Raw genomic sequence first — 144,179 nt, 5'->3', positions numbered from 1 at the left:
AAAAGGCGCAACCTGCTACAACTGCAATCAGAAGGGACACATTGCTCAAGATTGTCTCCACAGTAGCAAACAGAGGCCCCGTGAGGAGTACAGCAAAGCAGACTGAGGGGCAGACTCTGGGAATGGGCCCCGCACAGAGAACAGGGGAGGTAACACACACACACACCTGATGATACACATACATATAGACAGGAACATTCACATAACGTGAAACACATCAGTAGCAGCACCTGCATGCAACAGCAAGACTACACAGAAATGCCCGATACACCAGTCCAAATAGATACACCTGAAGTTGCATTAAGTTTGTTAAAATACACAACTACTCCCTTCTCTAATCTCCCTTGTATGCCCCTCACTGTATGTGGGCATGTGTTGACTTCTTAGTCGATTCTGGAGTGGCACACTCAGTCATACAACATGGGGCACTTCCAGTAGACCCACCACTCAGCTCAAATTCTATTCAGACGATGGGCATCTCAGGAGGACCTGTAACCGAAACTTTCTCAGTCAACCTCCCGTGTAAAAGCGAGGGGGGAATAGTTACGTCCCACTCATTCCTCATCTCACATACATGTCCAGTAGATTTGTTAGCACGCAATTTAATGTGCAAATTAGGAGTAAATCTCACGTCCACTTCAGATGGACTAACTATTGAAGTAAGTGAAATGTGCAGTGTGCAGTATGGTCTTGGAAGCCCCCTGGACGTGTATGTCTGGTGGCTCTGCTCAGATCAACTCACACAAACTCCCAAACACCTTGTACAGCTCGCACACTTGAACACCTCGTCAGTTGACACAGATTATATGAAAGAGGAAGATTTGCATTGCACAGCACATGTTCACCAAGGGCAAGATGTAGAGTTTGAAAAGACTTGATTTGCAGACCCCCATGCACGTGAAAGATTGACCCTCAAAACTACGTATTAGTCTAAACATTATTGCGCTGTGCAGGTCCATTTTACTCGTCTGAACAACTGCATCAATGTTCATTGCAGTGTTCTCAAATATGTAATGCGCGGCCTCGTGTCAGAGGACTCTGAGGTCAGCTGCTGCCAGCATGATTTCTTTGACATCGTTAATTCTATACTCCGTGTCTCGTTAGCAAAGCCATGAGCCGCCCATTGGAAAGACGTGGGGAAATGGGTCAAGAAGTGCGCAGTCAATGGCAATGAGTGGTCCCAAACAGAGGACCCTAGTGTGTTGTTTTGCCAAAAGCTTGGGGTCTACAGACGTCATGCTATGTGTGTGCATGTTAAGCGCAGCGTAATATTAGCCACTGATGACCAGGGTCCTGGGGAGCCCGGCCATAGTGGCCTGTTTGTCTCTGTTTCCACAGGCATAACTCCAGCAGAGGTGCACCCCAAATTGGCGGGAGTTCCAAATTCTGTTTGGGTGAAGGGTAAACATGATGTAGGCCTAATAAAGAATGCTTAACCAGTGGTGATCACCCCCAAATCAGATTTCAGGCCTAAACAGACCCAGTACCCACTTAAACCAGAAGCAATCGCAGATATAAGACCAGTCTTTGATTCGTTGCTGAAGGCAGGTGCAATTGTCCCTTGCCCGGACTCTCCAGTGCGCACTCCTATTTTTCCAGTTAAGAAGGCAAGAAAACCATCCCAGCCCGATGAGTGGAGGTTTGTCCAAGATCTGCAAGCAGTCAATGCTGCGGTTGTTCCGCGTGCGCCTGACGTCCCTAACCCATACACCATTTTGGGCCAGGTGCCCGCTGACAGTAAGTGGTTTTCAGTGGTGGACCTAGCAAATGCGTTCTTTTCTATTCCTCTACATAAAAATAGCCAGTACTGGTTTGCCTTTATGTATGATGGTCGTCCATACACTTTCACTCATTTCAGCGCTCGAATTAAGTGGTCTCGCAGTCTCGCCACGACAGTTATTTCCTCTGTGCGAGAGTTGTTCAGAAAGTCAGGTTGCCCCTGCTTGAAAAATCAAGTTGTGCGCAGGGCAACCTGACTTTCTGAACAACTCTCGCACGGAGGAAATAACTGTCGCGGCGAGACTGCGAGACCACTTAATTCGAGCGCTGCTCGTTTGTGCCAGGGTTACTGTGAGTCCCCAACCATATACAACCAGTGCCTCAGAGACAGCCTCGCTTCGTTAACCTTGTCACCAGGATCAGCTTTGCTGCAGTATGTTGACTATTTAATGATTTGTGCCCCAACTAAAGCTCAATGTGAAGATGACACCGTAACGCTACTGCGACACCTCGCTAAGGAGGGTCATAAGGCTAGCCTCACAAAATTACAGTTTGCAAAACAGAAGGTGCATTTCTTAGGGCATGACATCACAGGGGAGGGCAAAACGCTGTCTGCGGACAGAGTCTCAGCTATTCAGAAAATTACCAAGCCGATCACTGTGAAACAAGTTTTGTCATTTTGGGGTATGTGTCCCTATTGCAGAGCATTCATTCCGAATTATTCCATCCTGGAAAGCCCAGTGAGAGAGCTCGTGCACGGTTCGTCCCTTGCCACTTTGTCACCTGTCATATGGACACCAGAGGCTGAAGAAGCATTCCTGGCCCTAAAGGGCACCTTGCAGACTACACCCACACTGGGATTACCTGACCCCAATAAACCATTTGTTCAAACTGTAGATGAAAGGAAGGGTTTCATGACCTCTGTTCTTTTGCAAAAGCACAAGGATAGATTGAGACCTGTAGCCTACTTCTCCAGCAAGCTGGATCCAGTGGCGGCTGGACTTCCTGTTTGCCTGCATGCAGTTGCTGCAGCTGAAAAGGCGGTAACTGCTTCCAGAAATATTGTGGGGTATTCTAACCTCACCCTTTTGGTCCCACATGCTGTCTCCCTGCTTCTGTTGGAGAAAAAGACATCACATTTGTCAGCACAGAGATGGTTGAAGTATAACACTGTCATACTTCATATGCCTAACATCATTGTGAAATGTTGTACTGTTCTGAATCCTGCCTCTCTTCTCCCTACAGAGGATGATGGAGAGCCACATGACTGTGTTGCTCTCACTAACGATTTTTGTTCCCCCAGGGCAGACTTAAAGAGCGACCCTTTAGGAAATCCAAACATGGTCCTCTATGTGGATGGTTCAGCCTCCAGAGACAGGAAAGAACAAAGTAGGTTTTGCCATAGTCTCAGATCACAAGGTCCTCAAGGCGTCGTGTCTGCCCTCAAACCTGTCAGCGCAGGCCGCAGAGCTCTGTGCCCTTATCGAGGCATGCAGATTGGCTGCAGGGCAATCTGTCAATATTTTTACGGACAGTAGGTACGCATTTGGTGTTATGCATGATTTCGGCACTATTTGGAAACACAGAAATTTTCTCACTAGCACAGGATCTCCCATTGCACATCATAAACTGGTCTCTGAGTTGTTGGATGCTGTTCTACTCCCTAGAGCCATTGCTGTGTGTAAGTGTGCTGCCCATACTAACAATACTGATCTTGTGTCTCAAGGGAATGCCAGGGCGGACGTGGCAGCTAGGTGTGCAGCCTCAGCTTCCAGTTCACCCTCTAACCTTGCTTTTCCTCAGGTTTCTACCCCCTGTTTACAGCTAGTGGACCTTCAGAGCACTGCCACCCAGGACGAGAGACAAGTCTGGAAACAGGCCAGCTGTATCTTTGCAAACTTAGTCTGGGTTTGTCCCTCGGGCCGTCCCTGTCTACCAAAACACATGTTCCCTTTCTATGCAAAATTGGCACACGGGCTCACCCATGTGTCAAAAGGGGGGATAGTAGCAGAAGTAACAAAGAGATGGTTCACAAAGGGGTTTTCAAATTATGCTGTGAAATTTTGCAAGCAATGCTTGATATGTGCACAACATAATGCAGGTCAAGGTATCAAACTAACTCAAGCAGCACACCCAATACCAGACAAACCGTTTGATCATCTCCAAATGGACTTCATTGAACTGACACCTAGTGAAGGGAAAAGGTATTGCCTGGTAATAGTTGACGTTTTCAAAATGGGTTGAAGTATTCCCCACAGCTACACAAGACTCAGAGGCAGTAGTCAAAGCACTCCTGAGAGATATAATTCCTAGGTGGGGTATACCTAGCAAAATCTCAAGTGACAATTGAACACCCTTTGTTAATGCAGCCCTAAAGAAAATAGGAGCATTCCTAGGGATAGACCTGAAACAACATTGTGCCTACCATCCTGCCAGTGCGGGAGCAGTAGAGAGGGAAAATGGGTCCCTTAAAAATAAACTAAGCAAAGCTTGTGCAGAAACAGGGCTAGGATGGACAAAGGTCCTCCCTGTAGTACTCACACAAATGAGGATGCAAACTAGACCTAAACATGGGTTAAGCCCATTTGAAATTCTGTTTGGATGAGTACCCAACATGGGGATAGGGCCAGCTCAAGGAACACTGCCGGACACCACACTGTGTGACGATGCAATGTTGAGTTACTGTGCAATGTTGTCCTCTGCTTTGAAATCTATCCACAAACAGGTAAAAGAAGCACTTCCCAAGCCCGCTGAGGGACCTCTGCACGATCTACAACTAGGGGATTGGATAGTGGTGAAGGACTTCCGACGAACCAAGTGGAACAAGCCACAGTGGAATGGCCCATTCCAGGTCCTGCTCGCAACCCCAACAGCAGTGAAGGTCATGGGCAGAGTGACGTGGATCCACGCTAGCCACTGCAGGAGGGTTCCTGAACTGGCTGAGCAGGAGGAAAAGGAAAGCCTAAGTGACCCAGACGCTGACTAAAGCTCGTGAGGAAGAAAGGCATCACTACATGGAACAGTGCGAGTATCACAATCACGCACACACCCGAGAATTAGTGGACACTAGGGCTGCACGATTATGGAAAAAATGATAAATCACGATTATCTTGATCAAAATTGTAATCGCGATTATTAATCACGATTATTCTTGATGTTAGGGAAATCACTTAAATTTTATTTCACTATATTCAAACAAACAATATGAACAGCTTTCAGTGCAGAATGAAAAGAGAAATTCTGATTTCCAAATGACAAATAAATGAAGTTTTATCCAAGAAATTACCAAAGGATGAAGGAACTGAAAACTCAATTGCAACAATTACATAGCATTATACTGAGGCCTACAAGTTTTTAGCTAGAAAGACCAGCCTATCAACATGCTCTGGCTTTAAACATGAGCGAAGGCAGGTCACAACATTGCCTCCAGTGCTAAATAGTCTGTTGTTCCGACATAGTTAGCTTTTCTCTCTCACCTCAATCTGCTACGCTCACGCTACTCTCTTTCTGCTCTCACGCTATCACCCCTTGAAGAAGATACCGCTGCACTGAAGCTCTGCGCACTTGGCCAGTGTTGCCAGATGCTGCTGACGTTTTCCAGCCCAAAATATGTTCAAAACCCGCCAAAATGCACTTAAAACCGAACAATCTGGCAACACTGCACTTGGCTTGCTTGCTTATTTAGGCGGAGTAATGAAACCTTACATGCATCGGTTCGCCCCCTAATGGTTTGGCGGAGTATTGGTCAAAAAGTGCTTGATCAGATATACAGCAGAGCTCGCATTTTAAATGGAAATAAATCGCGATTTTCATTTAATTTAATCGTGGCAGCCAAAATCGCGATTTTCGATTAAATTCGATTAATTGTGCAGCCCTACTGGACACTGAAAGGTGTAACCCATTAGGAGACGGGCTGTGGCTCCTTATCACGGACGAAGAGGTCAGGGTGACAGCTCTGGGAGGACAATCCCAGCGGACAAATCTGAATGACACCAACAAGGAGAAAGAAGTGTTAATTGAGTACACAGAACCCCAACCATAAGGTGAGACAAGTGGTAACCCGAGACTCAGGAGGAGAGGTAAGCGATTATCATTTAGAAGGTGCCCCACATGTCCGCTTTCCCACCTCGATCCAAACCACGTGGCGAGCAAGTTCCGCGGAACTGAGCGCGGCAGCACAGTTATGCTGTTGCACCCTCAATAGAGAAGAGTATTTCAGTATCTAGTCAGTAAACTGGTTTCAAAAGTCCCGAGTTTCTCCAAGCCCCGGTGAGGTGGGACGAGGGCTGATAAGGCATACCTGCCCTCTGAGCACCAATACGCGTCAAGAAGGGCAAGGGTTAACTCGGAGACCTAGTTAACATAAAATGAAGGGGGTATATCATTATAAGCTAGGTCCAGTCGTGGGCCTGAGCATCCTGATCCTGCTGGGGCTCACAGGAGGATTCGTGTGGTGCTCGATACAGGGAACCCAGACTGACACAGAGTCGAGACAAGGGAGACATCCAACTCATAATTTGTATTGGCAGTATGCTAATTTTACAGCTAAACAGGCTAACAGGTCAAATTGTCTAGTTTGCTCCACCCTGCCACACACCGTTACACAACCATTCATGTTTGAGACCGCCAACACAACTGATGAGGATACTGCGTAAGCATGGCAAGCCGTGATGGAAGCTGTCTGTGGTGATGTAAAAAAAGACTGGAATGTCACGTATCGAGGTGGGGGAGACAACCCAAGAGTAGAAATTAGCGTAAATGAACCAGGAAAGGGGATAAATTATACCTTATGTGCAGGCCGAAAGGGCGATCGAAATTCTACCCCCATGGGGAAGGTCAAGGAAGCTAGGTGTTCAACCGTTTGCACAGTGCAGGGTTCAGTCCCAAATCCAAACGTGACCTGCACGGGACGAAATGGCACTCTGTACAAGCAAGGCAGAAAAGCGACAACAGGAGGTAATTTAGGGCCAGGAGAGAATCTAACTCAGCTAGCGGGTCCAACCTTTTATTACCCAGGCTGGCAGTGGAAGTGTGGTCACCAACTTCCTCCCAGTAGATTGGAAAGGCACGTGCGCCCTGATCCAATTAGATGCCCACCTAATAATAGCAACCCCTGAGGTGAGTGGCAGATGGCGCAGAAGCGCCGATGATGATTTTCCTCCTCCAGAACATCAACTGCAACCCAAGGTGAAGAAATTCTTCCAAGCACTGTTTCCACAGTATGGGATAACACAACTCTGGAATGAACTTGAGGTGGTGCATTATAGACTGGCACAGTTAGTGAATTCAACCATAGAGGCCATGGAGGGCGTGAGAACTGAATTGACCGCACTCAGATTAATGACAACACAGAATTGCATGGCCCTTGACATCCTTTTGGCAAAGGAAGGTGGAGTGTGTGTCATGACAGGAGAACATTGTTGTACGTACATTCCTGAAAATGATGGGAATCATGGTAACATCACTGAGGCACCGAACAAGATGCGCAAGGTTGCTGAACAATTACGAACATGGAGGAGTCGAAGACAGCAGGTGGTGTTGGTTTAGTGGATGGAAGACTCTGATTCTATCCACCATACCAGTCCTGGGCTTAGTGATTGTGATGCTATGTTTGCTCCCTGTTTTCTGTCAATGTTGTTTGTCTGTGTTTCAGAGGCAGCTGACAAATATTGGTTACCAGATGGTGAAAACAGACTCAGACGACTTGCCTGACTGGCCTCCAAAACCCACGAAGACCACAACCCACCGTTCGATGACATCAGCACAGTTGACATGAAATTAGCCCTAACTTAAAACATTTTCATTTGTGGTTGTTTCTTGTTCTATTGTTTCCTGATCTATGTATATAGCTTGCTAGCGTTAACTTAAGATGTCTATGTCTTATAAAAACAGCCTTAGCATTATCCCTGTACACTCAATGACGTGTTAAGTCGACTCTCTCTGGGAACTCTTACCACTGACATTGTGTACATTTCTTTCTTTTAGCAATTATTATCCTGTAGGATAAAAAGGGGGGAAATGTGAGGGAAATTTTGTAAATGAACATTCCTATTCTGTATTTTTGTGTGTTGAGCTCAAGTGGCCTAGTGTACTGAGAAAAGTTGTTTTTCCAATGCTGTAACCGCCTTTCTGTGGCCTTGGTGGTGATAAGCAGGGTGCCTGAGTTTTCCCTAACTACGTATCCGCCTGCACATATCAGAGCATTCCAGGTGCACGCTTTAACAAAGCTTCATAGAAAATCTTGAGCCAATCACGTACAGACGCGAGCAGTAAGCAAATATCTTCAGAGTATAATAGATAACATTTCTAAGACACAACTCAGAGTGCACTCTCGACATCACCGGATGTGGTGTCTTCTTCTTCTTTTTCCCTTTTCTATTTTATATATATCTGGTTTATATGATCTACTATAATAACCGAAAAGACAATTGCTAAGCGTTCTGAAGTGTTTATTAGAAGTTTCCATTACACTTTATCTACTTTTAGGACTTGTGTAAAAATCTGATGATGTTTTAGGTCATATTTATGCAGAAATATAGAAAATTCTAAAGGGTTCGCAAACTTTCAAGCACCACTGTATATGAGGTAGTAGCCTCAAAAAAAATGATTTTGACCTTTTTGGTGACCTTGACCGGATGACCCTCAAAATGTTGGAGACCAATGCCCATCTATCCTGAAAGTTTCATGAAGACTGATCCAGCCATTTTCCCGTAATATCGTTAACAAAAAAACCTGACCGAAAACAATACCTCGCCCTGCTTACTCCGTAGCGGGCGAGGTAATTCAGAATAGTAAGAGAATAGAAAATAAGCCAAAATAGAATAAGACAGATAAAATACAAGAATAAAAAAGTTACAGTGCAAAGCAAGGAATTAATCAAAAGCCTCATTTGATTTAATATAAGGCAGTGTCAAAGAAGAAAGTATTCAGCCTTGATTTTAAAGACCCGAAAGATGCAACAGACACAAAGTACTTTGTAGTTATTAATGTGGGAAATGCACTCACAAAAATACATGCATGTATTATTATTTTGAAAACCCACCAGCCAACTGATCTGGCACATTTTAATTGTGCGACAGTAATGGCATAAATAACGGAATGGAGTAGTGTCCGAAAGTGGTTTTTTTTTTCTTTTCCATTTTACTAATGAGCTCACTATACAGTCCTCTATATAGAATTACCTGGAGAGTGAGTAGGGAGTCATGAATGAGCGAGTGATTTCGGACACAGCTTCTGTATCTGTGAATTAATTGCTACCCTTTGCACCAGTATGAAACATCATTCCATCATTTTCAACAATATATAGCTCACTGAATATTCAGTTACCTTTTCTTCCAGATATCTCTTAGAACAGAGGACATCCTCTGTAAAATTAATTCTTTTCTCCATACACAACTTGTATCCCATATTGTTAATGATTATCCAGATAAGGAGGGAGCCGTCCTCTGAGGCAGTCAGCAGATAATGATCACCAGGCGTGATGACCATCTGCATACACAATAAAAAAAAAAATGGTGACTTGGAAAAGTTCATTAAAAGCAACAAGAACAGATATAACCATCATTAGCTAAATAAATCATTCAGTCAGGAAGAAGTGCACACAGCCAAAGAAATAGCAGACAAAACAGAACAATAGAACATACACGTACTTTGGTGATGGGACGAGAATGGGCCTGATACTCTGTCCACGTTTTCCCCTTTCGGAATGGGTACTGCATGACCCTAACAGTACCAGCAGAGGTTCCAACAAAGACGGCCTCGCCACAATGAGTCACGGAGATGGCTGTGTAGGGAACACCATCTGAGACCAATTCCCTTACGATCTAAATGCAAACAAATACAAATCAAATAAACCTTGTCATTCTGTCCACACACATATAGAGGGGAATATCATGTCTTCAAGATCACAGGGCTAAAAACAAGGTAAGAGCACACACTTAAATACACAGAAATTTCTATCAGTCAAGTTGACAATACTATGGTGGTAAGTTACCCTGTGAAACTTATAGCACATCTTTATTACTTTGTACTTCTGCAAAACATGTGGCTTTAAATTCCATCCATCCATATCTGTAGCCGCTTATCCTGTACAGGGAGTGAGTGACACTCCCTGTCCCAGCTGACTATGGGCGAGAGGCGGGGTACACCCTGGACAAGTCGCAGGGCTGACACATAGATACAAACAACCATTCACACTCACATTCATGCCTACGGTCAATTTAGAGCCACCAGTTAACCTAACCTGCATGTCTTTGGACTGTGGGGGAAACTGGAGCACCCAGGGGAAACCCATGCAGACACAGGGAGAACATGCAAACTCCACACAGAAAGGCCCTCGTCGGCCGCTGGGCTCGAACCCAGGGTCTTCTTGCTGTGAGGCGACAGTGCTAACCACTACACCACCGTGCCGCCCTGGCTTTAAAATATGAAGCTCAAATCTTGCAGTGGGTGTCTGGATTAAAGCCCTGGTTCATAATGTGTTGTGAAGTTGAGCTGTTGGGATTAGAACTTTGTACACAAATAATCATATGATGATTTTTTGGACTTACCTCTTCACCTTGGAACTCCTTCAGTTTGAAATCAGTGCTTACAGCGAGGATGTTCCCAGTTTTGGGTGAGAACATCACATCAGTGTAGATACATGATCTCTGTACGTTGTCTGACTCGCGGGTGCCGGTCAGAATGTCCCACTTGTATATGGCACCATCCATCCCACATGACACCAGACTACTGTCATCTTCACTCCACTTCACCGACAGCACCTGAAGGGTCCGAACAGGGTATATGTGTCATGGATAATTAAAATGCATTATGTGAAAATACAATATGAAAATACACATATAATATTTGTTTTGTATAATAGGATTCAGTGACTGACCCACACTTTTATATATAAACTCAAGGACACACCTTCTGCACCCAGACTGTAGTGAAATGTACTGACCTTCTTAACATGGCCCCGAAGGTCCACTTTTTTCTGTGTTCTGCTGTTGTAGATGTGAATCATGTTTGATTTGACGGCGGCGAACATGTTGCCATCGTGATTGAATGCACACTGTGGATACACACGTTTTATTTTGCTCACTGCTCAGAAATTGTATTTTCAAACATATTTTAATAATTTACATTTTCACAGGTTTATCTTTTTTTAAATTAAATTTGCTAAATTTTAGAATGCTTAATCGCCGTTTTTTCCCCCTTCAATTCACTTTCTAAGTATCCTAGAATTTCAGTAATGTAAATCTAAAGTAGTGTACAAATTGTTGAGCTGTAAATAGAGATTTCAGAGTTTTAGCAGGAACGTCAAACCTTTAACGTCCTGTATCTCAAAACAGCTCTTCACTGCATAACAGTGAGGCCACATCAGTGAGAACTCACCTCATTGCAGGTGCCTATGGTGAACTCCTGGACAATGCGGAATTTGTTCACCAACACGTGCATGAGGCAGAGCTTATTGAAGAAGCCAACCAGGATGGAGAGGCCATTTGGATGCAGTGACACACAGTATGGCTCTTCATCAAACTCCTGATACAGCTCCAGAGACCTGCAGAGGAGAAAAAAAAAACAAAAACACATGATATCAGTACAGTCAGAAAAGTGCCACAGTAAATCAGCACTGCGGACTGTGTTTCCCAAATGTGATATTTGAAAATATTATTATTATTTGAAAATATAATGATGGTTTTGGAATAGGCACACTGAGTACCAGTTAAACCAGGGGTCCTCAACCTTTTCTACTTCGAGGCCCATCTATTCATACTTGTAACGAGTCGGGGCCCATTAAAAGAGATCCCCAATTATTTTGGCTTATCTAGTCTATTAGAATCTAATAATCTACTGTGAAGTATATTAATGGGATGCAGCATCACTCCCCGTTACAGACGGGAGCCCAGGAATTAAATAAATGCAATACAAACAAACTGTTTTTAATTGTAGGTATTGTATTTAAAACTGTATGGATGTGCCAGAAGCTAACATAAATCATGCATGCAGGGGATTCTCAGTCAAAATGGATTAATGATCCAAAAGTAGAGTCTGGCTGATTAACACAAGAACTTATTCCCATGTTTGTGTTCAGCAAACAAGCAAGATATTAAAACCAAGATGTACACTCAAAAGAAGTGGATATAGAAACCACTCAATGGGATTAGATCCTTACACGCTAACAAAGAAAATTTTTTCCTGCGAGTTGGAAAATTATCCATCTGTTGATTTCCCCGACATCTCAAACTACCTGGTGCTGCAGACATCGTTCCACGGACACACAGATGAAAACCTGGAAGAGCATGGAGGTGTACAACTTTTTATATGCGACTGGGTTAAAGATCTGGGGATCAGGACACTACAAGGTTGTGGCAGCGGGGGCGTGGTCAAGCGTCGGTCTGTGACCGGAGAGCGGATTCAGGGAAGGTAAGTGGCAGAATCACTACACCTGATGTCAATTAACCTGTGTTTGTGTGTCTTCCCAGCGACCATGCCCGATATAAGGAGAGAGAGAGAGAGCAGAGGAAGAGAGCTCTCTCCCCAACCAGACGGCTGATGTGTGTGTGCGTGTGTCTGAGTGTCTGGGAGAGTGAAAAATGCTGAAAAGTGTTAATAAGAGTTTTTGGAAACTCAGTTCTGGCCTGCCGTACTTCTGTGCTCCGATCCCGGGTTTCAGCGCCACTGTAGAACTTTGCACGGGTGGGGGGAGCACAGAAGTACGGCAGGCCAGAACTGAGTTTCCAAAAACTCTTATTAACACTTTTCAGCATTTTTCACTCTCCCATTTTTCTCGCTCTCTTCCTCTGCTCTCTCTCTCCTTATATCGGGCGTGGTAGCTGGGAAGACACACAAACACAGGTTAATTGACATCAGGTGTAGTGATTCTGCCACTTACCTTCCCTGACTCCGCCCTCCGGTCACAGACCGACGCTTGACCACGCCCCCGCTGCCACAAAGGTAGACAGCAGTAGATAGATGTAAGTGCAGGAAGAGTGTTTATTAGCAGGCAGGACATTTAAGTCAAGTTTATTTGTATAGCGCTTTTAACAGACATTGTCGCAAAGCAGCTTTACAGAAAATTAAAGACTTTAAACATGAGCTAATTTTATCCCTAATGTATCCCCAATGAACAAGCCTGTGGCGATGGTGGCAAGGAAAAACTCCTTCAGACGACATGAAGAAACCTCGAGAGGAACCAGACTCAAAAGGGAACCCATCCTCATCTGGGTCATAACAGATAGCGTGATTACAGTATAAATAACTTGCTTCTATAACCGTGTCCTGTATAGTCACAAAGTATAACTGTGTAACAGGAAAATCATTATAGTTTTAACATGAAGTCTGTTTTGTTGAAGTTATAAACTGTTCATTGATGGAAACTTGAGTGCGAAACTGTTCACGACAACTGCAGTCCTAAAATTAGCAAGTTAACTGTAGTCCTCAGCCATACATGCATTACTGTAAGTGTCCAGAGCCATCTTCCAAGTTTTGGGGTTTTTTTTCCCCAAAAGCAAAACAGAAAGCAGAATATTTAAACAGTGTTATAAACATGGCAAGAAACAAACATGACAGTGATAATGATAATACTTCGCAAAGCCTCTGTGAAAACAGCTTCCGTATCTGTGTGTGCTGATTGCACTCAAATCAGTATCGGGTGTTCTCCATAACAACTGGGTCCCAAGTGTGTGCACAACGTGCTGCATGAGCGCACGTGGCCGCTCGAGCTGTGCCAGGCTCAAGCACGCAAAGGTGCAACAGTCAAGTGTTCACCTGCTGTGTGACTGCAACTTTTAGCTCGCGTGTATGTCGCCATCAAAATACCTCATTTTCATCGATAACCCATCGAAAAGCATCGCGAGCTGTAGTGTGACTGTAGCTTAATGAGGTGTATATGACATCGGATGCAACCCAGCAATGGTACCCTAAAAATTAAAAATTAACTTCAACTTGAAAAAAAATTTGCGGCCCACTAGATGGCCTATTTGCGGCCCATTGAGAAACACTGAGTTAACCAATGCCTGTTCAAAATACAAGGTATCTTGCATAGTTCCCAGAGACAGCATCAATACATCTTTACAACACCCTTACCTCTTACAACTACTTCGTATTTGGTATTTACATTACATTTTAGCAGTTACGAAAATTATTGCTGGCTTTTGTTAAGTGATCTTGAGCTTGAGAAATGGGCTATGTGAATAAAAACATGAATAGCTCCTACTTGCTCTTGTAGTTCCAAATGCGCACGGAGTTGTCCTTTGAGCAGGTGGCGAAGAGGGATTTGCTTGAGCAGACTGACAGATCGGTGATGCTCTCCGAGTGAAGAGAGTGAAACAGGAACTCGAAGTTGGCCTGCTTACTCTGGAAAAAGAAGCAATGGAGAAACATATCTCAGTCAGTCAGTCTTTTTTGAGTATAGCACAGTGTAAAAAATGGATAACTTTATTACTCTGTACTCATTACACCCCTTGCTGCTCTCTTACCCTGCTAATGACAGATAATTCAAAATTGATGTGGTAGATCTGGCCTTGGTCTGTGGTGATGGCCAGTATCTCCTCAGATGGATCCATGCACATAGAGGTGATTGTTTGCTTCTCAGCCTGACCTGGCTGAAGACACTCATCCTGAGGAATCTGCAGATCAGAAGAACAGTTCTTAGTGCTTATGTGGTACCCAGTCGTGCAGTACCCGTTACAAAAGGGGAGAATTCATGCTTATTTACATTCTGTTGCACACTATACATGTACAGAGTGTTAGAATTTGGTTAAGACTTTCTGAACCATATACCTGTTCGGCTGCCTCACTTATAAGTTGTCTCACATAAAAACCTCTACCGAATATTAAATATGAATTCACTCACTCGTATTTCTGCAGCCTTCCTGTAGCCTTTGTCCCCTTTCAATTTCTCATAGAGGCAAACCAGGGCTGGTCCAGCTGAACAGACGAAGCCTGTAGAATATGGCGTGATGGCAGTGATACGTGGCTGTACAGTCAGAGATGACCCATTCACAACCAAGTCACTTTTGCTATTGAGAGAGAGAGAGAGAATGTGGGACACAGAGAATCAGGAAAAATTCATGTAAAATGATATTCTACCTTATTGTACACTGTGGGATAATACAAGTATTACAATGATAAAAGAGATAATAAAAAAGCAAGAGGGAGCAAGAGGATATTGGAGAGGTTCTCTGCATCTCTCTCTTCCCATCACTACCTCTTATACGGACTCTCCAGCTTCTGCACATGTCCGAAATGCACCATAAGCAATAGCAGTTTTCCTGTTTCTGTCCCTGCAACGATGTAGTCCTCAGACATCCATGCGTGGCACAGGATGTTCTCTATGTCCATTTGAAACAAGTTGGACTGATACAGGGTTTCTTTCTCCAGTTTGAAGATCTTGAAGACTCCTTTTCCACTCGCACAGATCTGTTTCCTGTCCTCTGGGTTAAAGCTGACCTGGGATTGAGAAACAACAAAAGTCAGTATACATACTTTCACTTAAAATATTGCTGTGAAACTGTTGTGCTACAAAAAATATGGGCATTTTAGTATACATTCAAAAGCATCCTGTTTTCATGTCCATATGCCTTTACCTACAACTGAAAGGCATGCAGAATTTTTACCTGACTGACAAGGCCAACCTTCGTGGTGCTCTCCATGGCAATGACCTTATTCTTTTCCCATTTCCAGTAGAAGAGTCTCCATTCAGGTTCTCCAGACTGGCCCAGAAGGTACTTTGAATCAGGAGAAAAAGCCATGCAGACAAACTCCTGTACCTTGATCGCGTCAGCCATGAGAACTTGTCTTTTTTGGTACTGATGGTTCTGAAGTTCATAGATGGTGATTGTGCCCTTCTCCTTGTGCTCTGACACAGCCAGGTAGCGCTGGTCAGGGCTTATAGCCAGCGCCCGTATGCCCTGGCTTCCCTTCGTAACTGTGGGATAACATTTGAGTGTTAGAAATACAACTGGGATATATTTACCATGTGATATCTAAAAAGACATGACTTATTAACTTGTATCTCCAGTGCCTAAACAATACAAATCAGGCTGGCAGTTATAAATCAAACATCATATTTAGAAACAAAGATAAATATCATATTTAGCTATGAAATTTCATATTTAGCTATGATCTCTGTCAAATAATCAGAATTACAAAACCTTGGGTAGCCTTGGGGACGAGCACAGCACATAGTTAAGTACAGAGACAGGTGGTTATGGCCTTTTGTCCAAGAGAAGTAGGCAAGTATTTTTTGATTACATGTCTCCCCAAGAAATCTTTTTTTGTGGCAAAGCAATAACTTTGATTGTAATCAAAGCTCAAATTATCAAATATCATATTTACCTATGATTTCTATAAGCATTTCAGTACAATCTTGAATGGACTTTGGGAAGTAAAATGAGTCTGTAATATCTGATTTTGGTTGAATGCTTAAGCATGTTTTTAAATTCATCATACAGGAGGCGAAGCTCTCAGAAGGCTTACCTGGAATGAAACTGTTCCATTTCTGATCAACGTGGTACTGCACACAGTGGTTTCCACCTGAGAAAATGACAGTTTGGGCATCTAAGAAGAGCAAGTTGTTTTTCACTTCTCGGTGCAAGCCAAAAATGTGGTGAGGCTCTAATTTGAATTCCCCAGTCATTGATTTTTCAGTCTGAAATGAGAAAAGGAAAACATTAGCTGTCTGTGTCAAATCATCAGAATTACAAAACACTGGGTAGCCTTGGGGACGAGCACAGCACATAGTTGAGTACAGAGACAGGTGGTTATGGCCTTATGTCCAAGAGAAGTAGGCAAGTATGTTTTTGATTACATGCCTGCCCAAGAAATCTTTTTTTTTTGTGGCAAAGCAATAACTTTGATTGTAATCAAACCTCAAAGCTGCTCAGTGGCTCAGTGGATAGTGTTTTTGTTTTTTAGCACCTAACCATGTCTTTCAGAGCCATGATCCATGGCATATCCCCATTAGCATAACCTAAACTGTGTCCAAACCATGTATAATCATTCTCGCTTTTCACAAATCCCAGCATGCATTGCGTGCTGGGAACTTCGGGCATCATTGACGATATGGGTACAGACTGGCTTTGTCCACAATACATATCAAATAAACACAAGTTATCAAGTGAAAGAAAGCCAGTCATTATAATGGTCTTAAAGTTCTGTACTGTACATGTATGACTTAATCTGAAAACTTAGACTCTTCAGACTACTGCATTTCATTGTCATTTCTGAATGTGGAATTGTTTATTTTGATGTAAATATACATAATCTGTAAATTATACTCTGTATCGATGAATGCTGTATTGTGGAGATGTCAAAATGATAATGAGTTCCGATGAAATTCTTGACAAATATTATTACAGCTTTGCATGGTCTCAGATTTTTTCAAGATTAATAGTGCAAGAAATGATTGCACATTTACAATTTGTCATCATTGTAAATGTACACTGTTAATGTTGTTGGCCAGAGTTATAGTGCTGAGTAGTTGGAGCATGCATTTCATGTAAACAAATGTACACTGTAAGGTGCTAGTAAGTTGCTCCTGTTACAGTATATGATTAAACTGATCATATAACTAATCTTGGCCAAAAAGTCATATTGGGTAGTAACTGGAGCTGTTAATATTTCCTGTAAATTTACAAGCTGTTAATAACTGGAAGCTGGTAGTTTTAAATGATGAAAGCTGAGCCAAAGAGTTTAATTTTGAGCGGCTAGTATTATGGCACTAAACTAAGGTGACCAGATTTCTGAGAAGAAAACCGGAGACATTTTCAGTTCGGCAGTGAAGATATCATTAAAACGTCTTTTTTTTGTAAGAAAAAGCGAGGACATTTCTGGTTTTCATGCATTTTGATCATGTGTTGCATAAAAAGTGGGATTTTCCTCACTGAGTGCACTGTTGGCCGATTCTGCAACTGCTTTAGGTTAACATTAATTAAAGACAATGTGAAAATCTCTGGTATAGGTACATAGATTTATAGACTCTTAAATTGTAGGCTAGCTGAAATAGATGTTTTAGACCCATGAAAGTAAATATATTAAATTAATTACCATATATGCCACTAGTAATGGACAATGTACTTAAAAATATACAAAACACACAGCACAATTTAAATAAAGTTTACTTCAATCCAAGCAATTTCAATGTATGGTAACATATTATTATTATTATTATTATTATTATTATTGAGGACACAAATGATTCCTGATCTCCCATAGCCTAAATTGTAGCCATAGCTGAACTGATGACTGAGCCTAAATGAGTAGCCTTCATCAAAATGTGTAGTCCACTGTACTGTACATCACAACAAATTATACAAATTACTGACACTTTGGTAACAGTACCATAAGCCTAGAGAATTACATAGCCAGCTACTCTGTGGGATAACACACCAATTTGTGTGTAAGTTTGCTTATTCTGTTTAACTGTTACAATTTTACCTCAGCTGGATTTCTATTACAGCAACGCTACATCTAGCAACAACTTCAGCTGACTGACTGGCGCTGCACTGAGCTTTCTCCTGCTAGCATTGGTCGCAGTAGGCTACGGTTTGTTCGGTCAACCACTACATCTCAATACAGTGTGACAAGCAATGTTATGTCATGTACAACATCGCAAAATGTAGCTTACACATTTAAAGGCGAAATAACAGATGACAAATAATGTCAATTAGGCCTACAAGAAAAGACGATGGTCCACCTGTCCAGGAGCAGATGAAGCAATCTGTCAAAGCTGAATGAGTGACTTCATTTTAAGTAAAGATTCTAGCACTCCGCTAAAAAGTTGTTCCTCAGCTCCACCAATCAAAATACTGGAAAAACTATTGCCAGAGGTGTTCTAGAACATCTCTGCTATCAGCCTGAGCCCATCTTAAAGTGATCCATAAAACAATACGTGAGGCGCCGCTGAAATCTGGTAGATGTTTGGGTCTGTTTTCTTTTTTCCAGGTCTGTTGGTCATGGTTAAAAACAGGGACATTTCCAGGGACAGCTCCAGCTGGAGACAGGCCACAAAAAACAGGGACGTCTAGTCACCCTACAGTACATTAAACTGAACAACATCTGGCACCTTGTAATATATTTCTTTTTGGGGAAAAGCAGGCTAACTTAGAGGCCAAGCACTCACAGCACCATTACAGAATGCAGTGGCAGTGCAGTCAGTCAGAGCCAAAGACAGTGCAGAGAGTGAAACTGAAAGGGCTGTATTGGGCGATAATATTTACCGTATAAGGATGACCGATTAAAAGCTTCTGTGCTGACGAAAAATACCATGGAACCAGTAACTAGACATAAAAGCAATCTAATAACATCACATTTCAGCTTGCATCCAATATTTGAACATTGAAACTGATTATATAGCACAATATTGGCAATAATGATTGGCTTTTGTACTGTGATCAGCAGCCTGCGCCTGGCCACCGGAAGTTCCCAACCGTGCGGTGGACTGTGGGATATGTGTAAGGGGAGAATGGAAATGGCCAGTGGAACCACAGTACTACTGTCTAGAGACCAAGACATGCTACTATTTTTTATTTTTAAGTAGAGCGGCAGCTATAATTATGGACTGTCGATAATTGTTGACACCTTTTCAGATTTACCAATTAAAAAAACAATTTTACAAAAATAAGTTTGTTACAACAGTTATTATTGGTTAATTAATCAACCGGAAGACCCCACCCACCCACCCCTCGCCTTTTGATCTTGTTGTCTGATGACACAGCTCATTACCCCAGATGGATTTTTTTTAACATAATCAGCAATTTGAGGGAAAACACGGATGTTATCATCACAGGTAAGCATGATGGAAAGATCATGGACATGTTTTTACTGATCAAATTCACCGATATTTCATGATCTCCTTGTCGAAACCTATTTTGTTTCTTACTCTTTCATTTGACAGTTGCCATTTTGTATCTAAATGCATATTTGAGAAGTCACGTGAGGTGTTGATGATAGTGATACAAACAACAATGAATGATTAACAAAATGTGATCTACGAAAATACTTAGAAAGTGGGTAGAAAGTGGAACAAAAAAGATTTTCTGACACAGGTTAAACATTATCAGTTCATTTGTTTACAAACATTACTTCTTCATTTACATAAACTCCGACATCGATATATTTATATAAAAGATATTTTGTACTAAATATAAGTCTATGTAAAACAGATTTTTCATAAAAACTGTTTTGTTAACACCACATACCGATTTTTTAAAATAAATAATCATCTGGATATCGATAATTGTGGAATGGGTGATACGATACGATAAGTAAACAGGAATCAACTCATTTTCCCCCCAGTGGAAGTTTGAGTAATTATTCCTGCACATTTTACGTACTGAAAGTCTTTTCTACTTTTGCAATGGCCAAAAGTTCACTAAAGTGTCAATAATTGTAGCTGCCGCTCTATTGGTTGCACGTTAACCACATAAATTAGCTAATTGGCCTTTACCAGGCAAACTAAAGCCTCGCTGTGTGGAGTCGACTCTCTTCCCAAATACCTGAGTCGGGGAATCGATTCTTTAAAAAAGCGGAAAACCAAATCCGTATGATGTGTCCTTTTGGAAAATATAAGTTAATAAGGCTATATCTGTCGTTACTGGGAATAAAAAATGGTTTTTAACGAATTTAAGCGACTTAAGAAGGCAAATTGGGTAACACTGATGCATACTTGCCAACCCTCCCGATTTCGGCGGGAGGCTCCCGATTTTAGCCTCCATCTCCCGCCTCCCGATCGTATTTGTTAAAAACTGGATAATCTCCCGGTTTGGGGAAATCCCTACCGCCAAGTTAAAAATACTCCCGATTATGTCCAATCAGAATCGTATGAGAAACACTGCTGATGTCAACTGATTTTTAACCAATCAACGAACAGTACGACAGTCACTTCCGTAATGTAGGATTCACCCAGGCTGTCCGACATTTTTTACAAGCAGTCATTCATCATGGCCACTAAACCCAATACCAAACAGCAAAAATATGAATGCAAATACCAGGTTGCATGGGAGAATGAATTTCCATGGATAAGCAAATGTTCGACCAGCCAGTTACACATTTTAAGGTAAAGATACCTTAAATCAGAATATAATGGACATTTAAGTGTGAAATTAAACTAGTCTTCCATACCATTTCAGAAACAAACTGTACAACTTCTAAAGTGTTTAGTAAAATTTTGCATGACAGAGAATTTGTTTGATGAGTGTATTTGAATAGTGTGGTAGTGTCTTAGTGCTCTTTTGAATTTATGTTTGAAAGTTTTAAGTGAAAGTTTACAAGTGAATTATCTGGAAAGTGATTGATTTTGATAGAGTTTTGAGGTTTTAAATGAAAGATGATGAGTATTTTGGTAGTACTAAAATTTTGCATTCGAGTGAATTTCTGGGGCGGCACGGTGGTGTAGTGGTTAGCGCTGTTGCCTCACAGCAAGAAGGTCCAGGTTCGAGCCCCGTGGCCGGTGAGGGCCTTTCTGTGTGGAGTTTGCATGTTCTCCCCGTGTCCGCGTGGGTTTCCTCCGGGTGCTCCGGTTTCCCCCACAGTCCAAAGACATGCAGGTTAGGTTAACTGGTGACTCTAAATTGACCGTAGGTGTGAATGTGAGTGTGAATGGTTGTCTGTGTCTATGTGTCAGCCCTGTGATGACCTGGCGACTTGTCCAGGGTGTACCCCGCCTTTCGCCCGTAGTCAGCTGGGATAGGCTCCAGCTTGCCTGCGACCCTGTAGAACAGGATAAAGCGGCTAGAGATAATGAGATGAGATGAGTGAATTTCTTTGTGGAGTATATTTTGATAGTATGGTACTATTTATAGTGCCATTTTTAAATTTTGTTTGAAAACTTTCAGTCAAAATTTGCAAATGAGCAAATTCCTTGGATGCGTTCCGACAGGATTTTGATAGGATTTCTAGGGATTTTTTAAAATTCTGTTGGAAAGTGTTTAGTGAGAGAGATGCATTTTAGTAGTACTAAGACAGTGCAGTGTTTATTTAATTGAGTTATTATTTTGGTTAAATCTTATTAAAATGTTATTTAATTGATATATGATATTATAGTTCTCGGCGGCACGGTGGTGTAGTGGTTAGCGCTGTCGCCTCACAGCAAGAAGGTCCTGGGTTCGAGCCCCGGGGCCGGTGAGGGCCTTTCTGTGCAGAGTTTGCATGTTCTCCCCGTGTCCGCGTGGGTTTCCTCCGGGTGCTCCGGTTTCCCCCACAGTCCAAAGACATGCAGGTTAGGCTAACTGGTGACTCTAAATTGACCGTAGGTGTGAATGTGAGTGTGAATGGTTGTCTGTGTCTATGTGTCAGCCCTGTGATGACCTGGCGACTTGTCCAGGGTGTACCCCGCCTTTCGCCCATAGTCAGCTGGGATAGGCTCCAGCTTGCCTGCGACCCTGTAGAAGGATAAAGCGGCTAGAGATAATGAGATGAGATTATAGTTCTCTGTATTTTTACATGAGCTTACAGAAGGAAAACACATTTGATGCAATCCAATAATACTTTCATTCACTGTGACTATTTTAAGAAATTAGAAACATTCTTCTAAAGCATCACTTGTGTTATTTTCTGTGGGTCTCTGTATGTATACAATATTCAGGCAGGAGATTTTTCAGCTAAAAATCTGATTTAAGACCTCCCTTTTTTAACAAACGAAATAGAGGAATATTTAAAATTTAATGATAATGGAGAGGTGTCACCGACTGTGCTTTGGGACGCATGCAAGGCAGTAATGAGATGCAAATTAATCGCCATGACATCCTTGCTTAAGAAACGCAGGAAGGAAAAACTGGATAAACTCCATAACGAACTAGAAATATTAGAACAACAGCATAAAAATTCATTAAACTCAAATATAAAAAGAGATGAAAATGAAAAAAAAAGAAAGAGATGAAATATATGCACAGGAAATTCAGAAAAAATTAATATACACCAAACAAAAACACTATGAAGGAGGCAGTAAACATGCTCGACTCCTTGCCTTTAAACTGCGAAAACAGCAAGCAGATAATACTGTTTATTCCATAAAGGACCCTGTGACTAAACAAACACTACATGACATTGATGATATCAAAAGTTGTTTTAAAAATTTTTATGAAAAACTATACACTCAACCACATGTAGATAGCGACAGCAAAATGGACGATTTTTTGAAATCAGTGAATCTGCCAATCCTTTCTGAAATTCAAAATAATACATTAATGTCAGCGATAACAACAGAAGCAGCGAAAAATGCCATAACAAGACTGAAAACAAATAAATCCCCAGGTCCTGATGGATATACAGCACAATGGTATAAAACTCTAAGAGAGGTATTGACACCTATTTTAGTGAAAACATTTAATTGGGTTTTACAGACTAAAGAGACTCCAATTTCCTGGAAGGAAGCGATAATATCGGTTATTCCAAAACCAGGAAAGGACAAATCAGAATGCACTAATTACAGGCCAATAAGCGTACTAAACCTAGACTACAAGTTATTCGCTTCTATTCTTGCTAAAAGAATTGACAAGATTCTGCCTCAGATCATACATTTAGATCAAACAGGATTTATTCAAAATAGACAAACCCAAGACGGTATAAGACGCACACTACAGATTATCAGACATATCACCCAAAACAACCTCCAGGCTATGATAGTAAGCTTAGATGCAGAAAAGGCCTTTGATTCTGTAAGATGGACCTTTCTATTCAAGGTAATGGAAAAATTTGGCTTTAATGAGACAATACAAACAATAGACTCACTATATAAAAAGCCATCAGCACGGCTGAAGATTAATGGAGAACTCTCAGAATCATTTATACTTGAACGATCAACAAGACAAGGATGCCCACTGAGCCCTCTTCTGTTTGCTATTTTTATTGAGCCTTTAGCTCAAAGAATAAGACAAAATGAAGCAACTGAGGGGATAAAAATGGTAGATGATCAGAAACTGGCGTTATTCGCAGACGATGTTTTAATATATCTAAGTAATCCAACACGATCTTTGCCAGCATTAATGACATGTTTAAGTGAATATGAATATGTTTTTTGAATCTGAGATTCAAAAAACACAGATTCTTAGTTTTGACTACAATCCTCCTATTGATCTCCGCCAGAAATACCAGCTAAACTGGGATGAAAAATCCATAAAATATTTAGGAATTCATATCCCTAAAGATCTGTCGAGAATAGCAGAAATCAATTATAAACCAGTTATTAAGGAAATTAAGGAAGATATTCATAGATGGAGCCTGATACCATATCTAAGCCTCAGCTCACGTATCGAATCCATCAAGATGAACATTCTGCCAAGGGTTTTATACCTCTTTCAGTCATTACCTTTAGAAACACCAGAAAAACAATTTCAAGACTGGGACAGACTAATTTCTAGATATATATGGGCTGGGAAAAAACTCCAGCTATCAAAAGAAAAAGGAGGACTAGCTCTTCCTATTCTAAAAGACTATTACAAGGCAGCCCAACTTAGGCCTTTAATAGGCCGGTGTACTCCTAGTTACAAGGCCAGGTGGAAAAATATTGAACAAACTATGGGAAAAGGACTTCCAGTCACTGCGTTGATTGGTGATCCATTATTAAACAAATACCTTACTGATCAAGATAATCCATGGATCACTAACTCATTAAAGCAGGGGTTTTCAAAGTGTGGGAGAGTCAGCCCCCCCCTCGGAGAGCAAATAAACAACCGCGCCCCCCCTTACAATTTTTGTTGTTGCTATACTTAATGTTCCATTCGTATTTTTAAAAAATGGTTGTTGTACACATTATTTTTTTCTTTTTCACATTTTAAACATCTGTGCTTTTTAAAACATCTTGTTTTACACATTTTAAACATCTCATAGCATCGTTAGCTAGCACCTCTTGGCAGACAACACACTGTAGCAGTGGAGCATCTTCAGATCCAGTCCATGAAAATCCAAACTTTAAATAATCGTGGTCATACTTCCTTCTTTTTCCAGTCCCCCAGGATTTTGCGGGCCTTTTTTGTGATTGTTGCGGGCCAAAATGTCTGATGTTGCGGGGGTTTTCCAAAAAAAATTGCGATGAAAGTTGCGGAGTTTTTTAGGTTTTTGTTACGATTACATTGCGGGAGGAAGTGAAAGTTGCGAGAAATTGTTGCGATTTTCTCTTTTTGTGATTAAAATTGAGTGATATGTTAAATATTAAGTTATTACTGAAAAACTATTGATTAAAAAAACAAAGACACTGAGAAATGGTCCTATAAACAACTTTACCAATATAAAAGATTACCAGGACTACAAAAATGCAGAAAAATAGGCTTTACTTATCCAAATGCACCTGTTGGTTCTAAAGTTAAAGTGCAGAGAACCTCACAGCACAACATGAAGTTACCTTAAAATATAATATAAATGCCTCAGCTTTCATATAAGAAAAAAACTATTAATACTAGTACTGTGTACAGTCAGTCTCTCCTGAAGACTAAATTAAACAATAATTATAAACTAATAAAATAAATAGCTCAGGCTTCACAGAAGAAAAAAAACAATTTGAACAGAATTTCACAGTATGATGCTGAAGCTGCCTACACTGTAAGCCCGGACTTTGTATTTAATTAAATGTTTTAATTACAATGTACGTAAAAATTAAAGTTTGATTGCATTACTAAAAAATATTAAGTATATTCTACTAATTTGTACACATAGTCAAAAGTGTTAATAAGTTTAAGTTGAATGGCCTTAAAATTCTAAGTTTTAGTCATGACCACGCCTCTTTTTTAATCTGCGCAGAGTTGTGAAGCCGCCATTTTAACTTTCACAGATCAGCAGCGGTTACGTGAGGTTTGGTAAAATTCAGAGTGAGCTTCAGCCAACGTTTCTTCTCTGAACTTAGTATTTTGGATCCTGACTGTCGGTGGGAATGTTTGTTTTAACTTTAAGAGCAGTGGAAATCGCGTGTTTTACAGTTTGATAGTTACAGGTGGTATTTTACCAATTTCACGTCATTTTCATCTGTTGGCTAAGTTGCTTTTGTCACTGTGGAGAGCTCTCTGGATTTGGAATGAGACACTTTTTTTTTTGAAAACTTTTCGGATAATGTAAGTATACAGCGTCCCGCTGGCAGTACGGGGAATGTTAAGGGGCTACGTATTAATGTTAGCACATATCTGGTTAAAGAAAAAACATGTTTCATGTTTCAATGTTTATTGTGCACTTCTTGTTAATAAAATACAAATGCAATGGAAAAACTTTATACACTGTCATTTGTTTTATTGCTTTAACAGGTAAATCGAATTCTTGTTAAGTTAAAATGTAAAGTATAATCACTAAAGATGAATTCTAGGAAAGTTTAAATATTAAGTTCAATCAAATAAACATATTTCAGTTTAATGTACTATAAATTTCAAGGCAACCAGTTTCCCAACACTGTTTGAGTAAATACAACTTATCAGGCTTTTAAGTACAAAAAACTTAAAATGGTTAGTTCATGCTGCATGGTAAAGCAATTTACATTTACAAGACATCTGAAGTTTAATGTACTATAAATTTCAAGGCAACCAGTTTCCAAACACTGTTTGAGTAAACTCAACTTATCAGGGTTTACAGTGTAAACAATGGAAAATAAAATACCATTTTGGCAAAAATGTTGGCATCCATTAATTTCTTGTATTAAGTAAAAAAAAAAAATAAAGTGCACACAGTCCTTCACTGTAAACATAACACACTTTCAGTGTTGCCAGATACTGCTGACGTTTTCCAGTCCAAAATATGTTCAAAACCCGCCAAAATGCACTTGAAACCTCCCAATCTGGCAACACTGCACGCATGCTGCTTCTCTTGAACACACGGAAGTAAGGCGGAAGGTAGTTTGTCGACGTCACCTCAAGACGACGCCAATGATTGGTCAAATTTGCGGGAAAGTTGCGGTGATTGGATATAATTGCAACACCGCCCTGAATTCGCGGGGATTGGTTGAATTTGCGCTGAAGTTGCAAATCGCAACATCCTGGAGGCTCTGTTTCTTTGCTTGGCCCAGACTTTGTCTCCTCACTCACTGTAGCTTTAGGTACTAAAAATCGATCCATTTTGTCTCTCACGTTGCGCCCCCCCTGAAGAATTCTGGCGCCCCCCCAGGGGGGGCGCGCCCCACACTTTGAAAAGCCCTGCATTAAAGCATTTGACCGATGGATTAAAACAGTTCAATTTAAAAAAGACTTGAAATGGTTTGCTTATGACCCACAATTTACACCAAGTCAATACGACCATAGATTCAAGGAATGGACCTCCTTAGGGCTTACCATACAACATACTATTCACTAAGAAGTAAAGGTACGGTTAGAAGTTTCCAAGATCTCAAGGATAATTTTGGTCTACAGAACCAGGACCTCTTCAGATATCTACAAATAAGAGACTATATCAGGAAAAACATTATAAAAAATTATGAATCTGAAAACGATATTCTACAGGTATTTGTAAAAGCTTATAAAGAGACCAAAAAAAAAGCTTATAAACATAAAAAAAGCTTGTAAAAGCTTATAAACATACCAAAAGAGATCAGACAGAATGTTGGAGATGTTGTGGAAGCAAAGAGGCGAATCACTATCATATATTCTGGTGTTGCCCTGTTGTGACCCCATTTTGGTCGTGCGTACATCAAATTGTAGAGACTGTGTTTTCAACAAAAATAACTTTTTGTTTCAATGTGTTATACTTGGTGGATCTAGAGGAACTGGAGTGGAGGAACAAAGATAAATATCTACTGAGAATATTACTGGTGGCGTGTAAGAAATCAATAACGAAGAAATGGCTGAAGAGGGAGGCACCTAGTGTAGATGAATGGATTGATATTGTGTACAGCATCTTTGTAATGGAAAGAATTACTTTCAATCTAAGAACACAAAAAGAGGTATTTATTGAAAATTGACAAAAATGGATTACATATATCTCTACCATAAGACCAGACTTCAGGTAATCTCAGATTGGACTATCAGAATATTTTCGTGTTTTTTCATTTCTTTGTCCTTTTTTTTTTTCTTTCCACCTTCATGACTGGAGGTGTTTTCCAATCCCCTTTTGTACGCTTTTACTTTTCCATGGATATTTTCTGTATTTGTCTATAGGTCTTCATGTTGACTGATTGTTTGTTTGTTCATTTACATACAAAATCAAAAACCAAAAAAAGTAAATGACAAAAAAAGACTTCCCTTTCATTGTTATTACTGTATTGGTCCTAACAGATGCGCAATGCGCGAACGCAAGACCATTTGCATGTGCGTCTATTATGCACCAAACGCCTAGGTTCCGAACGAATATCGGTCGATGTGCATGTTTTCGTTTCCGAAACGTTATGATCAGCTCGAAGCGGTTTTGACAGTTTCCGAATTTTATCACCAACCAATAGGAAGCAACGACCGCGCATGCGCATGAAGAAGATCCATGGCTGCCAAGTGTGAGTTGGATTTGTGTGTGCGAGGTTTTCATGTTTACCAACACGTGTGGAAACCAAAAATAAGTGAAACATTGCAGTGTCGAATAGAAGAAAATCCATTTGATAAAAACGCTGTCGCTGTTGTTCGCCAGGATAAAACTGTAGGCCACGTCCCCAAAGAACACTCGAAAGTGTGCCGGTATTTCATTGCCCGGGGTGGGGTAATTACAGTTGCCGTCATCGGTAAACGGCGGAATACAGGTGTTGGACTCGAAATTCCCGCGCGATATACATTTACTGGTGTGCCTGGAGATGTTATTAAACTGACAAAACTGTTGAGGTGAACAATTCAATCTGACAATCTACACTGTTGTTGACTATTTCTGGTTCGAGTGCAGCAAGTCTAGGCTATGCCATGCCGAACAAGCGAGGCAGTTACAGTGCTAGCTTCAAATATACATCGTCACAGGGTGCAAGAATGGTGCATTGCTGAGAAAAAACTGCGAGAAATCTCAAAGAAATCTAAGAGGGTACCTGGCGGTGGAAGGAAACTCAGATATGAGGAAATTGATGATACTCTTTGGAAATGGATAGTGTTTGAAGTGTTTGGTTGTTTGGTACATGTAGTTCCTGTACGGTAGTAAACAACTGATGTTTCCATATTAAAAATGTTGTAGTTTGAAATACTTCAACTAGTCTTGCATGCATATGTCAGTTGATATTTTGTTGCGGGTAGAGAATACTGTATTCTTATTTTGTGATAATATTGAGTTCATCCAAAGTCCCATTTTAATATTTTACATTATTGTCCAGAGTACCATTTGATATTCTGTATTGTGCTACGCTAGTCTTCATATGTGGGTGTTATCCAAAGTGTCAACAGATATTTTGTTTAAGGGTACACCACACGCTTATTATGTTTACATTTGTTTTCATTTGAAGTGCCATTTTATGTTTTGTTACAAGTTGATGTATTGCTAGTGTAATATTTTAATACATGCACATGCGTTCGAGTTTGTTAATGAACGAAAATGTGAGCATTAAAAAATAAATACAGGTTTTTTTCCATGGAATTGCTCACAAAGAATTGATAAAAAAGTATAGTCTACGGGAAAAATTTCTGGGGGAAATTACAAAATTGCGCGGGAATTTTTTTGTAAATAGGGGGGGCGCTCTTCTATTAGGACCAATACGGTACTGTATATTAAAATTCAAGACAAGAGTATTATTTCAGATTTTTCACTCTGAGCTCTCTCATGCCTGATACATGAATCCCATAACCCAGGGCTTTTCAAAGTGTGGGGCGCACCTCTCCTAGGGGGCGCCAGAGTTCTTCGGGGGGCGCAACGTGAGGAAAAATAAACCAGAATAAGTTACTATTGCAGACATTTAGCGAACTTCAGCTAGCCTTTGCCAGAGACAAAATGGATTTTTAGTACCTAAAGCTACAGTGAGTGAGGAGACAGAGTCTGGGCCAAGCAAAAAAAGAAGGAAGTATGACCACGATTATTTAAAGTTTGGATTTTCATGGACTGGATCTGAAGATGCTCCACTGCCACAGTGTGTTGTCTGCCAAGAGGTGCTAGCTAACGATGCTATGAGATGTTTAAAATGTGTAAAACAAGATGTTTTTTTTAAAAAAGCACAGATGTTTAAAATGTGTAAAAAAGATGTTTTAAAAAGCACAGATGTTTAAAATGTGTAAAAAAAAGAGGTTTTAAAAAAGCACAGATGTTTAAAATGTGTAAAAAAAGATGTTTTAATAAAGCTCATATGTTTTAAATGTATAAAAAAAGATGTTTTCAAAAAGCACAGATGTTTAAAATGTGTAAAAAAAGAGATTTAAAAAAACAGATGTTTAAAATGTGTAAAAAAGATGTTTTAATAAAGCTCATATGTTTTAAATGTGTAAAAAAGATGTTTTCAAAAAGCACAGATGTTTAAAATGTGTAAAAAAGATGTTTTAATAAAGCTCATATGTTTTAAATGTGTAAAAAAAAGATGTTTTCAAAAAGCACAGATGTTTAAAATGTGTAAAAAAGAGGTTTTCAAAAAGCACAGATGTTTAAAATGTGTAAAACAAGATGTTTTCAAAAAGCACAGATGTTTAAAATGTGTAAAAAAGAGGTTTTAAAAAGCACAGATGTTTAAAATGTGTAAAAAAGATGTTTTAATAAAGCTCATGTGTTTCAAATGTGTAAAAAAGATGTTTTCAAAAAGCACAGATGTTTAAAATGTGTAAAAAAAGAGGTTTTAAAAAGCACAGATGTTTAAAATGTGTAAAAAAGATGTTTTAATAAAGCTCATATGTTTTAAATGTGTAAAAAAAAGATGTTTTCAAAAAGCACAGATGTTTAAAATGTGTAAAAAAAGAGGTTTTAAAAAGCACAGATGTTTAAAATGTGTAAAAAAGAGGTTTTAAAAAAGCACAGATGTTTAAAATGTGTAAAAAAGATGTTTAAAAAAAAGCACAGATGTTTAAAATGTGTAAAAAAAGTTTTAAAAAAGCACAGATGTTTAAAATGTGTAAAAAAGAGGTTTTAAAAGCACAGATGTTTAAAATGTGTAAAAAAAAAGAGGTTTTAAAAAAGCACAAATGTTTAAAATGTGTAAAAAAGTTTTAAAAAGCACAATGTTTAAAATGTGTAAAAAAGAGGTTTTAAAAAAGCACAGATGTTTAAAATGTGTAAAACAAGATGTTTTTAAAAAAGCACAGATGTTTAAAATGTGTAAAAAAGGTTTTAAAAAGCACAGATATTTAAAATGTGTAAAAAAGCTTTTAAAAAGCACAGATGTTTAAAATGTGTACACATTTAAAACATATGTGCTCATATGTTTTAAATGTGTAAAAAAGATGTTTTAATAAAGCTCATATGTTTTAAATGTGTAAAAAAGAGGTTTTAAAAAAGCACAGATGTTTAAAATGTGTAAAACAAGATGTTTTAAAAAAGCACAGATGTTTAAAATGTGTAAAAAAGAGGTTTAAAAAAACACAGATGTTTAAAATGTGTAAAAAAGATGTTTTAAAAAGCACAGATGTTTAAAATGCGCAAAAAAGAGGTTTTAAAAAAGCACAGATGTTTAAAATGTGTAAAACAAGATGTTTTAAAAAAAAGCACAGATTTTTAAAATGTGTAAAAAAAAAGTTTTAAAAAAGCACAGATGTTTAAAATGTGTAAAAAGAGGTTTTAAAAAGCACATATTTTTAAAATGTGTAATAAAAGAGGTTTTAAAAAAGCGCAGATGTTTAAAATGTGTAAAAAAGAGGTTTTAAAAAGCACAGATGTTTAAAATGTGTAAAAAAAGAGGTTTTAAAAAAGCACAGATGTTTAAAATGTGTAAAACAAGATGTTTTAAAAAAAGCAGATGTTTAAAATGTGTAAAAAAGAGGTTTTAAAAAAGCACAGATGTTTAAAATGTGTAAAAAAGAGGTTTTAAAAAGCACAGATGTTTAAAATGTGTAAAAAAAAGAGGTTTTAAAAAAGCACAGATGTTTAAAATGTGTAAAACAAGATGTTTTTAAAAAAGCACAGATGTTTAAAATGTGTAGAAAAGAGGTTTTAAAAAGCACAGATGTTTAAAATGTGTAGAAAAGAGGTTTTAAAAAGCACAGATGTTTAAAATGTGTAAAAAGAGGTTTTAAAAAAACACAGATGTTTAAAATGTGTAAAAAAGATGTTTTAATAAAGCTCATATGTTTTAAATGTGTAAAAAAGATGTTTTCAAAAAGCACAGATGTTTAAAATGTGTAAAAAAAAAGGTTTTAAAAAGCACAAATGTTTAAAATGTGTAAAAAAGATGTTTTAATAAAGCTCATGTTTTAAATGTGTAAAAAAAGAAGTTTTCAAAAAGCACAGATGTTTAAAATGTGTAAAAAATAAGATGTTTTCAAAAAGCACAGATGTTTAAAATGTGTAAAAAAGAGGTTTTAAAAAAGCACAGATGTTTAAAATGTGTAAAACAAGATGTTTTCAAAAAGCACAGATGTTTTAAATGTGTAAAAAAGATGTTTTAATAAAGCTCATGTTTTAAATGTGTAAAAAAGATGTTTTCACAAAGCACAGATGTTTAAAATGTGTAAAAGAAAAAAATAAAAATGTGTACAGCAACCTTTTTTTTTTAAAATACGATTGGAACAGGGCGGCACGGTGGTGTAGTGGTTAGCGCTGTCGCCTCACAGCAAGAAGGTCCTGGGTTCGAGCCCCGGGGCCGGCGAGGGCCCTTCTGTGTGGAGTTTGCATGTTCTCCCCATGTCCGCGTGGGTTTCCTCCGGGTGCTCCGGTTTCCCCCACAGTCCAAAGACATGCAGGTTAGGTTGACTGGTGACTCTAAATTGACCGTAGGTGTGAATGTGAGTGTGAATGGTTGTCTGTGTCTATGTGTCAGCCCTGTGATGACCTGGCGACTTGTCCAGGGTGTACCCCGCCTTTCGCCCGTAGTCAGCTGGGATAGGCTCCAGCTTGCCTGCGACCCTGTAGAAGGATAAAGCGGCTAGAGATAATGAGATGAGATGAATATCAACAATTCAAAAACTCTTTAATTGTATAAATTTCAAATGGTTTGCAATTAATTGGGATCCACTGTTTTTATCGTTTCAACCGCACATCAGACCCTCGTCCAATTGAAAATGTCGTTCAAGCACTTTTCTCCCCCAGGAGAATTTTGAAAAGTTGGCAAGTACAGTTAGGTCCATATATATTTGGACACTGACACAAATTTTGTTTTTTTACCTGTTTACTGAAACATATTCAAGTTATAATTATATAATGGACATGGACATAAAGTCCAGACTTTCACCTTTCATTTGAGGGTATCCACATTAAAATTGGATGAAGGGTTTAGGAGTTTCAGCTCCTTAACATGTGCCACCCTGTTTTTAAAGGGACCAAAAGTAATTGGACAATTGACTCAAAGGCTATTTCATGGGCAGGTGTGGGCAATTCCTTCATTATGTCATTCTCAATTAAGCAGATAAAAGACCTGGAGTTGATTTGAGGTGTGGTGCTTGCATTTGGAAGATTTTGTTGTGAAGAAAACATGCGGTCAAAGGAGCTCTCCATGCAGGTGAAACAAGCCATCCTTAAGCTGCGAAAACAGAAAAAAACCCATCTGAGAAATTGCTACAATATTAGGAGTGGCAAAATCTACAGTTTGGTACATCCTAAGAAAGAAAGCACTGGTGAACTCATCAATGCAAAAAGACCTGGACGCCCACAGAAGACAACAGTGGTGGATGATCGCAGAATGAAGAGAAACCCCTTCACAACAGCCAACCAAGTGAACAACACTCTCCAGGAAGTAGGCTTTTCAATATCCAAATCTACCACAAAGAGAAGACTGCATGAAAGTAAATACAGAGGGTTCACTGCACGGTGCAAGCCACTCATAAGCCTCAAGAATAAAAAGGCTAGATTGGACTTTGCTAAAAAACATCTAAAAAAGCCAGCACAGTTCTGGAAGAACATTCTTTGGACAGATGAAACCAAGATCAACCTCTACCAGAATGATGGAAAGAAAAAAGTATGGCAAAGGCGTGGTACAGCTCATGATCCAAAGCATACCACATCATCTGTAAAACACGGCGGAGGCAGTGTGATGGCTTGGGCATGCATGGCTGCCAGTGGCACTGGGTCACTAGTGTTTATTGATGATGTGACACAGGACAGAAGCAGCCGGATGAATTCTGAGGTATTCAGAGACATACTGTGTGCTCAAATCCAGCCAAACTGATTGGTCGGCGTTTCATAATACAGATGGACAATGACCCAAAACATAAAGCCAAAGCAACCCATGAGTTTATTAAAGCAAAGAAGTGGAATATTCTTGAATGGCCAAGTCAGTCACCTGATCTCAGCCCAATTGAGCATGCATTTCACTTGTTAAAGATTAAACTTCAGACAGAAAGGCCCACAAACAAACAGCAACTGAAAACCGCTGCAGTAAAGGCCTGGCAGAGCATTGAAAAGGAGGAAACGCAGCGTCTGGTGATGTCCATGAGTTCAAGACTTCAGGCAGTCATTGCCAACAAAGGGTCTTCAACCAAGTATTAGAAATGAACATTTTATTTACAATTATTTAATTTGTCCAATTACTTTTGAGCCCCTGAAATGAAGGGATTGTGTTTTAAAAAAATGCTTTAGTTCCTCACATTTGTATGCAATTATTTTGTTCAACCCACTGAATTAAAGCTGAAAGTCTTTATTAATTTTACTAATTAAAGCTGCATCTGAATTGTTTTGTTCAAAATTCATTGTGGTAATGTACAGAACCAAAATTAGAAAAATGTTGCCTCTGTCCAAATATTTATGGACCTAACTGTATGCTGATGAAAGTCTGGTCTTTAGAAAGATCGAGAAAGCTGCTTGAGTTGTTTCCGAGTCAGACATGACTAACGCCGAAAAGCCGACTGTAGAAAATGTCGAGCACGGTTGAACTCGGAGTAGTTTACCTGTATGTCAGAAGAATGGGACGAGCTCTTCTGTTCTTTCTATTTTTAATCTGGTTCAACGTTTGCAGGTTTCCTTGCAAACATAAACTGCGTGTCTTTCTCCGAAAATAAACATACAGCCTTAGCGTGCCGTTATTTGTCACGTAGCAACTGTTATTACGTGTCAGAATGTTCAGCGGATGATTCGAATTCTTTTGACAGAAACAAAGTGATGTGTCACTCACAAGTGAGTCGACTCTTTTTGACTCTTGTCAAAGTTATAGTTTTCTACATCAGTTTTAATATAAAAAAAAACACACACATTTACGCACACATTTTAGTAGAGGAATGAATATAGTATGAATTGTTCATATATACTTTCATATTAGTTGTGTTTTAGAGTAGACATTTCACTCATAAGTGAGTCGAATCTGTTCGAAGTTATCCTTTCTGTGATCTGATAAAAATGCACGTGTGGACACGTCTGTATAGAAATTAACTTTATGAACAAATTTTTATTATTTTTTCTTTCATTATAAGCCTATCAAATATAGGTACATTAAATAATAAAAATTCGCAAAAACAAACATTTGCTGTCGTTATATTTATCTTTATTCATACAGAAATGTAATTTAATTTTGGAATTTATTTTGCACGGAATACTTAAAGCCAAATAAAACATACCAGTAGTAAATACTGAGAACTCACCATTTTACTGAACTGTACCTGGAAGTTGACTTTTAAGATCATATCTTGACACACACACACACACACACACACTTTGTTTAGGATTTGGGGAATGTTCTATCGAAAATAGTTGAATAAATATAGTGATTTATGTCACCTCACAGCAAGCAGGTCCTGGGTTCGAGCCCAGCAGCCAGCGAGGGCCTTTCTGTGTGGAGTTTGCATGTTCTCCCCGTGTCTACGTGGGTTTCCTCCGGATGCTCCGGTTTCCCCCACAGTCCAAAGGTATGCTGGTTAGGCTAATTGGTGGCTCTAAATTGACCGTAGGTGTGAATGTGAGTGTGAACGGTTGTTTGTCTCTGTGTCAGTCCTGTGATAACCTGGTGACATGTCCAGGGTGTACCCCGCCTCTCGCCCATAGTCAGCTGGGATAGGCTCCAGCTTGCCTTCGACCCTGTAGAACAGGATAAAGTGGCTAGAGATAATGAGATGAGATGATATATATACAGGTGCTGGTCATATAATTAGAATATCATGAAAAAGTTTATTTATTTCAGTAATTCCATTCAAAAAGTGAAACTTGTATAATGTATACATTCATTCCACACAGACTGATATATTTCAAGTGTTTATTTCTTTTAATTTTGATGATTATAACTGACAACTAATGAAAACCCCAAATTCAGTGTCTCAGAAAATTAGAATATTGTGAAAAGGTTCAATATTGAAGACACCTGGTGCCACACTCTAATCAGCTAATTAACTCAAAACACCTACAAAGGCCTTTAAATGGTCTCTCAGTCTAGTTCTGTAGGCGACACAATCATGGGGAAGACTGTTGACTTGACAGTTGTCCAAAAGACGACCATTGACACCTTGCACAAGGAGGGCAAGACACAAAAGATCATTGCTAAAGAGGCTGGCTGTTCACAGAGCTCTGTGTCCAAGCACATTAATAGAGAGGCGAAGGGAAGGAAAAGATGTGGTAGAAAAAAGTGTACAAGCAATAGGGATAACCGCACCCTGGAGAGGATTGTGAAACAAAACCCATTCAAAATGTGGGGGAGATTCACAAAGAGTGGACTGCAGCTGGAGTCAGTGCTTCAGGAACCACCACGCACAGATGTATGCAGGACATGGGTTTCAGCTGTCGCATTCCTTGTGTCACGCCACTCTTGAACAAGAGACAGCGTCAGAAGCGTCTCGCCTGGGCTAAAGACAAAAAGGACTGGACTGCTGCTGAGTGGTCCAAAGTTATGTTCTCTGATGAAAGTAAATTTTGCATTTCCTTTGGAAATCAAGGTCCCAGAGTCTGGAGGAAGAGAGGAGAGGCACAGAATCCACGTTGCTTGAGGTCCAGTGTAAAGTTTCCACAGTCAGTGATGGTTTGGGGTGCCATGTCATCTGCTGGTGTTGGTCCACTGTGTTTTCTGAGGTCCAAGGTCAATGCAGCCGTCTACCAGGAAGTTTTAGAGCACTTCATGCTTCCTGCTGCTGACTAACTTTATGGAGATGCAGATTTCATTTTCCAACAGGACTTGGCACCTGGACACAGTGCCAAAGCTACCAGTACCTAGTTTAAGGACCATGGTATCCCTGTTCTTAATTGGCCAGCAAACTCGCCTGACCTTAACCCCATAGAAAATCTATGGGGTATTGTGAAGAGGAAGATGCGATACGCCAGACCCAGGGGCGGACTTACCATTAGGCAAACCAAGGCGGTTTCCTAGGGCCCCCCAAATTTGGGGGCCCCTAACAGTCAGCCCCGTCACGGTAAACACCAAACAATATGTATGTCATCTTAATTCGTCTCTGATATTAAGTAGTCAACGATATAAATGGAAAAACACACCAAAAAAGCATCAGAATATTGAATTAATGTGTATATAGTATTTGTCCCAGCACCCCCCCCCCCCCCCCGGTTGTTTTACATTGGACTAGTCCATGATCTGACAACGTAGACAGGTGCGCGACGGAAATTCAAACCAAAGCAGAGGGAACTGTAAACAAGATGAAGCGCAGTTATGAGAGTGGTTGCGCTAAATGAAAAAGGGCACAAAGTAAAAAGAATGCAGTGGCACTTCTGAAACTAACTACATTTTTCAAATCGCCTGAGTCTGCTACAGCCTCAACCTCCGCTGTTGTCATCCCTCTGTATCTGTCTCTCAACCACTGTATTGCCTGTCACTAAATGGCTCTCTCTCTCACTCACTCACTCCCTCCCTCCTTCACTCTCTCTCACACACACAAACTCTCTCTCTCGTACATTTATCTTGGCATCAGTCTTATCCCATTGAAATGTAGAGGTTTCGATAGAGTAATATCCATTTGTGTTGTAGTTCTGATAACAGTAAGATCATTTTGTATCTCTGGTAATGTGTATACGTATCCATTTGTGTTCTACTTCTGATAAGAATAAGATCATTTTATATCTGGTAATATGTATCTGTGGAGTAAAAATAATAATTGGATTTCAGATATCCTTGTTTTATTAAAATATGGAGATTGACTCTTAAAATTGGCTATCTCTCTGTCTCTTCTTCTGTTGTTTGCCTTGTCGCTCTCTCTCTTTCTGGTTTGATCTGAGCAATAAACACTGTCAGAATTTTGGCAAATGCTGGAGTAATCTCAAACCTGTTTCACTGTGGAGCTTACTTGGGGCACATTGTTAGTGGCAGTTTGCTATCTTTTTTTCTGAAATTACAGCAAGGAGATATAGCATGTGCCAAGTAGGGATGATCATTATTCTGTATGTGTGTTTCAAGACTGACTTTTGAGGGCCCCATGTCTGTATTTTGCCTAGGGCCCCAAAATGGCTAGAACCGCCCCTGGCCAGACCCAACAATGCAGAAGAGCTGAAGGCCACTATCAGAGCAACCTGGGCTCTCATAACACCTGAGCAGTGCCACAGACTGATCGACTCCATGCCACGCCGCATTGCTGCAGTAATTCAGGCAAAAGGAGCCCCAACTAAGTATTGAGTGCTGTACATGCTCATACTTTTCTTGTTCATACTTTTCAGTTGGCCAACATTTCTAAAAATCCTTTTTTGTATTGGTCTTAAGCAATATTCTAATTTTCTGAGATACTGAATTTGGGATTTTCATTAGTTGTCAGTTATAATCATCAACATTAAAAGAAATAAACATTTGAAATATATCAGTCTGTGTGTAATGAATGAATATAATATACAAGTTTCACTTTTTGAATGGAATTACTGAAATAAATCAACTTTTTCATGATATTCTAATTTTATATATATATATATATATATATATAATATATATAAGGGCGGCACGGTGGTGTAGTGGTTAGCGCTGTCGCCTCACAGCAAGAAGGTCCTGGGTTCGAGCCCCGGGGCCGGCGAGGGCCTTTCTGTGTGGAGTTTGCATGTTCTCCCCGTGTCCGCGTGGGTTTCCTCCGGGTGCTCCGGTTTCCCCCACAGTCCAAAGACATGCAGGTTAGGTTAACTGGTGACTCTAAATTGACCATAGGTGTGAATGTGAGTGTGAATGGTTGTCTGTGTCTATGTGTCAGCCCTGTGATGACCTGGCGACTTGTCCAGGGTGTACCCCGCCTTTCGCCCGTAGTCAGCTGGGATAGGCTCCAGCTTGCCTGCGACCCTGTAGAAGGATAAAGCGGCTAGAGATAATGAGATGAGATGAGATATATATACCAGCACCTGTATATGCACTGCCTAAAAGTGGCACTCCCAATGAGGGCATGAGCAAAATATTTGCAAGGGCACAAAGTCAACCTGAATAGAATAATAACGCATATCAGAATCAAGTTTAATGCCAAGTACGTTCTCAATTTGCTTTGGTGGTTGGTGCTTGGACAGTTAAGATAATTAAAAAAAAAGACAAAAGTAGTTATATAAATAGAATTTTAAAAAATAAGAATCTTAGCTATACAAATTTGAAAAGTGGACATATTTAAGGGGTACGTGCATGGGTTGTTTTGAATTCCAAGCTCTACAGTATGTCCCAGAATGTGCAAAAATACGTCACATGATGAAGATGGAGGAAAATCATGATGAATGTGTGTAATGGGCTAATTGAACAACCAAGCTGTATACTGTGTGCCAGAATGTGCAAATAAAAGTTCACAGAATGAAGATGCGTGACATGACCATGAAATGTGCATAATTCGTCAGAGACGAAGTGCATTAATGTAACAGACTGAAAGTGTGAGGTTAGAGTCAGTGGAGGTCTCTGACCTTATTGACGAGGCCAGTGGGAGTGGGGAAAAAGCTGGCCTTATGGCATGAGGTTTTTGTTCTAATGAACCGCAACCTCCTCCCAAAGGGGAGTGATTCAAAAAGTTTGTGTCTGGCGTGAAAGGGTAAAGGATAATCCACAATCCTTTCTGCTCTCCTTAGGATCCGGGACTCGTACAGGTCCTGAAGAGATGGAAGGTTGCAGGCAGCCGTCCTCTCAGCAGAGCGAATGATGCGCTGCAGTCTTCCCTTGTCCCTAGCAGTGGCAGCAGGGTACCAGATGGTGATGGAGGAAGTGAGGATGGACTTGATGATGGCGTTGTAAAAGTACACCATCATTGTTTTTGGCAGATCAAACCTCAACTGCTGCAGGAAGAACATCCTCTGCTGTGCCTTCTTGGTGAGCGAGTAGGTATTCATCTCCCACTTGAGGTCCTGAGTGATTGTAGTGCCCAGGAAGCGAAAATACTCCACAGAGGTTACTGGGGAGTCAAACAGAGTGATGGGGGAGGGTGTGGCAGAGTGCATCCTGAAGTCTACAATCATCTCCACTGTCTTTAAAGCATTAAGCTCCAAGTTGTTTTGCCTGCACCAGGACACCAGATGGTCAATCTCCCACCTGTAGGAAGACTTGTCCTCATCAGAGATGAGTCCAGTGAGGGTGGTGACATCTGCAAACTTCAGGAACTTGACTGGAGGTGCAGCTGTTGGTCCACAGGGAGAAGAGTAGAGGTGAGAGGACACAACCTCGGGGGGATCTGTCGCTGATGGTTTGGAAGTCAGAGACGTGTTTCCCCAGCTTCACATGCTGATTCCTGTCAAACAGGAAGTCAGTGATCCACCTGCAAGTGGAGTTAGGCATGTTCAGCTGGGAGAGCTTGTCCTGCTCAGGATGATGGTGTTGAAGGCCAAACTGAAATCCACAAACAGGATCCTAGCAGAGGTTCCTTGGGAGTCCAGGTGCTGGAGGATGAAATGAAGAGCCATGATGGCAGCATCTGCAAATTTGTTGGGTCTGTAGGTGAACTGCATGGGGTCCAGGAGTGGGTCAGTGATGACTTTAAGGTGGTAAAGCACAAGGCGCTCAAAGGATTTCATATCCACACAAGTCAGGGCGATGGGTCTGTAGTCATGTAATCCTGTGATCCTTGGCTTTTTGGCAACAGGTGGAGACCTTGAAGCAGGCTGGCACATGGCAGCGAGGTGTTGATGTCTGAACACCCGAGACAGCTAATCAGCACAGTTCTTCAGGGCAAATGGTGAGAGTATTCAATATGAACCATCGATTTGTGTAGTGTGTTTCGTGTCAGTAAATTGCTGCATTGTCTTGTGACAGTGATACTAATAACGAGATACACACTGCAGTTATGAATACATATTTATTCCTTTCTTTTTGACACCGCATACCATACACCAGAAACACCACAACATTTATTATGGTGTGACTCTGCTGTGTGCCTAGTGGACAGCAGTGAACCAGTGCTTTCAATTTACATCATTACTATATAGTTACGATTGAATATTACTGGAGAAAATAACTAATTGATAGACATTTCAAACAAATAAATATATCGAAGTTCATGTCCAACAAGATTTACTCAATGGAATTACATGAATGTAGTCACCCCTGTGAATCAAAACGATTTGGAACAGGAAGTTGCATCAAAATTTCCTGAAGCTCATAAAAAAAAAAAAATCTCAATTTTTCTTTATTTTCAATGATTGTGATATTGACTGAAGACATTACTTTGAAAGAACAACCCTGTTACCCAAATTATACATTTTGTTGTTGTTTAAAAAGCAAATTATTATGAAACAGGTTTCTTTTAGACCAACCAGTTGTCAGACATTAAAGAAGAGTCAAGGGAATATCAATCAATTACAGTTTTATTAAAGCCAACACTAATGGGAAGAGAAGGAGAATCAGAAGAGCCACTTACTACCAGAGTTTAAAGACACACTGACATGACCCACACAGACAAATAGTGAATACACAGCAACTTCGATGCAAAGCATTTGAGAAACATTCATGATTTCTGGTTTCATGATTTCCTGACACCTCACAGCACACAGCACTCAAGAAAAGGCCCAATAGTAGGCAGCTACACTCTGGCTACAGCTAGCAATCCCTGGGTTATTAGTTAAAGTTAAGGATAAATGAATGAAATAAAATTATTTGTTTGATAAAAGCCATGATACTAAGAAAAGTCAGGATAAAATCAGTACTACCACAGAGTGCTGATACTGTACATTTATCCCTGACCACTGGCTGAGCCACCTGAGGGAGGTAGATGGCATGCAGCGTCTCAGCACAGCTCGACCACCCTGACTGGGACAAAACAGAACTCCAAAAATAAACATATCAACAATACAAGTGTTGCCAGGCAAAACAAGCCTTGCCAGGTAGCACTTATGATGAATATAAAGGAAGATATCGCAAAAAAATGATTTTGACCTTTTTGGTGACATTGACCTTGATTTTGACCTTGTGTGTGAACATATTTGGCCAATAAGCATGGTTCTGATTGATTCTCTGCTGCTCTCAGCCAATCAGAACACACCGTACTGCTCTCAGCCAATCAGAACACACCGTACTACTCTCACACTGTACTGTGCGATTGTTACACTCTTACATTCTTACAGCATAATGACACTGTATATGAAGCAGTAGCCACAAAAACCTTGACCGGACAACCCTCAAAATGTTGGAGGTTCTATTTGAGACCACTGCCCATCTATCCTGAAAGTTTCATGAAGATTGGTCCAGCCGTTTTCCCGTAAAATCATTTACAAAGAAACAAAGAAACCTCACCGAAAATAATACCTCGCCCCCTGGTGGACTCCATCCCAGGGCGAGGTAATCACAACATTCACAAAACTCAAATAAAAAAAAAAAAATTTGCTTCAGCTTTAGGCTGACTGCAACGAAATACAGGTAAATAACAAATTGAACAACTGTTAACTCAAGGCTACTGATTGTGATTAATTAGGACTAAGGACAAACACTGTGAATACAGCAACTGACTCAAAACAGTTACTTGTTCTTCCCTCCAGGCCAAGTCACAACCACTGTAGCCTCAAACAAGACAAAACATAACATCACATGCGACACAACATAAGAAAACACGAAAAACAGAACTGCACACCATCCACCTTCTTCTTCGGGTTTTTACGGTAACTTGCATCCTGGGTGTTGCACTACTGCCATCTTCTGTATTGGAGTAGTTCCTGCTTGTCAGGGTTATTAAGGTTTCCAGATCAGTCCTGTTTTCCTTCTTCTTTGCATTATAATGTTTCTCAGTTTTTATTAATTTAAATCCGTTTGTCTAGTCCTGTAGTCCTCAGGAACCTAAATAGCTCTCTTTCACCCTGCACATTGTCTCCACATTCCAATATACTTTTAATGCTATTTTCTACTCTTCCTACCTCCTGTAATTCCTTCATCATTTCTTGTCTGGGTTGTGAATACTTCCTACATGATGTGAGAATGTGTTCAGCTGTTTTCCTCTCCTGCCAATGATCGCAAAGGCCTGTTGGATGCTTTCCTAGAATGTGAAGTGTGCTGTTTAGGTTGCTGTGCCCATTTCTCAGCCTGTTCATTATCACCTGCTCTCTCCTCCCTGTTCTCCTACTGTTTGATACTCCACCTACTTTGTCTTTGATAGCGTACAAATGTCTAACATTTGTTTCATTATCCCACTGACATTGCCACTGTTGGTTCGTCTTTCTCCATACTATGCTTTTCCCTTCTCATCTCATTCTCATTATCTCTAGCCGCTTTATCCTGTTCTACAGGGTCGCAGGCAAGCTGGAGCCTATCCCAGCTGACTACGGGCGAAAAGCGGGGTACACCCTGGACAAGTCGCCAGGTCATCACAGGGCTGACACATAGACACAGACAACCAATCACACTCACACCTACAGTCAATTTAGAGTCACCAGTTAACCTAACCTGCATGTCTTTGGACTGTGGGGGAAACCTGAGCACCCGGAGGAAACTCACGCGGACACGGGGAGAACATGCAAACTCCACACAGAAAGGCCCTCGCCGGCCACGGGGCTCGAACCCGGACCTTCTTGCTGTGAGGCGACAGCGCTAACCACTACACCACCATGCCGCCCTGCTTTTCCCTTCTGATTTCGATAATTCTTTTGCTAGTTTGTCTGCTTGTTTGTTTCCAAGGATAACTACATGGGCTGGAAGCCACATGAATGTGGCCACTCTCCCTTGCCTAATCAACCTGGAGCTTATAAACAAGACTTCATACAAAAGATCTAAGTGGCTTTTGGCTGTTCCTGTTTGAATACTTGACAAAACTGACCCAGAATCACTACAGATGATGGCGTTTCCACAATTTGCCTGTTCAACCCACTCAAGTACCATCAATATGGCATACAACTCAACACTACTCACATTTAAACAATCTGATGTTCTTTTATAAAGTCTGACCTGATGACTGGACACAACAACCACAACCCCTGTCGTATTGTTCGGGGATCCTTTGACCCGTCTGTAAAGATACGAACACTCTCTTTGTATATACCAGTCTCTATACCAGTAGTATACACTCATTAAGCAGCTCCATATCCACACCAGGACTTTCTAAGATCCAGGTAGGTCTGGCAGGCCACAGCACAATTGCCCCAAACTCTCTATCATACACTCCCATGTTTCCTGCTGTTTGGTCACCTATCCAGCCAAAACTTTGCTTTTGCATTCTCTCCTTCTCCCAACATGTTTGCAAAACCCTTTCTGTTGAATGCACATCTTCGTGTCCCTTTAGGGTTATCCAGTAATTAGCAGTCAGTTGTCTTTAGCGCAGCTCTAATGGCGTTTCACCTGTTTTGTAGCACACACACTGGGAAGGTTCTGACTGCACCTAAACACACTCTTAGCACCCGACATGACATCCAGCTCTGCCAGCACAGATTTTGCTGCTGACCTATACATAATACTGCCATAGTCAAGCCTAGATCTTACTAAGGCTACATAAATGTATTTCAAAGATTGCCTGCTAGCTCCCCATTCCAATCCTACCAGACACCTCATGACATTTCTGCACTTGTTAGCCACATACTTTACATGCTCTCGCCATGTTAGCCTTGAGTGTTTATTGCCAAAAAGCTCAATTTTTGTTACATCAGACCAAAGAACACAGTTCCAATCAAAGTTGTAGAAGCGTTTCACAAACCTAAGGCATTTACATTTGTGGTTAACTGACAGAAAAAGCTTTTTTCTGGCAAAGCTTCAAAATAATCTGTTGGCATGAAGGTGGCACCTGATGATAGTTTTGGAAAGCCCAGGATTTACTTTTTTCTTGTCATTCACCAGCAGTGATCCTTGGGAATGTTTTTGCTTCTCTAACCCTCCTCCTCACTGTATGTGGGGGCAAAATGAACTTGGGTCCTCTTCCAGGCAAGTTTGTCACAGTTCCATAATACACATACATATTATATAGACATGAGGGTTTTACTGGGAACTATGCCACTCGTATTTTTCATTCGAGCTACATCCAGGACATGGAGAATGGCAACCGTGGCATATTTCTCTATTGATGAATTGTTCTGATAAATCTGGGTACTTTTTGTTTGTGAATGTGTCTATATACTAAGAAAATCACATGTTGGCTTGAAGATATAAAGTTTATCTTCATGTGTTGAGAAACTTGCATTTTTCATACAAAATATATTGTGGATCTGAGTGACATATTTAAATAATATTAGTTGACTTTGAGTGGTCTACCAGATATATTCCATTCAGCTAGCATGATATTGGATGAGTCGAAGACGAGTTCAATATCATGCTAGCTGAATGGAATATATCTGATAGACCACAAAATAAAGCCAGCCAATATTATTATTATTACACATACACACTCGACTCTAATTGACCGTAGGTGTGAATGTGAGTGTGAATAGTTGTCAGTGTCTATGTGTCAGCCCTGTGATGACCTGGCGACTTGTCCAGGGTGTACCCCGCCTTTCACCCGTAGTCAGCTGAGATAAATCAAATCAAATCAAGTTTATTTGTATAGCGCTTTTAACAATAAACATTGTCGCAAAGCAGCTTTACAGAATTTGAACGACTTAAAACATGAGCTAATTTTATCCTTAATCTATCCCCAATGAGCAAGCCTGTGGCGACGGTGGCAAGGAAAAACTCCCTCAGACGACATGAGGAAGAAACCTCGAGAGGAACCAGACTCAAAAGGGAACCCATCCTCATTTGGGCAACAACAGACAGCCTGACTATAATATTAACAGTTTTAACAGGTATAACCTTCAACTGTCCTCATGGGGCCGTCCTTCACAGGAGCGGTGCGATAAAACTCCGACCAGACACAGGGCACCAGGATGGATCAAGCAGGTCCGAGGGGCAGAAGAGGCCAGCATCTCAATCCCAGGATCAACATGTAACTCAGAGGGACAGATTGGGGGGGGGGGGGGGAGAGAAAGAAAACACAGGTTGTTAGGTTACTTGCCCTAAAAATGACAAGTATTAAATCTGTGTGGTAGGCTCACAGAGATGAGAGTCTTTACATTAGGCATAATACACAACAATGTTAATATGGTAAAAAATATATCATGACCTGCTCTGGCTGGATGCTTGATTGGGTGATGGGAGCACACTCCTCAGCAATGATGAGATGCAGATGGGACCCTTAGGGCTGGCCAAGACAATTCAGTTACATTTCACCGGGTCTGGGACATGCGACAGAATGTCTGACGGCCGATTCCCTGCAGGCTACGATAGCCAGTCGAGGTCTCCACCCTCTCCACCAAAAGATTTCCTGTTGACTCCATGTAACTCAGAGGGACAGATTTGGGGTGGGGGGGGAGGGAAAGAAAACCCAGGTTGTTAGGTATGCCCAATGTCACCTGAATAAGTAGGAGCATAGTTTCTAAGAAACTATCATCAGTGGAAAGGAATTACGATGTGGGAGTACATCCTCACAGTTCATCACCTCATGCTGTGTCTGCACCCAAGCCAAAGTACCCAGAACACCGCCCGCCGGTAAACTCTGCCCCCTCCCCTTTCCTCAGAGACCTTAGTCCCACATAGCCATTGATTTCATCACTGACCTCCCTCCCTCACAAGGTAACACCACCATTATGGTAGCCATCGACCGCTTCTCCAAAGCTCTCAAACTCATTCTGTTACCTGGCATCCTTACTGCAGCCCAAACAGCAGAACTATTATTCCAGCAGGTTTTTTGTTACTATGGTCTCCCTGAAGATATTGTAAGCGATCAGGACTCTCAGTTCATTTCTGGAGGGGCTTCATGGAAAGACTAGGGGTTTCAGTGAGCCTCACATCTGGATACCATCCTCAGTCTAACAGCCAAGTTGAAAGAGCCAATCAAGAAATTGGCTGTTTCTTGAGGATCTTCTGTATGCACAACCAGGGGAACTGGGCACACATCCTTCCATGGGCCGAGTATGCACAAAATTCCCTCAAGCACTCTGCAACCCAACTTACACTGTTTCAGTGCATACTCGGCTACCAGCCACCCCTGTTCTCCTGGGATGACATGCCAAGGTCAAGTCGTCAAAGAGTGGATCTCACGCAGCCAGACAGTCTGGGAGGAGGTACATCAACATATTGAAATGATCAACGTCAAGTACAAAAAATATGCAGATAAACTCAGAGCAGACACCCCAGCATACAACCCAGGTGACAGAGTATGGATAGCCATGAAAAACCTCAGAGAACCCAACTCCTGTAGGAAACTACAGCCACGATATATTGAACTTTTTAAAGTGCTTGACTGCATCAATGAAGTTTCGTGCAGGCTAGAACTCCATCCTCACAGCAGGCTGGTGCCCACATTCCATGTATCTTATCTAAAACTGGCTATCCCGGGCCCCCTCACCGAAAATGCACCAAGCCAGGAGCACCCAGCTCTCAACATTGAGGGTGAACCCATCTACCAGGTAAACAAAAGCCTCAACTCTAGATGAAGAAGAGGGCAGATCAAATACCTGGTAGATTGGGAGGGTTACGGACCCGAAGAACAGAGCTGGGTTCCCACTAAAGACATCCTAGATCCACTCCTCAAGCAAGAATTCCATGCTCTACATCCAGACAAACCAGCACCCAGAGGTAGGGGGCATCCTAGAAAGAATATAGCTCCCAGTGGGAGCTCCTTGGGGGAGGGGCTCTGTCAGTAAACCTGCTGAGAGCATCCAAACTACAAACATGGACACCATGGACTACACTCCCCAAAACTCACAGCGCCCTCTGTCTCCAGACTATTGACATCAGCTGACACTCATCTTAATTAGTCTCCCTACCAATATAAACCTCTCTCTCACATTAACCCAATGCAAAGTATCATTCTGCTCTCAGCAGTTCATACCAAGCCTTGTTGTTTCTGACTGACTCTCATTTTTCTGACTTTTGCTTCTCCTTTCTTCATTTACATTGTTTGCCAATTGCCTGACCCTCGCTTGTTCTACGACTCTGATTCTAGTCTCACGTTTTGGCTCTGACACTGTTTACTCCTTGTTACTCTTCTGCACATACATCCGTAAGTGCCTGCACCATGACAAGTTTGAGTAAAACAGCATAAATACCATCTAGTAGTTCAGTACACACAACCACAGTCATGGGGAAGACTGCTGACTTGACAGTTTTAAGTGTTTCAGCAAGTCTGCCACAATTGCCACAACACCTTTTACAGGTTTTTTTTTTAAACATGTCACATTTTGCTTCAGTGCTGTTTAACACTGTGAACTAGCTCCAAACTATGCTGCATTTCCTTTCCACCATCCTGCAACTGCTGGTGAACTGGCAGTATCTGTTTCTGTATGTGGTGCGTACCTTACTACTGCCATTGTTGGGAGCAGAACAAGAAAGTGAAAGGAAAAGTAGTTCCAACAATTAAAAAATAAAACAAAATGAATGAAATCAGCACTTTCATGCAGTACCTGTTATCATGGGGTTTTTTTTAAATAGAAGGATAGATTCTCAAAAATGAACCATCAGGGTTGAAATATTAATATTTTGGTATCGATTCACCCATTGATCAGTCTGAACGTTTTGGTGCCGTCTCACATCATGTCACATTTGCCCCCAAAGCTCCCGACCATTAAAAAGGAGAATGAGAAGTCTTCTGCGGTAAACCCCACCTATGAACACCCATTCTCTTCTCTCTCTCCCTCTGATGAGTACCATGTGAGGTATTCCCCTCCATCAAACTCATCAAGTAGCTCAGAGAGCGACCCTCCCCAAAGGACCCAAAAGAACCGTTCCCCTGGCCTCCATATGCGCCAGCTTGACTCCTTTGTAAAGGACGTCGAGTGATTCGACCCCGATAAACTGAGTTACATGGTAAATGCCATTACCCGTCGACAAACCAGAGAGAGTTGCGAGGACTCCAACACTAAGTTACAGACCGTCCATCTAGGTCGACAGCCCGGTGGTGCCAACTTGGTTTCTATGCCGGAAAGAGACCCAGCGATCCAAAGAATCTGACAGTTAGTCACAGACCCCCAGGAGTTTCCCATCACGGCACCCATGCTGCAACAATCTCCAGATTTAAGTCACTCCCAGAACGTATGGCGTTGCCTGAAAGTGGAGAAAGGGTTGCTAGCATATGGTCCCCATGGCAAGGGACCACCCTGGTGGGGTCTCCCCAGTCCAAAGGGGGGTGGGTGGCTGTAGCGACCTCACTCCACCCTTTCCCTTTTTTTGTTGCATGCGTTGCTAACCCCATAGGCATGCACCACCGTTAAGTATTCACCCAGAAATCTAACAAAACCTTTGTCCAACAGGACCAGCTGCAGGGAACCATTCTCACCATCAACATGCATTCAGCATTAATAAATAACACCCTGCACACTTTAGACACATTGTCAGGAATTGTACAGTCTGGCATCTATATGAAACTAGGCAGGTGAAACTAGGGTAGAAAGAGTAGGTAATCAATGGCGGTTAACACCCCAAACACTGAAATCCTGATGTCTTACGCCCAGCATGACAGTCACTAAGGTAAAAATTCCCAACCAGACGGTGTTCCTCAATGTCCCACAGGGAGCGACCGTTCATATAGATGACATTGCATTACATCACCTCAACCCTGATAGATAGGAGTCCGAAATTGAAATGATAGATGCATTCCAAGGTCACGACCTGAACATTGAGGACACCCTTCAACAGCAGCTCCTGGCTGAAGGGACTAAAATGGTAAAGTTCAATCTGGAACCGGCTGGACTAAAAACCATATTCTCTAACCAATTAGTCAGACAGTCATCTAATCTAGGACATCCTGTCAGTCTGGTTGTCCTGGGACGACTCCTCAGTGGCTGGGTCATCACGGCAGGAATTGGATACATGCTATACAAACATATACAAACACTACACACCAAACTTGACTCCATAGTCAATGTACCCAACAGCTGGAAGTGCTGCAGTGTCCGGTACACCCCCTCATCGCAAACTGCCACTAACCTTCCCAAAGAATAGGCTTACTAACCCCTATAACTAACACCTCTTTGTTTCTTTTTCCAGGTATACTTGAAAATATACTTGAATGTATTTGAAATGTATCTTGAAATGCAACCTTTTAAAGTGTGAAATACCTCATTTAGTTATTTAGTGTTGCTTAGTTAGACGAATAGTAGACATGTATCTGCCCAGATGCTTATAGCCTTATCTGTGCCCAGATGCCAAAGCCTGTATAAACTGTTAACGTTTTCAGGACTGAAAGAGCATAAGTGGACTACGGACATGGACTACACAATCTTCTGTTGCTCTCAAGGACTATGGAAGAACCCCAGTCTTGAGACCAAAAGGGGGGATTTAGGGACAGCGGCCATGCCGCTTCTTCCCAGATCTGCATCCCGTGCTCTCTCGGATAACAGAAGGCTCACCCAAGTAAGGAATAAACTGTCTTATTTCTGATCACCATTAGTGCCTTAATTATCATACACTACTGATTCTTATATGTATATATTTGTATGTATTGCACCATTATTTATATTGAATTATTCCTTAGCTGCTATTGTTGCTATACCTGATCAGTACTAGTTCGCTAATTCCTGTCAGCTATTTCAATAAATGGTATCTTTGAAATAAACTGTGTCCTGTTTATTGTTACAATATTCACTGAAGTGCCAACCTCTATCAAGAAAAGAACTCTAATTGCCTTCACCCATTTTGTTAATGAATTTGAGACTGATCCCTTTTTTACATGAGACTGATTTGATTTTAATAGTTTAGCTATAAACTATTAGATACATTAATTAATGATTAGTTAATTTTTGAGACTGATTTAATGAGACTGATTTGGTAAGCCCACAGCACCTACACTGCAGAGTTGGAATCCCAGCTCCTGGAAGTTTCAACAGACAGCATCTTGAAATTACAGTAGGCCAATGTAGACCTGGCCTCTTTCTGGATAGCTGTTTCAAATGAGTACCCTCACCTCGCACTGAGAGCTGTGAAATTCCTTCTCCTGTTCACAACTACATACCTGTATGAATCAGGACTCTCCCATGTATCACACACTCCTTTACTTCTTTGATAGAAAGGATTTCAACTGTCCCTTTCACCCTTGTACCATCTTCAGCTGCCACAAACTTTAGCTTTCTAAATCATGGGTCAAGGGAAGCTGAAAGAACAATTAGGTTGCGTCCCTCAGCTGAGATAATGGTCAGACTTCCCATTTCTTGTTTATACCTTTTTCTGCACTGGCCAAAAATGCTTTCCCTGGGCTTGTTTCAAAACAGTGTGTGCTGTATGGATCATGGCAGCCTTTTGATGAGCTTTGTTTGTTTGTTTATTTGGCCATAAATGTACAATAAAAAACGGTACAGGTGTGGCAGGGATGAGCTGTGGAAGAGCTGTTGAAGACATGGAAGGGTTGCATGTTCCTGCCCACTAAGGTAAAGGGTAGCACATTCAAAAGGCTGCAACCCTTGTGCCAGCTCTTCAAGCAGCACCCACTGATCTGGCTTCAAGTCAAAGTAGTGTTTGCCCCTTGGAGTTACCTCCGGATCAGGTAGAGTGGCAGTAACTGGCCAACACTGTTTCAGGAGTCTTTTTATCATGTGATACGTGCTGTTCCATCTCGTATTGATATCTTGGATCAGCTTTTGTTGTGGAAGTGTATTCAGGATTGAACTACCTAATCATTTCATGAAACCCTTCACCATCAACCATGGACATTGGTCTCATATCCTTAATCAGCATGGTTCGGATTGATTCCGTGAGGGTAGTTGTTTGTTGGAGAGTGCAAGGCTTCTGTGTTGCAGAAAGTGATCCATCATCCAGCTCCTCTTCGGACTGCATTTGATATGAAGAAAGATCTTTCTCAGGTAAAAGAATAGCATTACTCTTTTAAAATCAAGTCCTCATGTGACAGGATAGCCAGTGATGGAGTCAACAGATGAGGCCAGATAATTCAACAAAAGCTGTTTATTTTTTTCTCCTACATTTCCCTTTTTACTTAAATAGTGAAAATATTTACAATGCCAAAGGTTTTGTGGACTGCTACCAAATAAAAAAAAAACTGTTAAAAACAAACCAAAAAACCCCCCAGAAATAAATAAATAAAGAGGCATAAGTTGTCAGGCTTTATCCAAAAGCTATAGACCCTGAACCAATTTATTCATAATTCTTTCCAACCATCTGCTACCCCCCACCCCACTTGCTCAATTGCTCAACGCCATTCAGCCTAAAAAAAAAGCCAAAGACAAGGTGTAGTTCCATCCACCAGACAAAACAAATCCAAACATAAATCAATTAACTCATTAAAGGAGAATGGAAGGCAAATTTTTTATCAAAATTCTATTTCTCATTTTATTAAATATAGGAATGCATTTTTATAGCTATTTTGTCACTGCTATAGCAAGTTATGAGTGTTTGAAATATACGATGTAATATCAGTCCATATGTCAAAGCAATGGCCGTAAACGAGATTTGTTGAGACCTGTGCGAGACGTCGTAGGACAGAAGTAAAACATACAGCGGAAATCAAAGTGACCAACATCTGCCAACATTGTCAAAAGATACGCGTGCCTTCTTTCAAACGCTGATGTAATCAAGCTGGAAGTTTTGTTTGTTTTGATAGCAATCAGGAAAGTTTGAAAAAAGTAGTAAGTAATCGTTATTTAAACTCATTTTTGTGCAATACTTCGTTTGGAAAACAGTGTTCAAAATTGCAGCACTGACACCTGGCTGATACTTCACATTTCGAAGTCTTGCACAAGTCTCATGAAGATTGCGCGGATAAGTGACGCCTGTCGTGGACCAAACAAACTAAATTCAACATGGGTAAAAACCAAATAGGCTGATAAGTATAATTTTTAATTGTAATTAGTTGCCAATACGAATCACGATATAAGGTTACTAAAACAGAAAACATAATTGAATAACACGTTAATTAAGAAATAAAGCAAGTTTAAAAATGACTTCAGTTCTCTTTTAATACCTCAATTATTATAAAAGAATGATTCAACTAAACACCAAACAAGCAAACGTACTTTGTGACTATATAGGACATGGTTATAGAAGCAAGTTATTTATGATCATGCTATCTGTTGTCACTTAAATGAGGATGGGTTCAAATTTGAGTCTGGTTCTTCTCAAGGTTTCTGCCTCATGTTGTTTGAGGGAATTTTTCCCTGCCACCGTTGCCACAGGCGTGCTCATCAGGGATAAAATTAGCTCAAGTTTAAAGTCTTTAACTTTCTGTAAAGCTGCTTTGCAACAGTGTCTGTTGTTAAAAGCACTATACAAATAAACTTGACTTGACCTTACTCAACTAATATGACTTCTGAAGTTAATTGGTTGGACCACATCTTATTAGTGGTTTCGTAGCAAAGGGGGTTGTGGCAGCGGGGGGCGTGGTCAAGCATTGGTTTGCGAATTGAGGGAGGGGCCAGGAAAGATGAGTGGCAAAGGGATCACACCTGTTGTCAACTAATGTTGTGTTTGTAAATGTGTGATTTTATTTTTAAATGTTTATTGTGAATGTGTGATTTTACTGGAGGTGTTTTTTTCCCTCTGTAAAGCACATTGAAACGCCTTGATGTAGGAAATGCGCTATACAAATAAAACTGCCTTGCTTTGCCTTTGTTTCTGTTGCAGTGATGACAGAGCAGAGAAAAAGAGGGAGAGAGAACGAAGAAGTGTTGTCTCCTGGCCAGAGTGAGCGTGCATGCATGTATGAAAGAGAAACGTAACTTTAAGCTGAAAAGCCGTTCTAGAAAATAAAAAGACTGTGTTCAACATAATTTCCTGCCTGTCTACACTTCAGTATTCCACCCACTTCAGGGACATTCTACAGGGCTGAATACATATGCACTCACAACTTTACTGTTTTTAACTTTTTAAACATGGTATTCTTTTCTTTCCACTTCAACAATTTGGACTACTTTCTTAGGTCCTTTACATAAAATCCATTACATAAAATGTTACTTCCAGGTTGTAATGCAACAAAACAGGAAAAACACCAAGGGGTCTATATTTTGCAAGGCACTGTACTTACATACCGAGTACCCACCATTTCTTCAGTCGTGTTTGTGTGACACGTGTCATCTCACATGTCAGTCGCTTTGAATACTGCTGTGTGATTATTAACAAGGCGTAAATCTAAATATGATAATGGATTTTATTTATTAAATTTCATGGCATAGCTCTAAAAGATAGTGTTGCTAGTATTTAAACCATCACAAAGTGTCTATACAAGATCAACTGTGTACTACTACTCACTTACGTATCCCCCTGGTCTCACTAATATCAGAATGCAAGCAATCTAAGGAATAGGACACTTATTATGAATGTTGACTTCAACAAATAATTAACCCTGAAACAAGTAAGTAAAGAGCAGTGTTCTCCTCAGGTATTTAAAATGGCATCCTGGTAAACTGTCATTTTGAAATAGCATTTTGTTTCTTGAAATAGCATCAAAATCCACCCTATATGTTTTGTAAATACATTCAGTCGGTAAACAGGAAGTCGATGTGCGACACAACTGAAAATGGTATACACAGTATAGAACCCTAAGCTGAAGCTTGATACCAAATATCAAGCAGTTATGATTTGTAGTTGCTGAGAAAAATGTTACAAAAATTTTGTAAATCCACACTGTTTCGTAAATACATTCAGTCGGTAAACAGGAAGTCGATATGCGACACACCTGAAAATGGTATACATGATATAGAACCCCAAGCTGAAGCTTGGTACCAAATATCAAGCAGTTGTGATTTGTAGTTGCTGAGAAAAGCATTATGAAAATTTTGTAAATCCACATTATATATTTCATAAATACATTCAGTCGGTAAACAGGAAGTTGATGTGCGACAGACCTGAAAACGGTATAGAACCCCAAGCTGAAGTTTGGTACCAAGTGGCTATGATTTGTGGTTGCTGAGAAAAAGGGTGTTTCGGATGGACGGAGAGAGATAAAAAAAAAACAGTAATGATAAAATGACCAGAGCATAATTATGTATGAAATTGTCCCTTTGATAATTTTTAAAGTGAGTATATGTGATGCTGTATAGCTATTCATTCCCTTTCTGTCACTTTTGAGTTTGTATCTTGAAACACACGTACCATGTTTTATGATTTTAGGAAGATTCTATTGAAAAATATCACACCCAAAAGAATGTGGCAATTTAATCTTCCACTTCCAAAAAACAAATGAACAACTGGTTTCCTCTGTGTTTGTGTGTGTGCGGTTGCATGTACAGACATGGACCAATTTGTTGGTACCCGTACAGCTCGTTGAAATAATGATTTATTCCTCCTGCAAAATAATGAAATTAAAAGCAATTTTCTCATGTATACTTGCATGCCTTTCATAGAGAAAAGCAAAAACAAAGTGTGAAAAGAAATGATTTATTGTTTATTTTACAAAGATATTCTGGAATAGCCTGGACAGATTTGTTGGTTACCCTGAGAAAAGATTATTAAAAATTGGATTACAGTGATATTTCAAACAAATTGTTTAACCTTAAATAGTATCACAGGTGTCTTCAATCTTGTAATCAGTCATTCAGTTGATTTAAAAGAAAAATCACGACTCTGCTGTTTGGTACCGTCGTGTGCACCACATTGAACATGGACCAAAGAAAGCAAAGGAGAGAGTTGTTTGAGATGATCAGAAAGAACATTATAGACAAGCATGTTGAGGCAAAGATCATCTCCAAGCAGCTTGATGTTCCTGTGATGATAGTTGCAAATATTAAGAAGTTCCATGGGACTGCAGCCAACCTTCCTGGATGTGACCTGCAAGAGGAAAATCCTTCACAGACTGAACAGAAGGATAATACCAATGGGAGAAAAAGAGCCAAAGACATCTTCCAAAGAGATAAAAGTTGAACTCCAAGGTCAAGGTACGTACAGCAATGTCTGTTTGTACCATCCACCACTTTGAGTGACGGCAGGCTCAATGGAAGAAGACCCATGAGGACTCCACTGTCAAGTCAAGTTTATTTGTATAGCGCTTTTAACAATAGACATTGTCCCAAAGCAGCTTTACAGAATTTGAATGACTTAAGACATGAGCTAATTTGAAAGGAAAACTTAAAAAAAAAAAAAAGCCAGACTGGAATTTACTAAAATGCATATTGACAAGGGCGGCACAGTAGTGTAGTGGTTAGTATTGTCGCCTCACAGCAAGAAGGTTCTGGGTTCAACATTGGCAGCTGACAGGGGCCTTTCTGTGTGGAGTTTGCATGTTCTGTCTGTGTGGGTTTGCCCTGGTCCCCCTCCCCCCTTTTGTCAAAGGCATGCAGTTAGGTTAAAGGAACAGTCCACCATACTTCCATAATGAAATATGCTCTTATCTGAATTGAGACGAGCTGCTCCGTACCTCTCCGAGCTTTGCGCGACCTCCCAGTCAGTCAGACGCAGTCAGACGCACTGTCACTCCTGTTAGCAATGTAGCTAGGCTCAGTATGGCCAATGGTATTTCTGGGGGCTGTAGTTAGATGCGACCAAACTCTTCCGCGTTTTTCCTGTTTACATAGGTTTATATGACCAGTGACATGAAACAAAGTTCAGTTACACAAATTGAAACGTAGCGATTTTCTATGCTATGGAAAGTCCCCACTATAATGACAGGCGTACTAACACCTTCTGCGTGCTTCGGCAGCGCATTGATACTGAGCTCCGTATCAATGCGCTGTCGAAGTGCGCAGAAGGTGTTAGTACGCCTGTCATTATAGTGCAGACTTTCCATAGCATAGAAAATCGCTACGTTTCAATTTGTGTAACTGAACTTTGTTTCATGTCACTGGTCATATAAACCTATGTAAACAGGAAAAACGCGGAAGAGTTTGGTCGCATCTAACTACAGCCCCAAAAAATACCATTGGCCATACTGAGCCTAGCTACATTGCTAACAGGAGTGACAGCGCGTCTAACTGCGTCTGACTGACTGGGAGGTCGCGCAAAGCTCGGAGAGGTACGGAGCAGCTCGTCTCAATTCAGATAAGAGCATATTTCATTATGGAAGTACGGTGGACTGTTCCTTTAACATGGACGGCCTTGGGCTGAAGTACCCTTGAGAAAGGCACCTAACCCCCAACTGCTCCCTGGGTACTGTAGCATGGCTGCCCACTGCTGGGTGTGTGTGCACGCTCATTGCTCACATGCATGTTCACTGCTTCAGATGGGTTAAATGCAGAGAAGGAATTTCACTGTGCTTAAGTGTACATATGTGTGATTTAAATAAAGTTGTTCTTCAATGCTTCTAGGAGCACATCCTTTGGACAGATGAGACAAAACCGAAGCTTATTGGCAAGTCACACCAGCTCTATGGCCACAGAAGGAAAAAAACCAAAGCCTTCAAAGAAAAGAACACCATACCTATGAAACATGGATGAGGCTTGGTTATGATTTGGGGCTGCTTTGCTGTGTCTGGCACTGATTGCCTTGAATCTGTGCAGGGCACAATGAAATCTCAAGACTATCAAGGCACTCTGGAGTGAAACATACTGCCCAGTATCAGAAAGCTCTGTCTCAGTTGCAGGTCATAGGTCCTCCAACAAAACATTGGACTATTCTGAAGTGGCCTTCTCTGAGCTCTGATCTGAACCCTATCGAACATCTCTGGAAAGAGCTGAAACATGAAGTGTGGATAAGGCACCCTTCAAACCTGAGACAGCTAGAGCAGTTTGCTCAGGAAGAGTGGGCTAAACTACCTGTTGGCAGATGCAGAACTCTTGCTGACCGCTCCAGAGATCGCTTGTTAGCAGTAACTGTGAAAGGTTGTGCAACAAAATATTAAGTTAAGGGTACCATAATTTTTGTCCGTGCCATTTTCATTTGTTTTGTGATTGTAAAATATTTAGTTGAATCAAACAAAGTCTGATTTGTGTTAAATATGGAATAAACAATGATGGATGCCATTGAGTTTTGTCAGTTTCAAGTTATTACAGAGATCACTGTGGGTGTTTTTGTTTTTTTTCGTGGAAAGGTAACAACAAACTTGTCCACATCTGTATGAGATGGAGTTTTACTTCATCTAATATTCAATGAAGCAAAGTCAGTGGATTTCCATTCCCTTTTCTTTTAATGAGTTACAACTCATCAAAATAAACATCCTTCCTGTGCTTACTACAGAAGGATAGACATAAAAAGACAAGGGGGAGAATTCTAAACTTTTAGTGACCAGTAAGTTCACATTTATTCTCAGTTCTGTGAAAAGTTTTCAAAATGCATTCTATGAATGTTATTTGATTTTACTTAGCTCTTTGTTGAACAGTGTGTTAGTGCTTATAATAGTTTTACTCCATCTAATATTCAATGAAGCAAAGTCAGTGGATTTCCATTCCCTTTTCTTTTAATGAGTTACAACTCATCAAAATAAACATCCTTCCTGTTACAGGTAGAAGGTATCACTTTAGTTTTTTATATTTACATGGCAAAAACAGAATAACTGCACTGTTTTAGCATTACAGCTTGAATAAAATGCTGTGCATTGAACTTGTCTGGGTTTGGTTTTAATTGATTTGTATGAGCTACAGAACCTTACCACAGGGAATCACTAAATATTTTAGCCTCGATGAAAGAATATAATCTCAGTAATGGCTTGCTTGCTTCTGGCAATTATTTAGCAACATACTAGCTTACATACTCACAATGTAACATACGTATTAACAGTTGGATTTTGAAGTCATTCATTTAAATAATAAACACTGGTACTGTGGCATCAAATATGGTCTGAAAAACGTGCTGTGAGGTCTAGAAATTTGAGTATGGAATTTTGAAATGGAAAATGTGTACTGAGTATTGTATATCGCACTCAAAAGAATGTGGCAGTTTAAACTTCTACTTCCAAAAAACAAACAAAATGCAGTTCTGTGTTTTAAAGCGTTACCTATAGTACCTATATATTACGTAAAGTGATGGATGTTCACCTCATTTTCTGCAAGCTACAGGACAGAGACCAAAGAAACTACAGGATACAGCATAAAAGGACAGAGTGGTAATGCTTTATAACCTATAGGTATTAAGCCTTTAAACTGTCTATACTGTGGCTATTTCATATTTCTTGCTGGTCTCCGCTTCCCTGTGTTTCACCTGTTGCAGTTTCAGTCCTTTCTCCTCCATCATCTTGGCCTCTTTAAACTCCTGTCTGACTTTGTCTAGCACTCCTGGACTGAAGATAACATCCAGTGCAGTCATGGCCAAAGCTTTGGCAGTACGGAGTGTATAAAACTGAGCTTCATCTGCACCTGCAAATGAAATCAAGTTAAAATGAACAAAAGGTGGTTTTGTATTTCATAAAGACCAGAAAATGGCATTCAGTTGACATCAAATTCCCAACTTGAAACAGACTTTTTCTTTGGTCTGGTCTCTTTAGTTTCAGGTTTTTTTCCCCTCCACTCTTATCTGCACTATTTTCATGTACCTTATCACATGTTGCACTATTTTTGTTACAGTTCCACTTACCTCACTTCACTACCGTTACCTCATTTCATTGTGTCACTTTATATGGCTCTACACCACTAGTAGATGTAGTGCCACCATCAATTAGGATGCAGTGCTGCAACTAAAACACTGCAACTATTGTTCTTCTATGTGTTTCTTCTTCTTCCTCTTCTTCTTTTTCTTATATTTATTATTCCTATGCAAATTTCGATTTCGAATAACTCAATAACCGTACGTCGCACACAGACAAACAATATATCAAAACGTGCGGCTCGATCGGACTCGCTATGCTATTACTTTTCTCTACAGAATACGATTTTTTCGCGACATAGTCGCGAAAAAATCGCCCAAAAAAACCCATTCATTTCTATGGAATTAATTGAAAAAAAAGCACTTTTTCAAACATCCGCTGCTCTGGCATGCTTTCACCTAGAGACGTGATTCAAACTCTAAAACGTAGGAAAACTTCTCCTCTGTGGATCTGGCATTCAACTTTTCTGCTAGGTTCTACACTTTCGGATCAGTCCCGGCTCAAACGCCATCTGGGTTCCGGGAGAAAATCCGGCTTTTGAATGGGTGTCTATTGCGTTACACACCAGTGGAGCTCGTTTAGTTAGAGTGTAGAGAGCTTGAAAAAATAGCTCAAACTTTCTCGCTTAAACTGTGGTTTCAGCCACAAATTTCACTCTACAGACATAAATTTCTCAAAAGTAGTAGTAAAACTTGTCCTGATTCACACAATGTGTCTACCTAAACGATAGGATTTACAGTTTTTGAATGAGAAGCCTCAAACTGAGGAGAGTGCAGCCGAGAAGCCTCATTGACACCCATTATAAACGTGACAGAAAAGTCACTCATTTTTAACTCGCTCTAGTGTCCTCATTTTTAACACTACAGACAAAAAACTACATCAGTGTATTCAGGAGACCCTTCTAGCGCTCACTGTGAAAGAATTTTGTGAATAGCTGCTTTCATTTATGAGTTATTTGTCGTTGTTCAAGGCCTGCTCCTGAGCAAAAAACAGCAGAAAACTGACAAAATCTTGTGTCTTCACGCTCCTGCTCAGGCCCGTCGCCATGCCGACTGGGGCCAGTGAGGGAGCGGGGGGGGGTTTGCTGTCTCAAGCACACACACAAATCATGGCATTGTAGCTTCATAGCAGGTCACACATTCACAGCCAGCAAACATGCGTGACCGAATTGCTTCGCGCACTGCATCCTCTCACAATTTCCCCCGGGGAATTGTCCGGTCTAGTTCTTGTTAGTGTCTTCTTGTGAGCAATTATTTAGTTCTATTTTTATTAGATTATATTTTAATCTTTTTTTTTTTAATTAGTCTGCATTTATCTATTTTATTATGTACTTGAGCTGCTGCAACACCTGAAATTTCCCGTCATGGGGATCAATAAGGGAATATCTTATCTTAGTTCTATCTTGTTTAATAGGCAGTAATTCCAAAATGGTATTGGATCTTTTTTCTTCAGGGTATAATGCCATGGAACAAAATAGTACCTGAAACTTCGAAAGATCAACCCTCAATAATTGACACTTAAATCTATATTAAACAAAGTAAAAATAATTTTCGAAAAGTTCAGAAGAAATGAAGCTCTCAGTTGTTTCTTGGTAGCAGGAATAGCAGGTCTAGAAATGAACAATCAATTTGAACAAACTAGATCAGAAGAGCTTTTCAAGAGACATGGATAAAATGTACTTCACAACAATCTATGTGCATCTTTTAGATGATCTACAGCAGTTATCTTCAAACTTTTTGTTGCTCGGGGTTGTTCTACCCTAAATGCAGGACAGTATTGATGGATACCAAGCATTAGGGAATACACTGTGTTGAGTGTGGAATATCACTGACAGAGGACGCCATTTCTCAGACTTACCAGAGGCAGCTGTATATTCTGCAGTGTGATTCAGCGCCTCAGATCCAATGTAGAAATAAGAGTGAATCCCTGGAACAGCATGAGTCACATTCCCGAAATCTGTAGAGCCTGAATATGGATGGGATTGAAATCATAAACTTGGCACGTCTTGGACAAAACATGGCCTTAAAAGTAACTTGCACCTTTCCTAACCAATACACAGTTCAGTGCTCATATTTTGCTCTAACATTTATCTATAATAATGGTATCAACATGAGCAGCCTCCCAGTGAAGGGACGTAGGTATAGTGTTATGTGGGTTAGAGAGGATGATGAAATGGGGAGGACACAAAGCCAGCAGAATGAAGAAGCTATTGAAGGGGAGAAAGACTGGGATTTGCATGAATGAGCTTCTTCTACACTCCAAGTGCAGAAGATGGCTTCATGGACAGTGTGGTAAATAAGGAATCTTAAGCAGACTGTCACAGGACAGACAAGTCTGAAATGTTCTCTGTCTGTCCAAATTTCAGCATGTTCAAATGACGGGCCAAAGGCTTGGAACAATGCAGCCAGGGGTCTGGGGCCCACCTTAAGGCCCTGGAAGCTGAAGGTCTTTAGATGCCTGGAGATTGCTTCTCAGCTATTTCCAGGCACATTTTTGTGATCTTCAAAGGCCAAATTACACGAGACATTAGTTGCTAATTACACTACAAATTGAATAGAATTTACAAGAAAATGTCAGAAGATTCAAGATTCATGCTTAAAGTTATATCCAAGAAAACAGTAGTACTGTACACACAGGTCAGTTCCATTTCTAGAAATAAAGTATGGGGGGCAAGGATGTCCCAGTTGATTACAACTTACTGGTACTCATATATAGACAAAACATGGCCTTAAAAGTAACTTGCACCTTTCCTAACCAATACACAATTCATAGTATAAAAATAGTCTATAACAATGTTTCATAATAGCACTCATGAAACATTATCAACAATGACTATTTTTATACTACGTTTATAATAAATCGATAAGAAATTTAGTAATTAACAATACAACTCTTCTTACATAATACAGTTAAAATTTTGAGTACGAGATTCCAAGTAACTTTGTAACAAAATGACTTTTAAAGTGACTCAAAACTAGACATGGTCATTTGGTATTCAGACTAAAATCTGTTGGACTAGAACTTAGAAAATAGAATAAAATAAAAACTCTATTAAAATATAAATCTACATCCTACAGAGCATATGACTATGACTGTCAGTCATTTTTATTATGAATAAAAAATGCACATAATAATCACTGATTGACAGTTTAGCACATAATACTGTACTGCAAAGTTTCATGGAAACTGAACTCTTAAATCAACTGACTGGATCAATCAGACATCATCAACCCTAAAACACTAGTTTAACTGCATTATGCAAAAAAAAACAAGTGAATACTGAGTGTATTACTATTATTATCTTTAGTGCACCACTTGGGGAGAGGGACGTGCTTGTAAATTTTTGGTGGGGCTCGGACCTTCGGTGGCCGAGTTATGAATTTTTAAATCCCTGCGCGCGAGTGGCTGGATCAGGGCTCGTGCTTAAACTTTCCGCAATCCGCGCTCGCTCCTGACGTCGGATCGGGCCGAGCCTGGGCTCATTTGAAAGGTCTCAGAGAGAGGGATGCGCATGTGAGGTTTGGCGGCTAGAACCATTGGTGGCCGAGTTATGAACTTTTAAAGGCTGGTTTGAGCATGGGGGTTTCGGGAGTGAATAGCAGGTTGAGCTATGTCCATAGCAGGCTGTGGCTGTGCTGGTTCGAAAGGGCTCGGGGAGAGGGACGTGACTGTAAATTTTGGCGCAGCTAGGACCATCAGTAGCAGAGTTATGAATTTTTAAAGTCACGCATGCGGGGGCCCCCCATTTCACAGGCTGTGTTACGACATGATATATGTCTTCCAAATGTTATACCCAGTGTAACATTTGGAAGAAAATTAGACCAATATCTTTACAATATTTCATGGACCATCCGGTTTGATGCTTTTGAAATCCAGATGGACACATTAAAATTATTTTTGAATCGGCCATCCAGTCCGATGCTTTTGAAACAAAGACGGACAAATGCGAAAATTATGGGTAAATGTCCGTCGGTCCGGCCTTATTTCCCCCCACGGTAGTAACAAAATAAACCACAGAAAAAGAAAGTGTAATATTCCAATCCATAAAAAAAATGTATGCAATAAAGTGGAATGACACAGATAAAAAGGTATTGAACACGTTTACTGAGATTTATTTAAAATTTGGCGGAGAAGCCTTGGTTTGCAAAGACAGCTTCAAGATTCTTCCTGTATGACGAAACTAATCTCTCCCGCTGTTTAGGTTGGATTCTGGCTCATTCTTCTACACAAACAGTTATTAAATGAAATAGTGAATCATGATCTTCAGTTCATTATACAAATTTTCTCTTGATCTTAAGTGTGGCGATTGACTGGGCCATACCAACACCTTTATTTTCATCCTTCCTAGGGACCAAATGAGAGTCTCATTTACAGTATATTTTGGATTGTTGTCCTGCTGGAAAGTCCACCAGTGTTTCATCCTCATCATCCTAATGGATGGCAACAGATTCCTCTTTGGATTCTGCTGGTACCATGAGAAAAGAAACAACCCTACACCATGATGCTTCCACCTTTGAAATTTATTGTAAGTATGACATGATATTTTAGGGCCGTATGCAGAGCCAAACAGTACTTTGAAAAGTTTATTAATTTTTTTGTCTTGTCTCGGCAAACTACATTCTCCCCGTAATCTACAGGCATCTCCAAATATTCTGTAGAAAACTTCCAACCAGCTTCAACATACCTTTTCTTCAGTAATGGAGTCCTCTGGGGAGATCGAGAATGGAGACCACAGCTGTGGAGTGCATTGCCTATTGTTTTCTCTGTAACAAATACCCACTGCTTCCGGCTCTTTCTAGATCTCCTTATAAGTGGTCCTCGGCAAGTCTTCTGACTAATGTTCTGATTGCCCAGTTGGAAATCTTGTGAGATGCTCCCATGCTTGGCTGGTTGAGGTTTGAATGATGTAACTTCCACTTGCAGACAAAGGTCATGATGGTGCTTATGGGAACACTTACAGTGCCTTGCAAAAGTATTCATACCCCTTGAACTTTTTCACATTTTTCCACCTTACAACCACGAACTTAAAAGTTTTTTTATTGAGATTTTATGTGACAGACCAACACAGAGTAGCACATAATTGTGAAGTGAAACGAAAATGATAAATGGTCTTCAAAATTTTAAACAAATAAAAATCTGAAAAATGTGATGTGCATTAGTATTCAGCCCCCCGCATGAATACTTTGTAGAGCCACCTTTTGCTGCAATTACAGCTGCAAGTCTTTTGTGGTATGTCTCTACCAGCTTTGCACATCTAGACACTGACATTTTTGCCCATTCTTCTTTGCAAAATAGCTCAAGCTCAGCCAGATCGGATGGAGAGCATCTGTGAACAGCAATTTTCAAGTCTTGCCAGAGATGCTCAATAGAATTTAGGTCTGGACTTTGACTGGGCCATTCTAACACATGAATATTCTTTGATGTAAACCATTCCATTGTAGCTCTGGCTGTATGTTTAGGGTCAGTGTCTTGCTGGAAGGTGAATCTCCTTCCCAGTCTCAAGTCTTTTGTAGCCTCCAACAGGTTTTCTTCCAGGACTGCCCTGTATTTAGCTCCATCCATCTTCCCATCAACTCTGACCAGCTTCCCTGTCCCTGCTGAAGAAAAGCATCCCCATAGCATGATGCTGCCACCACCATGTTTCACAGTGGGGATGGTGTGTGCAGGGTGATGAGCAGTGTTAGTTTTCCACCACACATAGCGCTTTGCATTTAGGCCAAAAAGTTCAACTTTGGTCTCATCTGACCAAAGCACCTTCTTCCACATGTTTGCTGTGTCCCCTACATTTCTTATGCCTGTCTTTCAACAATGGCTTTCTTCTTGCCACTCTTCCAAAAAGGCCAGATTTGTGTAGTGTACAACTTATAGTTGTCCTGTGCACAGATTCTCCCACCTGAGCTGTGGATTTCTGCAGCGCCTCCAGAGTGATCATGGGCCTCTTGGCTACTTCTCTGACCAGTGCTAGGGCGTAATTTTGGGTAGGGACGCTAGGGACGTGTCCCTACCAATATTCAGCCGCTACTGTGTAATCACGATCAATAAAACCGATGTCCTAACCTGAGCAATGATTATATGGTACACAAAGGGTTAAATGTATGACACTGCTAATAATCCCCCCTCTAACGTAGATATCATTCTCTGATTAGCTACCTGTTTCTCGCTAACTTACATGGTTGGCTATCCCAGCTGTCACTCCATCTGCTGTAACAGCAGCACACTTCCCACAGCAGCCGTGACTACCCGCCCATCAACCCCCCGAATCTCACACGAATCTCACACTGACGGAGAGTGGGGGGTGCGTGGGGTAGGTCAGGTGTGTACCTGACCTACCCCACGCACCCCCCACTCTCCGTCAGCCTACAAATTAAGCTGGACTTCGATGTCCATGCATGCTTGCGCTACGACTCGCATGCTGACTTGAGTATCATGGATGACGGCCCTCCTCCCAAGAAACGAGACATTCATTCATTCTTCTTCAAAGTCAAGAATGTAAGTGCAGGGTTTCCGTCGAGCTTTAAAAACTCAACAAAATCCTTTTGATGTATGGAAACCCTTCATAAAAGTATTGCTGCGGCTCCTTAGGCAGGTTTAGCAACATGACAGGACGCATCAGAGCTAGGCTACTGCATAGCTGCAGAGAAAAGGAATGCTGGAACAATGTAACTTGGTATTAGATAATATCCTCGATGAATGAATGTTAAATTTATAGACCTAATGGTTTTACAGAATGTAAGTAGTCAGATGTAGGCTACTGCATGGCCATGCAGATGTGCGACTTGCATTTCAGAATCAACAGCGTGACAGCTGCTGAGTCTGCTGCGTTCACCGTTTTACAGAGACCTTTTTCTACTACTACTAGGCTAGGCTAGATACTAGAGCCCTGCACTCCCGTGGGACCCGATGCAAAGCAGTGCGGTGCGGGACAAATTTTGAAAGCTCATTGCGGGCGCGGGTGGGAGGGGGAGTGCACAATGCGGGAGCGGGCGGGAGAGGTGATAAGCTGCAGTCCCGCTAACTAAAAACGTGTTTAAAATAAAATTTATAAATGATTCATTTATGTCTATCATATATAATTTGTGCTGGATACTTTATTTGGCATTAATAAAAACATTTTAAGATGCCTAAATTTCCGGATGTGGTCTAATCTCGCGTACGTTTCCGATTCCTTTCCGCTCTTCCGTGTTTGAGATCTCCGATCATGGCAGAAGAGCAGAGCTCCTCTAGTGAAGCTCACAGTGCTTCGGAAGTAAAAGAGGTACATTTACCGTTAAAAAGTCAAGAGTCCTGAAATCAGACATTTGGAAGTCGTTCTCACTCGTGTACGACGCATAGGTAAATCAGCTGCCCTTTGCTTGTTGTGATAAGTGTTGTGAGCTGTAGATATTTATGCTCAAATCCACTCAAAGTAGGGGGCGGGGCACCATCACGCTGTGTCTTTAAATTATATTAATTTCTTATAGGCCTACTTGTATTTCCTACACTGTCAGAAATAGGGGTACAGTAGGAGTCCATTTCTGTCCCCCAAGGTACAACCTACGTTGATGTACCCCCTAGGGCTCATTATTGGACTTCAAGGTCACTATGTGTACCTTTTTAGGGCCAAAAAGGTACTTATATATGTTCCCAAGCAGTACATAAAGGGTACAAAGAAGTACCTTAGAGGGTACTGCCCCAGTGACAAGCCAATGTACCCCTAAAGGTACCATAATGGCCTTTATTTTCTAAGAGTGTAGAATGTAAATGTGAGGAGTGACATATAAGCTATGTGCAATGTACAATATTGTTAATATCCACTGTAGATGTTGGTAGGAGTGTTGGGTATCTCTGTAAAGCCTCAGCTGCGCATGCCGCCTGGCAACATGCACCCTCGCTACGTGCGCTAGGTGAAGGATCGGTCAGTGGAGAGCTCAGCTAAGCTCAGCATGTTTAATTCCCCAAGCCAATGACAAGAACTTTCGTGAGAAATAACGCGAACGTCTGCATCATGCGGGATTTGCGGGCGGGAGCGGGACTGAAAATTATAATTCTTTGCGGGAGCGGGACTGAAAATTCTGTCCTGCGCAGACCTCTACTAGATACAACAAATCCATGGTCCTTTACTGCCACCTACAGACGAATATTGGTAACTGCAGCATGAACATAGAAGTCACAAGCACATCTGCAGTGAAAATCATAACACACGTTATGAACACAGAAACAGGCAACAAAAAGACATAATATGGAAAATGACAGACAACAAAAAAGGCAACAAAAAGACAAAAAAATGGGGGGTATACTACAAATGCAATACTAATGTAATCATAATCATGCTATAACAGGCAACTACTAAATTATATATCCAAATATCATTTTACCTAAATTTGAGCTTATTACAGAATAGAAAATGCCACCAGTAGCACCTATTTATGAGTGTCTCAATAAGGCAGTCAGTGAATTTTGAGACACCCCCCCCCCAATGTCAAACAATACAGATATTGAATAAAAAATAAACAATATTTAATGCTAAAAATGCTTAAAGTTTTTAATTCTTATTTTCATGTATTTCTGTGGAAGAGACAGAATGACTGCTTAAACACAAATTAGGAATTGTGTGGTGTAAAAGTAATAAATCATCAGATTAATTTCATTTATGTGTACTTACATGTTACAGTTATGTGTTTCAATGTTCTTGATGTATGTTAATTGACAGTATGTTGCACTTTTGCAGCCCTTAACATCCTGCATGAGTAAAGCTGAGAACTCTGAAGTTGCCTCCTTGACTTTCATTACATGATGTTACATTACATTTAGCTGACGCTTTTATCCGAAGCGACTTACTGTTACTATTTTGGTACAGGGTATTGGTTACAGTCCCTGGAGCAACGTTGGGTTAGGTGCCTTGCTCAAGAGCACTTCAGCCATGGATGGAGATGTAAGGGTGGGATTTGAACCTGCAACCCTGGGATCCAAAGACCAACTCCCTAACCATTAACCTATAAGATCTGCATGACATGAAATTATGATTGCTAATGGAAAAAAAAAACACCTTTCAGAAGCTCTGCCTTGGATCACTTTTGTGTCCCCACCAATGTCAAAATCAAAGTTACTCCCTTGGACCAGTGCTCTCCTTGCTCGCTCTGTCAGTTTAGGTGGACGGCCATGTCTTGGTAGGTTTGCAGTTGTGCCATACTTTTTCCATTTTTGAATGATGGATTGAACAGTGCTTCTTGAGATTTTCAGCGCTTGGGATATTTTTTTATAACCTAACCCTGCTTTAAACTTCTCCAGAACTTTATCCCTGACCTGTCTGGTGAGTTCTTTGGTCTTCATGATGCTGTTTGTTCTTCAGTGTTCTTTAACAAACCACTGAGGCCTTCACAGAACAAGTGTATTTATGCGGAGAGTAAATTACACACAGTAGGACTCTATTAACTAATTAGATGACTTCTGAAGACAATTGATTGCACTGGATTGTATTTAGAGGTATCAGAGGACAGGGGGCTGAATACTAACGCACACCACATTTTTCAGATTTTTATTTGTTTAAAATTTTGAAGACCATTTATCATTTTTGTTTCACTTCACAATTATGTGCTACTCTGTGTTGGTCTAGCACATAAAATCTCAATAAAAAAACTTAAGTTCGTGGTTGTAAGGTGGAAAAATGTGAAAAAGTTCAAGGGGTATGAATACTTTTGCAAGGCACTGTAGGAGTTGAGAAATCTGCCAGTAACCAGTGCCATTGCTATGCTGCTCAACAATCTTATTGTGAAAGTCTTGGGAGAGCTTTTGCCTCTGCACATCATGAGATGTTTCTTGTATGACAGTTTGGTGCCAAATGATTTGTTTACTTGCGTTCAGAGGTGGATTCCCCCTTTTCAAAGACTGGAAGTACTAACCTACCAACGTGCACTAACCCAGCCAATTCTAATTCGCACAGGCCAGAGAACTAATCAGTGCACTAAGCTGGGTTGCTTAAGCTGCTTTTACACAGGCACTTGCGCTAGAACAAGGTGCCTCGGTGCAACTGCCTATCTAAACACAGTTTATTCCAGAACAATTTGACATCAGGTGGCACAGTGGTGTAGTGGCTAACACGGTTGCCTCACAGCAAGAAGGTTCTGGGTTTGAACCCAGTGGCCGACGGGGGCCTTCCTGTGTGGAGTTTGCACATTCTCCCCGTGTCTACGTGAGCTTCCTCCGGGTGCTCCAGTTTCCCCACAGTCCAAAGACATGCAGGTTAGGTTAATTGGTGGCTCTAAATTGACCGTAGGTGTGAATGTGAGCATGAATGGTTGTTTGTCTCTATGTCTCAGCCTTGCGATGACCTGGTGACTTGTCCAGGGTGTACCCCGCCTCTCGCCTATAGTCAGCTGGGATAGGCTCCAGCTTGCCCGTGACCCTGGACAGGATAAGCGGTTACAGATAATGGATGGATGGAAGGAATTTGACATCAATGGGTGCAACTTGCTCCACTTTACAAGGTGCTGAAACTTGTTCCCGTTTACTGTCTAAACACAATTGGTGGCGAGCAGGAAGGCTTACGCATGCACGGTAGAATTCATCTGGGTCATTTATCATCCAGACAAGACCACTTTACAGCAAATTCAATGGTCAGTTATTCTCGAGTGCTTTTCCTTGTCAAACTTCTCCACCTCTAAACAATGGAGTCAAGTGATTCCCAAGCCAATCACAGCGATAACTGGACAAAAGATGATGTTCTTACTCTCATCCGGTTGTGGGGAGATGCAGATACCTAGTTGGATTATGGGGAAATCGGGCCGCAATGAGCCGATTGACCGCCGAATCACTGAACGTTTAAACAAACAAGCAGCAAGAGGACAATAAAGCAAGTTACAAACAAGCTTCTGATTATTCATTTGCACATGTGCACTTTTGTGTTTACCATAAAGTTGTGCTTTCTTTTTCTTTTTTTTCTCTGCTTCACTCCTGATAGAGTGAGCATGTTAACACAAAGGAAAGTGGGCACAACTTCCCGTTGCCTGTGTAAAAGCAGCTTTACTATATTCAATACTCCCCCCCACCGTCATTCCAGTTTATTGCACATAACTTTTTAATGGATTGGAATAGTATGATTTCACAGTGCTCTGAGCATGTAAGGGAAAAGGGCAGAGACCAGTAAACACATCACAAGGGGATCTGAGACACTGGGATTCTCATGAGATACAACTAGGTGAAGGAGGTGGGAAGACGACATTGGAAATGGCAAAAGAATACTAACATGGGAATAACATTTGCATAGATCAGTAACTCAGCAGGTTAGCTGGAAAAGAGATTCTCCCAGAGGAGGTAACTTCTCCCAAAATTTGGGATGTTGTTAGTAGATACTGGGATATATCAAAGTCATGTTATTAAATAGCACAGTTGAAACACCATTTCACCCCTCGTTAGCATGCAAGCTTATTTATTTACCAGAAGAATCCTCAACAGTAATGAACTTCATGCCAAGAGCTTTCCCATTCTCCTCATACAGGCCTTCCAAAGTGCGGTTCCTCAGGATGTCATAAAACTTGTTTTTTGCCAACAGAAGCTCAACCTGTAAGAAGCGAGGCTTGGTTTAATTTATCTTTTAAAGAACATATTACTCATGCATGCCAACGGTTATGTTCAATTTGACATGAGATTAACATTGTGAAATAAAGGTGTCTTTAAGGCATCTTTGAAAATAATGAAACAAGTGGTATATTTTTGTTTCTACAACAGCACAGTTGAATTCATTTTCGCTCTGATTGGTTAGACGGTGTTGATTAATTTTCTGACAGTAGTTATGGCTGCAAGGCTACTCACAGGTTTATATTAATGTATGTCTCAGGTATTGTTTCTATACTAAGATCTAAGACATCGTTTCTGGTTGAGAGTATGCTGTGCACATTTTGGCCGCTGCATCTCACCGGAGCCTTTTCTTTTTGTGTTTGTATAGTTTGATATTTGGGGGGGGGGGGGGGGGGGGGGGTTCATGTTTTGTCCGCTGGTTGTGGCTCTGGACCCAGTTTTGTGTGTCGGTTTCCTTCAGGCCTTGGTCTGCCGTGGGTGATGCCTGTGCTCCTCGCTATGGACTGCAGTGAGTTCGTTGCTCTTTTAATGTCAGGGTTGTCCAGTGCTCTGTGAAGCGGTGCTTCTGTGCTCATTTCGTGGATCCATGGCGTGGTGTTCCAAGCGATGTTGCCCAGCAGCGTCGCAGCACCTGTGCAGGCGGTGTGGGATTTATCTTTGTATGCCTTTTGGTGGGACTGTGGGTAGCTACACCATTGGAATTACATCCTGATCCTTTTTTGGTGGACTCCTTTTCTTTTTCCTAATTGTAAAGCAACCTTGAGTGTTAGAAATGCACTATATAAATTGAACTTTTTATTTTCAATCTAGGCGGCACGGTGCTGTAGTGGTTAGCGCTGTTGCCTCACAGCAAGAAGGTCCGGGTTCGAGCCCCGTGGCCGCCGAGGGCCTTTCTGTGTGGAGTTTGCATGTTCTCCCCGTGTCCGCGTGGGTTTCCTCCGGGTGCTCCGGTTTCCCCCACAGTCCAAAGACATGCAGGTTAGGTTAACTGGTGACTCTAAATTGACCGTAGGTGTGAATGTGAGTGTGAATGGTTGTCTGTGTCTATGTGTCAGCCCTGTGATGACCTGGCGACTTGTCCAGGGTGTACCCCGCCTTTCGCCCGTAGTCAGCTGGGATAGGCTCCAGCTTGCCTGCGACCCTGTAGAACAGGATAAAGCAGCTAGAGATAATGAGATGAGATGAGCACACCCTATTGTATTTTGCTCCTGACATATGATACTACTCCAGATCTATAGATAAAAATTTACATGTGGTCCCCAGTGCAAGGGATTTCAGTTTCTGAACAAAACATAGTGAATAAGGTATTTACAGTTCACTAACCCTGCATCCTGTGGCCAGGGCAGCAGCTTGAAAACAGGCCTCAGCTTTGGCTTGGATGTTGGGCAGGTCTCGGTGTGAAGGGGTGCGCAAGTAATACTGCAGCTCAGTGTAGTCAGGGATGATGTTGGGTTTCACACCTCCATGCCTTATTATACCTGAGCAAGGCAAACATAACTCAGCTTCTCACTGTTCTGTATATAATGTCTTGTGTATTTTTCTGTCAATCTATGCGTCACTCTTTCCAATTATAAGGCTAAGGATGCAAATTCACCATGGACTCTCCAATCAGGTCTGAGCTGCTGCCGGAGTACAGACATGTTACAGTAGGCCATGACGGCTGCGTCTAGAGCATTTACACCTTCCCAGGGATACGCTGATGCATGAGATGCATGTCCATGGTACTTCACTACAACCCTGCACAACAAAAAGATATAAAACAGCGAAGTAATATAGTATTAACACAACAATTATTCCTGCTATGAGCCACAGGTAATCAGGAGTGTGTATCTCCTCAGTCAGAGAAGCTTTAAAGGTAGACTGCCTTTCAGATTTTTCAAGTGTAGGTCATAGAAAGAATTTTCCCCGACACCCAATTATTTTTGCTTAGTGGACCGAAAGCTACTGAATTCGAATCACAGACTTCCAATTTTATTAGTTTTTTTAAAAATAGAACACTTAATGAATTTAGGGCCATGTGGCCCTAAATTCTCCACTATTTTTTCCTGCGTCACCATGACCCAATTCAAGATACTACTTCATGCATCACGTGGTGGGCTTTCCCCGTTCGCGCAAGGCATTGTGGGATATAAATTTGAAACAGGAGAGAAAAATGGAGGATGAGAGTGTATGAATGAAACATGAAAAACCGACTACAGTAACGGAAAGTGAGAAGAAAAGATGTTGTGAAGGAAAGGAAACGCAGGACCAAACTAATAAATATTGGCAGTCAGCGAGCACCTCTGTGTGATCAGCTGTTCGTTTAGCGACAGAATGATGTAACGGCTGGTGCACGGTCAAAGGTAAACCTGTAGATGGCAGTAATGCAACACTGTGGATGCCAGCTGCTGTAAAACCCAGAAGAAGGTAAACCTGCGCATGCGCACACGGACTTTCTCTGTCTGCTTGACTGCGTGAAGCCAGCTATTTCATGCATATTATTTGCTACGGAATCCCCTCAAATTAAATAACTTCCCAGCCACAGAATGGCCTGGGTTTTTTTGAGATATTACAGAAATTAACATACATCACAACTACCAAAATTTCAGAGGGAACCAAATTTCACCAATTTTATGAAATCGAAAGGCCATCTAGCTTTAACAAGTGTTAGATTATCTACAGTCAATGCATAGACATGATCATGACCAAGATCTAATGTGAGATTTTGTCAGACAGCAGTTTCTCACCATCATATTAGATTGGAAATTAATATGGCTTGAGTTGTGAACATATCACCTGCCAACAAACAATATTTTATCCATTATCTACACCAATTATCCATTAGGGTTGCCGGGGAAGCTGCAGCCAATTCCAACTGACTTCAGGCCAGTCTAATCACAGGGCTAAGACGGAGACAAACAGCCATTCACAATCACATTGACTCCTGTGAGCAATTTAGAGGAACCAGTTGACCTAATCTGCATATTTTTGTACAGAACTCCATGCAAGCTCCCCAGAAACTTCTTGCTGTGAGGCAACACTAACCACTGAACCGGCGTGCTGCCTCAACAGGCATCCAAAGAAAATTAAAACTTGTGCACTAAATTCTAGTGTTTTTTGTTTTTTTTAAATTAAAGATGTATGCTGTACAATGATTCTGCCACAGAAATGAAATTACTGAAAGCCCAAATGTTGCCATGACATTCATGTCACTGTATGTAAACTTCTGACTACAACTGTACGCAAAACATAATGAATATATTTGTGTTATGGAAATACATATGGATATCGCTACATTTTAATCAAATTTAACTCCATTAGGTGAGTGAATATCTAAATTAGTGTCATAAATGAGACATTTCTGCATCTCTAACATTGTGTGTGTGTGTGTGAGAGAGAGAGAGAGAGAGAGAGAGAGAGAGAGAGAGAGAGAGAGAGATGTTGATCTATGTATACCAAAGGAGGTTTTATTTGACGAAGTATGATCTACGAATGTAGAGCTCTGCCGCTGAAAAGATTCAGTCTCATGGATATCCAGGACATTCTGCTCCAAAGTAAAAGTCACTGACACATGCCTAACACACACACACACATGCATATACAGTATAAAAGGAGAACACTGTCAACTTGACATTGTGGATGACAGTTGAAATAATCATCATTGCATAATAATGAAGTGCACAGGGAAAACATTTTTCTTGGTGGAATAATTTTGGACTCTCGTGCAATATTGGGCGGCACGGTGGTGTAGTGGTTAGCGCTGTCGCCTCACAGCAAGAAGGTCCTGGGTTCGAGCCCCGGGGCCGGCGAGGGCCTTTCTGTGTGGAGTTTGCATGTTCTCCCCGTGTCCGCGTGGGTTTCCTCCGGGTGCTCCGGTTTCCCCCACAGTCCAAAGACATGCAGGTTAGGTTAACTGGTGACTCTAAATTGACCGTAGGTGTGAATGTGAGTGTGAATGGTTGTCTGTGTCAGCCCTGTGATGACCTGGCGACTTGTCCAGGGTGTACCCCGCCTTTCGCCCGTAGTCAGCTGGGAAAGGCTCCAGCTTGCCTGCGACCCTGTAGAAGGATAAAGCGGCTTGAGATAATGAGATGAGATGTGCAATATTGAATTACTCATGTGCTGCCACGTTTGGGATGTAGACCGCGTCCTCCTGTGAGGGATGAGCCATAAACACAACATCCAGACCCTCAAAGCCTCCTTCTCGCAGTAAGTCCACCTTCCCACCTCCATTCTCTTCTGCAGGAGTCCCCAACACAGTTATCTAATAATTCAGACAATTCATCAGACATTCCTTAAACTAGACATTTGAACATTATAGCTCAGTGCATGATCTTAATGAACTGCATATTAAATCAATGACATCAGTCCGTATACATGAGTGACAAATTAAAGGAAAATAAAATGTGTTTCACTGCAAATGAATATTTTTCTCCTGATTGATCACCTTTAACCTATGATGAAACGTTTCTATCCTAATGGGAGTGGTCTGATTCAGGATGACCCCACCCCCATCCACAAGGCACGAGGGTGTATGGAATCATTTGCTGAATCATATGCCATGAGCTTTACTTTGAATTGAACACCGATGGTAGATTTTGGAGTGATGTGTTAGACAGCAAGTTGTGTGTGGCAAAATGGCATTCATTACTCCAGTACAGTTCTGGAGACTTGTATTATCTGTGGCAAAGTGCACTGAAGCTGTCTAACCCCTTATCAAGGCGCATTGTTAGTTTTTCCTTTAATTTGAAATTTATTTCAAATGTATTATATACATTGGTATGCTAGTCAATGCTGCCATTTACATATGACATTTGTTATATATCTAATAGTTTTATACACTTATATGACAGTTTTTGTATACAAAACATCTTTTTTTTGTTTGTTTCTTGCAGCTACAATTATCGACACCTTTTCAGATTTTACAAAAGGTGAGTTTCAGTTACAACAATTATTATTGGTTAATTAATCAACCAGAAGATCCCCCTCACCCTTCGATCTTGTCGTCTGATGACACAGCTCATTACCTGAGATGGAATTTTTTTCAACACGATCAGCAATTTGAGGAAAACCCGGACGTTATCATCGCAGGTAAGCATGGTGGAAAGATAATGGACATGTTTTTACTGATCAAATTCATCGATATTTCATGAGCTCCTTGTCAAAACCTACTTTGTTTCTTACCCTGTCATTTGACAGTCGTCATTTTGTATCTAAATGCGCGTTTGAGAAGTCGCGGTCGCGTGAGGTGTCGATAATAGTGATCATTTTCACCGGTGTCCACCATTATCGACACCTCGTGGAACTAAATGACATTTACAACTGTTATGACTCGATCTTTGTACAACATTGTTGAAATAGATGAAGTACTTTAAAAAATAAAAGTGCTGTGATTTATAATAATTTTTTTCTGATCCATAACAGAATGGAATGCTTATACAGTATTTGGAATCCTACTGCAATAAATAGAATTAGACCAGAATTAAATTCCTAGTGTATAAAAAAAATGCATGCTTGAAATATTTAGATTTAAGAGATCTATTTTAACACTATAAAAATGTACCAAAGTAGAACAGAACAAGTTTAGGATGACTTAGATTGACAACAAGGTACCTACAGTTTTGGTTTGAGGAATGACATGCGACCTTTGACCTTGATTTTCATGTGGTTACAATGTCAGTGGCCTGTTGACATTTATTGGTAAACTACAAAACTAGAAATTAATACAAACAACAATGAATGATTAACAAAATGTGATCTATGAAAATACTTAAAGTGGGTAGAAAGTGGAACAAAAAGATTTTCTGAAACAGGTTACACATTAGGCGGTGTAGTGGTTCACGCTGTCGCCTCACAGCAAGAAGGTCCAGGTTCGAGCCCCGTGGCTGACGAGGGCCTTTCTGTGTGGAGTTTGCATGTTCTCCCCGTGTCCGCATGGGTTTCCTCCGGGTGCTCCAGTTTCCCCCACAGTCCAAAGACATGCGGGTTAGGTTAACTGGTGACTCTAAATTGACCGTAGGTGTGAATGTGAGTGTGAATGGTTGTCTGTGTCTATGTGTCAGCTCTGTGATGACCTGGCGACTTGTCCAGGGTGTACCCCGCCTTTCGCCCGTAGTCAGCTGGGAAAGGCTCCAGCTTGCTGGCGACCCTGTAGAACAGGATAAAGCAGCTAGAGATAATGAGATGAGATTAGATGAGATCTGGGTGTCGATAACTGTGGAACGGTATCGATAACTGTAGACAAAGGTGTCAATACTTGTGGAATGGTGTCACATGATCTAATACGTTAAGTAATAGGGAATCAACTCATTTTTTTTTCCAGTGGAAGTTTGAGTAATTATTCATGCACAATTTACGTATTGAAAGTGTTTTCTAATTTTGCAATGGCCAAAAGTGTCGATAATTGTAGCAGCCGCTCTATATATTTTCCTTCCAGATAATAGTTACACTGGGGTTTCTATCATCGGGTCTCAGAAAACCTGAACAATTTGTTTTAAATAATAGCCTTCAGTAATTTTTTTTTTTTTGCAAATCTTTGTAACCTAACCCCAAAAATTTGCATAAAAAAATTCTTGAACGGGAACAAATCACATCTAGGCTTGATTGACACACCTTGATTGGCACAGGCCACGCCTCCCTGCTCTCCAGCGCCGCCTTCAGGCCCACTGCTGCTGCAGCTCCGCTCTCTGCGATCAGGTTGTGGCCGCACGCGTGGCCGATACCAGGCAGAGCATCATACTCACACAGGAAGCCCACATTAACCCCAGACCCACTATCTGCTCCACCCACAGGTCCCCACGTGGCCCGAAAAGCTGTTCCGAGTTTATAGTGTGCCTCCACGGTCCACCCTGTCTCCTGTGTGAAAAAGTGGACCAGAGTGTCATGGGCTTGTCTTTCCTCATACGCCAGTTCTGGGTGACTCCATATTGCGTCTCCTAATCGATGGAGTTTGTTCTTGGCTTCGTCAATGGAACAGCAAACCTGTTGCTTCAGTGCTTGGAGTTTTTCAGCCATTCTGTAACAATGCACCAAGAAATGAGACCTAGGGCATAATTTTGGGTAGGGACGCTAGGGACGTGTCCCTACCAATATTCAGCCGCTACTGTGTAATCACGATCAATAAAACCGATGTCCTAACCTAAGCAATGATTATATGGCACACAAAGGGTTAAATGTATGACACTGCTAATAATCCCCCCTCTAATGTAGATATCATTCTCTGATTAGCTACCTGTTTCTCGCTAACTTACATGGTTGGCTATCCCAGCTGTCACTCCATCTGCTGTAAAAGCAGCACACTTCCCACAGCAGCCATGACTACCCACCCATCAACCCCCCGAATCTCACACGTACACACCTGACCTACCCCACGCACCCCCTACTCTCCGTCAGCCTACAAATTAAGCTGGACTTCGATGTCCATGCATGCTTGCGCTACGACTCGCATGCTGACTTGAGTATCATGGATGACGGCCCCCCTCCCAAGAAACGAGACATTCGTTCATTCTTCTTCAAAGTCAAGAATGTAAGTGCAAGGTTTCCGTCGAGCTTTAAAAACTCAACAAAATCCTTTTGATGTATGGAAACCCGTCATAAAAGTATTGCTGCGGCTCCTTAGGCAGGTTTAGCAACATGACAGGATGCATCAGAGCTAGGCTACTGCATAGCTGCAGAGAAAAGGAATGCTGGAGCAATGTAACTTGGTGTTAGATAATATCCTCAATGAATGAATATTAAATTTATAGACCTAATGGCTTTACAGAATGTAAGTAGTTCGATGTAGGCTACTGCATGGCCATGCAGATGTGCGACTTGCATTTCAGAATCTACTGCGTTCACCGTTTTACAGAGACCTCTTTCTACTACTACTAGGCAGTGTTGCCGGATTGAGCGGTTTCAAGTGCATTTTGGAGGGTTTTGAACATATTTTGGGCTGGAAAACGTCAGCAGCATCTGGCAACACTGCTACTAGGCTAGGCTAGATACAACAACTCTATGGTCCTTTACTGCCACCTACAGACAAATATTGGTAACTGCAGCATGTTTGGTTCTTTCAAATAGGAGCAACCAGTATAAACTAATTTGCTTGTGTTTGAGTATCAGTAACCAACACATTTACATTTAATTTGTGTACTTGCATGTTACAGTTATGTGTTTCAATGTTCTTGATGTATGTTAATTGACAGTATGTTGCACTTTTGCAGCCCTTAACATCCTGCATGAGTAAAGCTGAGAACTCTGAAGTTGCCTCCTTGACTTTCATTACATGAAAGTTACATTACATTTAGCTGACGCTTTTATCCGAAGCGACTTACTGTTACTATTTTGGTACAGGGTATTGGTTACAGTCCCTGGAGCAACGTTGGGTTAGGTGCCTTGCACTTCAGCCATGGATGGAGATGTAGGGAGAGGTAAGGTTGGGATTTGAACCTGCAACCCTGGGATCCAAAGACCAACTCCCTAACCATTAACCTATAAGATCTGCATGACATGAAATTATGATTGCTAATGGGAAAAAAAAACACCTTTCGGAAGCTCTGCCTTGGATCACTTTTGTGTCCCCACCAATGTCAAAATCAAAGTTACTCCCTTGAATGAGACACAAGCTCAGTGTCTTAGTGCTCTCTCTTATGACTTTATGAGCTTAAAAAAAAAACTTAAAGCAGACTTTAGCAGAGATAAAGGTGTCACTGCTCATAAAAAAAATCTGACAAGTCAGCACTTAACTCCCACACGCTTTTCCCTACCTGTCACGTGAGCTGTTTTCTGTAATGTGAAGGAGGAACCAGCACTGAGCTCTATATAAACTCTGGAGAGCTCATAGTCAATTCCCCGCTGCACAGAGTGAAGCCGTCTGACCGCCATCTTACCACTCCCATAGCATGTATTTGGCTTGTGTTAAACCAGGGCTTTTCAAAGTGTGGGGCGCGCCCCCCCTGGGGGGGCGCCAGAATTCTTCAGGGGGGGCGCAACGTGAGAGACAAAATGGATCGATTTTTAGTACCTAAAGCTACAGTGAGTGAGGAGACAAAGTCTGGGCCAAGCAAAGAAACAGAGCCTCCAGGATGTTGCGATTTGCAACTTCAGCGCAAATTCAACCAATCCCCGCGAATTCAGGGCGGTGTTGCAATTATATCCAATCACCGCAACTTTCCCGCAAATTTGACCAATCATTGGCGTCGTCTTGAGGTGACGTCGACAAACTACCTTCCGCCTTACTTCCGTGTGTTCAAGAGAAGCAGCATGCGTGCAGTGTTGCCAGATTGGGAGGTTTCAAGTGCATTTTGGCGGGTTTTGAACATATTTTGGACTGGAAAACGTCAGCAGTATCTGGCAACACTGAAAGTGTGTTATGTTTACAGTGAAGGACTGTGTGCACTTTATTTATTTTTTTTACTTAATACAAGAAATTAATGGATGCCAACATTTTTGCCAAAATGGTATTTTATTTTCCATTGTTTAGGCAGCTTCAGCATCATACTGTGAGATTCTGTTCAAATTGTTTTTTTTTCTTCTATGAAGCCTGAGCCATTTATTTTATTAGTTTATAATTATTGTTTAATTTAGTCTTCAGGAGAGACTGCCTGCACACAGTACTAGTATTAATAGTTTTTTTCTTATATGAAAGCTGAGGCATTTATATTATATTTTAAGGTAACTTCATGTTGTGCTGTGAGGTTCTATGCACTTTAACTTTTGAACCAACAGGTGCATTTGGATAAGTAAAGCCTATTTTTCTGCATTTTTGTAGTCCTGGTAATCTTTTATATTGGTAAAGTTGTTTATAGGACCATTTCTCAGTGCCTTTGTTTTTTTTAATCAATAGTTTTACAGTAATAACTTAATATTTAACATATCACTCAATTTTAATCACAAAAAGAGAAAATCGCAACAATTTCTCGCAACTTTCACTTCCTCCCGCAATGTAATCGTAACAAAAACCTAAAAAACACCGCAACTTTCATCGCAATTTTTTTTGGAAAACCCCCGCAACAGACATTTTAGCCCGCAACAATCACAAAAAAGGCCCGCGAAATCCTGGGGGACTGGAAAAAGAAGGAAGTATGACCACGATTATTTAAAGTTTGGATTTTCATGGACTGGATCTGAAGATGCTCCACTGCTACAGTGTGTTGTCTGCCAAGAGGTGCTAGCTAACGATGCTATGAGATGTTTAAAATGTGTAAAACAAGATGTTTTAAAAAGCACAGATGTTTAAAATGTGAAAAAGAAAAAAATAATGTGTACAACAACCATTTTTTAAAAATACGAATGGAACATTAGCAACAACAAAAATTGTAAGGGGGGGCGCGGTTGTTTATTTGCTCTCTGAGGGGGGCTGACTCTCCCACACTTTGAAAACCCCTGTGTTAAACCATTGTATCTGATCCGATTTGCCCCAAGAAAAGTATCTCCTGACTTTTTTCCCCTTTCATTGGCTCCTCTTATTTTCTCAACTTTACCCCCATTCCTTACATATCTCTATAGCGTCCCGCTTCACTGTTGTTTTTTTCTTTTCCAGTCCAGTCTCTGATCTTTTTTGAACATCTCTTTTACTACTATAATTATATTCAATGGACATTTCAGTTTCTCTTATACAATCTACCTTTCTCTTTGATATATTTCTTCTACCTATCTATCTATTTATTTAACCAACACAAAGGCTATACAACACTTCCTTTAGATTTAGGACAGTCGTTGAAACGGGATTATTTTCTCATGTTATTTGCCATTTTCACTTCATTCTCACAGTCATGTCTTAACAGTATTTATTGATCATTCACTGTCACATAATTTATGCAGCTTGCGACCAATGTGACCAATAAATATTGTTAAGACATGAGAATGAAGTGAAAATGGCAAATAACATGAGAAAATAATCCTGTTTCAACAACTGTCCTAAATAGAAAGGAAGTATTGTACAGCCTTTGTGTTGGTATAATAATAGATAGATAGATAGATAGATAGATAGATAGATAGATAGATAGATAGATAAACTATATACAAGAGAAAAACTTAATCTCCGTTGAAATAATTATAGTAGTAAAACAGCCGTTCAAAAAAAGTGATCAGAGACTGGACCAGAAAAGAAAAAAAACAATAACAGTGAAGGGGAGTGATATAAAGATATGTAAGGAATGTGAGTAAAGTGGAGAAAATAAAAGTAGTGAAGAAGGGGGGATTCAGGAAAATACCTTTCTTGGGGAGAATTTGATCAGATATGACGGTTTAACGCATAAGCCAATGAGGTGTGGTAAGATGGCGGCCAAATGGCTTCACTCTGACGAGCTCAGTGGGAACCAGATTAGTGCAGTGTATGACTGACGTAATTCCTGTTTTCGAGTTTGTTTGCCGCGATTTTTTTCTTTACGTAATCTTTTTCATTTTCTCTACATACAATTTTCCACTATCACTTGCATTTTTGTTTGCATTTTCACTTTCCCTTTTTTCGGAGAACGACAAAGACCGGAAGTTTTTTCCTTCCCGTGCAAAGACAGGCCTTGTGTCCGAAATCGCTCCCTACTCACCATATAGGGCACTAGATAGTGGGGACGCCATTTTGTAGTGCTGTCCGAAACTAGGTGAGGATTACACTTTATATAGTGCACTCAAAGTATCCCACAATGCATCACGAAAAGTAGTGTACAACCGATGGTCACTAACCAAAGCAATATATCCCATCATGCATTGCGGTCGCGCTGAAAGAAATCAAAGGTCTCAAATTTGATTTAATAAAAGGCAGCGGCAAAGAAGATTAAAGTTCTTGCTTTAAAAGAACTGAAAGATGCAGGTACTTTGTATTGATTAATGTGGGAAATAAGCTCAGTGTAATCTGTATTTATCGCAAAAATACATGCATGTATTTATTATTTTGAAATCTCAATGCCGCCTGATCTTGTACGTTTTAATTGTGCGACAGTAATGACGTAAATACCAGCGCGACGGACAAGTGTCCGAAAGCGTTTTTTCATTTTACCAATGAGCTCACTGTATAGGTCTCCATATAGTAATTCCCTATATAGGGCGTAGGGAACGAGTGAGTGATCTCGGACACAGGGAGGGTATATAGTAAGTCCCTATATAGGGAGTAGTGAACGAGTAAGCGATTTCGGACACAGGGAGAGTGAAGCCGATGGGGTGTGGTAAGATGGCGGCCAGATGGCTTCACTCTGATGAGCTCAGTGGGAACATAAGAACTTATGCTCACTTATATTGTAATATCAGTTGTGCTAACCCCTTGTTATATTTGTTTTCTTTTATTTATTTTATTTATCTTACATACCTTTAATCCACTCATTAGAGGAGGGGGGATTTTGATAGAATTGATAAGTCAAGTCCACTTTGTCAAATATGCTATACATGCTCAACATAGAGCACAGATGAAATTTCAGTCCTCTCTGACCCACGGTGCAAACAGGCAATGCAATAAATAAAAATAGAATAATTGAAAAAACAAACAATATAAACACTCTAGATAAGAACTAGACATAGACTAAACACTCAGACAAACAATATAAACAGTATAAATAAACAGTGTAAACACTAGATAAGAACTAGACAAAGACTAAACACTCAGACAATATAAACAGTATAAAACACTCTAGATAAGAACTGGATGTAGGCTAAACACTCATATATACATACATACATACATACACACGTAAATTGGTGCAAATAAACAGTCAAGGGCACTTGAGTAATGTATTGTAGTGAGTTTGTCGTTGCACTGTATTCTTTTGTTTCAATAAAAAAAAAGAGCTCAGTGGGAACTTTTTTTATAATCCTTATTGGAAATAACAGCAACAAAATACAAATACAGTTATTAATACACACACAAACCAAGAGCCTGGGGGAGTTTTCAAATTAAAAACATTAAATAATGAGCACAAATGAAAAGTTTTAGTAGCTCTCTTGTTTATAGAGTCAGAGATGATTTTGATATACTGTTCAGTTTCCTTTGTGAAGCCTATAAATGAAGATTTTGAACTAAACTTGGCTTTATGAATATGGTATTTTCCTAAAATGATCAACAAGTTTATTATATATAACTCTTTCTGGTTTTTGCTTTTGTTGTTATGGAAACCAAACAGTACATATTTCCAACACAGAGAAAAATCAGAGTCAAGCTTGGCTGTAACATACCAGGTTATTTCTGTCCAGAACGTGATGGTAAAGGGACATTGCTAGAACAGGTGCATTATTGTTTCCGGGTCCGTCTCACACAATGAACAGTCCACACAAATATCTCTCCTACTTAAGCATATAATGCGTGGCAGGATAAAGACACCTCCCTTACTTTGTTTGTAAGGAAGTATCTGTATGGGAGGTTCCACACACTGCTCCAGTTCAGGTCATCAACAAGACCAGTCCAGTACTGAACCACAGACGGAACAGTGGTGATATCTCCCTGGAATAATGCGTGAATATCGAGATTATTGTTCTTGGATGTAACAGAGAAGCATACATGACCCACCGAGGTCAATGTGGGATCCAGAGATGGTAAACAAACCGTTTTTCAGCCCCTCTTCGAAGAGTTAGGATACCAGAGGGAATGGCATCCATTACAATGGCAAACTCTTTTGGGGATAACAGGAACACTAAATGTTTGGAGGAACTCAGAATAATTTAGCAGAATTCCATTATCATTGAGTAGCTGGGTAACTAGAATTATGTTGTTATTGAACCAGGATTGGAAAAATAAGATTTATTTTTATATTTAATGTGCTGATTATTCCAGATGAAGCATCTATGTGGGGAGAAGTTGTGTTTATAAATTAATGACAATGCCAAGAGCTTTTGTTTATGGAAATTGGACAGGATTAGGTGAAGTTTCTCTATTTTATAATCACATAAAAGCAGGTCTATTTCAAGGCCTCCAATCGTAGAGAAAATGTACCTGGATATAAAGTTCCATGTGGATGTGGGATTATGTAGAAACTGTTTTATCCAATTAATTTTAAAGGTATTATTAAGGGTAGTAAAATAAAGTTTAGACCATCAGAATCATAAGTGTTCATAACAGACTCTCTCACATAATGTATCTTCTCATCTCATCTCCTCTAGCCGCTTTATCCTTCTACAGGGTCGCAGGCAAGCTGGAGCCTATCCCAGCTGACTACGGGCGAAAGGCGGGGTACACCCTGGACAAGTCGCCAGGTCATCACAGGGCTGACACATAGACACAGACAACCATTCACACCTACGGTCAATTTAGAGTCACCAGTTAACCTAACCTGCATGTCTTTGGACTGTGGGGGAAACCGGAGCACCCGGAGGAAACCCACGTGGACACGGGGAGAACATGCAAACTCCACACAGAAAGGCCCTCGCCGGCCCTGGGGCTCGAACCCAGGATTTTTGCTGTGAGGCGACAGCGCTAACCACTACACCACCATGCCACCCATAATGTATCTTGTTTTCCTAAATAAAATTGAATAGTAACTTATCAATGGCATTACAGAGCTGGTCGACAGATAGCTGTAAGACGGGATAATCCTCCTGCCTTTGTCAGGAATATTCGTCCTTTCAAGGATAAATCTCTCTGAAGCCATTGCTTAAGTTTTTTCCTTGTCTTATCAATAATTAAATGAAAGTTTTCAGAGCATCTATCTACCTGATTTCTCACAATAGTAATCCCGAGATAATTAAGCTTGTCTTTGATTGGTATGTTGCAGATGTGGGGAGTGTTACAGTCTTTAAGAGGAAATAGCTCACATTTCTTCAGGTTTAAGCAAAGCCCAGAAGCTGCAGAGAATAGATCTATTGTTTGGATAGCAATGGGAACTTGAGTAGCATGTTTTAAGAATAATGTAGTATCGTATGTCAGCTGGCTAATTATAATTTCTCTATCTGCGATGAAGATACCTTTTAATGGGCTATTTTTAATATGGATGGAAAGTAGTTGTGTGCATAGAATGAATAGATAGGGAGATGCGGGGCAGCCCTGCCGGATGCCCCGCTGTAATTCAAATCTCGGGGAAGTCCCGTTTTTTAGTCTGATGGAGCTGTTGCCTTTGGAATACATAGTTTTAACGGCTTTACAAAAAAATTCTCCAAATCGTTTGTTTGAAATATAAAGTTATGTTCTATAGTATCAAAGGCTTTATAGAAGTCCAGGAAGATGATCAGACTCTTGTCAGGACACAAGAATGAATAATCGATTACGTCTAAAACAAGCCCAATATTATGGGAGATATGTCTCCTCCTCATAAATCCAGACAAGGTCTCGTCGATAATTGGATCCAAGACATTTTTAAGCTGTTTACCAAATATTGAAGCAAAGACTTTGTAGTCATTGTTCAGTAACAAAGTTGGTCGCCAATTATCAATAAGTAGGGGATCCTTTTTGGGTTTGGGGATTAAAGTAATCAGGCCTTGTGTCAGTGTAGGAGGTAGAGTTCCCTGTTCCACACTTTCTAGCATTACCTTAAGCAGAAAGGGAGCTAGATCTTCTGTAAAGGTCTGATAAAATTCTGCAGAAAGGCTATCAACTCCAGGAGATTTGTTAGTTTTGAGATGTTTGATTGCATAGATGACTTCCTGTAAAGTTATAGTTTCACCACACATTTCTCTGTCATCTTCAGTGATTTGGGCGACGTTGTTCAGAGAGTTCAAGAACGTAGTTGTTGAATGATGACAATATTTGGTTTTGTACAAATTGCTATAGGAATTGGAACAAAATTCTGCTATTTTACTTGGCTCGTCAGTAACAGTGCCGTTAATACTGAATCATTGGATTGAATTGAGCTTCCCGTGATGTCTTTCTAGGTTGAAAAAATAGGCTGAATTCTGTTCACCTTCTCAATCCATTTCTTCCTTGACCTTACAAAGGCACCTTTAGCCTTGTTTAAGTAAATTTCCATCCATCTATCCATCATCTGTAGCTGCTTATCCTGTTCTACAGGGTCGCAGGCAAGCTGGAGCCTATTCCAGCTGACTATGGTCAAGAGGCGGGGTACACCCTGGACAAATCGCCAGGTTATCGCAGGGCTAACACAGAGATACAGTAAACAACCATTCACACCTACGGTCAATTTCATCTCATCTCATTATCTCTAGCCGCTTTATCCTTCTACAGGGTCGCAGGCAAGCTGGAGCCTATCCCAGCTGACTACGGGCGAAAGGCGGGGTACACCCTGGACAAGTCGCCAGGTCATCACACTCACATTCACACCTACGGTCAATTTAGAGTCACCAGTTAACCTAACCTGCATGTCTTTGGACTATGGGGGAAACTGGAGCACCCGGACAAAACCCACGCAGACACGGGAAGAACATGCAAACTCCACACAGAAAGGCCCTTGCCGGCCGCTGGGCTCAAACCCAGGACCTTCTTGCTGTGAGGCGACAGTGCTAACCACTACACCACTGTGCCACCCTTAAGTAAATTTAATTTAGTTTAATTTGTTCCAAAATCAAATCTAGTCTTTCTTCTTCTGACATGTCAGCAGGGTTCTTCTGGGACAATAAAATTATTTTAGAGACCACCCTCTTTTCTTCCAATCTACAACTTTTGGTTAAGGTACTGCCATAATTTCTCAAGTACTGACCAGCTTTAAATTTAAAAAAGTTCCCAATTGCTACCAAAAGCATCCTCAGATCTTGCTTTGTTCCAAAATTCCATTATTATCCTCTTTATGCCTGATTTTACTTTCTCATGTTCTAGTAGCAGGGCGGCACGGTGGTGTAGTGGTTAGCGCTGTCGCCTCACAGCAAGAAGGTCCGGGTTCGAGCCCCATGGCCGGAAGGGCCTTTCTGTGTGGAGTTTGCATGTTCTCCCCGTGTCGGCATGGGTTTCCCCCACAGTCCAAAGACATGCAGGTTAGGTTAACTGGTGACTCTAAATTGACCGTAGGTGTGAATGAGGGTGAATGGTTGTGTCTATGTGTCAGCCCTGTGATGACCTGGCAACTTGTCCAGGGTGTACCCCGCCTTTCGCCCGTAGTCAGCTGGGATAGGCTCCAGCTTGCCTGCGACCCTGTAGAACAGGATAAAGCGGCTAGAGATAATGAGATGAGATGAGTTTCAAGTTTTCATTAACTGCAGTAGAATTACATGGAGGCCAGCTCAGTGGGAACCAGGTGGATGCAGTGTATGACTCTGTGATGTAATTCCTGTTTTCGAGTTGTTAACCATGATTTTTTTTTTTAATGTAATCTTTTTCAGAAAAACTGAAATAATCTCCTTTGGATATAATTATAGTAGTAAAAGAGACCTTCAAAATATGATCAGAGACTGAACTGGGAAAGAAAAAAGACAATAACAGTGAAGCGGAACTCTATAAAGATATGTAAGGAATGGTGGTAAAGTTGAGAAAATAAGAGGAGCCAATGAAAGGGGGAAAAAGTCTGGAGATACTTTTCTTGGGGCAAATCGGATCAGATACAATGGTTTAACACGTAAACCAAATACATGCTATGGGAGTGGTAAGATGGCGGCCAGATGGCTTCACTCTGTGCAGCGGGGAATTGACTATGAGCCCTCCAGAGTTTATATAGAGCTCAGTGCTGGTTCCTCCTTCACATTACAGAAAACAGCTCATGTGACAGGTAGGGAAAAGCGTGTGGGAGTTAAGTGCTGACCTGTCAGATTTTTTATGAGCAGTGACACCTTGATCTCTGCTAAAGTCTGCTTTAAGTTTTTTTTTTTTTTTAGCTCATAAAGTAATAAGATAGAGCACTAAGACACTGAGCTTGTGTCTCATTTCTTGGTGCATTGTTACAGAATGGCTGAAAAACTCCAAGCACTGAAGCAGCAGGTTTGCTGTTCCATTGACGAAGCCAAGAACAAACTCCATCGATTAGGAGACGCAATATGGAGTCACCCAGAATTGGCGTATGAGGAAAGACAAGCCCATGACACTCTGGTCCACTTTTTCACACAGGAGACAGGGTGGACCGTGGAGGCACACTATAAACTCGGAACAGCTTTTCGGGCCACGTGGGGACCTGTGGGTGGAGCAGATAGTGGGTCTGGGGTTAATGTGGGCTTCCTGTGTGAGTATGATGCTCTGCCTGGTATCGGCCACGCGTGCGGCCACAACCTGATCGCAGAGAGCGGAGCTGCAGCAGCAGTGGGCCTGAAGTCGGCGCTGGAGAGCAGGGAGGCGTGGCCTGTGCCAATCAAGGTGTGTCAATCAAGCCTAGATGTGATTTGTTCCCATTCAAGAATTTTTTATGCAAATATTTGGGGTTAGGTTACAAAGATTTGCAAAAATACATTTACTGTAGTTTTTTTTTTTTGGTTCAGGTTTTCTGAGACCCGATGATAGAAACCCCAGTGTAACTATTATCTGGAAGGAAAATATGTAGAGCGGCGGCTACAATTATCGACACCTTAATGATCTTTTGGCCATTGCAAAAGTAGAAAACACTTTCAATATGTGAATTGTGCATGAATAATTGCTCAAAACTTCCACTGGAAAGAAAACGAGTTGATTCCCGATTACTTAGCATATTCGATCACATGACACCATTCCACAAGTATTGACATCTTTGTCCAGTTATTGACACCCAGATGATTATTTATTTAAAAAATTAATTAATTAATTAATTAATTAATTAATTAATCGGTATGTGGTGTTAAGTTAACAAAACAGTTATTTAAAATTTGTTTTACGTATACTTATATTTAGTACAAAATATCTTTTATATAAATATATCGATGTCGGTGTTTACGTAAATGAGGAAGTAATTCTAATATTTGTAAACAAATGAACTGATAATGTTTAACCTGTTTCAGAAAATCTTTATGTTCCACTTTAAGTATTTTCGTAGATCACATTTTGTTTATCATTCATTGTTGTTTGTATTAATTTCTAGTTTTGTAGTTTACCAATAAATGTCACCAGGCCACTTTGTAACCACTTTGTAACCACATGAAAATCCAGGTCAAAGGTCGCATGTCATTCCTCAAACCAAAACTGTAAGTACCTTGTTGTCAATCTAAGTCGGTGGTTCTCAACCGGTGGGGCCCGCCCCCCTGGGGGGGCGCAAGTAGGCTAGGATGAGGGGGAAAAGATCAGGAAAAAAAATCACGAAAATTCCCATGTCGAAAATGCAAGTGGTTGGACTATTATAACACAGAAACAAATCAACCGCACAGTTTCATTTCAAATTTACCAATACAGGGGGTAGTATTTTGAGCCTGTGACGCGATGTCACGTAACTGCTAGGCTAGCCTACTATATAAGCGTCTGCACACGCATTGAGCTTCATTCACTCTAGTCCAGTCTCTTGCCAAGTTCGCTTGTGCCAGCTCTCGCTAGTCTCTGTTATCAGTGTTGATATTGATCTACTTTAGGCTTTTACTTCAAACCCAAACAGTCTTTTTAAAGACTAATACCACAAAAAGTCTTTTTAAAGACTATCCCAATCTCAGCCCTAGCTATTTTTTAACTGCTAAGCGTGCACTTAGCTAATAGGATAAGCCTCTGCCTTTTTCACCGTGTTGCAACACATACGACACACGCGACTAAGACAATCACACACTCACTCAGGACTACAATCTTAAGTCTTCAAATAAAATTGGTATTGCCTGCAAAATTGTTAAACACTTGCATTAAAGAACGTGCGTAAGTCCCGTCTGATTAGTCCCCGATACTTGTCTCTTAACATAGCCACACATCCAAATTATAATTAACAAAAATGGAGAGATTTCTAGTGAGGACCAACAAGGCAACTGACGCACCACCAACTGCAAAAAAGCTTCGAAGGTACGATGAAGCATACCTGCAGTTTGGATTTACAGTCACAGCTGATCTGAGACCTCAGTGTGTCGTGTGTGCCGAGGTGCTAGCAAACGACAGCATGAAGCCCTGCAAACTTAAAAGGCACCTCGAAACAAAACATGCTGCTATTAAAGATAAACCAGCAGAATATTTTAAAATAAAAGCTTGATGGCCTCCATCAGCAACAGGCAGTCATTTCAGTGCGCAGCACTGTGTCTAAACAAACAGTGTTTGGAGACATCGCATGTAGTGGCCAAAAGAATAGCTAAACTGGGTATACCGCATACAATGGCCGAGACTCTCATTTTGCCGGCCACACAAGACATGTGCAGAATAATGATAGGAGATAGTGCAGCAGCCAAACTCGGTGCAGTACTACTGTCCAATGACACAGTCGCTAGGAGGATTTCAGACATGTCTAATGACATCAGAGAGCAACTCATAGAGTTCATAAAACAGAGTCCTTACTACGCGCTGCAGCTGGACGAATCCACTGATATTGCTGGGCAGGCACAGCTCCTCGCCTGTGTCAGGTACCTGCGTGACAAGGCGATTGAGGAGGATGTCCTGTTTTGCCGGCCTCTTCAGTCGCACACTACAGGAGAAGCCATCTTCAATGTCCTTGATATTTTTATCCATGAAAATGGTTTGGTTTGGGACCGATGTGTTGGCCTATGTACGGATGGTGCACGGGCAATGACGGGCCGCGAGCGTGGCCTAGGTGCTCGTGTTCAGCAAGTAGCTCCACTTGTGAAATGGACACATTGTATGGTCCATCACGAAGTATTAGCTGCTAAAAAAATGCCGGTTCTCTTTGACTCCGTGCTGAACCAATCCGTGAAAATGACAAATCTAATCAAATCACGGCTGCTAAACTCTCGCTTGTTTGGGGTCCTCTGCCAGGAGATGGGGTCAGGGCACGAACAGCTGCTTCTGCACACTGAAGTTTGCTGGCTCTCCAGGGGGCGGGTGTTGCAGCGGTTGTATGAGCTGCGAGAGGAGGTGAAGTGCTTTTTGACAGAAATCAAATCAGATCTGGCGAAGCATCGCCGTCCTATTTGGTCGATATATTTGACTGTTTGAATGGCCTCAACCTGTCTCTGCAAGGCCGCGAAACTCATATTTTGCTCCTTGCAGACAGAGTGGACGCCTTCACACAAAAAATTGACCTCTGGCATGGCTGCATCAGTCGAGGGAAGTGCGACATGTTCCCCAGCCTTGCAGACTTTATCACTGATGCAGGCACGTCACACAATTTCTCCTCTCTATTTCAGTCAGTGTCTGAGCACCTGTCTGCAATGAGAAAAGAATTTGCGACATACTTTAAAGAGGATTATCGCTCTTTTGCATGGGTTCGAGATCCATTTGTGTGCACAGCAAACGAGCTGTCAATTGATATGCAGGAACAGCTTATTGAGCTGAAGAGTGACAGTAGGCTGAAGGAACTTTTTACCTCCTGCCCTCTTTCGTCATTCTGGGCAGCACTGATTCAGGAATACCCTCAACTCTGTGACGTCGCCTTGAAGATTCTCCTCCCTTTCACGCCCACATATTTGTGTGAGGCAGGATTCTCAAAGATGACTGCACTCAAAACAAAATACCACAATCGTGCACAAATCGAGGATGATTTGAGGCTATGTTTATCAGACATTGCACCAAGAATTGAGGATCTTTGCAAGGCAAAGCAGGCTCAGGTCTCACATTAACATCGCCTACCTGCAAGCTTCTGTAAAACATGCAGATGATATGCCTATTATTAGGCCTAGTAATTATAACAATAAAGCATAAATTCATATCAGAGGTCTAGTGCCAATTCCCAGTTATAGCAATAGCCTAGTAATGATAATAGGCCTACTGATAATAATAATAATAGGGTCATTCCATGCCAAATCAACAAATATCTGACAAATTTATGCTCGACCATCTCAGATTTCAATGAAATTTGGAGGGCTCAGAGATACTATTAAAAGAAGTTAATCCCCAAAATTTGAGCTTCCTATCTCCAACGGTTTCAGAGATACAGGCATTTGAATTTTTCGATTTTTTTGCATTTTGCTCAAAACATACATATTTCAAAGTGTAATATAATCTTTATTATACAAGATAGAAACCTAAAATTTTGCACAGAGAGACTCAATGTCTTGTACTACAAGCGTCAACTTAGAATTTCAATGGTCATTGTATATTAGATGGTGATTTTAACAAAGAAATTAAAAAGACAAATTTGCATTTTTTGCATTTTTAATTCATTCTGGAAGCTTGCCTGTGGCAGTAATGCTTAAACTAAGAATGTTATTCAAATCTACACAGAAATATCTACCAATTTCAGTTTTACCAAGTCTCCACTATTCCTAGTTTGTCTGTAATAGGGTTTTGAAATTCGCCGATTTCTAAAACATGCCATTTTCAGTAGCATGGATGTGGGATAGCAGTTAGGAACTTGTAATTTTTTTTCAGTAATCTCCTAGACCCATATTTTATATTTCCAAGTTTTTGTTCTGTGTCTCTCAAGTATTTCTGAGCTACAGGTGTTTAAAAAATCCATTTTTTCCAAATTCGAATTTTTGATATTTCCATTTTATTGATGATTAAGGACTGATAAATACAACTAAATGATTTGTATAGATAAGGAAACATTTTACTTGTGTTCATGTCACAGAAATATGGTTTTAAAAATATTATCATTTTGAAATAAGCTAAATAACATGAATATTTCACATTTTTCAGTAAATATATATATATAAAAACTAAAGAAGTCAGTCATTTTTCATATAAATCACTTAACTTACAATTTCTGTTGTATGTTAGTTTATGGCAGTCAGAATCTTTCTTTAGTCCAATTCCTATAGAACAGGGAGGAAGTTCAGCCATTTCTAGATGTCTAAGAACAAACTCATTTATACTGATCTCAAATTGAAAGCAACTACAATTAAATTCCCTAGTCAACTATTCAAAATATCCAATCCTTGCAAAGAAACACATTCAGTTAATAAACATTGGTAAATTTTCTCAGTGCTCTGTATTACAATGTATTCAATATAATCCAAGCAATATAATGTTATCTGAACAAGTATGCAGTTTACAGACTCAAACTATAAGATATGAGCCACCTGTTCTGGTATCAAAGGTCACCTATTGTGCTGTGTTGATATTGATAAGGCTGGCTGTTGACTGGTACACAATAGCTGGTCATTGATTGCTAATGTTACACAGTCTTAGATTAAAATCAATTTACAAATAATTAATACTGAGCATTAATTTAAATTTTATTTAAAATTGAGGAAGAAACATGTCTCCTAACCTACTTGAGCCTTACTGAAGCATTTATTAACCCTCAAATATCAGTTATATGAAAATGTATCAAAAATTCGAATTTGGTGAAAATGGATTTTTTAAACCCCTGTAGTTTAAAAATACTTGAGAGACACAGAACAAAAATTTGGAAATATAAAATATGGGTCTTGGGGATTACTGAAAAAAATGTACAAGTTCCTAACTGCTATCCCACATTGGATTTCTTGCTACTGAAAATGGCATGTTTTAGAAATCGGCGAATTTCAAAACCCTATTACAGACAAACTAGGAATAGTGGAGACTTGGTAAAACTGAAATTGGTAGATATTTCTGTGTAGATTTGAATAACATTCTTAGTTTAAGCATTACTGCCACAGGCAAGCTTCCAGAATGAGTTAAAAAATGCAAAAAATGCAAATTTGTCTTTTTAATTTCCTTGTTAAAATCACCATCTAATATACAATGACCATTGAAATTCTAAGTTGACGCTTGTAGTACAAGACATTGAGTCTCTCTGTGCAAAATTTTAGGTTTCTATCTTGCATAATAAAGATTATATTGCACTTTGAAATATGTATGTTTTGAGCAAAATGCAAAAAAATAGAAAAATTCAAATGCCTGTATCTCTGAAACTATTGGTGATAGGAAGCTCAAGTTTTGGGGATTAACTTCTTTTAATAGTATCTCTGAGCCCTCCAAATTTCATTGAAATCTGAGATGGTCGAGCATAACCTATTGTTGATTTGGCATGGAATGACCCAAATCAAAGATGTTTTGTATACAAAAATATGTCATACGACAAGTGTATAAAACTCATCTCATCATCTCTAGCCACTTTATCCTTCTACAGGGTCGCAGGCAAGCTGGTGCCTATCCCAGCTGACTACGGGCGAAAGGCGGGGTACACCCTGGACAAGTCGCCAGGTCATCACAGGGCTGACACATAGACACAGACAACCATTCACACTCACATTCACACCTACGGTCAATTTAGAGTCACCAGTTAACCTAACCTGCATGTCTTTGGACTGTGGGGGAAACCGGAGCACCCGGAGGAAACCCACGCGGACACGGGGAGAACATGCAAACTCCACACAGAAAGGCCCTCGCCGGCCACGGGGCTCGAACCCGGACCTTCTTGCTGTGAGGCGACAGCGCTAACCACTACACCACTGTGCCGCCGTGTATAAAACTATTCGATGATATAAAACAAATGTTATATGTAAATGGCAGCATTGGCTAGCATGCCAATGTATATAATACATTTGAAATAAATTTCAAATTAAAAGAAAAACTAACAATGCGCCTTGATAAGGGGTTAGACAGCTTCAGTGCACTTTGCCACAGATAATACAAGTCTCCAGAACTGTACTGGAGTAACGAATGCCATTCTGCCACACACAACTTGCTGTCTAACACATCACTCCAAAATCTACCATCGGTGTTCAATTCAAAGTAAAGCTCATGGCATATGATTCAGCAAATGATTCCATACACCCTCGTGCCTTGTGGATGGGGGTGGGGTCATCCTGAATCAGACCACTCCCATTAGGATAGAAACGTTTCATCATAGGTTAAAGGTGATCAATCAGGAGAAAAATACTCATTTGCAGTTACAGAGCCATGGTTTATTTTCCTTTAATTTGTCACTCATGTATACGGACTGATGTCATTGATTTAATATGCAGTTCATTAAGATCATGCACTGAGCTATAATTTTCAAACATCTAGTTTAAGGAATGTCTGATGAATTGTCTGAATTATTAGATAACTGTGTTGGGGACTCCTGCAGAAGAGGATGGAGGTGGGAAGGTGGACTTACTGCGAGAAGGAGGCTTTGAGGGTCTGGATGTTGTGTTTATGGCTCATCCCTCACAGGAGGACGCAGTCTACATCCCAGACGTGGCAGAACATGAGTAATTCAATATTGCACATGAGTCCAAAATTATTCCACCAAGAAAAATGTTTTCCCTGTGCACTTCATTATTATGCAATGATGATTATTTCAATTGCTATCCACAATGTCAAGTTGGCAATGTTCTCCCTTTATCTACACATATTCAGTGGTATGCAAAAGTTTGGGCACCCCTGGTCAAAATTGCTGTTACTGTGAACAGTTAAGCAAGTTGAAGATGAAATGATCTTCAAAAGGTATAAAGTTAAAGTTGACTCATTCCCTTTATATTTTAAGCAAAAACAATTTTTTTTCTTCTTTAACATTTTCAAAATGATAAAAATGGAAAAGGGCCCAAAGCAAAAGTTTGGGCACCCTGCATGGGTAGTACCTAGTAACACCCCCTTTGGCAAGTATCACAGCTTGTAAACGCCATCAGACTGTACAACTCCTCTCTGGGGGGGAGGAGGGGTAACAGGAGGACAGAGGACGGGAAGGAGCAGTAGCCTAGCCTAACAATAAGCAATACCGGACAATGTGCAATATAAAGTGCAATATCTCTCCTGCCACCGCCCCCCTTCCTCTCTTTCCCATATCTTATTCTTTTTATATTTGTATATGTAAGTAAATAATTTATTTTAATTTATCTAGAAGTTTTCTCCATTTCTTTTCTCTGTTTATCTGTAATGATGCTGCTGGAATCTTAATTTCCCTGAGGGAACCCGCCCAAAGGGATCAATAAAGTTTTATCTAATCTAATCTAACACTTTTTGCAGCCAGCTAATAATCTTTCAGTTCTTACCTGGGGGATTTTCACACATTCATCCTTGCAAAAGGCTTCCAGTTCTACAAGTTTCTTGGGCTGTCTTGCATGCACTGCTCTTTTGAGATCTATCCACAGATTTTCAATTATGTTTAGGTCAGGGGACTGTGAGGGCCAGGGCAAAATCTTCAGCTTGTGCCTTTTGAGGTATTCCATTGTAGATTTTGAGGTGTGTTTTGGATCATCGTCTTATTGTAGGACCCATCCTCTTCTTAACTTCAACTTTTTTACAGATGGTGTGACGTTTGCTTCCAAAATTTGCTGGTATTTATTTGAATCCATGCTTCCCTCGACCAATGAAATGTGCCCTGTGCCACTGGCTGCAACACACCCCCAAAGCATGATCGATCCACACCCATGCTTCAGAGTTGGAGAGGTGTTCTTTTCCTGGAATTCGGCACCCTTTTTTCCTCCCAAAATACCTTTGCACATTGTGGCCAAAAAGTTCTATTTTGATTTCATCAGTCCACAGGAATTGTTTCCAAAATGCATCAGGCTTGCTTAGATGTTCATTTGCAAACTTCAGATGCTGAATTTTGTGGCTAGGACGCAGGAAAGGTTTTCTTCTGATGACTCTCCCATGGAGGTCATATTTGTTCAGGTGTCGCTGCATAGTAGAACAGTGCACCACCACTCCAGGGTCTGCTCAATCTTTCTGAAGGCCTTTTGCAGTCAAACGGGTTTTTATTTGCCTTTCTAGCAATCCAATGAGCAGTTCTTTCAGAAAGTTTTCTTCATCTTTTCTCAGCTTGATCCCCACTGTTTCTATTAACTGCCATTTCTTAATAACATTACAATCTGAGGAAACAGCTACCTGAAAACACTTTGCTACATTCTTGTAGCTTTCTCCTGCTTTGTGAGCATCAATTATTTTATTATTCAGAATGCGAGGGAGTTGCTTAGAGGAGCCCATGGCTGTTGATTTTAGGGACAAGTTTGAGGAGTCAGAGAATTTATACAGCTTTGAAATCTGCATCATCTGACCTTTCCTAACGAAGAATTTGAACAAGTCACAGCTCAATAAACTAATTAAGGTCTGGAACCTCGGTAAAAGTTACCTGAGAACTCAAATGTATTGGGGTGCTCAAACTTTCGTATGGTGTTCCTTTTCTTTTTTCACTCTCTAATTGTACAAAACAAAAATAATACACAAATCTTGCAGAAAATGCTGAAATGTGTCGTCTTTCCCTTTATGCCTTTTGGTGATCAGTTCATCTTCTGCTCACTTAACTATTCACAGTAACAGACATTTTCAGTAAGGGTGCCCAAACTTTTGCATTCCACTGTACATATACATTTAATTTTTTTTATTTTATTTTGTAATGTGTATGTATGCATGTGTGTGTGTGTTAGGCATATGTCAGTGACTTACTTTGGAGCAGAATGTCCTGGATATCCATGAGACTGAATCTCTTCAGCGGCAGAGCTCTGCATTCATAGATCATACTTTGTCAAATAAAACCTCCTTTGGTATACATAGATCAACATCTAACTCACTCACACCCACGTTAGAGGTGCAGAAATGTGTCTCATTTATGACACTAAATTAGATAAATCACTCACCTAATGGAGTTAAATTTGATTAAAATGTAGCGATATATATATACGTAATTCCATAACACATTTAAATATATTCATTATGTTTTGCGTCCAGTGACATGAATGTCATCTTGGATATGAATGTCATGGCAACATTTGGGCTTTCAGTAATTTCTTTGAACTGTTCTTTTTCTGTGGCAGAATGATTGTACAGCATACATCTTTAATTTAAAAAAAAAATATTAGAATTTTGATGCACAAGTTTTAATTTTTTTGGGGGGGGTTTTTCTGAAATCAACACAGGGTCAAAATTATACATACGTTGTCAAATTTATATACGCTCACTTAGATGATTAATTCAGAGGTGATGAAACTTCCAAAATGTCTCTTATCTTGCCAAGGCCGAGGTCTCTTAACTTCCTGTTAGTGATCATGATTGACTACAGCTGGTAGTTTCTCTGTGCCTTCATAAAAAGCATTTGTTTACAGCACTCATTGGATTGACCAATGTACAGTAAAATGGGAAATTCCAAGGAGCTCAGTGCAGATCTGAGAGAGGATCGCAGGTATACATAACTCCAGAATGTCTCTTGGTGCCATTTCTAAACAACTGCAAATACCAAGATCAGTTCAAATAGTTGTATCCAAGTTATTGTGAGGTGTAGTCACTTTGCCAAGCCACTTTGCTTCCAGAAAACCCAAACTGTCACACTCAACTGAAAGGAAATTGGTTTGGATGGTCAGGAACAGCCTGGGAACCACCGTGGCACAGCCCTGCCATGAACTGGAAGCTGATGGATCACTGTCTACAGTTCAGATCACCATAGACTAAGAGGCTGCTATCCAAGAAATAACCCCCTACTCCAAAATTGACACCTTCAACCTTAAAGAAAAAGCCTTCTGGAGGATAGCTGTCTGGTTAGATGAGACAAAGATTGAGTTGTTTGGCCACAATGACCACCATGCACAGAGGGACATTGTACCAGCTGCTGCTGGTGGTGGTGGTAGGATAATCATGCTCTGGGGCTGTTTTGCTGCCAGCGGAACTGGTTCATTGCACAAAGTGGATTGAATAATGAAGGACTACCTCAGAATTCTTATCAACCATCAGAAATTTTAACACAACTTGGGAATTGGGAGTTACAACAGTATAATGAACCCAAACATGCATCAGAGCTGGTTGTGGAGAATAAAGCAGGCTAACCTTAAGCTTAAAACAAGTCCTGACTTCAACCCTATTGAAAATATATGGACCGTGCTTACAAGTCGAGTCCATGCCAAGAAAAAAAAATGTAATTGAACTCTACCAATTCTACCATGAAGAGTCATGAAATATCCAACCAGAATTCTGTCAGAAGCTTGTTCATGGTGAACAAAGAATGTTTGGTCAAGGTGAATCTTGCGGAGAGACATTTTACTCAAATATTAGGTGTGCTGTATGTATATTTTTGACCCTGTGTTGATTTCAGAAAATTAAAACTTGTACACCAAATTCTAGTTTTTTTAATTAGATGTATGCTGTACATTCTGCCACAGAAAAGGAACAATTCAAAGAAATGACCGAAAGCCCAAATATTGCCATGACATTTATATCCAAGATGACATTCATGTCACTGTATGTAAACTTCTGACCACAACTGTATATTTAACAATTAACTTGATGTCCTTGCAATGTACAAGAAAAAAAAAAACTAACATCAGTTTCCGCCCACTGATTGTGAGAGTCCCTCAGAGGCGCATGCGCATTCTCTGTTTTCGGCTGCGAGTGAGACACTCTTTGTTGGGAAAGAGTAGTCCAGGCCAATCATAAATTCAGAGTGAACTAAAGGACTACTTTGGTTACGATGTTGTTCAGGAAAACCACATTAGCTTGATGATGGCTCTTAAAAGGTAATTAAAGATGCTCTTAGCCTTAAGAGGCTTTCAGGAAACCCACCCTAGATTGGTTCGAGCTGCCAGGAAAGATATAGCAACTCAGAGCAACTCCTTACATCCGTGGTGAACAGAAAAGCATCTAGCATGCAACAGCAGAAGACTACACTGGGTTCCACTCCTGCCAGCCAACGAACAGGAATTTTAGAATCAAGAATAAGTTCCAATTAAAGTGTATATAAAAATGCTTTTTAATGATGCATTAAAAGTCTACAGCTTTGGCCCTTTCCTCTGTGTAACATATTGGTCCAAAGTGACCATATTTTATACATTACATAAGGTAACTGCCTGTTGAGGCAGCACGCCGGTTCAGTGGTTAGCACTGTTGCCTCACAGCAAGAAGTTTCTGGGGAGCTTGCATGGAGTTCTGTACAAAAATATGCAGATTAGGTCAACTGGTTCCTCTAAATTGCTCACAGGAGTCAATGTGATTTGTGAATGGCTGTTCGTCTCCGGCTTAGCCCTGTGATTAGACTGGCCTGAAGTCAGTTGGAATTGGCTGCAGCTTCTCTGGCAACCCTAATTGATAATTGGTGTAGACAATGGATAAAATATTGTTTGCTGGCAGGTGATATGTTTACAACTCAAGCCATATTAATTTCCAATCTAATATGATGGTGAGAAACTGCTGTGTGACAAAATCTCACATTAGATCTTGGTCATGATCATGTCTATGCATTGACTGTAGATAATCTAACACTTGTTAAAGCTAGACGACCTTTCGATTTCATATAATCGGTGAAATTTGGTTCCCTCTGAAATTTTGGTAATTGTGATATATGTTCATTTATGTAATATCTAAAAATAAAACAGGCCATTCTGTGGCTGGGAAGTTATTTAATCTGAGGGGATTCCGTAGCAAATAATAGGCATGAAATCACTTGCTTTGCGCAGTCAAGCAGACAGAGAAAGTGTGCACATGCATAGGTTTACCACCTTCTTTTGGGTTTTACGGAAGCTGGCATCCACAGTGTTGCATTACTGCCATCTACAGGTTTACCTTTGACTGTGCACTGACAGTTACATCATTCTGTCGCTAAACGAACAGCTGATCACACAGAGGTGCTCGCTGACCGCAGATATTTATTAGTTTGAGCCTGCATTTCCTTTCCTTCACAACATAACATTTTCTTTTCGCTTTCCGTTACTGTAGTCAGTTTTTCACGTTTCATTCACACACTCTCATCCTCCATTTTTCTCTCCTGTTTCAAATGTATATCCCACAATGCCTTGCATGAACGGGGAAAGCCCACCACGTAATGCATGACCTACAACCCCGATTCCAAAAAAGTTGGGACAATACAAATTGTAAATAAAAACGGAATGCAATGATGTGGAAGTTTCAAAATTCCATATTTTATTCAGAATTGAACATAGATGACATATCAAATGTTTAAACTGAGAAAATGTATCATTTAAAGAGAAAAATTAGGTGATTTTAAATTTCCTGACAACAACACATCTCAAAAAAGTTGGGACAAGGCCATGTTTACCACTGTGAGACATCCCCTTTTCTCTTTACAACAGTCTGTACACGTCTGGGGACTGAGGAGACAAGTTGCTCAAGTTTAGGGATAGGAATGTTAAACCATTCTTGTCTAATGTAGGATTCTAGTTGCTCAACTGTCTTAGGTCTTTTTTGTCCTATCTTCCGTTTTATGATGCGCCAAATGTTTTCTATGGGTGAAAGATCTGGACTGCAGGCTGGCCAGTTCAGTACCCGAACCCTTCTTCTACGCAGCCATGATGCTGTAATTGATGCAGTATGTGGTTTGGCATTGTCAAGTTGGAAAATGCAAGGTCTTCTCTGAAAGAGACGTCATCTGGATGGGAGCATATGTTGCTTTAGAACCTGGATATACCTTTCAGCATTGATGGGGTCTTCCCAGATGTGTAAGCTGCCTATGCCACACGCACTAATGCACCCCATACCATCAGAGATGCAGGCTTCTGAACTGAGCGCTGACAACTTGGGTCGTCCTTCTCCTCTTTAGTCCGAATGGCACAGCGTCCCTGATTTCCATAAAGAACTTCAAATTTTGATTCGTCTGACCACAGAACAGTTTTCCACTTTGCCACAGTCCATTTTAAATGAGCCTTGGCCAAGAGAAGACGTCTGCGCTTCTGGATCATGTTTAGATACGGCTTCTTCTTTGAACTATAGAGTTTTAGCTGGCAACGGCGGATGGCACAGTGAATTGTGTTCACAGATAATGTTCTCTGGAAATATTCCTGAGCCCATTTTGTGATTTCCAATACAGAAGCATGCCTGTATGTGATGCAGTGCCGTCTAAGGGCCCGAAGATCACGGGCACCCAGTATGGTTTTCCGGCCTTGACCCTTACGCACAGAGATTCTTCCAGATTCTCTGAATCTTTTGATGATATTATGAAGTGTAGATGATGATATGTTCAAACTCTCTGCAATTTTACACTGTCGAACTCCTTTCTGATATTGCTCCACTATTTGTCGGCGCAGAATTAGGGGGATTGGTGATCCTCTTCCCACTTTTACTTCTGAGAGCTGCTGCCACTCCAAGATGCTCTTTTTATACCCAGTCATGTTAATGACCTATTGCCAATTGGCCTAATGAGTTGCAATTTGGTCCTCCAGCTGTTCCTTTTTTGTACCTTTAACTTTTCCAGCCTCTTATTGCCCCTGTCCCAACTTTTTTGAGATGTGTTGCTGTCATGAAATTTCAAATGAGCCAATATTTGACATGAAATTTCAAAATGTCTCACTTTTGACATTTGATATGTTGTCTATGTTCTACTGTGAATACAATATCAGTTTTTGAGATTTGTAAATTATTGCATTCCATTTTTATTTACAATTTTTACTTTGTCCCAACTTTTTTGGAATCGGGGTTGTCGTATCTTGAATTGGGTCATGGTGAAGCAGGAAAAAAAATAGCGCAGAATTTAGGGCCACAAGGCCCTAAAGTGTTCTATTTTAAATAAATGAAATAATATTGGAAGTCTGTGATTCGAATTCAGTAGCTTTTGGTCCACTAAACAAAAATAATTGAGTGTCAGGGAAAATTCTTTTTATGACCTACACTTGAAAAATCTGAAAGGCAGTCTACCTTTAAAGCTTCTCTGACTGAGGAGATACACACTCCTGATTACCTGTGGCTAATAGCAGGAATAATTGTTGTGTTAATACTATATTACTTCGCTGTTTTATATCTTTTTGTTGTGCAGCGTTGTAGTGAAGTACCATGGATGTGCATCTCATGCATCAGCGTATCCCTGGGAAGGTGTAAATGCTCTAGACGCAGCTGTCATGGCCTACTGTAACATGTCTGTACTCCGGCAGCAGCTCAGACCTGATTGGAGAGTCCATGGTGAATTTGCATCCTTAGCCTTATAATTGGAAAGAGTGATGCATAGATTGACAGAAAAATACACAAGACATTATATACAGAACAGTGAGAAGCTGAGTTATGTTTGCCTTGCTCAGGTATAATAATGCATGGAGGTGTGAAACCCAACATCATCCCTGACTACACTGAGCTGCAGTATTACTTGCGCACCCCTTCACACCGAGACCTGCCCAACATCCAAGCCAAAGCCGAGGCCTGTTTTCAAGCTGCTGCCCTGGCCACAGGATGCAGGGTTAGTGAACTGTAAATACCTTATTCACTATGTTTTGTTCAGAAACTGAAATCCCTTGCACTGGGGACCACATGTAATTTTTTATCTATATACAGTGGTGCTTGAAAGTTTGTGAAAAATTTAGAATTTTATATATTTCTGCATAAATATGACCTAAAACATCAGATTTTCACTCAAGTCCTAAAAGTAGATAAAGAGAGCCCAGTTAAACAAATGAGAAAAATATTATACTTGGTTATTTATTTATTGAGGAAAATGATCCAATATTACATATCTGTGAATGGCAAAAGTATGTGAACCTCTAGGATGAGCAGTTAATTTGAAGGTGAAATTAGAGTCAGATGTTTTCAATCAATGGGATGACAATCAGGTGTGAGTGGCACCCTGTTTCATTTAAAGAACATGGATCTATCAAAGTCTGATCTTCACAACATGTTTGTGGAAGTGCATCATGGCACGAACAAAGGAGATTTCTGAGGACCTCAGAAAAAGCGTTGTTGATGCTCATCAGGCTGGAAAAGGTTACAAAACCATCTCTAACGAGTTTGGACTCCACCAATCCACAGTCAGACAGATTGTGTACAAATGGAGGAAACTGAAGACCATTGTTACCCTCCCCAGGAGCGGTCGACCAACAAAGATCACTCCAAGAGCAAAGTGTGTAATAGTCAGCGAGGTCACAAAGGACCCCAGGGTAACTTCTAAGCAACTGAAGGCCTCTCTCACATTGGCTAATGTTCATGAGTCCACCATCAAGAGAACACTGAACAACACTGGTGTGCATGGCAGGGTTGCAAGGAGAAAGCCACTGCTCTCCAAAAAGAACATTGCTGCTCATCTGCAGTTTGCTAAAGATCAAGTGGACAAGCCAGAAGGCTATTGGAAAAATGTTTTGTGGATGGATGAGACCAAAATCGAACTTTTTGGTTTAAATGAGAAACATTGTTTGGAGAAAGGAAAACACTGCATTCCAGTACAAGAACCTTATCCCATCTGTGAAACATGGTGGTGGTAGTATCATGGTTTGGGCCTGTTTTGCTGCATCTGGGCCAGGATGGCTTGCCATCAATGATAGAACAATTAATTCTGAATTATACCAGTGAATTCTAAAGGAAAATGTCAGGACGTCTGTCCATGAACTGAATCTCAAGAGACATTGGGTCATGCAGCAAGACAATGACCCTAAGCACACAAGTCATTCTTCCAAAGAATGGTTAAAGAAGAATAAAGTTAATGTTTTGGAATGGCCAAGTCAAAGTCCTGACCTTAATCCAATCGAAATATTGTGGAAGGACCTGAAGTGAGCAGTTCATGTGAGGAAACCTGCCAACATCCCAGAGTTGAAGCTGTTCTGTACGGAGTAATGGGCTAAAAATCCTCCAAGCCGGTGTGCAGGACTGATCAACAGTTACCGGAAACATTTAGTTGCAATTATTGCTGCACAAGGGGGTCACACCAGATACTGAAAGCAAAGGTTCACATACTTTTGCCACTCATGGATATGTAATATTGAATAATTTTCCTCAATAAATAAATGACTAAGTATTATATTTTTGTCTTATTTGTTTAACTGGGTTCTCTTCATCTACTTTTAGGACTGGTGTGAAAATCTGATGTTTTAGGTCATATTTATGCAGAAATCTAGAAAATTCTAAAGGGTTCACAAACTTTCAAGCACCACTGTATCTGGAGTAATATTATATGTCAGGAGCAAAACACAATGGGATGTGTGTTATAGGAAAATAATTAAGGATGCAGTAATATGATTGTAATACTTTCCTTGATGTGGGTGGAGTACAGAAGCACGGCAGGCGGGAGCTAATGTTCAAACATGTTTATGAACAGCTTTTCAGCTTTGCTCGGCTCGCTCTAGGACACGCACGTGTATACACACCCACACACATAGTTGTGTTCTGGTCCCAAACCCTCTCCTCTGCTCTCCTACTCCTCTTGTGCTCCGCCATCACTGCAACACACACACACACACACACACACACACACACACACACACACACACACACACACACACTAATTGACAACAGGTCTAACGGCTTGGCTACCCACCTTCCCTGACACCGTCCTCCATTCACAAACTGACACTTGGCCACGCCCCCGCTGCCACATACGCCCACCGCCCAACTCAGGCCAGGGAGCTGTCCGGCCTGCAGCGGACTCCCGCCCCCCGACAGGACAGGAAGTCCGCCACCACCATTTGCTCCCCTGGCCTGTGGACCACCTTGAATTTAAACGGCTGGAGGGCGAGATACCAATGGGTGATCCACGTGTTGGCATCCTTCATGTGGTGGAGACCCTGGAGGGGTACGTGGCCTGAACAGAGGGTGAAAGGGTGTCCCAGCGGGTAGTATTGGAGGGCGAGGACTCCCAACTTGATGGCCAGACACTCCTTCTTGATAGTGCTGTACTTGCTTTCACACATCGAGAGCTTGTGGCTGATGTATAGCATGGGCCGTTCCTCGCCTTCCACCTTCTGGGACAAAACAGCCCCCAGTCCCCTGTCTGATGCATCCATCTGTAAAACAAAGGGGAGAGAGAAGTCAGGGGAGTGTAAAAGTGGCCCCCCACACAGTGCAGCTTTTACCTTAGAGAAAGCATTGCTCCGTCCACTGGACCGGATCTGTTGCTCCCTTTTTAGTGAGATCAGTTAGCGGGCTGGTGATGTCCAAATAATTAGGTATGAACCTACGATAGTAGCCAGCCATCCCCAGGAACTGTCTCACCCCCTTTTTGGTCTTGGGTCTTGGGCCTCAGGCAGGCCGCACTCACTGCAGTCTTGTTAATTTTTTTTTTTTTTAAACAAAGTGTTTTTATTGTTTTTTCCAGTTATAAAAGATACAATTTGACATGCATTTCAATACAATCCCACCCCACTGCACCACCACAAATCCATAATACAGCACAGGTTCAGTAATAATTGTACATAATTTAAAAAAAAAAAAAGCAAAAAAAAAACCTAAATATAAAATAAAACAAAATCTCACACACACACCAAAAAAAAAAGGAGGGGTTACATCTACACATTTAAGATATCTGAGGCATTTATCTTTTCAACATGATCTAAAACTGGTTGCCATATAGTATAGAAATTGAGGGCACAGCCTCTTGTGGCATAGCGGATTTTTTCTAAAGTTAAATGGTGCAGAAGGTCTCTGATCCACTGATTGAAGGTTGGAGGAGATTTATCTTTCCATTTAAACAATACGAGTCTTCTAGCCAGTAGCATAGCAAAAACATGATGGCCTTTGCTATGTCGAGTGGGGCAGAAATCCTGCGGTACTACACCAAAAATTACTGTTATGGCAAGAGGTTCTATGGGTATTCCTGATAGGTCAGAAAAGAATTTGAATATAGATTGCCAGAACTCTGTTAATTTTGGGCAGATCCAGAACGTGTGATAAAGTGGCTGTTGCTGCTCCACAGCGGTCACAGTTAGGGTCAATATTTGGTGTCAACTTTGCCAGTCTCACTTTAGACCAGTGTAACCTATGTACAATCTTGAACTGTATTACTTTATGTCTTAAGCAAATTGAAGATGAATGTATCCCATCTAATGTGGAATCCCGCATATCCTCAGTAATTTCTATGCCTAACTCTTCTTCCCACTGGTTTTTTAAACGTGTCAAGGGTTCTAAGTCATAAGAAATGAGTGACGTGTAAATTTTTCCGATAAGCCCTTTATGGTTGGAGCTAAGCTCTAAAAGAGAGTCAAGGAGAGAGCTGGGCGGCATAGATGGAAATTGAGCCAATTCTGAGGAAACAAAGTTGCGAAGTTGCAGGTACTTGAAGAAGTGTGTGTTGGGAATTTCATATTTCAATCTCAATTGCTCAAATGATGCAAAATTCTTATCAATATAGTGGTCTTTTAAAGTAGCTAATCCATTCCTGGTCCAGATATCAAAGGATCCGTCTATGATGGAAGGTTTAAACATATTGTTTCTCGATATAGGGGCATTAATTAACAAGTTATTAAGTGAAAATGCTCGTCTGAACTGTGCCCTTATCTTCAAGGAGTGCTTAACAACTGGGTTTATAGAATATCTGGATATAGGTTCTAATAGTGGGAGCTTAGAGCAAAGTAAAGCATGTAAAGAGGCAGGTTCACATGTCGACTTTTCCAGCCGCAACCACTTTGGGTCACTATCTTGTGATGGATTAAGCCAATGTAGCATAGCGCGTATGTTAGCCGACCAGTAATAATATTGTAAGTTGGGTAAAGATAGTCCTCCATGTTCACGGTGCCACTGTAAAATGTTCTTTCGTATTCGTGGAATTTTTTTATTCCGGATGAATGAGGATAACAATTTATCAATAAGCAAAAAAAAAAGGATTTTGTCAAAAAGATAGGAATACACTGGAACAGATACAAAAATCTAGGTAGCACAATCATTTTAATAGTATTAATTCTGCCTCCTAATGATAATGGTAATAGATTCTAGCGATCAAGATAATTTTTCATAGATTCGACAAGTGGGGGGAAATTGGCTTTGTAGAGATGCTTAAATTATGTGTAACCCAGATACCTAAATATTTAAATTTATCTTTACTTATTTTAAAGGGCAGTGAATTAAGCACAGTCTGTTCGGCAGCAAGATTTATAGGCATAAGCTCACTTTTTTGTGTGTTTATTTTGTAACCAGATATTTTCCCAAATGTATCTAACAGGGCAAGTGTTAATGGTAGGCTGCTTAATGGTTCAGATAAGTACAAAAGCATATCGTCCGCGTAAAGGGATACCTTATGTTCAGTGTTATTCCTCTGTATGCCTTTGATTAAGATATTGTCACGTATGGCAATCGCTAGAGGTTCAATTGCCAGAGCGAATAGGAGTGGCGATAGAGGGCAGCCTTGCCTGGTCCCACGGCGCAATGGGAAGAAGGAGGATAAGTTATTGTTTGTACAAATCGCTGCTAATGGGAGAGAGTAGAGAACATGAACCCAAGATACGAACTTTGCACTAAATCCAAATTTTTTTAGAGTGTAAAAGAGGTAATCCCTCTCCACCCGATCAAACGCTTTCTCAGCATCGAGTGATAAAAGCACCTCAGGAGTGTCTTGTGGAGTGGGATATGGATATTCATTAATCTGCGTATATTAAAAAATGACTGACGATTTTTAATAAAACCAATCTGATCATCGGAAACCACAGAGGGTAGAACATTTTCTAAGCGGAGGGCTAACATTTTGGCTAACAATTTACTGTCAACGTTCAATAAAGAGATTGGTCGAAAAGAGCTACATTCTAGTTTGTTTTTACCTTTTTTATGGATTAATGATATAACAGCTTGTCTCGTAGTTTCAGGTAGTGAGCCAGAGTCAAATGATTCTTCATAGACTAGAAGTAGGATTGGAGCAAGTTCATTGGCAAATTTTTTAAAGAATTCACTCTAATATCCATGGCCCAGGGGATTTCCCATTTTGCATGGACCTGGCCACAGTAATAAATTCTTCCTTGGAAAATGGACTCTCTAAGTTGGTGGCAGTTTCTTCGTCAATTTTGGGAATGTTAAGGTTGCTAAAAAAAAGAGTCAAACAGAGATTCATCATTACTAGATTCTGTGGTATAGAGCCTTGAATAATACCTATGGAAACATTGATTAATCTCTAAAGGATCTGTAATTTTAACTCCCACCTCGTTGTTTATCATAATTATAGCTTGACTAGCATTTTCTTGACGTAGCTGATGAGCCAAAACCTTGCTGGTCTTTTCACCATATTTGTATGTCTTGTGCTTTGATTTATTTATTAGATTTTCAGCATGCCTTGTAGACAAAAGATTAAATTCAGTTTGAAGGGTTAATCGTTGCTTAAACAAGTCAGGTGATGGAGAGTGGGCCAATGCTTCATCAAGTTGGAGGATATCTTTGTTTAATTTTTCGAGGCGTTGATTCAGGATTTTTTTAATATAGGCACCATATGATATGATTTGTCCCCTAAGATATGCTTTCATCGATTCCCAAATGACAGAAGAGGGCATTCCTGGAGTTTGATTAAGCGCTAAATATTCAGTTATCTCATTTGAAACAAACTTGACAAATCTGGTATCAGAAAGAAGTAATGTATTGAAACGCCATGGGCGAAAACTGGAGTGTGTAGTTGGTATACATAAAGTCATCAATAGTGGGGCATGATCCGATATTACTATAGCCTGGTATTCACATTCTCTGACTAACGGAAGTAATTTACTGTCTAGAAAAAAATAATCTATGCGTGAATATGTTTTGTGTACTGGTGAGTAAAAAGAATAGCTTCTGCATGTAGGGTTTCGAAAGCGCCAAGCGTCAGCCATGTTGTATGAGTCAAGAAATAGTTTAATTGCCTGTGCTGCTTTAGATGGAGTTGTAGTTCTAGGTGAGCTGCAATCTAGAGTGGATGATAACGCACAGTTCATGTCTCCTCCTAGTATGAGATGTGTGTCTATATTAGGAAGACGCGAAAAAAAACTAGTAAAAAAAGTACTGTCATCCCAATTTGGTGAATACAGATTTGCCAGTATGATAGGAATGTTATTTAATTTGCCTACCACTATTATATAATGGCCTGCAGAATCTGCCTCTACATTGGACATAACAAATGGAACGTTTTTACTGATGAGAATGGCAGTTCCTCTAGATTTGGAATGAAAATTTGAATGGTAAAGTTGACCCACCCACCCCCCTCTTAGTCTAAAATGATCAAAGGTGGTCAAGTGGGTTTCTTGGAGGAAGGCAATCCCTGCATTAAGCTGATTCAGATGTGAAATTACTTTTTTACGTTTTACTGGATGGTTTAAGGATTTCACGTTCCAGCTAACAAAGGTGACCTGACAACCTCCTGATTTATTCACATGATGTGGCCTAGCCATAGTCTGTTGTAGAGAGCATACATTCCAAGATACAGTAGTGTATGATGGTCTTGGTTAGTTGAGCATGTGTAAAGAGGGACCCCTCCTCTAACATATTGACGGAGAAAAAAGAAAAAAGATAAGAAAAGAGAAAAAAAAGTAAATCTTTGGTGCAATGGTTTCCCTTCCCCTGTCACTTAAAAGAACACAGTGACTACTAAACCCCTCGCAAAAACATCCACACATTAAGTGCTTGTATGAGGAACTACTGGATGGTTTTACTGGATGGTCTAACAGATTGCTCTGCGCTTATATAATTAGGATGCAGTGCTGCAGCACAGCAACTATTGTTCTTCTACGTGTTTCTTCTTCTTCTTCTTCTTCCGTATTCTTCTTCCTCCTACGCAAATTTTGATTTCGAATAACTCAATAACCATACGTCGCACACAGACAAACAATATATCAAAACGTGCGGCTCGATCGGACTCGCTATGCTATTACTTTTCTCTACAGAATACGATTTTTTCGCGACGTAGTCGCGAAAAAATCGTTGAAAAAAACCCCATTCATTTCTATGGAATTAATTGAAAAAAAAGCACTTTTTCAACGTTTTTCAAACGTCCGCTGCTCTGGCATGCTTTAACCTAGAGACGTGATTCAAACTCTAAAACGTAGGAAAACTTCTCCTCTGTGGATCTGGCATTCAACTTTTCTGCTAGGTTCTACACTTTCGGATCAGTCCCGGCTCAAACGCCATGTGGGTTCTGGGAGAAAATCCGGCTTTTGAATGGGTGTCTATTGCGTTACACACCAGTGAAGGTCGTTAACTTAGAGTGGAGAGAGGTTGAAAATAAAGCTCAAACTTTCTCGCTTAAACTGTGTTTTCAGCCACAAATTTCACTCTACAGACATGATTTTCACAAAAGTAGTAGTAAAACTTGTCCTGATTCACACAATGTGTCTACCTCAACGATAGGATTTACAGTTTTTGAATGACAAGCGTCAAACTGAGGACAGGGCAGCTGACAGGCCTCATTGACACCCATTATAAACGTGAGAGAAAAGTCAGTCATTTTTAAATCGCTCTAGTGTCCTTATTTTTAACACTACAGACAAAAAAATACATCATTTTATTCAGGAGACCCTTCTAGCGCTCACTGTGAAAGAATTTTGTGAATAGCTGCTTCCGTTGTCGAGTTATTTGTCATTGTTCGAGGCCTGTTCCGTAGTAAAACACAGCACAAAATTCAAGACCTTGTGTGTCTTAGCTCATTGACACCCATCATAAAAGTGACAGAAAAGTCTCTAATTTTTAAATCGCTCTAGTGTCCTCATTTTTAACACTACAGACAAAAAAATACATCATTTTATTCAGGAGACCCTTCTAGTGCTCACTGTGAAAGAATTTTGTGAATTTCTTTTTTTTGTGAAAAAAAAAACAGCCTCGGTCGGCATGACACTTCACCTTAGCCGCCCACTTTATTAGGAACACTTCTGTTCGTACATACAAACTACAAACACTCTTCTTAGAGTTTAGAGTTTATTTTATTTTTAAAAGGGACAGTGCACAAATTAAACATTATCCTTGTGGTAAGGACAGATGTCTGTCCCAGGTTATAGCAGTACATGCTAATTTCTGCCTGTAGTCACTTTGTTTATACTCTTGAATAGCTCTTCTTCATGATGGCTGCTGTCTCAAGCACACACATAATCACTGCATTGAAACATCATTGCAGGTCACACATTCACGGCCAGCGAACATGCGTGACCGAATTGCTTCGCGCAGTGCATCCTCTCACAATTTCCCCCGGGGAATTGTCCGGTCTAGTTTCAACAAGTAATTTTAAGGTTGTGACATTTCTTAATTTAAAAAAAAAAAAAAAAGGTGGCGCCTATTAAACAACAATCAAGCACCCCTTGGGATTTCTTAATCATTCCGTGTCCCTGAGTACAATTATATAACAAAAATTACTAATGATTCAAATGGTTAATTTGACAAATTATTGGCTGTGGTCATCAGCATCAGGTGGTGATTACACTCATCTCCCCTAAATAGTCCAAATATTGTTTCCATGTCCATATATGTAATATATAAATGACTAATCAAATGAGAGTCATGAAGACTAATAGAAAAATAAAAAATGGAAATAATAAAAATAATAAAGAGATGAGAGGACCAGTTCACTAAACATATAAAGCAAGTTTCAGGTCTTTACATAATTCACAGAAAACAGACCCTTATCCAAAAAATAAGAAAACTTAGAAGAAAGAACAAAAATCCAACCTCTCTGGGCATTTCTTGGTCATTCTACATTCTTGAGGAAATAAAACAAAGGTGACCATTGTGGAGAGAGACACACAAGTCTAAAGAGGGAAAGCTCAGATGATGTTTGCTTTCACATACGCCATAGCCTCAGCCGCGTCCTGGAACGCTTTCTCGGTCCCATTATGCGTAATGCGGAGCCGGGCTGGATGTAGGATGCCATAGCAAACGTTGTCCTGTCCTTGAAGCAGCCTTCTGACCTCGTTAAAAGCCGATCTTGCTCGAGCAATGCTCGGTGGATAGTCGGGGAACACGAAAATAGTGGCTCCATTATGCTGCAGGGGACCGGCTTCTCTGGCCCAGCGAAGGATCTCAACCCACACAATAAAATCCCCAGTGTTGAATTAACACCCAGAGTGTCGATTTAACACCCTACTGTGTTTATATGTGTCTAATTGGACACAAATGAACTCTGAAAGTGTTAATTCAACACTGGGGAATTTGCTGTGCAGTCCTGATGATAGTGTAGCCTTGCGATTATTGATCGGGGCTTTCCATCTGATCTCTCTGGCTGGAGAGTGTGATGGGATCTGTCAATCAGCACATCTTTATCCATTTTCAAGGCCTCTTTGATTAACTTCGAGACAGAGGCCAGGGAACTTGACCCAGCCTCTTCAGCCACGTTCAGGATGCGGATGTTTGACCTCCTCATTCTGCCCTCCATGTCCAGACATTTTCCCTGTAGACTCTCCACATTTCTCTCGAGTTTTTGCACGACGTCCTGCAATGATGTTATCTCATCTGAGCAGGCGGAGAGGCCTTGTTCCATGTCCGACACTGTCGTTTTAACTTTTTCCATGTCGACTCGCAACGCCGTGGTGTTGTTTGCGATGTCTGTTTTAAGTGTTTGTAGCTCCAACTTAATCATATGAAACTCAGCAGTGAGCGCACTCTTCAGTTCCGCTTGGAAAATACTAGTTATCTCCGTTTTGAGCGAAGAAAGTATGTCAGTTTTCATATCTATCACATTTTGCTCAGTGGGCTCGGACATGTTGCTAGGTGTAACAGCACCTGTCTTGCTAGCAGCGGTGTAGCTGTACTTACGCAGGTTAGCTCTACTCGCCATTTACAAGGATAAAGTGGAAGTGAGAGAGACGGGGGTTCATCCAAAACCTTACTGTTGATGTAAGGCGCAAAAAAATAATTTATATCATATTTTCTGCAGAGCTCACCCAACTCACGACCTACTCCATTAGCTGTTCGACAGTGCCCCCAGTCTTGTTAATTTGAGGACGCACCTGCCCATGACCCAAGTGGAAACCCAGATACTGTATTTCCACCCACCCAATTGCACACTTTTTTGGGTCAGCTGTGCGACCCGCACACCTCAGTGACTTTAGGACGGCCCTCAGGTGTTCCAGGTGCCACGGCCAATCATTGCTATAGATAATGATATTGTCGAGGTATGCTGCGCATAGGTGGCGTGAGGGCAGAGGATTTTGTCCATGAGCCACTGGAACGTTGCGGGAGCCCAAAATAACCCAAAAGGAAGTATGACAAATTGGTGTAACCCAATCGATGTGGAAAAGGCCATTTTCTCTTGGGATAGAGGAGTCAAGTGGATTGTTAGATCCAGTGTCAAATAAAAGCAAGCAGTACCTAATCAATCGAGCAACTCAATGTGAGGCATTGGGTATGCATCAAATTTAGACACCGCCTTGATGTTTCTATAGTCTACATAGAACTGGACCGACCCATCGGTCTTGGGAATCAGGACCACCGGCTGCTCCAGTCACTGTGGGACTCCTCGATTATGTCCATTTCAGGCATGGCCTTGAGTTCATCCCGGACCACCTTTTTTTTGTGTGTGTGTTCGGACAAGTGGTAAGGGATATCGCGTTGCATAGTCCACCAGAACTAAAAGTGATATCTCCATGCTGACCGATCTAATGGCCCAACAAGATCCATTCCAATTCTCCCAAAAGGGGTCTCGATTAGAGGGAGAGGGCGCAAAGGCACTTTTGGAGTGGCCGCGGGATTTACTAATTGGCATTCGCGGCATGCCGCACACCACCAACGGACATCCCCGTGAATCCCTGGCCAATAGAACCGGGCCATTATTCAGGCTAGTGTTTTATCCTGCCCTAAGTGTCCGGCCATGGGATTAAAGTGAGCTGCATGGAATAGGAGTTCCCTATGGCTCTTTGGGATTAACAACTGGTTATTTGTTCACCAGTTTGAGTGTCCTGCACCACTCGATACAACCTATCCGACATGTCCTCCTGCCGTCGGAACCGCTGCCAGGGGGTCCTCCGCCAGTTCTATGGCTTGTTCCAGTGACACCGGGTGATGACACTGGACCCACTCTGCCATTGCTTCTAGAAGTCACTTGATGAACTGCTCCAGTGTCACCAGGTCGATAATTCCCTCAGCATCACGGTCATCCACCCTCAGCCACCACCGGCAGGCGCCCCGGAGCTGTTGGCCGAATGCGAACGGCTGGCCGACCTCCTCCAACTTCAGCGCCCAGAAGCGCTGACGCTGTTGTTCCAGGGAGTGGCCGACACACTGTAGGACAGCTCGCTTCAAGTCACCATATATCAGCCAACTGTCAGCAGGGAGCTGCAGCGCAGCGAGCTGTGCCTCGCCAGTCAGGAGTGGAAGTAGGCAAGCTGCGTGCTGCTTGACCAGCCACCCCCACGCTTCGGCTGCTTACTCAAAGAGCGCGAGGAAGGCTTCCAGATACATTATGCGGGCCCATCTTTGTTAGGGTGAGGTGGGGTGGGTCTGCTGCGGTGGCGGTTGAGGACCCCACCAACGTGAGCAGGTGCTGGAACGCCTGGCAATCTTCTTGCTGGGCTAGCATCAAGGCCTCGAAGCTTTTTTCCTGCTCCTTCTGGAGGGTGATCAGCGCTTGATGCTGGTTCTGCTGAGCGGTAACGAGGGCATGAATGAGGTCCTTGAACGGTAAGGCTCCATGGGCTGGCTTCCTTCAGTCCTCCAGGTTTCAGGACCACTGTAATACTTTCCGATGTGGGTGGAGTACAGAAGCACAGCAGGCAGGAGCTAATGCTCTCACACATGTTTATTAACAGCTTTTCAACTTTGCTCAGCTCACTCTGGGACACGCACGTGTATACACCCACAGTCGTGTTCTGGTCCCAGACCCTCTTCTCTGCTCTCCTATTCCTCTTATGCTCCACCATCACTGCAACACACACACACACACACACACACACACACACACACACACACAAAAATTGACAACAGGTGTAACAACTTGGCCACTCACCTTCCCTGACCCCACCCTCCATTCACAAACTGATGCTCGGCCACGCCCCCACTTCTATAATGATGTATTGTCAGCCCCAAGTTCCTTGTGTTCCTCAGCTTTGCAGGATTTCTTGTAAACATACCGTTTATTACAAAGCACTAACATCGGAAATTCCTTCCATAAACGTGAAATAAATGTCTCATGGTGAAAACTGCACCATATCAATAATTATCTATTTTTATTGTAAATTAAAAGCATAGTTTTTCATATGTTTGTTATTAGGTTTAGATTATGTGGGTACCTGTCATGCAAGTCCCCATAATTTAGATTAAAAATACTACTACTACGACTACTACTACTACTACTAATAATAATAATAATTAATTCAACTTGTATAGTGCCTTTCTCACACTCAAGGTTGCTTTACAATTGGGGGTGAAGAAAAGGAGAAGAAAAAAAAAGGGTCCACCAAAAAAGGATCAGGATGTCATTCCAATGGTGTAGCTACACACAGTCCCCCCAAAAGGCACATGAAGATAAATCCCACACCGCCTGTACAGGTGCCGCAACGCTGCTGGGCAACATCGCTTGGAACACCATGCCATGGACCCACAAAATGAGCACAGAAGCACCGCTGCACAGAGCACTGGACAACCCCGATGTTAAAAGAGCAACAAACTCACTGCAGTCCATAGCAAGGAGCACAGGCATCACCCATGGCAGACCAAAGCCTGAAGGAAACTGATGCCCAAAACCGGGTCCAGAGCCACAACCGGCAGACAAAACATTCAACAAACAAACAAACAAAAAATCAAACTATACAAACACCAAAAATAAAAATAAAAAGCGCCCGTGAGAAGTGGCAGCCAAAATGTGCACAGCATACTCTCAACTGGAAACGATGTCTTAGATCTTAGTATAGAAACAATACCTGAGACATACATTAATATAAACCTGTGAGTAGCCTTGCAGCCATAACTACTGTCAGAAAAATAATCAACACCGTCTAACCAATCAGAGCGAAAATGAATTCAACTGTGCTGTTGTAGAAACAAAAATATACCACTTGTTTCATTATTTTCAAAGATGCCTTAAAGACACCTTTATTTCACAATGTTAATCTCATGTCAAATTGAACATAACCGTTGGCATGCATGAGTAATATGTTCTTTAAAAGATAAATTAAACCAAGCCTTGCTTCTTACAGGTTGAGCTTCTGTTTGCAAAAAACAAGTTTTATGACATCCTGAGGAACCGCACTTTGGAAGGCCTGTATGAGGAGAATGGGAAAGCTCTTGGCATGAAGTTCATTACTGTTGAGGAGTCTTCTGGTAAATAAATAAGCTTGCATGCTAATGAGGGGTGAAATGGTGTTTCAATTGTGCAATTTAATAACATGGCTTTGATATATCCCAGTATCTACTAACATCCCAAATTTTGGGAGAAGTTACCTCCTCTGGGAGAATCTCTTTTCCAGCTAACCTGCTGAGTTACTGATCTATGCAAATATGTTATTCCCATGTTAAAGTGTTCTTTTGCCATTTCCAATGTCGTCTTCCCACCTCCTTCACCTAGTTGTATCTCATGAGAATCCCAGTGTCTCAGATCCCCTTGTGATGTGTTTACTTGTCTCCACCCTCTTCCTTTACATGCTCAGAGTACTATGAAATCATAATATTCCAATCCATTAAAAATTTATGTGCAATAAAGTGGAATGACGGGAGGGGTTAAGCATTGAATATAGTAAAGCTGCTTTTATACAGGCAGCGGGAAGAAGTTGTGCCCACTTTCCTTTGTGTTTACATGCTCACTCCCTATTGGTAGTAAAGCAAAGGTTAGAAAGGTAAACACAAAAGTGCACATGTGCAAATCAATAATCATAAGCTTGTTTGTAACTTGCTTTATTGTCCTCTTGCTGTTTGTTTGTTTGTTTGTTTGTTTAAACATTCAGTGATTTGGCGGTCAATCGGCTCATTGCGGCCCAATTTCCCCAAATCCAACTAGGTATCTGCATCTCCCCACAACCAGATGAGGGTAAGAGCAACTTCTTTTGTCCAGTTATCACTGTGATTGCTTGGGAATCACTTGACTCCATCGTTTAAAAGGTGGAGAAGTTTGCCAAGAAAAAGCACTCGAGAAGAACTGATCATTGCATTTGCTGCAAAACAGTCTTGTCTGGATGATAAATGACCCAGATGAATGCTACCGTGCATGCGTAAGCCTTCCTGCTCACCACCAATTGTGTTTAGGCAGTAAGCAAGAACAAGTTTCAGCACCTTGTAAAGTGGAGCAAGTTGCACCCACTGAAGTCAAATTCCATCCATCCATCCATTATCTGTAACTGCTTATCCTGTGCAGGGTCACGGGCAAGCTGGTTTTGGTTTTACCAAAACAATGAGAAAGGATTGCCCCCACTCCTATATCAGATGCATCAACCTCTAAGATGAAAGGCTTGGTTGAGTCAGGATGCTGAAGGATAGGGGCCAAGGTGAAAACTAGCTTGAACTGACTGAAAGCTTCTTCTGTCTCAGGGTTCCACTGGAGGCGCTTGGGTCCCTTCTTTAGCAATGCTGTTAAGGGCACCGCAATAGTGCTGAAACCCTGAATAAACTGACGATAGAAATTTGCAAAGCCCAAGAAATGCTGAAGGTCCTTTATGGACATGGGTGTCGGCCAGGAAGTGACAGCAGAAACTTTGGATGAGTCCATGCTTACCCCTTCTGCACTGATGATATAACCTAGGAAGGAAATTTGGGTCTGATGGGACTCACATTTCTCTTTTACATCAAGATGATTCTCCAGCAGACATTTGAGAACGGCTCTGACGTGTTCCTGGTGGCTTTTTTTCATCTGGGGAGTATATCAGGATATTATCTTTGTAAGTGATGGCATATCTACCTAGCATGTCCCGTAGCACGTCATTTATTAGACACTGGAACACACTGGGAGCTGAAGAAAGGCCATAAGGCATTACCCGGTACTCAAAATGGCCAGCAGTAGTGCTGAAGGCAGTCTTCCATTCATTGCCCTTCTTTATCCTGATCAGGTTATATACACTGTATAAAGGTCAAGTTTAGAGAAGATCCTAGCAGATCTGAGTTGCTTCGGCTGCCAGAACAAGGGGAAGATGATGAGGATATTTAATGGAGACCTGGTTTAGACCTCTGTAATCGATGCAAGGTCTTAATCCACCACCTTGTTTCTCCACAAAAAAAGAAACCAGCAGATGCAGGAGACTTGGAAGGGCGGATATATCCTTGCTTGAGGGCCTCCTGAATATACTCCTTCATGGCAGCATGTTCCTTTTGGGATAGGGGATAAACATGACCACATGGCGGTGACATACCTGGCAGTAGTTCGATTGCACAGTCACATGGCCAATGTGGTGGTAGCCCGCAGGCCTTCCCCTTACTAAAGCCCTCCAAAAGGTCCCGATAACAGTCAGGAAGGTTGTCCATGGAGTCTGCTTGTGGACTCTCCACTGAGGTGGAAGATATATTGACCTGGGGATGAGAGAGACAACTCTGAAAGCAGGTAGGTGACCATTGGAGAATTTCCTTATTTTGCCATGAGATCAAATAGTCATGGACTTTTAGCCAGGGATAACCAAGAATAATATCATGAGCCACGGTTTTAGTCACATACAAGGAGATGAGTTCATTGTGTAATGCTCCTACTTGGATCTGAACTAGGATGGTATGTGTGGTGACGAGACCGTCTCCTATGGGTCCTCCATCGATGGTCCTAATGCTGAGTGCACTGTGCAGAGGGGTGGTAGGCAAGTTGAACTTCTGAATGATTGTACTGCTGATAAAGTTCCCCTCTGCCCCTGAATTGACAAAGGCAGAAAGGATGTATGTGGAGGATACCACCTTTAATAAAACCAGAACCTTCAAGGATTTTGAATTGAACTTTCTCCCTGGACTCACAGGTCATGCTGGGCCTTCTGCTGGAGCTACATGGGGTGGATGAATGGGACAGTGCGCGAGGTTATGCTCGGAGATGGCTGTGTTGACTTTGGACTTGATAAAATACAGTGGACCAACACCAGCAGATGACATGGCACCCCAAATCATCACAGACTGTGGAAACTTCACACTGGGCTTCAAACACCTTGGATTCTGTGTCTCTCCACTCTTCCTCCAGACTCTAGAACTGTGATTTCCAAATTAAATGCAAAATGTACTTTCATCTGAAAAGAGGACTTTGGACCACTGAGCAACAGTCCATTTCTTTCTCTCCTTAGCCCAGATAAGACACTTCTGACATCGTCTCTTGCTCAGGAGTAGCTTGATATTAGGAATGCCAAAGTTGTATCCCCTTTCTTGAAGATGTCTGTTCATGATGGGTCTTGATACACTGACACCAGCCTCAGTCCACTCCTTGTGAAGCTCTCCCAAGTTCTTGAATCAACTTTTCTTGACAATCCTCTCAAGACTGCGGCCATCCCTGTTGCTTGTGCACCTTTTCCAGCCACCCTTTTCAGCAATGACCTTTTGTGGCTTACCCTCCTTGTGGAGGGCATCAGTGATCATCTTCTGGACAACAGTCAAGTCAGCAGTCTTCCCCATGATTGTGGTTGTGTGTACTGAATTAGACCGAGAGATACACTGTGTTCATACTGTTTTACTCAAACTCGGAATGAAATATTCTAATATTTTGAGATTTTTTTTTATGTTTTTGTACTGTATTAAATGCTGTAATATTAATACTGTATTAAATTTACTGATTAAAATTAAAATAGAAAAATGCTTAACATTTTAGTTTGTGTAATGAGTCTATAATATATAACATTTTCACTTTCTTAAATAACTGATGGAAAATATTGAACTTTCACAATATTCTAATTTTTTGAGATGCACTAGTGTATATATATTTTTTATCCTCATTTATGCAGCACACAAGAGTCAAGGATGGAGATACTATCCACTCAGAGATTCATCCTTGCCAACTTTTCAAAATTCTCATGGGGAGAAAAGTGCATGAATGACATTTTCAATTGGACGAGGGTCTGATGCGTGGTTGAAACGATAAAAACAGTGGATCCCAATTAATTGCAAACCATTTGAAATTTATACAGTTAAAGAGTTTTTGAATTGTTGATATTGTTCTATCAATTACTATAGGTTATGGGATTCATGTATCAGGCATGAGAGAGCTCAGAGTGAAAAATCTGAAATAATACTCTTGTCTTGAATTTTAATATAATAACAATGAAAGGGAAGTCTTAAGAAATACCATTACCGACTTGCTCAACTAAGACTGATTTGACTTCATTGATTGTGGGCTGACTTTCATTAAAACAGGATAGGCGTTATAACTTACGCAACATACATGTACATGCATGCATTTTCACTGATAAAACATAAAAGGCTAATTAAAAAAATCAGATGCACTGAGACAATCACATTCTGAAGCAAATTAAATAATGTTATACTGGTAACTTAAAACACAATACAAATTACGGTACATGTATTTATCTAAATGCAGGTAAACAATGAGTGTTGTTTTGTATCCAAATGTGAGTCGCAGCTTACCCGTCTGTGTTCTCACTTCTTGAAGGCTGATCTTGTGGCCAATTGTTTTGAAACAATCTGACTTTCAGTTGTTCGTTCAGTTCTCTGTTCATTCGCTTCTTCCATGTAAGGGTGAGATATTGCTGCTGAGGCAAGCATATCCAGCAGAAAAATCAGATGGCTGCTTCATTCATTCTCCATTTTCTCCATACTGAATACTCCGCCATTACTGCTCAGCTCAGGCAATTACTAAAACCCGGGCCGAGACAGCACCAGTTTTAGCAACAACTGCAGGGAGGTCACTGCCCGAGCGATTATATGTCACGTCCCATTCCGTCCCATCCCGGGTTTTACCAACAACCCTTGGCTCACACTCCGGGAGAACTGGTGCAACTGAACTTACTTTCCTTTTTTAAATAAATAAATAAATACTTTTCTTGTAGTCTTATTTAATTGTTGGTATTGCACCCTCTTTCAATACAGGCTTATAGCCAACGATCCTCAACAGATCAGAGGTCTCGTACGAGTCTTCAGTAAAATGTGCAAAACAGAGGAGAGACCACTTCGTAGGCTCCCAATGTGCCCATGAACTTCTCACAAAATGTGTCCAAATCTTTGCAGTTTGAACATTCTCGGGCCATGAATGCAACATAAATCCACCTTTTGTCATGTTGCTGAACCTGCCAGCAACACTTCTACATGGCATGGCGATAAATTAGCTCAAAATGGAGGATCGGAATTGCAGTCAGCTCTGTGTTTTAGTATAGCGGAAATGGCGATGAGACCAATAGACTTCCTGCTGTGACATTACAGATATCAAGGTCATTCACTCAGACCACTACCTATATGAATCACTTTAATTGTAAAAATTACAATATTAGATTTATTGTTAATGCTTAAAACTATTCCTATGCCATTCTTGAGGTCTCAAGGCATTTATAAACAAAAATGAGGCCATGGTTCTGTGTCTCCCCATCTCATTATCTGTAGCCGCTTTATCCTGTTCTACAGGGTCGCAGGCAAGCTGGAGCCTATCCCAGCTGACTATGGGCGAAAGGCGGGGTACACCCTGGACAAGTCGCCAAGTCATCACAGGATGGCTCTGTGTATCTCCTTTAAACAGAGGGAGAGGTGATTAGGGAGACAAGTGACAGCTGATTTCAATAGATTGGTGACAGAGGGCGCTGTGGTTCTTGGGAACTGTAGTTCAAGATGTCCATGTTTGTAGTTTGTTCGGTTTCAACAGGTTTACTGACACATTTTAAGTCATTTTTTTACAAAGTTACTTGGAATCTCATCCTCAAAATTTTAACTCTATTATGTAAGAAGAGTTGTATTGTTAATCGCTACATTTTTTATCGACTTATGATAAACATAGTATAAAAATAGTCATTGTTGCCAATGTTTCATGAGTGCTATTATAGTACTTATATGTGAGTACCAGTAAGTTGTAATCAACTGGAACATCCTTGCCGCCCCCCCGATACTTTTTTCTAGACATGGAACTGACCTGTGTGTACTACTGTTTTCTTGGGTATAACTTTAAGCATGTTTTTCTTGAATCTTCTGACATGTTCTTGTAACTTATATTCAATATGTAGTGTAATTAGCAACTAATCTCTCATGTAATTTGGCCTTTGAAGATCACAAAAATGTGCCTGGAAATAGCTGAGAAGCAGTCTCCAGGCATCTAAAGACCTTCAGCTCCGGGCCCCAGACCCCTGGCCACATTGTTCCGAGCCTTTGGCCCATCATTCAAACAGGCTGAAATTTGGACGGACAGACAACATTTCAGACTTGTCTGTCCTGTGACAGTCTGCTTAAAATTCCTTATTTACCACACTGTCCATGAAGCCATCTTCTGCACTTGGAGTGTAGAAGAAGCTCATTCATGCAAATCCCAGTCTTTCTCCCCTTCAATAGCTTCTGCATTCTGCTGGCTTTGTCTCCCCCCCCCCCCCCCATTTCATCATCCTCTCTAACCCACATAACACTATACCTACATCCCTTCACTGGGAGGCTGCTCATGTTGATACCATTATTAAAGATAAATTTTAGAGCAAAATATGAGCACTGAACTGTGTTTTGGTTAGGAAAGGTGCAAGTTACTTTTAAGGCCATGTTTTGTCCAAGACATGCCAAGTTTATGATTTCAATCCCATCCATATTCAGGCTCTACAGATTTCGGGAATGTGACTCATGCTGTTCCAGGGATTCACTCTTATTTCTACATTGGATCTGAGGCGCTGAATCACACCGCAGAATATACAGCTGCCTCTGGTAAGTCTGAGAAATAGCATCCTCTGTCAGTGATATTCCACACTCAACACAGTGTACTCCCTAATGTTTGGTATCCATCAACACTGTCCTGCATTTAGGATGTTTTCAGAACATTTTTTGTTTGTTTGGTCTTTGTGTTGGTTTTAAAATTAGCTGGGTGAGTCCATGATGGCAACGCAATTTAGCCCTTGTAAGTCATAATTTAATGTATCTTTTAAAATAATTTCTCAACATTTAATATTGCAAAGAACACATAAATGGGTGTCCTCATTTCAGGCAACTATGTCTAATAGACCCCAAGCATAACTATGTCATCACTTGTTTACCATAATGCATTTTGGGGGATTGCCGGGGTCGGCAGTTGAGTGATATAAGCAGATGTCAGATTAATTTTACGTGAGAGTGATGTGAGAGGAGCAATTTTGCCATGCTCTGGAAGACAATGAAATTGGTGATTTAAAGAGGTGGATAATATGTCAAGGGTATACAGCAGGAAAATCAGAATCAAAATCAAGCTTGATGAGAAGGTAAGGATTTTTGTTTTTTTTAAACACACCCCCAGACTACAGGCCCTGGGATCATGAAGCAATCCTAGATTTAGGTCTAAATTTGTTTCTTTTAATCTTCAGTTATTCCTTACCATTTTCTAAGAAGCTTTGTTCTCATGAAATCTTAGCCTTGTACTTAATCTTGATCCAGCACAATGAAAGTTACAGATGCAGTAAAGGAAACTATTATGAAAAATCAACTGTTGACTTAAGTCGAAGATCGCCTCGTGATCCCAGGCCCAGATGAACAGCATCAAAACCCTTCATGGTTTGGGAGTTTTATCAGTCCGACAGGCTCGTTTGGCTGCTGAGTGCTTTGACACGTTGAGAGGCAAAGGCCAAAGAATGCTTCTTTGTTTTACAGGCTTTGGAATATCGCTAGTTTCAGACGATGAACAGTGTCGATTGTTATACTCTTCTATAACCGAAGGTCATTCCGCGGACCATGGAAATATTGCTGGGTCACAGTTTAAGTACATCTTTTTTCCACCAGAGAAATGTAAGCTACAAACACTTGTTCATTTTGATTCAGTTCAAAGGTTTTCGTTGCGGATTAAACTAATCAATTTCTTTCTTCTCTTCTTCCCGACTGGCAGCTCAAATTAGGTGTTCTCTTTGTTGGGGAGACACAGTAAGGCACACAGCAATTCATTTTAGGGATAGTTAAAACTGGTTAGACAGAACAATGTGGTGTTTAACAAAGGCGAAAGTAAACAATACGGCAGAGGTGACCCCAGGTATTGCCCATAATGGACTGCGGTAAACAAGTGATGACGTAGTCATGGGTTAGGGTTATTTTTGGACCGAGGCTTCTTTGCTGCCAATGGCTGCATCTTGCTCAAAATGACAAACCCTAATTGTTACATTAAGAACTTTCTAATGATTTTAAATGATTTAAATTATTTAAAACTAATTTTATTCACTTTATAATTTGGCTAACAGTGTTGTTCTTTCAAAGTAACCTCATTAGTCAGTATCACAATATTATTGAAAAGAAAGAAAAAAGAATGAGAGGCTCTTCAAGTGAAACAATCTCCTGTTCCAAATCATTTCAATTCACAGGGATGAACGTATTCGTGTAACTGCATTCAGTAAATGTTGTGGGACGCAACAACTTGTACAATAATGAGATCTTAATTGGATTCACACACAAATGCAATAATTTTCATCATTTTTATGATATTTCAAAGTAAAGTGAAGCTGGGCCAAACACAGATGCTGTAGATCAGTGATTCAGAAAATGAAGTTGAGGAGTTACAGTGGTGGAAATCATTATCAAATGTAGAATATTTAGGGGTCCAAGCACCAAAATCAACTTAGGTCTAATGTGTCTTGTCAGTGGAAATTTCAGAAACAGAAAGCTCCCAAAATATTATTTGACAAATTCAAATTCATGGAATAATTCCACACTGTTGGAATAATTCCACACATGTTCCCTTAGAACATGTTTTATAGTTAAAGCAAACCCTAGCACCAAAAAGTTTGAAGATAACTGTTGTAGATCATCTACCGTAAAAGATGCATATAGATTGTTGTGAAGTACATTTTATCCATGTTTCTTGAAAAGCTCTTCTGATTGAGTTTTTTCGAATTGATTGTTCATTTCTCAATTCACTAAGATATACAAATAAATCTTACTTTTCAGATTTTAGCATATTGAAAATCATTTAAATAGATATGCCCAATTTTACTGAACATTCTTTCCAGAGGTGGAAAAACAAATTTTCCACTTACTTAAACTGTCTGAGGTTTTTTTTAAATATATTTGTTTCGCTTTTGCAACAAATAGAAGGATAAATTATGAAATCCACAAGGGAAAAAAAAGTACAAAAGACTAAACGGTAAAAACATGCAAACCAAAAGCACAAAACACCAGCTCGGATTCACACATGCAATACCAGAGGTTACAATAATAATAATGTGCAGTAAGGGCATTCAAGAAATCCCCTGCAGCATGAAGGCAGAGACACCAGGCTCGAGATGGTTCAGATAGAGTTCCCAAATTGTATAGAATTGGTCTGTTTTTGAATGCTGTACACACACTGCCTAAACCAAAAAAAAAAGTCACACGCTTCAATATTTCATTCAACCGCCTTTAGCTTTGATTATGGCGTGCATTCGCCGTGGCATTGTTTCAACAACATTATGCAACATAACAACATTACTTTCCATCCAGAGTTACATTAACGTCATCTTATCTTGATGACAGGAGAGTTGAACAACTCTATAAACTCTTCTCCAGCACATCCTGAAGACTTAATGGGGTTAAGGCCAGGACTCTGTGGTGGCCAGTTCATATGGTAAAATGATTCCTTGTGCTTCCTGAACCACACTTTCACAATCTGAGCCCTAATTTTATGCCTGTGCCGTCAGGGAAGAAGAAAATCCATTGATGTGATAACCTGGTCATTTAGTATGTTCAGCTGACTTCATTTTATTGCCTCATAACGTTGCTGAGCCACAACCTGACCATCTGAAGCAACCCCAGATCTTAACACTGCCTCCAGAGGCTTGTACAGTGGCCACTGTGCACATGTGCATCGCTTCAGGCACTTTTCTTACCCAGATGTGTCTGTCGCTCTAAAATACAGTACATCTGGACTCATTAGACCACATGACCTTTTCCCTTTGCTCCAGAGTTTATGCTCCCTAGCAAACTGAAGCCTTGTTTTCTGATGAGTCTCAGTAACACATGGTTTTCTCATGACCACACAGCTGTTCAGTCCCAGTCCTGTGAGTTCTTGCTGTGTATGTGGAAAGGCTTTTACTTTCACTATTAAACAGTTCTGTCAACATTTTATGATTCAACTTCAAGTGTTTAAATGATCTACGATCACAGTCAGTCAAGTTTTTTTTTTCCTCCTTAAAGACCACATTTCTTCCACGAAGCTGACAGCTAACCACTGTCCTTCAGGGTTTTAATAACATGTTGGACAGTTCTTAACCCAATTCCAGTAATTTCAGCAATCTCCTTGTGGCTTGATGCAAGCCAAAAATTTGACCCTTCTGAAATGTAACATCTTTTCCGTGACCTTGGGATATGTCTTCCGACATGGATTTTAAAGAAATGAGAAGCTACTCACTGCATCAGTTAGGGTTAAAAGAAGATGGAGAATCAACATAGACTCTTTAGCTTTAAGCTCAGCCATTAACAAACTTTACTTCTCCAGTTTTTGCTGTCTTTCATTTTCAACCAGTGAGAATCAACCCCCTAGCATATGCCTTACGAGTTTCCCATGGTAGAGCAGGGTTATCTGTGGACTGAGAATTAACAGAAAAGAATCTAAACTCGGTATTAAAATAGGATACAAAGGTATTATCCTTCAAAACAGTCATGTTCAGTCTCCAATGTTTCACTCTGTTGCCTGTTGTGGTGGAAAACTGTAAAGAACCGTGTACCTTTTGAGTGACCCTCGTAAAGGGATAATCTCATCACATCTCATTATCTCTAGCCGCTTTATCCTTCTACAGGGTCGCAGGCAAGCTGGAGCCTATCCCAGCTGACTACGGGCGAAAGGCGGGGTACACCCTGGACAAGTCGCCAGGTCATCACAGGGCTGACAGACACAGACAACCATTCACACTCACATTCACACCTACGGTCAATTTAGAGTCACCAGTTAACCTAACCTGCATGTCTTTGGACTGTGGGGGAAACCGGAGCACCCGGAGGAAACCCACGCGGACACGGGGAGAACATGCAAACTCTGCACAGAAAGGCCCTCGCCGGCCCCGGGGCTCGAACCCAGGACCTTCTTGCTGTGAGGCGACAGCGCTAACCACTACACCACCGTGCCGCCATAAAGGGATAATCATATATTTTTATTGGAAAGATAAGAGCATTTAAAAACTGAGTGAAAATGCTAAGTATCAAAAGACGCACATGGCCCTAAAAAATGATGACCTTAGCAGTAAATAAATGGTAGAAAGGAAACAACTAGCCAATGACAAGCACTGATAAGCTAGAAAAGAAAAGTAGCCTCATTTAAACCTGTGCAGCCTCGTGTAGACCCGAGGAGGTGACGGGATGAGTAGGGATAATGGTGAAAAACATCCATTAAAAGTGATATCAGTTATATTGATAAGATAAATACAAGGTCAGCACACAGGGAGGTGCCTGGTTCCAAGAAAATGAGTCACATAAAATCCAAGAATAAAATTGTTTGAGAGTATAAAAATACGGCCTGCGCAAGCCAGAATTTAGAGAGTTTGGTCTGGAATGAACACTTATGCTGCTGTTGCAGTAAAGACCTGCTATTCCTGCTACCAAGAAACAACTGAGAGCTTCATTTCTTCTGAACTTTTCAAAAATTATTTTTACTTTGTTTAATATAGATTTAAGTGTCAATTATTGAGGGTTAATCTTTCGAAGTATCAGGTATTATTTTGTTCCATGGCATTATACCCTGAAGAAAAAGATCCAACACCATTCTGGAATTACTGCCTATTAAACAAGATAGAACTAAGATAAGATATTCCCTTATTGATCCCCATGACTGGAAATTTCAGGTGTTGCAGCAGCTCAAGTACATAATAAAATAGATAAATGTAGACCAAGTTTTTAAAAAAATAATTATAATATAATAAAAATAGAACTAAATAAGAATAATTGTTCAAGACAACAAGAAGAATTGATGGTGGCACTACATCCACTAGTGGTGTGCATAAATTAGTGGTGTAGAGCCATATAAAGTAAAAATACAAAACCACCTTTTGTTCATTTTAACTTGATTTCATTTGCAGGTGCAGATGAAGCTCAGTTTTACACACTCCGTACTGCCAAAGCTTTGGCCATGACTGCACTGGATGTTATCTTCAGTCCAGGAGTGCTAGACAAAGTCAGACAGGAGTTTAAAGAGGCTAAGATGATGGAGGAGAAAGGACTGCAACTGCAACAGGTGAAACACGGGGAAGCGGAGACCAGCAAGAAATATGAAATAGCCACAGTATAGACAGTTTAAAGGCTTAATGCCTATAGGTTATAAAGCATTACCACTCTGTCCTTTTATGCTGTATCCTGCAGTTTCTTTGGTCTCTGTCCTGTAGCTTGCAGAAAATGAGGTGAACATCCATCACTATACGTAATAGGTACTATAGGTAACATTTTAAAACACAGAACTGCATTTTGCTTGTTTGTTTTTTGGAAGTAGAAGTTTAAACTGCCACATTCTTTTGAGTGCGATATACAGTACTCAGTACACATTTTCCATTTCAAAATTCCATACTCAAATTTCTAGACCTCACAGCACATTTTTCAGACCATATTTGATGCCACAGTACCAGTGTTTATTATTTAAATGAATGACTTCAAAATCCAACTGTTAATACGTATGATACATTGTATGTAAGCTAGTATGTTGTCAAATAATTGCCAGAAGCAAGCAAGCCATTACTGAGATTATATTCTTTCATTGTTGTTGTTTTGATGAAAAATATTGAGGTCGTAGTGGTTGGAATGATATTTAAAAAAAACCAGAAGTCAGAAACGCAAGTGTCAATTTCAAATAAATTAAATAAAATTGTTTAATAGATGTGAATTACACAGTTTTTTTGAGGTTAGCCTTGAAAATTGTGAGTATTAATCAAAATAATTTTATATTCTTTCATATAAACACTAGTAGGACCTACGTAGAAATACAAAGGCTTACAGAGCACAAAGAGGGTATTAGAAATATTATTTTGTTACTTTATTTTGATAGAGGATGGTAGATGTGAATGACATTCAATGCTTATTCATGCATATTTTATAATTAACATTGATTTCTCCTTCTTTGTGATTGTATAAATGAGAGTTAAGATCAGCTTTATATTGCACAAGTAAAGCCATTTGTTAAAACTTTGAAGAAGAGAGTGTACCAATTTAACATTGTTGCCTGATTATCATAATTAATACTAATTAAATACTAATTAGCATAATTTGTTTTTACTAATTTTTCAAACTTTGTATTCAATATACAACCATCTATGTGCTTGCCAATTTCCATGTAAATATCTTGAAAAATTAAAAAGTTATTAAGAAAAAACATTTGATCTCATTTGTTAATGAGGCCCATTTTGGACCATGTGATCCTCATACATAATATTACAACAATTTTTTAAAAATTAAGCCATTTTTTCAGTCTTTGATTTGTAATATCTCAAGAATGGATAAACATATTTTAATTCTGTAAAAAGTATGTTGTTCTGCATTCAATTTTGAATTAAATGAGACCAGTTTCAAGCAATTTGGACTGAATTTGACTTTTCATCTGACATGCCTACTCTATGATTAGTGTGCCAGGCGAGCTCAAAAGTTTGAGTGGTTCGAATATCTACAGTGGTGGGCTATTTGCCCTGACTAAGTTTATTTAACAGGTCAACAACAACAATATATGTTCATGTAGACACTAATAGTTGCCCTGACATAATTTAAACATGTGTTTTAATGCTACATGTAGCACCAGCCAGCAGACCATCCCATAGCCAGCCTTGTCACATAGAGGTATAAAATATATATATATATTTTTTGCCATGCAATATTAATGTCAACATAAATTTATGTTGTCCAGACACCACAAATGAGCTGTTGCAGTCAACTGAGCCTGGATGCACTGGAGAAAATGATGTGTGTGAGAGAGAGAAACTTGGATGCCATATTTATATAATCATAGTCTTGTGAGATATGATGCCATCTGGGATTTTGAATGTTGTAATATAATAATGTGTCTTTGTGGTCCTAAAAGACAGATATGTGAGTGAGAAATTATATTTTTATGAAACTGATGATAAATTTTACGAGAGTGGCGGCTACAATTATCGACACCTTTTCAGATTTACCAATAAAAAACAATTTTACAAAGGTCAGTTTCAGTTACAACAGTTATTATTGGTTAATTAATCAACCGGAAGACCCCCCCTCGCCCTTTGATCTTGTCATCTGATGACACAGTTCGTTACCCAAGATGGAATTTTTTTTAGCACAATCACCAATTTGAGGAAAACCTGGACATTATGGTTGCAGGTAAGCATGGTGGAAAGATCATGGACTTGTTTTTACAGTGGTGCTTGAAAGTTTGTGAATCCTTTAGAATTTTTTATATTTCTGCATAAATATGACCTAAAACATCATCAGCTTTTCACACAAGTCCTAAAAGTAGATAAAGAACCCAGTTAAACAAATAAAATAAAAATATTATACTTGGTCATTTATTTATTGAGGAAAATGATCCAATATTACATATCTGTGAGTGGCAAAAGTATGTGAACCTTTGCTTTCAGTATCTGGTGTGACCCCCTTGTGCAGCAATAACTGCAACTAAATGTTTCCAGTAACTGTTGATCAGTCCTGCACACTGGCTTGGAGGAATTTTAGCCCATTACTCCGTACAGAACAGCTTCAACTCTGGGATGTTGGTGGGTTTCCTTACATGAACTGCTCGCTTCAGGTCCTTCCACAACATTTCGATTGGATTAAGGTCAGGACTTTGACTTGGCCATTCCAAAACATTAACTTTATTTTTCTTTAACCATTCTTTGGTAGAACGACTTGTGAGCATGGGGTCGTCTTGCAGCATGACCCACCTTCTCTTGAGATTCAGTTCATGGACAGATGTCCTGACATTTTCCTTTAGAATTCGCTGGTATAATTCAGAATTCATTGTTCCATCAATAACAGCAAGCCATCCTGGCCCAGATGCAGCAAAACAGGCCCAAACCATGATACTACCACTACCATGTTTCACAGATGGGATAAGGTTCTTGTACTGGAATGCAGTGTTTTCCTTTCTCCAAACATAACGCTTCTCATTTAAACCAAAAAGTTCGATTTTGGTCTCATCCGTCCACAAAACATTTTTCCAGTAGCCTTCTGGCTTGTCCACATGATCTTTAGCAAACTGCAGACGAGCAGCAATGTTCTTTTTGGAGAGCAGTGGCTTTCTCCTTGCAACCCTGCCATGCACACCATTGTTGTTCAGTGTTCTCCTGATGGTGGACTCATGAACATTAGCCAATGTGAGAGAGGCCTTCAGTTGCTTAGAAGTTACCCTGGGGTCCTTTGTGACCTCACCGACTATTACACGCCTTGCTCTTGATCTTTGTTGGTCAACCACTCCTGGGGAGAATAACAATGGTCTTGAATTTCCTCTATTTGTACACAATCTGTCTGACTGTGGATTGGTGGAGTCCAAACTCTTTAGAGATGGTTTTGTAACCTTTTCCAGCCTGATGAGCATCAACAACGTTTTTTCTGAGGCCTTCAGAAATCTCCTTTGTTCGTGCCATGATACACTTCCACAAGCATGTGTTGTGAAGATCAGACTTTGATAGATCCCTGTTCTTTAAATAAAACAGGGTGCCCACTCACACCTGATTGTCATCCCATTGATTGAAAACACCTGACTCTAATTTCACCTTCAAATTAACTGCTAATCCTAGAGGTTCACATACTTTTGCCACTCACAGATATGTAATATTGGATCATTTTCCTCAATAAATAAATGACCAAGTATAATATTTTTGTCTCATTTGTTTAACTGGGTTCTCTTTATCTACTTTTAGGACTTGTGTGAAAATTTGATGATATTTTAGGTCATATTTATGCAGAAATACAGAAAATTCTAAAGGGTTCACAAACATTCAAGCACCACTGGAACAACAACAAAACTCTTCACCAAGTGCTGTTATCGGAAAATAATCAACTTCAGGGTAGTTGCATGATCTCTGCTTCATGTCTTGCAGCATTCACCACCCTGTCCTTGATTATTTTCTAAGACTGTAACAATACGCTCTGGTCATGATTCAATTCACGATACTGGCTTCACATTTCAATCCAATCGATTCACTTTGAATGCAGGGGGGTTCTGAAAAATATTCTCCACTTTTTTTCTTTGAAAAATAAAGTCAGATAAGTATTCTTCACTTTTTCTCAGTCTGTATTTTTTTTTCTTCATTACTGACTTATCAAAATGGACTTAATTCAGGTTTATACCAACCAAACAGGCAAATTCAAATATGTGTACAGATACAGCTAGGCCTCTCCATTACACATAAAATTTGGGCTCCACTCCAGTCTCTAAAAAGAAAGGAGCACAAACTGTTGAAAAAGTTAATGCCTTCTTGTTTTATCCAGCATTAACTTTTTTCGGCAGTTTGTGCTACAGTAGTTCTTCTGTAGGATTGGACCATATGGACTAGACTTCATGTCCCATGCGAATCAATGAGCCTTCGACACCCATGACCCTGTCACCGGTTCACCGGCTGTCCTTCCTTGGACCACTTTTGGTAGGCACTGCGTACCGGGAACACCCCACACGCTTTTTCTGAGGTCCTCAGAAATCTCCATTTTTCATGCCATGATACACTTCCACATGTGTTGTGAAGATCAGACTTTGATAGATCCCTGTTCTTTAAATAAAACAGGGTGCCCACTCACACCTGATTGTCATCCCACTGATTGAAAACACCTGACTCTAATTTCACCTTCAAATTAATTGTTAATCCTAGAGGTTCACATACTTTTGCCACTCACAGATATGCAGAGTTCTGCCCTGAGGAACTGGCTCTCCTGTGTTGAGCCATGCGCTTGTGAAGCGGTTGTTTCATTTCCCCAATGTACAGGTCTATGCATTCCTTACTGCACTGAATTGCGTACACTACATTGTCTGGTTTATGTCTGGGTATTCTGTCCTTAGGATGGACCAATTTCTGCCTCAGAGTGTTACTGGGTCTGAAATGTACAGGAATGTTGTGTTTGGAGAAAATCCTCCTGAGTTTCTCGCACATGGCTCAACACAGGAGAGCCAGTTCCTCAGGCCAGGATTCCGCAGTCTATCTTCAATAACAAAGGACACTCGTTTCAGGACTGCAATTTATGTGTTTTAGTCAGAGAAGACTGGTAGTTTGAAAGAGGTGTAAAAGAAGCCATCTTCGTCAACCTGGAACAACCATCGCTGAACAGAGGAGGTGGTCTGAGACACCATTTATCAGCCACCTACAATGCAGTCCTTGGCACACTTCCCAGAAAACTGAATACACATCCACACCAAGACTCAGCTGACTTCAATGTCTGACATGATGGCAGAGAGAGCCAACGACCCACAGATCACCTTAATGGCCCTCTAGGCTGCTAACACCATTCACACTCGGCATCCAGGGACCTTAACAACCTACAGGATGACTGAGCCCATGTTTACATTAGACCGTATCAGCGGATCATCAGATTAACGTTTTTAAAACGATTAGTGTGCACACAGCAACACCAATACACGATTTGCGTGCACACAGCAACACCAATACACGGATACGCTCGGCTCCGCAGGCATCCAGCGCTCCAAATCACTCCGCCCTGAACAGCGAGTGCCCTCTGGAGGGTGCGCACTCCGGCCTTGCGCAGCTCACAGAGCACGCGAGTGAAGTGCACAAGCTGTGATTCGGGACTGAGCCGCTGTGTGTGTGATCCCAGCGCATATCACTTACCACTTGCAAGTGGAAGGATGGCAAGCCTAAAGACAATCATAACCACACAATGGGCAGTATTTGCATCAGTATTTGCAGTATTTTCATACTTTTATACTCTTTAATGAAAGGTGATACAAGGCGGAAGTCCGCGCCGTTTTTCAGCAGTCGTGTCACATGACCAACGCCAGCGAATCAGGAAGGTGGATGTCACAGTGACATTGTCCAATGACGACGCCAGCTAGAGCTCAGCACAGCGTATCCGCGTATCTGCGTATTCTCAATGTTTACACAGCACCGGAGCTGACACGATCTGGATTGAATACGTGGACCCTGGTGGATTCCCGTTTCCCGGTGTTTCCAGGCGGTTTAATGTAAACGGACAGTGCATCCGCGAAGAAAACGAGACAGATACGGTCTAATGTAAACTTGGCCTGAGAGGGTCAACAACCCATGTGACCTCAATGATTCTCCTTAGGGTTGCTTTTGGTCCACTAGAGGATAAATACCTGGAACTCCCCCCTAGTCAGACAGAACTGAAGAAGCCTTTTGGATGAGAGGCGAAACATCTTCAAGAATTTCAAGCAAGTCCAGTTGCCTTCTTTAGCACCTATGGTTTATGATGACCTGGATGACTGAGAACTTTCACAGACATAGCTGTGGTGAGAATTTGAAAATAGAAAAAAGACTCAAACATCTTGTGGCCAATCAAAATTGTGCACATACAACTGCACAGACCAGGGATTTGCTTCTCAATTCATAGCTTTTTATTTTGTATTTTGTGCCCAGGCTCCAAGACATGGAAGAGGTATTGGAAGCTCTCGTTCTCTGTAACACTGTAAGGCTGGATACCGGTATCTTTACAAATAAAGAAGACTATAGCATCTGTTATTGTCTTTGAACGAGTGAAGCTGTTAGCCAGGGGGGCATTAAAAAAAGGCGCAATACTTTGTTCATCACTCCTGGAGCTTTTTGCCTGAGATGAATACGAACATGAGGTGGGGGAGGCCAGGGCACTGGCAGATGCCTCCACGTTCGCACCATGTCACCATCTCAAGTGTGTAATAAAACCTTATTGTGCTGCCTGTGGATTTCACAGCAGCACGGCACATTTTGCAAATTACATTTGACTTGTCAAGTTGTCCATCTGTTTTGTAAAACCCAAACTTTTGATTTATAGTTCGCTGGTGTGTGTGTATTTGTTTCGTCTCCGCCATTCTCAACACATACAAGATTTTGTTGCGACATGACTTAAACCTGTGCTGCTCAGCAGCAGTTGGCATCCGCACTCTAACGTAACGTGGAGTAGTCCAAAATATTAAATTATTGGGTAGGTCATATTTCTATAAGGCATAGAACATCTAATAATTAAATGGATTGGATTTTATCTATGCAAAGACGTAAAAACCAATGCATCTCGATTTGATCCCAAAATTGCATCTATTCACAGCTGCTCTACCAATGCACTTGCATCGTGCCTGCGCGTGTCCGTATATCGATACGAATTGGTTAATCTTCCCATCTATATTATGCAGAGGAAAGTCTGGATGCCTGAGGTGGAGTTAGCAATCCCCCCACTCTAGTATTAGAGCCCTCACAACAGAGCGAATGGGTGATGACTCTGCAACATAATCGCAGAGCCAAAGCTACTGCTGAAGCTCACTCACAGGAGCACCTCTCCTCTCCGCTTCACGTGTCTCTGCTCTTCTGGTATCCAGTAATTTAAGCCCCATGTTTAAATGTGAATAAAGTTGATCAAACACATGTCTCTGATCATTCTATATTTAAAGACAACAGAGCTTTTTTTTAAAGGGAAGTTTGAACTTGAAGTTTTTGACTGGATTTTTTCATTTGACTTATGTAAACTAAAAGTAGTTGAAGAAACTCTGACTAGCTTGCTGAATCAAATCAAGGGTTTGCAGGTTTAAATACATGCTAGCTCAACAGAGTAGTTTCAAAGGACATTCTAAGGCTGTGATTGTCATTGTATTGTGCTGGTTAATTGAGTAGTTTGTGTTGCTAAAAACGTTGCTTGTTTTCAGCAAGTTTTTCACAACTTTTATTGTAAATGACTCTCATGAATGACTGTTATTGGTGTCTTTGAAGGTAAAATTACGATCAAACTTGGTTCAATTCAATGACGGGGCTAAACCACTTGAAGAATGTAAGATGTTCATGTTAGCGGTCACGGCAAAATGGCCGCAATCAGTATATGTAAACAAGGTCCAGTTCGTTCAAAATGCTGCAAGACTCCTTACTAGACCTAAAAGATAAAACCACATCACTCCTATCTTATCCAAACTGCATTGGCTCCCAATCAAATTTCGCATTGATTATAAAATACTACTTTTGACCTTTAAAGCACTGAATGGTCTCGTGCCACAGTACCTGGGTGAACTTCTGGTCCTTTATGACCCGTCACCCCTACTTAGATCAAAAGGAGCAGGCTATCTATTGGTACCTCATATAGGGAAGGGGGCAGAGCCTTTTCTTACAAAGCTCCACAGTTATGGAACAGCCTTCCAAGTATTGTTCGGGACTGCTACTTTTCTTCTCTCTCTCTCTCTCTCTCTATAGATGTCGATTCTGAGATCCCAGTGATGTTAACTTCTTCTGCGCTTCAGACTTGCCTATAGAGGATGTGCAGTCACGTGACCCGTCCGTGTTTACTCCGCCATATTGGACGGCTTCAGGATTGTTTACCTTGCACGAGCGTAATGGATCCAGGGAGTAATCCCCAAGAAAATTCGGAAAATACCCCATCTACATCGCGCGATAACTTGTCTAAGTTTGTTCAGCATCTTGAAGGTGACATGAGGCAGCGTTACGTGGAAAAGTGTTCCAGGTTGGGGATTGCAGATCCGTGCAACTTGCCGCAATCCTTGTTCAGGGAAATTCGGAGCTGCAGTGCCGGCGATTTGCCCAATCTGGCCTACCACGACATTTACAATTTTCTTGTTAATCATGAATCGTGTTACACTGGCAAAACCCTCAAAGCTTACAAGAGCCTGGAAGCTTATAAATATTTTGTTGCGGGATGGGTATCCCAACTATACCTCTGGAAGGTTCCGAAGAAGAATGTCTACTTGATAACCTCACAGGTAAGTGGCATTAAGACGTTTATCATAAAGAGACTATGCAGGACGTTTTATCGTAAGAATGTTCGAAATCTAAACTCAGTTCCAGATAATGACAGGATTGTAAATATGTATGTTTTTGTCTGAAAAAAAAATCACAAATCACCGCTATCTTTATCTGTGCAGAAGTATTATTCAATATTAGATATAAATGTATTAGAAGATTACACCTACCTGATATGAAGTGTTCACTACAAATTCGGCTGGTAGAACTGGGGTACCAGTTTTCTCTTTGCACAGCAGACACCCATTTTGTGCGTCTCTCCTCGTCTGCGGGGAATCTATAAAATGGCAGGCCCTCCTTTTGGCCCTGTCTATTGGTACAACCAAATGCTGAACAAGATATAACCATTCTCGAAAGATCTACTCCCACACACTTGATAATTAGAACGGGTTCGTCTAAGTTCTATGCGCGGCCATGCCATCCAAGATGGCAGATAAACAAATATCACGTGACCTCGTGACATCACATGCATGCTCTCTATAATCCATCCTGATGCCCTATGTCTGGCTGGAGTCACTTCACTCCTGTGGAGGATGGCCTCATATGGACAGTCGAAAGTCACATTTGGAAGATGGCTCTGGACACTTACAATTTTGCTATGATGGCTGAGGACTACAATTGCCATGATAACTTTAGGACTGCAGTTGTCATGAACAGTCTTGCACTCAAAGTCTCCATAAATGAATGGTTGATAATTTCAACAAAGTAGACTTCATGCTAAAACTATAATGAATTTCCTGGTTACGTGGTTGTAGTTTGTGACTATATAGGACACAGTTATAGAAGCAAGTTATTTATAATCAGGCTATCTGTTAATCACCCAAATGAGGATGGGTTCCCTTTTGTGCCTGGTTTCTTCCTCATGTCATCTGAGGGAGTTTTTCCTTGCCACTGTCGCCACAGGCTTGCTCATCAGGGATAAAATTTGCTCATCTGTTTTCATTTCATTCTCTGTTTTCATTTCATCTGTTTTCATTTCATTTGCTCATCTGTTTTCATTTCATACACAAGTCACCAGGTCGTCACAGGGCTGACACATAGACACAGACAACCATTCACACCTACGGTCAATTTAGAGTCACCAGTTAACCTAACCTGCATGTCTTTGGGGGAAACCGGAGCACCCGGAGAAAATCCACGCGGACACTGGGAGAACATGCAAATTCCGCACAGAAAGGCCCTTGTCGGCCACGGGGCTCGAACCCGGACCTTCTTGCTGTGAGGCGACAGCGCTAACCACTACACCACCGTGCCGCCCTCGTCTGTTTTAAGTCTTTAATTGTCTGTAATGCTGCTTTGTGACAATGTCTGTTAAAAGCGCTATACAAATCAACTTGACTTTTCTGCTTAAGCCATGAGCTGCAGTCAGTGAAGTCCTTTTTTTAAATTCTTACTCTTCAGTGTCACAAAAACCAAGCTAACAGCATTTGTTCAAATCAGAACAGTAACTACAGGAGACAGGGTAGAGGAGGCAAACTGATCTCATATGCAACAGCATGCCTTGACCTTTACATTGCTCTGTGTTATATAACATTGTCATGCCTGTAGCAGGATACAGCTGCAAAACAGCCTGCAAGAGTAACGGTGCATATGAAATTAAACCAGTGTTTAAGCACGCAAATAGTGCAAATAGACATTTGCAAATATTTCTGAAAATGAGTGTGATTTATTTATAATAAAAATATGTTGCACATCTGAAAATGCATGACAAATAGAAAATGTTATTGCTTTTCTAAAGGTGACATTTGTACTTTTAAAATCTGAATATAAATGTGCAAGTTAGCTATGGTATGCATCATCTCATTATCTCTAGTCGCTTTATCCTGTTCTACAGAGTTGCAGGCAAGCTGGAGTCTATCCCAGCTGACTATGGGGCGAAAGGCGGGGTATGCATCATTATTTGCATAAATATTTTTGTGCTTCTGTAGTCAATAGAACTGTTGATTCTGGTAAAATTTTGAAAAAAAAATTTAGAACATGAGAAATGCTGAGCAAAACCTGTCTGCATGTATATATGAGAATTTTTTTTTTTTAATTCCTGCAGGAATGACCCAAAACATCAGATTTTCATGTCAGAAGTCCTAAAAGTAGATAAAGAGAACCCAAATCAACAAATGAGACAAATATTATACTTGGTCATTTATGTATTAAAGAAAATGATCCAGTATTACAGATCTGTGAGTGGCAAAAGTATGTGGACCTTTGGGTTCAGTATCTCGTGTGACTCCATTGTGCAGCAATAACTGCAACTAATTTATTAATTCTTATGCAGTGTTTTCTTTTCTCCAAACATAATGCTTCTCATTCAAACCAAAAAGTTCTATTTTGTTTTGTCATCCAACCACAAAACCTTTCCAAAGGCCTTCAGGCATGCCCACGTGATCTTTCGCAAAGTGAAGTTGCGCAGCAATGTTCTTTTTAGGCCCTGTCCACACGGCAACGGATTCAGGTGAATCTGATAAAATTGTTTATTGTTTCGGCCTGGCGTCCACACAGCACCGGCGTTTTGGGTGCCCCAAAACGATATTTTTTGAGAATGGGGTTCCAGAGTGGAAAAATCTGGCAACAGCGCCGTTGCGAAGTCGTCTGGATGAGTAGAACGGATTTGTTTATGATGACGTCACAACCACATGACTAGAACAAGCAGCACTCTCGCTGTTTTGTATGAACCACTGCATTGCATTCACTTTTGTATACAGCTTTTCTTTTAAATAAACAAGTAACTGAACCATTTCTTGAATTTCTTTTTTTTATTGGATAAGACTGCTTTTCAAAATGTTCATACACAATATAAAAAGTTATATAAATTATATAAAAATGCTTTTCAAAATGTTCACACAATAAGAAAATTAAGTTATATAAAACTATGCACACTAATAAAACTAATTTGTACACACAGAAGGCACAATTTCCTCGAGTAGTCGCAGCCATCTTCTTGTTGTTGTTGTTGTTGTTGTGTGTTTGTTCCTGTGAGTACTTCACGCCGGGTAGAAGAAGGGGTTTACAGTATGCGCATGCATCCTACTTCTTCTATTGTTCTGGTGTCTCCGATGGGACCGTCTTATAGCGCACGTAGAGGTGTGGCATGTGTATTGCATCGTTTTCAGCAAGCGTTGCATTGCCATATGTACCTGATATTTTACTGATCCGTTGCCCATGTGGACGCGATATTTTTTTAAATAAAATCTCTTTGCCGTTGTCGTGTGGATGTAGCCTTAGGCCCTGTTTACATTATTTCGAATCAGCGGATCATCAGATTAACGTTTTTAAAATGATTCGCGTACACACACAAAATTTCTGTGCCCGCAACAAAACCATTCCCCGTGCACACAGCAACGCCAATACACGGATACGCTAATCACATGACTAATTAGACGGCACGTCACATGATCCCAGTGCATATCGGGCATGTGCAAGTCACTCACCACTTGCAAGCACATAAAGTGTGTGAGAGATTGAGTGAGCGAGAGAGAGTGAGCAAGACAGTGTGAGAGAGAGGAGAGAGAGAGAAAGAGAGAGCAAGCGAGAGAGTGTGAGAGAGTGAGAGAGCATAAGAATCAAAATTTGAAGTTCTTTATGGAAATCAGGGACGCTGTGTCATTGGGACTAAAGAGGAGAAGGTTTTTCAGCAGTCGCGTCACATGACCAACGTGGCATGACCAACGCCAGCGAATCAGGAAGGTGGATGTCACAGTGACGTTGTCCAATGACGACGTCAGCTAGAGCTCAGCACTGCGTATCCTCGTTCCTCAATGTTTACACAGCACCGGATCAGATACGTACTGGGTTGAATACGTGGGCCCTGGCGGATTCAAACTGTTCCGCCTGTGGAGTCGTTTCCCGGCGTTTTAATGTGCACGGACAGTGCTTCCTCAACGACAACGATACGGATACGGTCTAATGTAAACACCACCTTAGAGAGCAGTAGCTTTCTCCTTCCAACCTTGCCAATACACATCGTTGTTGTTCAGTGTTCTAATGGTGGACTCATGAACATTAGCCAATCTGAACAAGGCCTCAAGTTGCTGAGAAGTTATCCTGGGTTCCTTTGTGACCTTCTGGACTATTACACACCTTGCTCTTGGATTGATCTTTGTTGGTTGCTCACTCCTGGAGATGGTAACAGTGATCTTAAATTTCCTCCATCTGTCTGACTGGATTGGTGGAGTCTAAACTCTTCAGAGAGTTTTCATCACCTTTTCCAGCCTGATGCATGTCAACAACTCAATTTTGTGCAATGATACACTTCCACACACGTATGCTGTGAAGATCAGACTTTGATAGAGCTCTGTTCTTTAAATAAAACAAGATGCTCACTCACACCTGATTATCACCTCATTGTTTGAAAACACCTGACTCTAATTTCACTTTCAAATTAACTGCTAATCCTCGAGGTTCACATACTAAGTAATGAGTGTGTCCAAACCTTTGACAGCTACTGTATCCATCCATCCATTATCCGTAACTGCTTATCCTGTGCAGGGTCGTGAGTAAGCTGAAGCCTATCAAAGCTGACTATGGGCGAGAGGCGGGATACACCCTGGACAAGTCACCAGATCATCGCAGGGCTGACACACAGAGACAAACAACAATTCACACTCACATTCACACCTACGGTCAATTTAGAGCCACCAATTAGCCTAACCTGCATGTCTTTAGACTGTGGGGGAAACCTGAGCACCCGAAGGAAATCCACGCAGACACGGGGAGAACATGCAAACTTCCACACAGAAAGGCCCCTGTTGGCCACTGGGCTGAAACCCAGAACCTTCTTGCTGTGAGGCGACAGTGCTAACCATTACACCACTGTGCTGCCCTAGGTACTGAACATAAATATACAGTGGGGCAAAAAAGTATTTAGTCAGTCACCAATTGTGCAAGTTCTCCCACTTAAAAAGATGAGAGAGGCCTGTAATTTTCATCATAGGTATACCTCAACTATGAGAGACAATATGAGAAAAAAAATCCAGAAAATCACATTGTCTGATTTTTAAATAATTTATTTGCAAATTATGGTGGAAAATAAGTATTTGGTCAATAACAAAAGTTCATCTCAATACTTTGTTATATACCCTTTGTTGGCAATGACAGAGGTCAAACATTTTCTGTAAGTCTTCACAAGGTTTTCACACACTGTTGCTGGTATTTTGGCCCATTCCTCCATGCAGATCTCTTCTAGAGCAGTGATTGTTTTGGGGCTGTTGCTGGGCAACACGGACTTTCAACTCCCTCCAAAGATTTTCTATGGGGTTGAGATCTGGAGACTGGCTAGGCCACTCCAGGACCTTGAAATGCTTCTTACAAAGCCACTCCTTCGTTGCCCGGGCGGTGTGTTTGGGATCACTGTCATGCTGAAAGACCCAGCCACGTTTCATCTTCAATGCCCTTGCTGATGGAAGGAGGTTTTCACTCAAAATCTCACGATACATGGCCCCATTCATTCTTTCCTTTACACGGATCAGTCGTCCTGGTCCCTTTGCAGAAAAACAGCCCCAAAGCATGATGTTTCCACCCCCATGCTTCACAGTAGGTATGGTGTTCTTTGGATGCAACTCCGCATTCTTTCTCCTCCAAACATGACAAGTTGAGTTTTTACCAAAAAGTTCTATTTTGGTTTCATCTGACCATATGACATTCTCCCAATCCTCTTCTGGATCATCCAAATGCTCTCTAGCAAACTTCAGACGGGCCTGGACATGTACTGGCTTAAGCAGGGGGACACGTCTGGCACTGCAGGATTTGAGTCCCTGGCAGCGTAGTGTGTTACTGATGGTAGCCTTTGTTACTTTAGTCCCAGCTCTCTGCAGGTCATTCACTAGGTCCCCCCATGTGGTTCTGGGATTTTTGCTCACCGTTCTTGTGATCATTTTGACCTCACGGGGTGAGATCTTGCATGGAGCCCCAGATCAAGGGAGATTATCAGTGGTCTTGTATGTCTTCCATTTTCAGAAATCTTGCTTGTTTGTAGGTGACCAAATACTTATTTTACCGAGGAATTTACCAATTAATTCATTAAAAATCCTACAATGTGATTTCCTGGATTCTTTCCCCCCATTCTGTCTCTCATAGTTGAAGTGTACCTATGATGAAAATTACAGGCCTCTCTCATCTTTTTAAATGGGAGAACTTGCACAATTGGTGGCTGACTAAATTTTTTTTGCCCCACTGTATAAACAATTTGCATTTTTGCTGACA

The 144,179-nt window shown here is 40.8% G+C and overlaps 3 protein-coding genes across 5 annotated transcripts in view; 1 reads left to right on the top strand and 2 right to left on the bottom strand.

Moving 5' to 3' along the window:
• Window positions 1-40,605, bottom strand: part of LOC132869289 (cilia- and flagella-associated protein 57-like) — a 62,775-nt gene extending 22,170 nt beyond the window's left edge. Inside the window, exons 1-15 of the mRNA XM_060902631.1 lie at window positions 40,340-40,605; window positions 40,159-40,253; window positions 40,002-40,115; window positions 39,553-39,893; window positions 16,166-16,357; window positions 15,324-15,626; window positions 14,913-15,156; window positions 14,561-14,679; window positions 14,184-14,333; window positions 13,922-14,061; window positions 11,098-11,263; window positions 10,664-10,774; window positions 10,269-10,481; window positions 9,369-9,542; window positions 9,046-9,207 (exon numbers count right to left, since the gene is read on the bottom strand). Of these exons, the coding sequence (XP_060758614.1) occupies window positions 9,046-9,207; window positions 9,369-9,542; window positions 10,269-10,481; window positions 10,664-10,774; window positions 11,098-11,263; window positions 13,922-14,061; window positions 14,184-14,333; window positions 14,561-14,679; window positions 14,913-15,156; window positions 15,324-15,626; window positions 16,166-16,357; window positions 39,553-39,893; window positions 40,002-40,115; window positions 40,159-40,253; window positions 40,340-40,605 (2,790 nt within the window). The remainder of the gene's footprint in view (window positions 1-9,045; window positions 9,208-9,368; window positions 9,543-10,268; window positions 10,482-10,663; window positions 10,775-11,097; window positions 11,264-13,921; window positions 14,062-14,183; window positions 14,334-14,560; window positions 14,680-14,912; window positions 15,157-15,323; window positions 15,627-16,165; window positions 16,358-39,552; window positions 39,894-40,001; window positions 40,116-40,158; window positions 40,254-40,339) is intronic.
• A 17,721-nt stretch (window positions 40,606-58,326) lies between these two features.
• LOC132872473 (peptidase M20 domain-containing protein 2-like) lies at window positions 58,327-84,048 on the bottom strand. Of its 3 annotated transcripts, none has more exons than XM_060907349.1 (8): window positions 84,006-84,048; window positions 77,475-77,877; window positions 74,978-75,126; window positions 72,478-72,620; window positions 72,207-72,361; window positions 70,743-70,866; window positions 61,188-61,295; window positions 58,327-59,103 (listed from the first exon to the last, which is right to left on the bottom strand). In XM_060907349.1, exons 2-8 carry the CDS (start codon window positions 77,874-77,876, stop codon window positions 58,895-58,897), a joined length of 1,290 nt encoding a protein of 429 aa, XP_060763332.1. In that variant the 5' UTR covers window position 77,877; window positions 84,006-84,048; the 3' UTR covers window positions 58,327-58,894. The 3 variants fall into 3 exon arrangements, with proteins under 3 accessions (XP_060763332.1, XP_060763310.1, XP_060763321.1); XM_060907327.1 differs by lacking the exon at window positions 84,006-84,048 and adding an exon at window positions 79,610-79,659; XM_060907338.1 differs by lacking the exon at window positions 84,006-84,048 and adding an exon at window positions 79,388-79,545.
• Window positions 84,049-88,384: 4,336 nt separating this feature from the next.
• Window positions 88,385-130,278, top strand: LOC132872469 (peptidase M20 domain-containing protein 2-like). Its single transcript, XM_060907312.1, has 7 exons — window positions 88,385-88,989; window positions 95,653-95,801; window positions 103,277-103,419; window positions 103,536-103,690; window positions 117,273-117,396; window positions 123,754-123,861; window positions 129,153-130,278. The coding sequence occupies exons 1-7, from the start codon at window positions 88,588-88,590 to the stop codon at window positions 129,359-129,361; spliced, it is 1,290 nt and encodes a 429-aa protein (XP_060763295.1). The 5' UTR covers window positions 88,385-88,587; the 3' UTR covers window positions 129,362-130,278.
• Window positions 130,279-144,179: the final 13,901 nt, after the last annotated feature.

This window comes from Neoarius graeffei, chromosome 2, assembly GCF_027579695.1.
Source record: "Neoarius graeffei isolate fNeoGra1 chromosome 2, fNeoGra1.pri, whole genome shotgun sequence".
Lineage (NCBI taxonomy): Eukaryota > Metazoa > Chordata > Actinopteri > Siluriformes > Ariidae > Neoarius > Neoarius graeffei.
This window is presented reverse-complemented; position numbering and strand designations above follow the sequence as displayed.

Coding starts and splice junctions, on each gene's coding strand:
- LOC132872473 (XM_060907349.1), bottom strand. CDS start 77,876: ATGGCTGAAAAACTCCAAGCACTGAAGCAACAGGTTTGCTGTTCCATT. Junction 70,867..72,206: donor CCCTGGCCACAGGATGCAGG/GTTAGTGAACTG, acceptor CGCTTCTTACAG/GTTGAGCTTCTGTTGGCAAA. Junction 61,296..70,742: donor TACTGTTGAGGATTCTTCTG/GTAAATAAATAA, acceptor ATCCATATTCAG/GCTCTACAGATTTCGGGAAT.
- LOC132872469 (XM_060907312.1), top strand. CDS start 88,588: ATGGCTGAAAAACTCCAAGCACTGAAGCAGCAGGTTTGCTGTTCCATT. Junction 95,802..103,276: donor CCAGACGTGGCAGAACATGA/GTAATTCAATAT, acceptor TTTGTTGTGCAG/CGTTGTAGTGAAGTACCATG. Junction 123,862..129,152: donor AGAATATACAGCTGCCTCTG/GTAAGTCTGAGA, acceptor TTTCATTTGCAG/GTGCAGATGAAGCTCAGTTT.